The following is a 144,179-nucleotide window of genomic DNA, read 5'->3' as shown; positions in this document are numbered from 1 at the left end:
GGCTCTAGTATATCTATGCCTGTCAAGCAGAAAAATGGCTGCTCATAGTAAGTAAAACCAAGAGTAAAACCAGAATGAGTGGCTCAGCTGTTGATGTGACTGCTACCTAATGCCATAGCAACCTGACACACATTTTAAAGCTTTTGTGGAGGCCAAAAGAGGAGCTCTCAAGCTTTAAACAGAGCAAAGCTAACTTCATTTAAGTTCATTTAAACAATTTCCTCATATGTGATCCCTTATGTGTGATCTTATGTTCTTGCTTGAGCTTTTTCAAGAGATTCAGAATAATTTGCATTTGCACAGCAAGATAGACACAGAGAAGTTAGTTTTATAAACTGCCTTCCTTAATTGCCCTGTTTTCAACCATTACTTAGTTTTTCTCATGTATTTTTCCTTTTGTCTTCCTCTCTTCAGCTGGGAGGTAGATGAAACACAAAGACTAACAAAATAGGCATATAGTCCGAAACCCAAGCCTTTAGCTGACCAATAGCAAATATGAGGCCTCTTGGGATCCAGCTGAGTTCTGGCTTTCCTCAGTCTGTACAGATACAGTGCCTCATCCTTCTCATCTGCCTCAGTTGTGCAGCAGCAAAATTCTTATATATATTTAGCTGGGCTGCAATTGTTTTTAGACATATGACACATATCTTACTAAATCTTGTTCACTGTCTTTGGGAAAATGGGAAAAATGAAAACCCTTGTCATAATTAAAAAGTTCATCAGAACTAGTGTTTAAAGTCTCCTGATCACAAAAACACACGGTGAATCTTACCAAGCCCAGTGTTTTGACCTCAAACTTAGAAAAACATTTCTAGATTTAGAAAGCCTGTCATGTTGATGACACCAAACCTTAGCCCATCTGTGTGTACGCAGAAAGCAAGTTGTATAGCATCAGGGGAACTTAATCCACCCCATCTGGGCCAAGCTTATTCAAATGGTTTCAGTTGACATACATTTGTCTCCTTTATCTTATACTATCCCTTCAGAAATTGTGTTTTGTTTAAAAAATAATACAATACTGTTAAAATAAATCCTGCGAGTATAACTCCTAAAATGTGACTCCTGAAGGCAGATGACCTTTTGGTTAGGGGAAAAGAAATCATTAGTCCAACCAAATGTTAATAACATTTGGGTTACACTAGGTAAAAAGTTTAGTCCTGCAAGCACTAGAATTCCACAACTGAAACGTCATATTTAAATTTTGTAGTGAAATACACAGTTTCTGTTTCAGTATTTCCATGACCTTTTCTCCAATCTGTAGCAATTCCCCAGACTGCAGGTTCTTGACCTAGACTAGCTTTCTCTATTATTTCTGTTCTATGCTTGCCACAATTAATTTATTATAACTTTGATATTTACTCCTCCCTCCACTTTCCCACGATTCATTACCATCCTTGAGCTCAACCTTACAGATTTACCAGTGCAGATATGACCAAAAGGAGTGGGCCCAATGCTTCCCACATCACACTTGCTGCACGTGAAGAGCACAAAAAATGTGTACATGAGTTGTAAATTTCCATAATCTACTGCTGGATATATTACTGACAGCAGGTCTTTTCATAGCCAACTCTTTAAGGTGACCTCAGCATCTAGACTGGAGAAAATTTCTGTGCGTTCTTTAGAATGGCTGTGTTATCTGTGTTTTTTCAGGGCATTATTTCCCTGTTATTAGGTGTAAATTACTGTGTTCTTTCACATAGCAGACAGAAGTTGAGAAATCAACATTTTCTATTAATGTTTACTTCATTCTTTGTGTATACTCCTCCAGGCCTTGTAGACATTTGAGTACAGTTTTTTTTATTTTCAAAGTATCCTCTTTAAAGGACTTTTTTTTCTATTTATGTTATATTGTTCTTCTGAATAGTAAATATTTTTCCATTGATACCACTCATATTTCATGGGAAAAAAAAGGCCTAAAATGTAAGGGTACGAATCTGTAGATCTCTAGTGGGTGTCAATTGTTGTATCTTCTTTCTTTATTATTAACTCAGCATAAATTTGTCCTGACTGTCAGTATGGGCAGTAGAGAGTGAAGAGAGCAATGGAAACTGCAGTGCTAGCATACTGGCTAACAGGACTTGCAAGGGAGGTTTACAGGTTTTGTTGGACCTGACCTGCATTTTGTCAACTACATAAGCACAAAAATTACTTCCATCCAGCACTGATTAGCAATAGTATTCATAACCAGTTTCATTATTCTCACTTGTTCTTTGTTAAAGAGTAAACTGTCATTTCAATTTCTCTTGCAAAATCAGTCACTAACTAGAAAGGACTATATCGGACCAAAAAAAAAACTTGGTTAAAGCTGACTGCCTTCCATCTTCACTCTAGCATTTTGTAATTAGCAGTTTACAAAAATGCACTTGTGGAAGTAGGGTACTAATTTTTCTCTTTTCACAATTTTTCCTAATTGTCATGAAACCTACACAAGTGATAATCTAGTTATCAGTCATACTAGAGTTTTCTCTCTCAACACTTGGGAGCCTTTTCCCAGTGGGGCAGATTAATGCAGCTTCCCAATACATTTTGGAGTTTTCCTACAGAAGAAAGCAATTCTTTCTGCATGTCTCTTTGTGATCAAAGTTAAACCTGTCCAAGTCAGAATTCAGAATGACTTAATTTTTTAATTAAGACATTGCACACAGGAGAGAGAGCTTTCCTTGGAAACTTGGTTCATTTTGTTACTGGCCCCACAGGGTGCCCGAGATCTAACGAAGTGAAGGAGGTCCTAATTATATAGCCCAGTGACAAAACACCACTGCTTTCACGCCAAAGCAGAGGGATGAAAAGGTCATCGTAACCTTTTCATCCCTCTGCTTTGCCCTAAACGGACCTTTCCTATATGAGTCTTAGATAACCTACAAAAAGGAGAGTTGAAATCTGTATTGCTTCCAAGAGGGACAGAACTGGAGGAAAAGCAACAATCTTAAATGACCTTTTGTTGAGGAGAAAGGTTATCAAACCAAAAGGTGAGAGGTTATCTACTTTTAGGCTTGAAGAAAAACATATGTAACTGATCCAAATGATATTAAGCATCACATTGTCTCAACAGTTTACTTAAGACACTTTTTATCAGCATTTAACTGATCAAAGTATTAACTCAAGAATTTATCTGTGCATTTTCAACATAAGTTATTCATCTTTGCATTTACAACATAAGGTGTCTAATTAACTGAAGAGTTTCTTGCTGTATGCAGCTAACATTTCTTTACAAGTCAAATAATTTTTGCTATCTAGGGACAGTGCTTCGTATAGGGAATAGTTTTCATAACATATTTAATTAGCACTAAAGTCCTGCATGCCTTGAGCTTTGGTTGGGGATAAGATGCAATACAGGAGCCTGCCCATTTCTAAGACAGAAGAGGCAGAGAATTTAAGTACAGCTTGGTAAAAAAATAAAATACAGAGATGTTAATTCTTTTTGGTTCCTTTGATAAACAATAGAAATATTTCTTCCATGTGTCATCTATTCTAGAGAATAGAGTTGCCTTGACAGAAATCAGTCCAGAAAGACAATGATAAGTGAGGTGTGCAAAGGCAGACAAAAAACTTTATTTTTACTGCAGACCTTTCAATGTGGTAAGTTGTGTGACAGCAAGTGATTTCATGCACTATTTAATTTGTGGAGTTCTTCAAAGAAAATAATTAATCCAAATGCACATTTCTGTAGCTTGTCTTTTGCCTTTTTTTTGGTTCATATACTATTTCAATATGTTCATTTCCATATCTGTTATAGTTCCAACGCCAGTACATCATTAATTAATGGCAACACGGTTTTCAAATCGCAGACTGAGGACAGTTACTCCTAATATGTAAAAGATGTCCTCCTTCACTGAAACGATGCCTCAGGTGTCACATTCAAGAAAGCGAAGGTTGCTTGCTAATTCAGACTTAAGATAACTGTTTATTAATTGCTGCCTGTGTGAGAAGCAGCAGAAGCTTTATTGGTTTTCTTGTAGCTTAAATTTTCTAATGAATTTAATTAGGGAATATTTTTTACTAACTTCTTCATTTATCAAATATACCTGTTCCTTAGAAATGCCAGAGAAGCTTGTTACGTGGATAATAGTCTTAAAGTAATTACAGTTGATAGGAACCTATCAGAATTCATTTTCTAGTCAGATAGTATTTACTCTGGTCCTAAGGGCTTTCTAGTTCATTTCTGTGTAAGATTTTTGATCTGTGTTCTTATCATCTGGGAACATGTCTGAGCAGTCAGCTAAGAACACCTCGCATCAAAAGACTCACCTCATTTGGAAGCAGAACCGATTATTTTTTTGCTGTTCATTCTATTGCTCAGAAGAAAATATATTGCTTGATGTAAAAGATCCACCTCTTCAAGCTTCAACAAATGATCCATGGCATGAGAATAATTAGTGTCTTCCATTTCCAGCTAGTGGTTTCCATATCTGTTTCTTGATTTTGTTTCAGGAACTTGTAAGTTAAGAGCTTGCAGGAGAAAAATCTATCTCTGTCTAGATATTTCCTAATAGACCCTGCCAGTGGAGAGATTTCATATGGCAAATATTTTTGGAGATAAATTACTTAAACCTAAGGCCTGTACATATACACAGAAAAGAGGAGAAAGTTAGGAAAATGAGCTGTGTAATTAAATATCTCTTTAATTTGCCAACACAAGGTAAGAACATGTGGCAGCATGCTGCCCGTGGCAGCAGCTTGCAGGGGGACTGATTGCAAGATACCAGCATCAGAAGTGCAAAACAGCCTTTCAGTAAACTTGCTGTCACCTTCCCATAGGTCTGGTGCATTAGCAAGCTGTCCTGGGACACCTCTCCACCAGGACCAGCCAAGAGGTGTGTTACAGCCTTGTGCTCACGGCTGGGTGCTGGCCAGGGTATCTGTAACCCTTCAAAAACCCATCTCCCCAAGAACATACCCTGGCAGCAGCCCAAGGAATATGTTTTCCTGCCATCCCTCAGGCTAAAATTATGCTCTGAGCAACCTGAGGACTGGGCAAGAGGATCAACTATGCCCAAGTCAGCCTTCGGAGCTCCAACAGACCTGATGAAACAATGCCTTTTTGATAAATGTTTCTGAGATCCCATTCCTGAGCAAATCCATTGTACTTGTGGGCAATGGAGACAGGCTTTCCTCATGGCAGAGACTGCAGTGTGTGCTCATGGGCTGGTAGAGCTGCAGCATCTGTGCCCCTGCTGCTCCAAAAAAAGACTTTCCTTTTTCTTTCCTGCCAAACAAGATGAGAAGTGATGTCTGCAGTGCATAGCTGAGCAGGGCTGGGGCCAAGAATTCCATCTTCACTTCTGAGGCCCCGAGAGAGCTTCATCCCTTGCTCATCTCCAGCATTACCAAGAACCTCCATTATGAGAAATTTCAATTAATTTTAGATAGGGCTTCCAGTGACTTTCTAGTTACCTGACAGAGAATAAAAACTTCACTGCCCTTCCAGCTTCCCTATAGTCTACTACATCTTAGGCTTGAAATCTACTTTTGAAAAGCCCTAGGTTTTGCATCCATTTCTTCCCTCAGTAATTTCTTTCTGCTGAAGAGTTAATTCATTCAGGATCTAGGTTGCCTCCTGCAAGCTTCTCCAAGATAAAAAAAAACCATGGTTCCCATTAGTTTGCATACTGACAGTATCTCATAGAAAAAAAACCAAAATCTGGAGCCATAATTACAAGGAGCTTACCTCACAAGTTTCACATTCATCTGAATCACTGAAGAGGTTATCCTAGTTGAAAACTACCTGAGGAAACTCATGTACCACAGGAAACTTATTTTGGCTCCCATGTGTCCCAAACAAAGAAAGTGTCTTCAACACAGTTATTTCTCCTGACAGGAACCAACAAATTACTGAATACAAATCTAAACAATGCTACTCCAGGGCACAATTTAGGATAAAGGTAGATTTGGGAATGCCTACACAGACTTTACACACCTACTTCACTAGAAAACATTGAATGCATCACCTTTGATTCTTTCAGTGACTTATGTGAATCTGAAAAAACATCGTTTCCATGAGCCTAACCATGGATTTAAAGTCTGCACCCAATGTTGTACAAACTCTACTAGACTTGAGTCAGCAGAGATAAGTCAAGAGATGTAGGACCACAGATAAAGGGCCTGCTCAGCATCCAGTCTCTAGTCATGATCATATGTGGATACCAAATTAATAAAAACACAAAAGGACAAGAAAAGCACAAAACCAAGGTTCATAATTATTACATATTTGATTTGCTTTGCTTATCAGTGAAAGAAGGTGGTGGAAAGAAGCCACTTCAGCAGTTCCTTGCTGTGACTGTTCCTGTAACTTCTACATAATCCAAAGCTTCTAAAGTTACTAATTGTGTGTTCTATGTGTTTTTATACACTGCACTTGTTTCACTGCAAGATTACAGGACATAAGGTCTGAGACATGTGATTGTGCTGCAAGAGGTGAATATTTGACTTCCACCATTAAACTGAACTGCTTTTCTCACTTATGTTACTTGTTGAGAAGCATACAATTAGTGAGATATCATTTATTCTTTTCATGCTCATGGCAGTAGAATCTACTACAGGGCATGAATTGTAGAAGTGAGCACCCCTTGTATAAGTCACTTTGTTTGATTTTCACTCTTTAGCCTAAATGCAAGTTTTAATTTTATCTGAATAAGGCAACTTTTTCTTATTCAACTAGGGCATACCAAGCTTAGCAATTCTTAAACTTTATGAATTTCCCTGAAATATTTTTCAGGTTGGATTTTCCTTTCATTGACATGATTTGTTTTCCAAGTATTTGTGATAAAAGCAGATTTTGAAAAATTACTTTCAAATACTCCCGTTCAAATATTAAAATATTATGTTGCAAATGACAAAGATTTACTATTGCCATTGGAAAATTACCCTTTGAAGCAAAGGTCTGACATGTTCCCCTCATTTAATTTTCCTCTGTACCCTTGCAAAAGAAATTAAATGAAAAATAGGGACAACCAATTGAAGCACAATGCATTCAAAAATTAGGCATTGTACACATGTTTGTTCTTAAATTTTTATCTATTTTTACTTATTTTAAATTTTTATTTATTTTGTTTCTTTTGTATTATACTTGTTCATGACATTGTGGTTTTATTGTTTTTAGTTTGTTCTAAGCATAATCTTTTATATATATGTGTGTGTGTATATAGATGTATATATAAAATTTAATGTGTTTTGTCCAGTTTTAATACCTTTGGAACTTGAAGACAGTAATTGTAATAATTTCAAGACTTCTTTAGCAAAGTTGTGCATTACATTTATAGTCATAACTTTAAAATATCTAAATGTTAGGCTGAGTTTTGAAACTACGCTCACCCAGGGCTATGGAGAGGAAAAAGAGTAGCTCCTGTATTATAAAAGAGTGTGTGATTACAGGTTGCTAAAGTTGACTTGAAAGCAACCAGGCCAAAATGTCAAAAATAGTGGTGAACATGCATGAATTATTCCCCAGACAATCCACCTATCCCTCTTTTCTGCTAGTCTGAATTATTTCCTATTGCTTTAATCTAAAAGTTGTCCTTTCCTGCAGTTTTTAGAGTGGTATCTTTGGCCAATAAAAAGAACTTTGTAGTTGTCAGTTAGCAAAGAGTACATTTGTTTAACCAAGTATCTTTTTAAAATCAGAATTTTCTGTCAGCCAGCATCTCATTAACACATACACAAAAAGCACAGTAGTATAATAGGACAAAAACACAAAGACTTTAATTGGTATTTTTCTTCTGTCATTAGCAACTTTTTTGGGACCTACTTTCCTGTAAAAGAGTATTATATTCTCATCAAGGAGTATGATCTATTAAACTCTATGTTGCTATTGAAATTGTTAGACTAAATCAAGACAAAGATCTATCACATAACATGTAATGTTCAGCTGCAACAAAATAGCAGAATAATTACTAACCTAGTTATGAGATGTACAGACAACTGTGTAACCCAGCTCATTAACTGGCATAGGGAATTGTTTAAAATGCATCACAGGGATAGTTTATTTCAGGAATAAAGACAGCCCCAGAACTTACATAGCTTCTTCCTTCTCATTGTCTAGAGAGTATTATACTTTAATGTGAATTGCAGATAGTGGGTTTTTCCACTTTACATCAAGAAATAATCAAGAGTTAATTAAAGCATTGGTTTTTACTCATGGACTACTGATACTTGAAGTCCTACAGGCATGAGTTTCTCAGGTCCTCACAGGATAAGCTGATGTTCCTTGGCTCCTGGAGATCTTTTGACTACTTGCCTTTATCAGGTGGCACAGGGAAGTGTTCACCTGGAAAAATATTGCTCCAGATCCTGGCATTCAATGCACCTACTTACATAGTTGGGTGAAAAAACTCTTCTGCCCTGTCATTCTCTTATTGTCTGAGATTGCAAGCAGTCAAAATAATTTTCTTCGAACCCTTGTTTCTCCAGAAACAGTGATTGCCAGTGAGATGGACTCTGCTGGCTACGTTACCCCAGGTAATAGGATGCCAGGCGAGCTTCGGACTGTGTTTATTCTTGGACACAAGGGATTGAGTTCTTGATCACATCTTGGAAACATTACAAAAGTGCCTCAAAGTATTTTTTCGCTTAGGGATAAATTAAATATGTAGCCAACATTAATCTCCAGATATTATTTCCATTTGAGACATCCCTTAGTCATGGAAATAAATAAGAAACTCAACTGCAATCTGACTTCAGACGGCTACTTTTAGCATGGCACCCCAGTTTTAGCATGAGACCCCATAGCTACTTTTAGCATGGGACCCCATAGCTCCAGTTTTAAAACTCCCATTTGTCTGGGATCATAGGTTTTCATTGCTATGGAAGCAAACAGATTTTCAAACGCTGCTTTGTATTAGCATGCCAAGGAAATACTCTTAAAAGACTGTCAGAGACTGACTCCCCTTTCATATAGAGACGGATGCTTGGCATTCTGCTACAACTTCCCACATTTACCTTCTCTTAGGAAGACAGCTGACACTACTGCATTGTGACACAACGTTGCTGTTACAATTAACAATTTGCAAGTTGCATGGTATATTTCTTATTTTACAGGAGATTCAGTTGCTTTGTCTACTAATTTTCACAGGAGCCATACATACCAGTATAATGATGAATAATTAACACTTCATTTTAAAGATTTTTGTACCATAGATCCCATCATATTTTTGCATTTTCTTTTTTAGTCCTGGCTCCTCTCTATTTCTCTTAAAATTTCACTTCATAACTGTGTGTTCTCATGGTTGAGGTAGTCTTTCTCTTTTCCTTCTAAGTTACAGTTGTCTGACACCTAATGGTTTATTATCTCTCTGAAACCTTGCCCACTTTATATATTTCTCATCCACTTGAGAGAAAGACTCAAAGCTTAGGGAGTTGCTGCTCAATTAGCCTGTGCCTGAGATAACAGGGGCCAAAGGTAGTGTGCTTAACTTTCTTTGCAACAGCTTCCTACACATCCACAGCTTAAGCTGACCTATCTTGAACCCTTGGTCACCTCCAATCTGGTTATAAATCAGTGAAATCATATCTAAGAGGAGGTTTTGATTGAAAAGCTCACTTTGATGGGCAACAGTATTATGTTAAGCTTCCCTGAATTCTGTTAAAATCTTCTAACTAGCAAAGATGAGTCAATTTTTTACAATAAAATTGAAATCATGTTTTATTAATGGCATGCTTGGGATTGCTTCACTGTTCTTTCAGTTGATTATATCTATGGTAGCTCCCTGGTTTCTGGGTACTCTACTTTAGGTGATTTTGATATATTCATAAATGGCAATGAATTCTCGGTACTTCTGTAATATTTAGGAATGGTTATATCAGTTACATTTTTAAGATAGAAAACAAAGATTTATTTATTTTGTTTGACTAAAAAATGTCAGCTTTTAGGACACTGTACATAAAGAGTGAAACAGTTTTTAAGACATTTTAATTACAACAAAAATTTTCAGTATTACTTAATATTATTGAAGATTTTGAACTGAAATAGAAGCTGGGCCTGGTTTATAAAATGCATTAACTTGCATGTGGTTTTTACTGTCTAAAATTTGACATGGTCCCCAAAAAGAATTTCTCCTCTTTTCTGGTCATGCAATTTGCCACAGTAGGAAAACAGTAATGTTTGGGTATGTTTTTTTCCATCTTAGCTTGTAGCACCTCCTTGCTGCTAAAGCACCATTATAATCTTTCATTATAGGCTGAAGTTAACATAATACTACAAGGCTTTTCTGAAAGCTTACTGGCTTTCTAAAGGGTCATCTTTTTAAAGTCATTCCACGACTCTCTCAAGCATGAGAAGTATGGAACATAAAGGCTATAATCTGAAGGTAATACTGAAGAGGGGAAAGTACAGAGTGGTCTTTTAAAGTAGTACGGTTAGACTAGAATCACTGAACTAAAGGAGGCTTTTATTCAGAAATGGGCTGATATGAAGATTCTTAACTAAAATTTTCCTATATATACCTGCTCTGAGAGAAATTTTCTGTTGCTTATTCTGTAGGATTTTGAATACTAGTATTTCATTAGCTAGCTTTTGTAAGCAGGCACTGCCTTCAGATGTTAGCATAATTAAGCTAGTTCGGGGGAAGCACAAATATGAAATTCAAATGGACTTTACAGTACCCACCTATTAAACCTTCCTAAATTATGTTCTTTACCTCCTAAATGAGGCAATGCATTTACCTTAATATGAAAAAGATAAGATAAATTTAGAACGAGCTACCTATTTGCATTGAAATCAACATACCTATAATTTATACTTTCCTGTAAGAAGGCATGACTATGGGGAAAAAATAAAAATTAATGCAATAAGAATCTAGTAATGCATTCAGAAGGAAAGATAAAAGAAAAATAATCCAGGGAAATTCTAGGTCTCTGGAGATGCAAGTTGTTTCTTCAAAGTGGGAGTAATATGGCAGCAAACTCAAAATGTTTTTTTCTTCAGATTGCAAAGGAATCACATATCTACTGTTAGATGGTGGCAATAAAGTAAGTATTTATTACAACTGAGAATTCAAGTTGGAAAAGACAAATTAATAGAGTAAAGATTTGGCAAGTGGAAACAACCTGAAGGGATATGCACTTAAGTAAAGCTGAGTAAACAGCTTTTACTCTGAAATTGAGCCAAAACTTATAGGGAAGTGGTAAAAAAGTAGAATAAGATAGCTTTCAAGATAGAATAAGTTAGTTTTCAAGGCCAGGTTAGCAGCTGGCAAACATTTGCTTATTGAAGAGTAAAGGAGAACTGACACAGCGGGAAACCAACAGACCTGGTCAGTGAGTTCACCTATGGGTTTTTCAGAAAGGAATCAGAAAAGCAACACAAGATTATGAATAGGAACACAGGCTGTCTGGTTTTATCGGCCTAATGTTTCAATTTTAAAAAAGATGAATGCCTTGGGCAACCTCGAGGTGGAATGCTAATGGAAAAGTTCAGGGAAAAAAATTATTAACGATAAGCGTTAATTCTTTATGAACCCCTTGTAAACCCCAAGCTGCAGCTTCAGAAATTCAGCCCTGGTAGTCTTGTGACAATTTATGTGCATTGATTAGGAACTTGACTGGTGATTGCAATTAAAGGAGAGACAGAGACTCAAAAATGTGATTTTCCCTTCAGCTTTTTTCAAATGTCCTTTTTGCTGTGTTCTTAAATTGCTTCCAGTGCCTCTGTTTGGCATCTGTCTTCCAAATCAGAACATGCAGGAGTGAAGATTCAACACCGTCTTTTCAAAGACAATGCATAGGTTTGCATGATGTCCCCAAATTACTCAGAATTGCAATGGAAAAGTAGTGGCCACCAGTCCCTTCTGTGTATTGATGAGTGATGTAACTCTGAGTCTGTGAAAAAGGCAGGCATGCAGCGTGTTCAGAACAAGTAGCAAAGAATTTGATTTCTTAGCAGATGCAGGGAAGGGAGAGAAATGCTTAGTCGAATCTATTAAATTTTCCTAACTGGGACAAGGTATTCTTGTTTCCAGTGTCTAAGCAACAGAATATGATAAAAGAGTCTGAAAAGCACGATGGAAAGAAGTCTTAATCTAATTCAAGTGACTGTGTTTATGTATTAAAGAAAAAGATAAGCTAAAGTAGCAGCTAAAATTGAATATCAGGTTTCTGATTTGCAAACTATTAAAATTAGAAATATAAGGGACTTTTTGTTCTTGCATCTTGGAAATCTTGGTCAAATCTGTTTGATTCTGCCATCACAAGCATTGAAGAGGCCATTGCTTAGAACTATGCAATTTGAAATTGTTCTTGAATGGAAAATGTGGATTAATTTTACCTTTAAGAAAAAATATGTTATAAAAGTTGAGAGCAAAATATAGGGAAAATTTAATGTATAAATGAAGTTGATTCAGTGATTTTGGCAGGAACAGAGAATATTTTTTAAATTGTTTGAGTAATTTTCTTTTTGTCTAGTTTTTTTTGCATGTGAAAAGAAAACCCTGGAAATGAAGTCTATTAGCTCTGTCAAATTTATCATGAAAGATCATGCAGGTCTTTCCTCAATGGTGATATAGATGGACTACTGCAGGTGATGTACTAGTTTAGATTTAAGAAAAATCAAAACCCACTACGAATTCTGGGATAAAATTTCTCTAATGTGATATTCCAATTTAAACCTTCCTTTCCAATGGAAAAACACTCCTTGTAACTGGACATGGGAGGAATGTTCAGCCTTTCCCTAGCAAGGTTCTGATTATCAGATTGAAGTTATGTATATTGCCTTAGAAAGAAAAGTACGCTGTATCTCCTCACTCCTTTACTCTTAGACATGCTTTCATCTGTGGAGAGGGCTCAGGAAAACTGGCCAAATTAGTTGTTTATTTAATGGAACTGACACTCTTCTAATTTGGGCAACACAGCTGAGTCATGGCTCACATAACTGCTTAGCCAAATTCCCTCTTCGTTATTTACAACTCGGGGAAAAGAAGCCTATGTGATGTTGTTTCAAATGAATGCTGATATTGAAGATCAGATTAATGGGGCCCCAGCAGTGGAAATATCTTAGCTGGAAAATTAAACTAAGAGATTATACCTGTCACTAACACAGGCTCATAAAATTATTCTTGTTAAATCTCTCCACAGGACTAGGGAACTAACAAATTAGCTAACTCCTTAAACAAAAACTACTAAATATCAAAGTCAAGAATGGATCTCATCAGAAAATTCTGAATTGTTTCTCCCACTTCAACTAAAAGCAAAGAGCCTGAATATTTACTTGTCTGTCTATTCCTAATTGTCTGTCAATTACAGAATGAAAATTGAGTGTGAAAATATTATTCAAAGTCTTGCTCAGCCTCGGGCAGGTTATTTGATGTGCCACTGCTCATGCAGGCGCTGTGTATTAAAGACAGAGTAAGGTATGTGGAGCTTGAGGAATGCAATATGCTGTCAGGTGATGCCCAGAAATACCTCCTAGTGTTTTGTTTCAGAATAATAATGCAGTGAAATATGAATAAGCAAGGGCGGACCAGCTTGTTGCAGAGTTTACGTAGCAAATGTGTCTCAAATATGTTCTAGATTTGCAGACCTGTACAAAAGCTCCTAAGGATATTAGAATGCTCAAATTGTTGAAAAGAAGCAGTTTCAACTTATTGCATCCCTTTTCTTTCAAATCCTTCCCTGAATTCATAAATACAGGGACAATTAAAGGAAAAAAGAAAAAAAAAAAAAGAAGAAGAAATATAATATGAAAGAGTTCTGGACATCACAGGCTCCACTGAGTAAAGTAATGGGACAGTCAAGGAGGGACTGCACCTCTCTGGCAGGATAGTCTCCTGAGCTGCTGCATGTATGGGAAAAAACACACTGGGTAGTAGGTAAGTGTCAAGTCATTTGCTTTTAAAGTCTTTCATGGTTCTCACTGTTGCTGTCATTTTTAATGAGAGTCTTGTATTGTGTCAGAAGAAAAAAAGAGCTCTCATGTGGCTCAGGATGAGCTAGAAATGAGTAGTACTACAAATAAAAGCTATTATGGCTTAAAGGTGGTACATCATAAGAAGGCAGCAGATGGGAAGGGATCCTGGCTGTAAGCAGGCTCCTGACAGTATCCAGCCATGGCAAGGCTGCTATAGCTGCACTGCACTGCATCACAGAGCTGGCTTCTCTCCTGGCTTCGGGGACTGAAGCACTGCGGGAACTCATTGGTGCAGCAACTGCATATGCAGAGCAACCTCTGTAGAAAAGAGCAAGAATCCCCTTGTGCTGCTGTTTGTTTTTTTCCAACTTACACTAATATTTACAGATCTCTAGCACTTTATGGTACTGGCTGGTATTCAGAGTGTTACTAAAAGCCCTGCTGCAATCTTTGGAATGTCAGGAATAAAAGAAGAGAAAAAGTCTAAAAGTGAGACTAACATAAGAATCACCCGCTGATATGGTATATGATTCAAGTAAGGGACTACACTTCATTTTCTCCATAGAAATGTGCACATCCTAGAGAGCCCTGATGGATAGCTGGGTGTCATGCTCTCAGTTCCAGAGGTTACCAGTCCATGAGTCACCTGCACCCAATGGATATTATTAGCATTTCCTACCACTGAACCCAGGCATGTGAGCAAAATGATCCAATACAGAGCAGGTATAGCTGCGTCTAAATTATCAGTGCAGGTATACTGCAGTGCACTGGGGACCATCACACAAGCAGGGCCAGGAATGTGGAAGAGGATAGCCAAGATCAAATTAGCTGACTGCTCCTCTGAAGACCACTGCACACAGTGGAATTGAGTACTAAATAAAACATTGAGATACTGACTTGTCATGCACACAAAGCATGTGGCCACAGAGACCAAAAGTCAGTCAGGTGTGTCTAAATCCCAGGACTCTGCTCAGAAATCCTGGATGCTCTTCTGACATACGGATTAGCAAACAAAAGGCATCAAAGAAGTCAAAAGTTCAAGTGTGTTTCCACACAGCTCTATATTGTGCTTGTCTGTGTTTTTAATTGGTTTTGTTCATTACTGCAGCTTTTTAACAAAGAAATTATAAATTAGTAGTGAAGGGCATAGAAACTATTTTGATCCAAGATATCCTTTGATTCACTTGTATCCTACAGTGATTACTAGCTCCTTTGTTCTCCTCATTGCCTATTATAATATGGATGAGAACACATATATTTTGTTTTTATTCTGACTGGGCCAGGTTATCACAGCATTGTTAAAGAGAAAAATACTTTAAACAGCATGTGGCTTTTAGTTTCATCACCACTATAGCAAAATAAATGACAGTAATGTCTCTCATATTTAAAACAATTCATCATTAGTAGGTATATCCAGTGAATGGCCTTTCCTGCACATATGATTTTGGACATAGATTTAACCTCTTTCCTTTAAAGACCTGGTAGTATTTTATGGGTGGGATACTTCACTATTAAGACAATTAAAATATTTGAATGAAGAACTTTGGGACAATACCCTGGTTTTTCTTCTTCAAGTTACTTTCTCTCCTTTGTTCTTTAGCCAACTGCAAATGTTGCAGATTGAGAAGACCAGAGAGAGACTGGAGAGACTGAAGTTAACAAAAAATTTAACTGGGATAGATATTGACAAGCATAAACAGAAAATTATTTTAAGGATATTTTCATTAAAAATTTGAGTCAAGCCTGCTTTTATCCTATAAAAAGATATGCAGAGCTAGTCAACCCTTCCTTAGTTTCAATTCTGTGCCTGCTTGCTTGAACTGGAGTATTTTATGTTACATTTCACAAACTGAAGATTCTTTTTCAGATTTTTCATATGAACATTATTTTCTTGTTTCCAGTACTGTAACACTTTTATTAGTGCATTTAATATTACAGATTTTAAAATGAAAGATAATAAAATGTCTATTATAAGCATTCTTATTTTATCCAATAAGTCTGCTGTACATGCAGTTCATATTTCCACAGGCTGCAGCATATTAATCCTAAATAATCAAGATTAATAGGAAATTCTGTGTTGATTTCTTCTGCTCTTCTTCTATATGAACACATTTTACTACAGAAGGTTTCTGGCAGCTGGTGCTGTCTGTACTACTAGCATAAAAGAAATTGATCTTGCCCTTGGCTTTCTTATATAAAGGCTATTCAGGCTTTTGTAAATCCAATCTAGTTGGCTTTGTTTGTAAAACAACATAGAATTCAAGCTTCTTCATTTAAGAAAAAGTTACCTGTTTATCTTTATGCAACAATATGGACATAAAGTGAAAGCAGATGGGGTTTATTTCAGTCATGTCCAATATCCAGATTGTCAAAGGGAGTTTTGTGAAAGCCCAGAGAGGCTCTGAACTACCATGAAAGGGAGCCTAGACCAAAGGTACAAGAGGCCAAGCATCCACAACTGCAGTGCAGTGATAGCTTCCCAAATCTAACTTCTATTAACTATTCCATTAACACTTTGTTAAACAAGTGCTACATTTTGTATGACTTACAGAACTTTCTATGAAAAGTACAGATTACAGGCCTAGTTTAAGCCTTTAAGCTTTTAATTGCCAATAAAAACCTCTTGGCTCATTTGACTTATTGCCACATTAGCAGACTTTGCTTTACTTCCAAGTTTTATTTGAGATTAGCACTGATTCACAACTGCTGTCAACAGGATTGTCCTTGATGCAGTGGCTCCAGAGAAATAACCTAGGGCATTTGCAAGCAAGACTTCTGAAGAGCTGAATCAGGATAGTTATCCAAAAGGGTTAGAGTGTTGCTGAGATCTGAAGACCTGATTGAGTTGAGGAAGGGACTTTTGTCCACAGGCAGCAGGTCCTTTAAAGATTTATCACAGGAGGTCACTAGAGAACCTGGCGACATCATTGAAATTCAGTGCAGGCAAAATTTTGTGTGAATTTTATATAAGAGAAAATAGCCATGGAAAAACACCAGTGTCCATCAGGCCAGTGATCAGGGAAAAGGTCAGAAAATTATTCATTTGCTTGCCAGACCCAAGGGTGAGCCTCAGGTGATGATTTTACTAACAGTAACAGAAGGACAGTATTTTCTAATCTATGTAATCAAGAATGTAATCCTTTCTCTTTGCTAGTAAAAAATATGAGGTTTTTTCACTGTAAGCTTGTGTAAATGTATGAAACAGACTAAAATAAAATTGACAGGCAGTAAGCATTCTCTGTTTTTCCAACACTACAAAATGCAAACCCAAAAGGACTGGCCACTCCAAACAAATTAGAGGCTCTCAAAATTTGGTCCATCTCTCCAGAAAGGTGCAAGAATAACTTTGAAATAAAAGCTCATTAATAACTCTGATCTTCACTTCAACTACTCTCTTGTCACTTGGGCAAAATCTCAAAAAGTAAGCACACTGTTTCTTCATAAGACACATAACCTGCTCATTTATTAACTTTTGCTGGTTAAAATATAAACTTTTAAGTTTTGCATTTCATATATATACTACCTTAAGTACTGTCCATTAGGACTAACTGTGAACATGCTTGCTGTGTAGTTAGAAGCATGGCTAAAAGCACTTAAAGTTCTCTGCTTAGGTATCAAGACCATATTTGTGCATCTCATCTGATGTAGCTAAATGCTTTAAACTCATTCAGAAAGGCCATATTTTAGGATTCAGATTCCACCTCTCAGATCCTTCTAGACAGTTGTGTGATCCCATATCTTTTATCTCCCATATCTTTCATTAAAGTCTTGGGATTCCTACTGAATGAGGAAGACAGAAAGGGTTACTGGTGTCTGCTAACATAGTTTCAGGCAGAATTTTCTTCTAAAACTGGGGAGCAGAGGAGCAGATGTGTTGAGGAGAAATGTGTTTTATGAACTTCACTGTACTCACGGATGACTGGCTTTAGTAGCTCCACCTTATAGTGCCAGAAGCTATTTCTGCTGGCACGCCTCCCTTCAGCTCTGTGCTAATAAACCCTCCTAGTCCAAGCATGGTTTTGCTAAGTTTAGTGTATAAGCTTAAGTAACTTCCACCAACTCAACAGAAGCTTGAAACTAGTGAGACAGTGAGGAAGGATTTTCCAGCTATTATCTTATGGGCCACACATTTATTTCTTCTGCAGAGTCCAACCTAAAATATATCTTCATCACCTTACCCTGTGTTGGAGTGAATGAAGGTGAAGAAGGACATAATTTAGAGCCAGGATTTTGTTGTTTGGTTTTTTCTTTAAATGAAAAATATCTGATGCTCAAGGAAAGAAAAATACTAGTCAGGAATTACTAGTTTTATCGTTTTAGGGAGTTAAGGAGTTAATTTATGCTACTGTCACTACCTGTAAGTTTGCCCTATATTCATATACATATCCTTCTTACATCAAATTATGAGACCAGCTGTCTTCTTCCTAAAATCCAGTTTGCCTCATTAGCCTTACTTCACTAGGTAGGTGCTACTCATATACTTGTCTGCAAGGTCTCCTTTGGTTCTTCAACTTGTCTGTCTCTCCAACATTCCCTGTGACTCTGCAGCATAGAGGGATCCCTGGAAAGGAATGGGGAGCAGCTCACCAGATCCCTGAAACACATCCTTGTTTTTATCACCAAACTGAAAAATCTGGTCACAAAATTGAACACTTTTGCCAAGAAACCTTCAGGCAGCCTCTGTTGTGACAAAATCCAAAGATATCCCTCCTCCTCCCTGCTCTGAATAGGCAGAACACAAATAAAGAGTGGTGGGCTGCTCATAACAGATCTGTCACTGCCCCTCACCAGCCTGCTTCATCAGAGCTACAAAGTTGATCCTCAGAGCGATTTCATACAGTAGGGTAGGGGAGAAACAGAGACATACTCCTAACATGCAGGTAGTAAGCAACACTACTTTTGCCAACTTCTCCGGTTCATATTATATATTTAGGGTGAAAGTCCTAAAGAATATCTGAGAAACTATCTGTCTTTCTGGCAAATTGTATTTCATTAATAAGCAGAGATCTCTCTTCCACTGAAAATGTTCTTGGGAAGTAGAGCCGTGTCTGAGGCCATTTAGCAAGGATCCTGCAGCCATAAGTGTTTGCAGTAGCAAACTTTGAAATCAAGATCATAATAATTCTCATGCCTTTAAGAAGAACTGTAATATCGGTATTAAGTCATGATCATCTCATCATATAAATCCTAAGTATGGTTAGTCTTTATCTGAATTTCCCACTAATTTTCACAGTATTGGTCCTGCCCTCATGTTTCAAGCTGGGTTTTGTTCTGAGGCTTGAGTAATACCTGCCTTAAGAAGGCTGGAGTTGGAGGCCTGGTCTACTGAACATGAGCAGAAGTGTTGTGGTATTACTCTATATGTTCATTTTTGTTATGCATTTCAGTAGCAGAAAAAAATTCCAAGAGCAAATATTTTTTCTTTCTGTGGCAAGTGCTAGGCAGTAGTACCAACATAGGCCAGTGAGTCAGATGGGTGCAACCTTGGAGATCCCTACAGAATCTAATTGTTAAGCTTGATTAGGCAAATTTGATTTGCTAGTTAATGTATTTGTGCAAAAAAAGTACTCATCTTAATCGTGGTCCTTAATCTTTCAGTAATCTAGAATAATTTAAATAACTACAAAGTCTTTAATTTGTCATGAAATGTATTTCAAGTAACTTCCTCTATTGTCTCTTCAAGTGTCTCAAACATTGCATACTTGCCTTTCTGGCACTGGTGCTCTTCAATTTCCATGTCTCAGGTGGCATAGCCATATCCCTTTTCTGTGCCTTGATGGTTTGGGCTCCTCTCCTGGATAATCTGGTATCAAGAACACATTTTATGACTATTTGGCATTCTCTAGTTGAGAGTTTTACCATTCTGGGTTACAGATACCAGATGTAATTAGTTTCTCAGCACACCAGCAGTGCTTGCTCTGATATTTATCTCCTTCATCTTTCTGCTCATTAACCTGCTGCATTTCCAGAGCTCCTTCCACCACAGGGGTCTGCAAGAACAAGGAAATCAGAACAATTGAACCTTATACCATAGAGCTATATCAGTATAACAGATTTTCTGGAGGAGTATTTCTAATCATCACTTTCCGTCCAGGACCTTTTCTTCCTTTTTCCTAAATTTGCCCTGACTTCATTTTCAGTATGGCAATGCTCAGCAGAGAGGGGGCAATACAGCAGGACACTTGACATTTAAATAGTCAGCTACAAGTATCTACAAAAGAGCAATCCTCCTCAAAAGCAATTGTTTGTTTGTTATTTCATACTTTCATCCTAGCTGTTATGACACATCTCAACATATATCTGCTCCGGCTACTCAATTTTAGTTATTATTTCCTCTCAACAAATAACACTCTTGTTCTGTTCAGGGTTCTACTATTTTTATCTTATAGGCTGGTGTTAATTCTCACTTAATGGGTAAAAGTAAATGACTTCTGATGCCTGTGATTTAATTTTCTATTTTACTTTATCAAATGAATACTTCAGTCAGTAAACTTAAACCTCTTATTATTTGAAGCATGCAGTGTAGATGCTAAAGAATAGACAGCTGACTGAAAAATGTATCTCTGCTTCAATGTATTCTGTAGAGTTCATCCCTAATCACAGCCTAATTGAAACCAAAGTGAAGCAAAATCTAAGCAGAATTTCGTTTCACTGCTGTTTGAGTGCTCTGTCCCCACCCATTGGTTTTCAGAGTACGTCTCTTGTACATGTAACTAAACAAGCCAAAGTTGACTGTTGCAAAGGGCTGAAGGTTTCAGTTTGCTAGATGCGTCCCCCTGCCTTCAAAACAGAGCACAAGCATGACATTGCCAAAGGGCGAAAGTCCTCCAAATTTCCCCTGTTACAAATAATGTTTTCATACCAACCATGTTTGGTGTTTTTTTCCCTTTCTTTTACAATTAAATAAGGAATAAGCAGTACCAATGCACCTTTACTGATCAGAATGACACCCAGGTTATCACACAATCTACCATTACTGGTATGTCATCTGTGCTCCCATTATTTTCAACCTGCTTTCTGCAAATGATGGGAAAAAATGTGTTCTACACCATGTTCATCATAAAAAAAAACCCTCCAGGCATCAAATTCAGCATATGCTATCATAGACACAGTGCAAAAAGTACCCAATTCTCCCTTTTCATTTATATTCTCTCCTGTGGTATATTTTTTAATGTACTTGTACATTAGAGACATCTAATCCTATTATTTCTGCAAGATTTCATCAGTATACAAAATAAAATTCCCAGGCATTATGCTGGTCATCCCTATCCCTGTGTAAATGAACAACCTTTTGAAGCAACAGTGCATAAGTTTCTCTAAATGAGATTGAAGAACTCTCCTAACTGCAATATATAGTGTCATTATTGCTTCGTTCTCTACCAAGAACACCTTTGGCAAATTCTAGAATTGTCTATAATAACCTTTGTTATAGCTGAGGTTTTCTCTCTTTATGCCATAATAGACTGAGACTACCAGCTTATATTATCCCCTATCACACAAGTACAAGACTTTGCCTTTTGTGCTGTGAATTTTTCGCCATTTTTACTATATCATTTGTTTTGCAAAATATTCCATTTCTGGTTTCTATTAAAGATACCCCCAAGCTTTGTCTTAGTGCATTTTATTATTACTGCTCTTAGTATATTTTTGCCTATCATATTCAATATATATATTTACTGAAGGTCCTTTGACATATCTTTGCTAGATGCAATTAATTAATTGAAAACTAGCTAATGAATTATTAAAAATTAACTAATTAGTCTCTGAAAATTCGAACATTCTTTATTTTTTCTCATTAATTAAGATTGGTTATTTAATATTTCTTCGACCAATTTCCAATTTTGTCTGCTCTGCATCATTTTGATTTCTTCGATTTGTCTTCTTGCATGCTGACAACTGCCCTGTGCTTGCAATAAACCATATTCACTCCTTTGCTGCTGCAATGGTTTATTGCAAGCACGGGGAGTTTTTCCAGGCCTGTTTATTGCAAAACAGGAAGTTTTTCCAGGCCTGTCAAATATTCAGCTCCACCACTTAACTTCTAACCCAGCTTGAAAAGATACTGGTTATATGGTAAGATTTGGGGTGTTTTTATCTTTACTGTTTCTTTAGAAAGAAATTAAGACTTTTCTTTTGATAACAACACTCAAATTTATGGTAGAAATTCTATCTAAAACAATATTTGTGTATTATATTCCTTTCATACAAGACTTCACAAAATAAGTTCTTCATAAAGGGTCTTTGATACTTGTGAAGAAAACCCTCCATGCAACTCAACAACAACAACATGCTATTAAAAAAATAACCTTCCAAGTAAGGATTACATATTTCCCAAGAGGAATAAAGATCATCCAATAATTCATTTTCAAACAGACCAATAAACTGTTTTGTGCCCTGTTTAGAGGCTTAATAAGAACTCAATAAATCAACTTAAAACTTCTGATATTGATCATTGTTTTAGTCTTTTAAGAAAAGTATCCAGAGGACAAACATATTTCTATTCATGTTGGGGTCACTCCATGGCCTATTGGCTGAAACATTAATGCTTTCCATAGTCTAAGGCTATATGAAGGTTACTGCCAGGCTATCTTCCATTCGCCTTCTTTGTGTTTTTAGTTAGACACCACCTTACAAACCAATATAAGTCATAAAGCTACTTTTAAAGATCTATTTATTCTGCCAATACATTAAATTTCACACCTTGTCAAAGCAAGTGATGCTCAGTCAATCAAATTATGTAAGTGCATATGTTAGTGTACAGTTTTGAATTCTTCATTTTATTAAAAGTCTAATACAAGTTGTTTTTCTGGTGTCAAATATTTGGTTATTGTCAAGCATTTTTCCTTTAAGTTTCCTGTTGAATCTCAACATGCAGCATGAGTTACCTTGCCTATTTCCACCAACTGTGGTCAAGTTTTTTGTACAACTGATCCTCATTGTAAGATCAGTTCTAGATATGTCTCAGGCAAATAGACCTCACCCACATGATGTAGACACTTGTTAAGCAAAACAGTTAACTGAACAAGTTAACTATTGAAGTGTGGCACACAAATCAATGGATGACCACACAGCAGCAAAGGGTGCACTTTCTCACACTTTTTGGCACAGGTTGCAGGTGGAAATTCCTTCTAATTCTGGCTCATTTTTCTTCCTCCCTAGTAACCCTGGGCACCACTCTATGAAAACATTACTGATCCTCTCTGCCATGTTCCTTCTCTCTGCCTGGCATGCCATGTACATCTATGCACTTCATGCACAAATCCTATAGTTTCTGGGTGGAATATCTTACTGCAAATCATGCAGTCTCTCTGTGTGATAAACACTGGAGGTTTTAATTTTCAGTTCTTTTGTCCTTCCTACTCCCAGGACAGCTCTACTATTTATTGTTGCTTTTTTCAGTTTACAATGTGCCCTAGAAAACCTGTTCAGCTAGTTTTTCAGTTTCTTTGATTGATTAACTTTTCTGTTACTAAGCCTGCTTTCTGGCAGTACTATTTTGTCTTCTTGTGCTAAACTTTGCAATAGGATCTATCAAACTCGAATGAACCAGAGAACAATGGTGGATACATTGTTTGGTGGTCTGACACCTGACCATTACTGCTTTTTTACATCAAGCTTCATAGAATGATGTAAGTTTTCCCAGAACAACGAATTTAGTATTCAACTTGAAATAAATGGCTGTATCTCTTTGCAGAGCATAGATCTTTAGTTTTGAGTGGCGATCTTAGCATATCACCTTTGAATATGTCTAATTTTCTCTTTTGCTGTAGCCCACAGCTTTCATGCTGAGCATTGAATGAAAATAATTGGAAAATTCTGGAAACCTGAAAGATACTAGATCATTCTATAGGCATCCTGACTCCTTTTCTTTTGGTTTTTTTCTAAACAGGTTTCTTGCCAGGCTGTGCTTCTGTCCAAGCCAGAGGGGAGAGGCTGGGAGGAACCTGGATCCATGCCACAGCAGAGGGATTCTGCCCTAACAGCTAACAAGTGAAATGGAAGACTGCACAAAGGTGTTCCCACTATGCTCAAAGCATGAAGATAAGCAATGTGGAGAGCTCTCTGAGCTCCTTTGGCTCTGGATCCTGGCAGTCATGTTTTTCCAGAAGCCTGGGCTAGTACTTAAATGGGAGGATCCACAATTTAAATACTGTCATCTCTTCCATTTCAGTGCTTCTAGATATTGATGTTCCCAAAGATTATCAGCTATCTGCTCCCATAAGCAGTCAGTCTTCATTATTTTTCCTTATTGATTTCTTACCACCCTCTGAGCCATGTTAAAGAAGTTATTCATATGCAACAATGTTTATACTGAAGGATTTTGTTTTAGTTTTGCTAATGGCAGAAAACCTAGGACGACTTTTTTCCCCCAGTACAGCTTTTAGTGCTGTTAGCAGCTTTCAAGTGCTCCAGGTACACAATTTTCAAGAGTTAAAATTGGGCAATTTAACTTGGACAAAAATTCCTCTTTTGTATCCTGAAGTTTAAAGTGTTTTTGCCCACTCCTCAATCCTGCTCTTTAGTACATGGTCAATTTGTTTCCATTTTATGTTACTTACATGCACAAAGCTCAATTCTTATCCTTTCCCAGAATTTGCCTACACAAACAGTCACATTTAAATTTCATAGCTCCATGGTATGGGAGGGCAATGAATGTTAAACTTCCAGTTTAACCTTTTTTACAGCATTATGTCATATTTTTCGTGACATTTTGTTGGGCATTAAAGCATAAAATTTTCTCCTCTCACTGCAGCAGTAGCAGTCATATTTTAGCTCTCATTTAGTGACAGAAAAGCCAAACCATATGGTTCTTCTATTACTTTTAGAGATGCAACAATACAGGAAAAAGAATTTGGTTTTTCATGCCCTTCAGGGAAGGGAAATACTAATTTTTTTCTGATATTTATTTTGTGGTGAAACTGTGGCATATTGGAATAGTCTCTCAAAGTATACTGGGAATATTAAGTTGCAAAAGTCTTCAAACCAAAAATCCCATAATGAACATGGTAAATCCAAGTTTCAGTTAGTTCAGGTGTGACCAAAACAGAATTTGAATACTGCTCATTCAGTAGCAGTATTACTGCTCATTCATGCACAGCCCCAGAATTTTCAACAAAATTTAAATATTTGCTGATACTTTTAGTTAATCTTTAATACAGTGCTGTGGAAACTAGAACAAAATATGTCTAACATGTCTTGATCATTTCATAGGCTCTATCTCTGAAAAGAATTTTTTTGGTCATGTGCATGCCCATTCTGCTGACACTTTCACAGGATTTCTAAGTCCTACAATAATGACATCTCTTTGTCTAATAGCCAAAAGTATCAATACCTCCTCCTCCACCCCCTACCATTGTTTCTCCATTTCTTTAAAGATCAAAATCACTCAAAACCAGCAAACCATACATTAAGTATCTTGGCATTCAGTATTGCTCCATCTTTGGTAGCCTCATAATGACACACTGTATTCATCACTACAACAATGCAAGCTCAGGGTGTTTCTTTCAGAAATCTACTTTTTGCATGTGAATTAGAGCTAATTACCTCTAATTAGCTCTAGTATTTGGGGGGTTTAAACTCATTATTGCGCAAGTTTTCCCCAAGATCTTCCTCTCTGTTCTAGCAAAATTATTTCAGTGTTTCAGGACTTCTGGAAACCTTCTGGAGTTCAGGAACTAGCTCTACCATGATCCATCTAAGTCACTACAATAGGCACACCAGAGCATTCTTAGTTACAGGCTTGCCACTTGCCATGTTTACGCAATAAGAATATGTGCATGACCTTTCTGTGACATTTTAGGTCAGAGTTACTTAGAGAGTGTTTCCACATTTTAGCTTTGCTAGAGGCAAGTCAGGTTCAATGGCTGTAATGACACTGTCATTTTGTTGCCTTTTTTGCTGCTATGCTGGGAATTCAGAAGTTATCTTCTGTGCCCTGTCACCATTTATCCTGGTTTAGGACAAATCTGGGAGAAAGTCTCACCAGAACACAATCCCCATCCCATAAGCTGCTTTGCTTCTCTGTAGAGATTTTTCACATGTGGAAGGAGACTGAGTGTCACACAATACTTGAAGTTAGTATATGCAGACCACTTATTTCTGGCTCTTCGTTCATGCCCCAAGGTTGCTTCCTAGACATCTTGGATGTTGGGTCCAAACTTTTCTAATGCATGTTTTTCAGGCTTACAGTGCAAAGTGAATGCAGAGCTTGGCATCCTCCTTGGCTCTAAGGGTAGAACCAAACCCTCACAGGAAACACACATCACATACTGTGTGAATGCAATGACCACAAAGTCACCAGCTAGATGCCATGCCCCAAAACTGGAGACAAGCCCATCCAAATATGGGATTAAAAGCCCAAGAAGAATACCACACATGATGCAGACAAGTAGAAAGCATCAAGGGGAAGAGCACAATAAAAGGCAGCTTTTAAACAACTATCCTGATAGTCTTAGTGTGCAAACTAGGCTTTGACACGTATTGGAGGGAAAAATATTCTCAAAAGGAAGACCATATAATGATCTATTTTCTCAATAAAAAGCAATAGTTACACTGGAAAAAGCAAACAAACAAAAAAAAAACCCAAATGACCAAATTTTATGTTTGGCTTCTCAAAGAATAAAAGTTGTAACAAATGTTGCTAAGCTGATTTATGAAGATGAATTAATGGACTTATTAACATTGGCTTTTCCTCACAGAGGTAATATTTGTTTGCAGTTGGATATTTTCCTTTGCCAAAGTTGCTGGTATGGCAGTTATCAAAATGAAAAGATATACTTATCTCTTGAAGCCACCCATTCTGATCTTCACTGGCTTAGGTACTTGCCCACACAATGCATTCCTTGTTTTTAACTGGCTTTACTACCAGTAAATGATAGTACACTATTTCTGAGTTTTTAGCTCTCAAGGAAAAGCTGCTGTTTGAGGGCTGGTGACTCCTTTTTATGCTGCTTTGTGCCAGCCCTAAAAAGGCCTGTGAGCAAAGGAAAGCCAAGCTGCTCCCTAACCAATGATCCTTTAACTTACAGCAAAAGTGACTTTCATCACATGCAAGAAGAGAGTTGTAACTTACCAAATTTAGCAGGGCTTGCATTTTAATCTGCATGTATGAAAATAATTTGAATCTCTGTTTTATGTTAAAATGCAGTGCCACATATGATTTTCTACTCTTGTTTTATTGTGTGGATTTGAACAGGTCTTAGGCAGCTACTATCCCTGTTCCCTTTGTGCCTCAGGGCTTTATTAATCGTGAACAATAAGTCACTGTCCCTGAGAACGAAGAGAGGCTAATGCTTCCTAAGTACATTATTGCCTATTCATTTGCCCTTAAAATCATTTGGCTGAATTTCATCTGTTCTTCCATCTGTGAAATCATCATTTAGCTGAATGGTGATTATGCAGAGTTCCTTTTCAGTTCTTCATTACTGTTTAATAGCTGTGCTGTCTTTAAAAGATTGTCTTATTTTTACTATAGCTCAAATGCTTCAAACAACTATGTCTTCACATATGATGAACACTCTCCTTTTCCCATCACTGAGTTCACTGGTGGGAACGCTAAGGTAGCTCAAATACTGGGAAGGACTGGGAATTTTTTTTTGTCTTCTCTATTCACAGTGGAAGTTTAAGGTTGTTTCTCTACATTGAAGCCACCACTGTAGACATTGAACTATTAGTGAATGAGCAGGGTTGTAAGTAACAACAATTTTACATAATTTTAATGTAATTTACCCACCATTCTATTTCTTCTTTAATCACAGATACCTTCTCTGGCCCTAGAAATCCTTAGATTAGAGAAAATCAACTTCTATCTAGCATGATATTTTAATGTTTGCAGGGAGTACTAAGACGAAGCTGTGAAGTTTATTTTTTCACTGCCTGTTTTAAAACCTTGTCTGTAGAGAATATTTTATTGTATATGTATTTGCAATGTATCATCATATTACCATGCTTTTGTCATCCATTGAAGTTAGTTTAGATTTGGTTGTTTGTTTTTTTTTTCCTATAGTTAGCAAAGATTTACATTCCTCTATTAATACAACTAATCTATCTTACAGGTGATTTCCTAGGAAGAGAAAAATGTAAAAAGCAAGGCTGTATTGCCCTGTTTGTCCCAGAGCAGGCAGTTTCAGGTTATTAAGCTGTTAGCCATGAGCAGCCTGTGACAGGTACATCACACTCCAAAGACACAGCTCAACCTGAGCCAACAATCCCTCCTCCCCTATCTGACTATCACTTAACTCATGGCTCAGTTCCATCAGCATCTTCAGGGTACCTTTTCTACACAGACAAACATGAATACTGTCTTCTATATCTCTTTCACCACTGGCAAGCAGATCTCTATTTTCTAGGTGCATTGTATTAATAATTAAAAAAAGGTCAGAAAACTTCTATTTCAAGGTGTATAGATTCTACATTCTACCTTGTCACAACTTTCTCACATATTTGAGAAGCATGATAAGAAGCCAAATGCTTTCAATGTCTTTCAAACAAATAAGCCACAGTCCTCAAACCAAGAAAAAAGTCTCCATTTGGGGAGGAAGAAAGGGTCACTTTGTTCCCTGCACAGTCTTTCCTACCCAAATGGAATTTAGGTCTACACAGCAAAATCAAATGTGATTGCAGGAAAATAAGGCACATCTTATGCAGCATCAGTAGATATCTCATGTCAGGATTAAAACTCACTGATAATTCTGGGGACTTGCTCTGGGATCAGGCTCTGGTACCTGCATTTCACAGTGAAATTACATAGGGCAGGTAAAGGCAATTATCAATAACCACAGTCCCTCTTTCTACTCTTTAGGGGGATCATTTGGGGTTTTTCAAGGAGGTATAAATACAGGCATTAACTTAACTGGGGTTTTGCTCAGTGATTATAATCTTAGAATATATGTGTATTTGCATAAATTATTCTAAACTTCATAATTTGAAGATTATTTAGCTTTTTGGTAGAGAAAAATGAAATCTGCTTTAGGTGACTGGTAAAGTATCTCAAAATAATTTTGTTACGTTAGTGTAGATATTCATAAACCAACTTTGAGTTAAGCTATATTTTGAAATTTGTCTTGAATTTCAGACAGTCACATCATTGGTCAATTACATTCAAAACTATGTGCATATATCTCATATGACAAATTAGAAAAGGGAAATAAGTTTTGTCTTTTTCCACAGTACATTGCACAGGTGGGCCTGAGCAAATTTTTTTTCTTTTTTAAATGCAAACATCCATATTGGTGGGACGGATCCCTGACTATTGATATACAAGACAATTAAATTTAGGAAGATTATTATGGCATACTAATGGAAGTTCATTTGTATTGCTTGCTGATCACACCCCTAGGATGCACAGAGATAAATGCAATATGCCCTATACATACATCAGTATGAGCTTATACTTTCATATGCACAGACATTCTGAGGCTGACCCCCATTTGGCTCTGACCAAATCAGGTCTCTCAGCAATCGTCTTGACAACTCAACAGCAAGAGGCTAAACAGGTTAAGTATACATTTTATCTTTATTGGCTGCTAGGAAAATTAACATCAAGTTTTACTTTATGGGATCAAAAACTTCTGCCCATAAAGAGTGTAAGGAAAAACTGAAAGTGGTAAAGGTGCATATCCCCTAATCATTCAGCAAACTTCGGTGAGATCACAGGAGTCCTCTTCACATTTCCAGTGCTAAATGGATGTAATCAGAGTCTAATCCTAACTGGTTTACTCTATAACACATCCTTCCCTTCCCCTACCTCCAATAAATGCAATGATAAGGCTTCTCTTGATGATATAACTTTGTCTTTACAGAGGTAAACTTATACATTGAATTTCAAGTTTCCTTAAAACAAGCAGACAAAGGCTTGTTATTAAGGCTTGTTATTTTCATTAAAAAGTGCCACTATGAGCAATTCTATTGGCTCAGTATTGTATTTTCATTCATTTTGACTTCATCTTCATAACTCTTAACCATTCAGCTGTTTCTGCTAATTATACTTTATTCAGACCTAGCTATCAACATTATGCATGCCCTAGATGAACAGTGTGAACTGAAATGCCCATTACAAACATCCATGTCAATGTAATTATTTTTGCATCAAATATCAATGATAGTTATGCTTACTGCATGTCTGCAATCTTGTGAAAAAATGTAAGTATTGATAGTCCAGCTCTCACCACTGACAAACAAGTCTCTCACCCTACTTCAAAAGAAGAAATAGAGACTTTAAGGAGCCTAACAGGAAGGGGTGTTTATTAAGAGTGAAAGGGGTGTTTATTAGTGGGCTACAAGATTGTTATAAAGCGTATCAATTATTCCATTTGTGCCAGAGTACAACTCAGCAGAAATGCAGTGGTTGGTAAACTAATTATTCAGCAAGCTCTTTCTTCCAGCCACCAACAATCAGCCTCTCTCCATCCACTCAAACAAGTTTAATCTTTTTAAATAGACATAAATTTTTGTTTTGTCCTTGGGACATCTTGCTTAAGACTAAAGCAGGCTGGAAACATCTGGTACCCTTGTTGAAGGGGCTTGGCAGGCTGTAGCTAAATCCCCTCTGCAGGTGTTTTCTTATCAGTTGTTTTCAGTTTACCTGCAATGCTGCTGTCTGCTGTCCATGGAGGAACCAGCAGGATGCACCCCCTAACACAGACATGGCTTCAACAGTCTTCCAGGTGAGCAGTGCAAATTGGTATATCTTACCTGACAGCTGTACCTCTTGATTTTGACTCTTTTGGGGCTTACTTATTATCCGGTCTTGTATCACGTGTTAGGAAGAACTCCAAAGTGTTCAATTCTCAGTCTTCAGATAAAAGCACTCTTTAAGAAGAGCACTATGTTATTTAAAGCTACCAAGAAAACCAATGACTGAAAAATACCTGAGTCGGTAAAAGTCATGCCTGTAATGTGTGTGACACTGTGGAGCATTGTGGAGCAGACTAGAGAATTTAAAAGAATTGGTGTTAGAGAAAAACACAGAAGGGAATCTATGACTAAGAACTTTTTTCTCTAGGATTTTTTGACCTGGTCATTTGAAGAAGTCTGCTCATTGCCCACACTTCTCATCAATAATCAAGTAACTACATCTCCTATTGGATATTTATATATTATCATAAATTTCTAGTATATTTTACTTATAGGAGGCACTTGAAACTTGAGAAACTTTCAAGCAAAAATCTGTAATTAAAATCTTCAGTTCACAGTCAGCCGTTACACCATGCATGATAGTAAATTTTCAAATAAGAGTTGCATTTTATCAAGAACACTGTTGCAATATTTATTTCCAGTCATTTCATGAAAAGTCTTGAAGTTTGAGGTATTATGTAAGCACTTTTTTAAAATGACTGCCAATTAAATGGCAATAAATAATTCTCTGTCAAAGACAGAAAAACCCCATACACCAAATCCCTCACCCCAAAAGAACTACTGCATGGGTTTATATTTTATTAGCATTTGCTTACATGAAGCAGCAAAAATTAATAGATAACTATTTCTTCTTTTTCTAATAGAAATATTTCACTTCGTTCTTTGCATTACAATGTTGGTATGCGAATCTTTGGCTTGCACATCACCCCAGAAAAAGAGAAAATGAAAGAAAAACCTTTGGCAGGAGAGGAAAAGAAACTGCCAAGAAAGGCCAGTCATCATGCAAACCCTCCCAGAAATAAAGTAATCTCATCACAAATCTGTGCACTGGAGCTTTAATTTTAACACTGAGGCTTTGAAAATTCTAGCAATGGGAAATGAAGAAATTTACTATTTTTATGGAAAAGAACAAGAAGTCATCAATGTTTTTCTCCTGCCTACATCCAAACATGATTTTTGGACCTGTTCTGTCTGAAAAGGAGTTGTTCTTTTTGTGTCTGATTTTCAATGATACAGGCACAGTTTTGCAGAAGGCATGCTGGTATAAACATTTTCATTCTAATGTCAGCTGACTTCTAATGAGAATTAGGCAATATTTTCAGAATGAAGTATGCACACATGTTTTTCTTTTCTAACTCCAGAGGAAGAAAATTCTTTTTTCTTTTTTTTTAAGTAAACTTTTTTGTTTGAGCAAGCAGCTATCTCACTAAAATCTTTGTTGTTTTTATAGTAAAATTTACAGTGCACAGGAAAATATTTTAAGCATATTAGAAGGAAATTAATTATAATGTCCTTGTGACAGTCTTTGAAATATACACACACACATGCCCAAACACATGCTTAAGTTGAGACTAAAATCAGCACACGTTTCTGATTCCGGTAACATTTCTGTCTATTTGAAGGATGTATTTCCCCCAAATTAGAGCATACCTTCCAAACAAACTCAGAAAGAGAGCACAGATTCTCATCACAAAATTTCAAAAGGTTTACATCTGAGAACCCAGACTATGGAGCCAACTGATTCACCTCCAGTTTATATTACATGACTGTATCATTACTATGTCAGAAAACTGCATTGCATTCCTGATTAATGCAGCAATTAGAAATTATTTTGCAAATATAGCACCACTGAATTTTCTCACAGTCAGTTACATTTTAGCTGATCTGATTTTCTAGAGAAAACAGTGATTTCATGCTGTCTCCATCAGCTACCTCAGATGTGTCACTCATCTGTGAATGTCAGCTATCTACCACAGCCCCAAGTTCCAGGGATGACAATGGTACAAGAAGTACCTCATTATTCTGTTAGCCTAATTTTTTTATTTGCTTAGAAATGCTGACTTTAATTAACTGAAATAAACTTCAAAGGCATTTTTAATAAAGAAAATAGAAATTTAGCTAACATTTTTATAAGCCAATATTTTCGCAATGTAATTTGGTTTGCTTTGGTTCATTTTTTTATACAAATCCCTCAAAGTGATTCCCAGGAGAAAACAGAGCTTCTTTATCCACAGTTATATCCACAGCATCTGTATATGTATGTGTGTGTGTATATATATATATATATATGTGTGTGTGTGTGTGTGCGTGTGTGTGTGTGTGTGTGTGTATTTAAGTGGGAGAATTGTATAACAAACCAACATTGGATTCTGTTTTTCACAGAGTAAGCCAGTAGCACTATACCAGTGATTTTCAAGTGTGGAAGAAAACGTCATACACAGCTACCTCTCAAAAGCCAGTATACCAAATATCTATCCATAAGTAAAATACCTCACCTGTTGAATGTTCTGTCCCTCTAATTTTCTAGAGTTAAACATGTGTAACTGGAGGAGAATGTCACCTAAGCACAAGTATAACAGGCAGCATGCTCTTTCCTAGGAGAGAAATACTATCAGCCAATGCACACTACATTAATTGACAGGACTGAAGAAAAATATGAAGAAATTAAAAGAAGACTCTTTCATCACAAAATAATTCAGAATTGGAAGAGAATACCTCATTCAAACAAAACTAGAAGACTCTTGAAGAATGAAAGGTTGAATGCATTCTTTTTAAGCAAGTTTTCTAGCTCCCCTTGTAATAATGGGAGCACAGAAATGTTGTATTTTGCTTGTAGAAAGGACCTTGCCCAGACCTTATGAAAGCACATATAAGTTTGTTTTCTCATGCAGTGCGATGTGGAAAGTCCATATTTCACTACTCAACCCAGTCATATTGTTTTAATGTCCTGGATTAACAATGTGATAAACAAATGTTATAGAAATGACCTTCCCAAAGTAGCAGGAGCAGAGCTCCCCAAATGTGCAAGACTTAAAAAGACCAAGTAACTCAAATCAGAAAAGAAGTTTTAATGTCAGTTATGCTGCCAGCAATGTCCAAGTCCATTTTAAAAAGATTTTGACATAATAAATGGGTCTATCAGTATACACTGACAAGTGAAAATCTCACATAATTGACTATTTCCATTTGGACTTGAACTGTTAGCTCTTATCAGGACTGATTTATCAGTTCACATCAGAGAAGTCTCCAGGATCCTGGAATAAAGTGTTGTCTCATATTATCTGTGTGAGCACATATGGTATCTCACAAAACACAAGATGAGAAAAATATTTTGCTACTGTACATCACCAGCAATCCATCTGTTTTCAGCATGGCTGCAGCAGAGACACTGCTAATCAAAGCCCCCAGCTGTTCAAAGAAGACTTCATTTGAAATGTTGGTTAGTGTAAACCATAACCAAGCAACTGGAAGAGACCAGAAAAATGCCTAATACAGTGGTCAGCACCATCATCTGCCACTCAGTGATGAAGTGTATGACAGAGCATGATATTTTTCACTAAAAGGGATAAAATAAGAACTGCTTGTGGGATTACTCACAAGGTCTAGGAAGACAGTTTTGTTCTGGGAGAACATGGAAAGAAAATGTTAATGGCTGGCAGAACCTCCATTATTCTTTGCTTCCTTCCTTAGGTCTTCCCAGAGCCAGAGTGAAACCTTGTGATCTTTCAGACTTTTCCTATCTTCCCGCTTTTGACTATTTAGAGTCATTTTTTTACTAGTAACTATGAAAACTTTGGAAAACTTAGCATGACCAGCCTGAGAATCCTTCAGGTAGGCACAGGTTGAAACTTCTAACCCATGATTAAAACTCCTATATAAGACTATAGATTGACTTGCGTGTCAATTGTAATAGTACTGTTATACATGCACGGATCTTAACTTCATTTGTTAACACAGTGGAAAAAAAAGCATGCCTTGATTATATGCAGTGCTGTAATTCATCTTCAGTAGAACTACAGCTTCATTTTTGCACATGAAAGAGTGCCAGGTACTGGCATTTTAACATAATCATTTCTATTTAGCTGTGATTCTAGAAAGACTGGTAAATGTGTACACATTTTACACATAAGCAAAGAAACACTGTTGAGAGCTTATGAACACAGGGATGAATTTGTAATCTAAAGCCCAGCCATGGTGTGTTAGTGTAACAAGAGTTCATAATTCTTTATGCAGGCTAAGGAACATCAATAAGCTGCTTCATAAAATAATGAATGTTTGTAGTAATAATTTCATGGATTGACTTCAATTTAATGGCCTTTATTTCAATATAAGTTCATGAAGGATATAATTGGAAAACAGGTTCTTATGAAATACGTTTAGTGAGAATTACAATTAAGCTCATGTTGGTGTATTTGGTGCAGTTTTTACATGCTGTCACTGTTAATGTGATGATTCTGTTTCATAAAATTTTATGTGTCAATTAAAAGCTGGACATTTGCAATGGCTTTACTGAATATTCTTATTGATTAGCTAGGAGCTGGTGTGACTCTGTGTTGCATCAGTTTTATCTTTGTCCAGAACAAATTACTTCTGAGTGTCTTTTGATTTACGCAGCACGAATCCATAGACACTTTGCATCCTTTCCCTCCATCTGCCTGAATTTGTGGTGTCAGACGGTGTCACATTCACTACCCAAGGGATTAATTTTCTCATTACTCAACAGGGACAAAGCAAGAAGTAGACCTGCCAATGTGCTCAGCCTTGACCTGCCTCTAGGGCAGAGCAGGTAATGCATTCCCTCTGCTCTTGCCTCTTTAATAAGAGAACTAAGAGCAAAAATCAGTGCTATTAGCACTCCTCCGCGAAGAAATGGGCCTCAGATCTTTTACTTGTGATTTGAACTAGTGACCTGAAGATAAAGACTTTGCATCTTTTTCATTGAACCTTTGCAATATCTGGGTTACACGTTTAAAATGCATACTTGATTTATATTCAGCATGTCCAGGACACAGCTAATTCACTGAAATAATAATGTATTTTTATGACTAGCAAAGCTGGATAGCGCAGTTCTCTCTGTCCATTCCCATTCCCTCCCAACATACCACTCTCTCTGTCGTGAATCAACAACTGTTTGTGCAGTGAATCAGATTTTAAAATGGAGAACCATGAAAAAGTTATACAAGAGAACAAAGTGAGCACTGTGTAAGCCAGTTCTGATGTCAAAGCAAAAATATGTGCTACCAAGTTCTTTGGTCATCCTTTACTAAGTATTTGTAAATTACAATAAATAGTACAGAAATTATTTTTACATTTCCAAGCTTGCAGAACAAATCTATATAATGAAATAGCAAACCAGTCTACAACTGCTGTAAACTAATCCTGTGTATGCAAACAGCAAAGAAACCCAAACAATAAACTATTAAATTGGTAGTGAAGAGAATGCAGCAACATATGACAATGAGAGCAAGAGACTGACCAGAGTTATGACTCAACTCTGTGCAAGTCATTTACAAGTGCCTAATTTTTTCCTTTAAAATGTAAGTAAAGAAAAACTCACCTTTCACTGTTAAGAAGCTCTGAGCTCTGGAGTACATGAAAAGAGTTATATAAGTGCAAATTGCTGTGCTTACTCATATATATTAAGAAAACATCACTTTTTCATTAAATGCTTTTCTTTGTTCAGAAGTCCATGTCTTGATCTAGCAAACCTTACTCTGCCCACTCAAATGACCAGAATCTGTGATTCATTCACTCTGTGCAGCGACACTAAAGCTTTGCAACAGCTTTGTATATGCCCCATGATGAGATAGGCTGTGATGTCAAAGTCTGGCAGCCTAGGGCATGATGTGAGTTTAGATGGGAGATCTTCAAGAATCCAAATGATACTTTTTAACATTTACTATGTCCTTTGACAGATGTCATTTTTTCTTGAGGCCATACTGAATTAAGAACTCATTTTGCAGTGTGCTTTTGGAGGTGGTCTTCACTCAATAATAAAAAAATGACAGAAACTCAACTGGACAGGCGGGGTTCATTTTCTATGGTGCTGTAATAACAGGGACACTACTAGGGCTTAGAACCCTTATTAGCTGCTAAGAAACACCACATACTTGTTTTCTTTTAGAGAAACACCAACTATTATGACATCTTAACTGCTTTATCTTATCTTAATCCCCGTGTGAAAAACAGGGTTTCTACACCTCCCGGCTAATTCTTACACAGTGTGCACACCCGGCCTGTTGCTCAGCAGTTCAGAGGTTGATATTCATTCTTTTCTGATCTAGTCCATTTTTATTACTGTTTCTCATCTCAATTCTATCAGCAACCTTGGATTTGTTCCTCCTTAATCCACTTTGATGTAAGACCAGCCACTAACTGACTCACCAGTTCACAACCACCATCAGATTAGGTCCTGTTTTCAGGACAGCTGTTTCCAGCTCTCTGCAGTAGGATTATCCATAGTGCTAGTCCAGAACCATTTATGGTGCCTTCCAATATTCACACATTACCTACACATGCATGTTTTATTTTTTAAATCACATTTTATTTTGGCTACTACATGTCTTAATAATCAGCATCCTCTAATGTAATGTACAGTAATATTGCCAACAGTAAAAATGAGCTGTGCTTACTAGAATGGGCTCAAAAGGTTGAAATACTGAGCTAAGAACTCCTTCAAAGCAGTTACAAAGTGCTACAGACAGAACAGCAGGGAGGGGAGAATAGTCTCATCTTGCTTGAAGTGAGTTTGAGCCTACCGTGTGACCTGACCCATCAGAGGTTTATCTCAACCCTCCTGCCTCAGAATAGCCTCAGAGGGCCATGCCAACATGGGCTGCTCATAGCTGAGCAGAGTAAATCTACACTAAACGGAGATATTCTGCTATTTTATGATGTGTCCCCTGGGCTGGCAACAGAAAAACAACCTAGAAGGAGGGTGGTAGCTCTGGGTAACCTGGGAATTCAGCAGAGGAGGGAGAGGTTCTAAGGGGACAGACTCATCACATAGCAGAGTTTAGAAGTAGAAGGTTGTAAAGCAGCTTTTTATGTATTTCACTTACAAATCTCTAATGCAATAGGTATTTCAGAAAAAAAAAGTTGTAAAAATGCAATGTATTGTCAGGTTTCATCTAATGTTAGTTAATTTCTCATTTTTCTGATGTTTATGTTGTAAAATGTAGTAGATATGCTCAATATGCTAAGACTAATTAATGCCTAGTTATCACTACCAGAGACTTGCTGTTGGTATCCAAAAGCACATCCTGTTCCATGAGTTCTAGCAGGTGTATGGAGTACTAAAGACTTCCATATAGAAAGCTTGCTTATCCAAGCAAATAATGCTTAGCTGCTTAACACTTGCTGTGTAAGTTGTTGAGCTTGCTAATTCTTTTATCAGGCTCAAGAGAGACCTAAAATCCAGCCTCACAAAGGTCAAACATATGCAAAATGATCAGTGTCTCTTAAACCAGTGGAACTGATGCAGTTTCCTATGGATCAATTGGTGAGACTTCTGCAAATATATCAGAAAGATGGCACTCCTCACTTTTCCTTCCTTAGGATTGCAAAGTATGTATGCACTTACAGCTGATGGCTTCCTTGAGATGCTTAGATAAAAATTAACAAAACCAACCACAAGAGGATTTTCTACACATTGTGTAGAAAACCCATACTCCCACATGCAAGACATGTCTCATTTCTGAAGGTGAAGAGGGGGTTTATACTTGAGCTTTGAACCCAAGTATGGGTGTGTCAGTGATGATGTGTGTCATCACAAAGAATTTTGAACATTAATTGCATTGGTGGCAAATGCAAACAAATCTTTCAAAATAGTGAATGGAGATCATTATACAAAGAAATATTTCCATGCACCTTAGATGAATAGAAATCCAAGTCTAGAGTTATAAATAAAGTCCTGTATCAGTTGCAACCTGAAGCAGATTCTGAACTGAATCCAAATCCAAAAGTTTCATCTTGCCCTTCCCCACAACTGCTTTTGTATCTGAAATTCTGAAAATTGACAAAAGCATTGTTGAATCCAAGACTATTTCCTCTAAAGGCTTCAGAGTTGATCTCCTTACCCCAGAACATTAGATGTATAAATGCTGACTCTGTGCGCAGAAAAACCACCAAGGATGGGAATAAATGGCATTGCTTCTATCAGCCAGAGGGCTCATTTAAATCGAAATGACATTACAGAAATTTCCCAAATTTAGTCTTCAGAAGCTGTAAAGTGAAGTAATCATATGGCATGAATCAGGTAAATGATTTCATAATGACTTAAAAGCTGAGCTTTATGCCTATACAATAAGTTTTTGTTAAGAAGTTAACAAGTTTCAGCTCAGCAAAGCAAAATGGGTATGAGTGAAAACACATTAATTAGACCCTTAAACAGCCTTGTGATGGGGCAGGACCTGTAAGTCTTCACAGGCCAAGCTGATGCCTTGAGAGGCTACCTAAAACAGAGGATAAACAGTGTTAAAAGAATTAAGCAGGTATTTATTAAAAGGCCTTCAAAGAATACACCTTGGGCAGTACAAGAGCCCGGCTAAGGCTACACGCAAAATGGACAACAGGTCACACATTTTCACACTTTTGTAAGTTTTGGTCGATTTGCATATTAGGGTTAATTGTCTACTTACAGCTTCAAGTTATGAAGTCCCATCCTCCCAGATTGCTCTCCTCAATTTGCTGTTCATACTTTTTGGGCCTGAAGCTGCAATGGTGTCCTTGGTTCTCAGGGTGGAAAATGATTGTTTTGTCTACCTAAACTCTGAGGAGAACTTGCTAACACTTTATATGAAGTTCAGAGTTATACACTGATGCAGAACAGAATCTGCATAATATGAAAGCTAAAACTTAAGGCATCAAAGTGACCCAGCAAGCAAAAAGTCTGAGGATCTCCTGTCTATGCCAGAAATTGCTGAAGATGTTGTCAGTTGTTATGTTGCAAGTTGTGAAGTTAAGCTGATCCCCTCTGCCAAACATTTTGGGCACATTTTGAGTTAAAAAAAAGAATCATCCTTAAAAGAGTAGCCTAAGGCCGTCTGATGCAGTTAAGAAATTATTTGTAAGCATATGCACATGACACTTTGTTGACTTCTCCTTCATTCTTACTGCTGGCAGGAACTTGTCAAACCAATGTGATCCAAAATGTATCAGGCCACACACTTGTGGTGTTTATATTTTTATTAGGAATACACATGTGTGCTCTTTTGTCCTCTCCTTCATTCATTTTTTCCACAGCAGGAAATCTCAGCATATTTGGCATGCAGGCACATCAGCACAGTACCATCTCCAGTGAGCACCAAGAGGCTTTCCAACAGGAAGCTGATGAATCCACAAGACTGGAAAAAAGAAAGTGAGAGGGAAAGTTTGGTTCAGTTTCATCCCACTGCTCACTTGGAAGATCATTCCCAGGCTCTTTCCCTGTCTCCCTGATGTTGGAGCTCCTGTGCCAAACTGGCTCTGTAGCTCCCACTGCACCAGTCCCCTGTCAGGGCATCACAGGGACTGTTACAGCAGGCAGGGACAGTCAAGGGGGACAGGGATAATTACACGCTAGCAGAAAGGGAAATGCCCACAGACAGGACACTTTGTAGCAGTTCTTTGCCTTGCAGATGTTCTGTAGCTCTCACTGCACTGGAGGCCTAATTTATTGCAGCTCTTAGGATAAGAACTTCTACTTTATTATTAAAGTATTTCTACTTGTTCTAGTGGTGTTTGCTCTCCTCAGGTCCCAAGAGAAAATAGAGAAGTTACGCACTGGCTTCATCTTTTAGTGCCTTCATGTGTCACCATGTTCAATATTTCTGTGCTGAAAGAGTCCTTGGGCACTGCTGAACATTTCAGTCAGTCACTTCCCAGTGTTTTCTGGGTGTCTCTGTTTGCACTCAGGTACTGCTGCCTCATTCATTGTATTGTTTTTTGCAGTGAGTGGAAAAGGCACATTACCCTGCAAGCTAAAGGTGGTGCAGACTGTTCTCAACATCACTAACATAAACCTGTACAGGTAGAGATTTTGGTATTTTGTTTAGATCTGCACAGAACTTTCCCTGTTTTGCTGCTGCTGTTACAAAGTGTGCAGCTCTCTGAAATTGCTGTTTGCCTGCTAAAGGCTTGCTTTCAGGAGGCAGGAACTAGTATTTATCATTCATTTCAACACAAGGCTTTAAAGGAAAAGGTGCTTTTTGACTCATTTTGACATGTATATCTTGATTTTTTTCTTCCAGACTGAAGAAAAGGTTGAAATAATACAATTGCAAAACAAACATGACACTTCACTTTCACAAATGTTGTACTTAAACCAGATATTTTTCTGCTAACCATGTCACATTAAGACCTACTACAAAATAAATTACTTTTTTGATGAAAATGTTTGAGGGTTTTTTTCTTCATTGAGGTTTTTTTCCTTAATTGCTCTTGCTTTTCTCTAATTAGGGAAAGGAAGATATAAAGAAGGAAATAAAATTGAGTCAGAAAATGATTAATGACTTCTAAATGAGTTGCATGGGAAAGTGAGAAAGTTCCAAAAACAAGGCACTGGATTAGGATCACATGTGTTAAGAAGAAAATGTAATAGAATTACAGCAAGATGTAGAAGTTCACATTTCTGGGGTATAACACAAAGGAGATGATAAGTGAAACAGGGGTTTGAGGAGGCATCAATGCATGTTAAAGTTAATATGGTTTGAAGAGAGAGAAAATTAACAGCTAGGATGAAGATTTTTGATGGGTTAAAGAAAGAAAGAAAGTGGTTTCTGATTGTGGTATGCCTTCCACAGAAATGAGACAATTGAAGATCTGAAAAAGCTGCAACACTGGTGACAAGACAGGAGGATTAAAAAGAATATTGCTGTATTCTATTTGCCTGTCTTTGCCACTGAGTGCATAAGCTCCGGCTGATTCCTTGATGGTACAGCTTCAATGTGGCTGTGAAAGGGGCAGGAGGAGAATGAGCCTGGGCTCTGAAAACATATGAACTGCTCAGGGGGCACAAGCCAAACAAGGAATCATATCTTTTTAAATGAGATCTTAAGAGCAAAAGCAACTTCGGTCAGGGCAGGGAATGACTATTTTATTGAAGCTGACAGTTCTAGCTAATTTATGGTTAATGTAAACTATTTAGACAATATTTTCAATTTTAGGTGGTTAAATGAAGGCATTTAAGTTGATTTTCAGCACAGAAAGGAAGGAAGCCTGGTTTTCAAAAGCCACAACTTCAGGTGGGCTTATTGCTGCTCTGTCAGTTCCTAGCTAGCTGTCAAAATATGGATTTAGGAGCCTGGCCATAGTCAGACAAGACAAAAAGTCTAGTCACAAAATATACTGCCGGGCTCTCTGTGAGAGCCTTAACAGCTCAGAGCAAAGCTTTGGAGAAAAACACCATATAAACAACAAATTTTGTTTCTTGTTCAACTATCTGGGCTGATTTAGGTGATTATTTTATGTGTTAGACTACTTCATCAGTATGTGGAGGTTGTCCCTTCAAACAGGTGGATTTTCTCTCACCCCCACTGAGTCACCTTGAAACTTTGGCTTGTTAAAATGCCAGAGTGCATCTATAGCAAGAGAAATGAGTCACTACCATGGCCTGGTCAGACCCCATCAGCTGGACTTGGGCAGGGGGACTATTGCGGGTTCCTGAGCAATGCAGGTGGAGATGGCAAGCCTTGGACCATTGTTTCCTAGTGCAGGGCTTCATCCCCAGCCCAATCTGCCTCTCACACAGATTCTCTCATTTCCTTCTCCTCATGTGAAGCCTGTTGAGTTGTGTCAGCAGCACAGAGAGAGACTTGCCCATAGAATGCACAGCGTCTTCTCCCCTGAGAGGGTCACAGTGACTCCCTCAGTGCCCCTGCTCTGTGTGCTCAGCACAAACAGACCAGAGGTGGGGATGGGGAATGGATAGGAGAAGGGAAAGGGGCAAAACAAAGCCATAGGTGAAGATGTAACCTGTTTGGACTCTGTGTTCCTGGGAATACAGTACATGACAAATCCTAGAATTGTTTGTCTCACATTTTTCCTAATGTATTCCCTTAAATATTCTTATGTTTCTCTGTACACAGGCAAGGAACAAACAGCTCATAAAGACATTCATTGGTTATTTTTAACCTGAATTTCATTTACACTGTTCTGTGGAGAATGAAAGTTCCTGTATGCTTCTCCTCTAATCAAAAGGCAAAAGTCTTTTACAATATGGAATGATTAACAAATTACGTGAAAGTATTAAAAAGATGGAAGTAGTATCATTTAGTTTACCTGAAACAACCATAATTGATTTATTCTACCTCATTAAATTTTGGGTCGTTAAAAACCTAGGATACAGCTATTTGTGAGAAACATTAGATTAGAAACATTAGATGACTCCTTGCTGACTCATGAGTTTTCCCCATCATTAGAACAAGCCCCAGTTAAAAAAAAAAAAAAAAAAAAAAAAAGGAGCTTTTTTTTAAAGGAATCTCTAAGGTTTATTCTGAAAGTAGTGTCCAGCTCAACACTTTTTAGTATTGATCTATCTGAAAATCACTGAGGAACACTCAGCCACCTAAAGTCAACAATAGGCAAACTGAGGGACATAAAAAAATATTGGTCCATGCTAGACAAGGAGCACTGAACACATAGTTATTGTTTTGTCAAATTAGGAGAAGATACACAACTTGCAGGCTCCTAGCAATGCTGTAAAGGAGCTCAGGGAAGTTATGTAGCTGCAGGAGTGCCTTGCTGAGCATGATAGTTTTCATCAATGAAAAGCTGGCAGCACTCACACTGCAGATTATACTGGTGGTTCTGCATCTTCACATTTCTTCTGCCATCCTTTAAAGGTCCAGGTTAACATTTTCTTCTACATATCAGCATTTGAACATCTCTTTATGAAAGTGGCTGAGGAAAATGAAGGGCAGCAGAAGAGAGCAAAGCAGTCTGAAGTGCATATATAACTGCCCTGTAAAGAGCTGATAGAGGTTTTTGATAGAGACACTATCTGCACAAGTGCATTAAAAGTCATACTGAATATCCTTCAGTATAACTAGCTGCAAGATTAATTTAAGCAGCAGTTGAATAGACAGTCAGGACATGATTCCCACGTTCAAATCCCTGGATTAGCCCCACAGTTTAGATAATGCAGTCTACGAGGTCCACTTTGTAACTGTTTCTCATCATCCAAGATTTTCCTTTGGATTAATGAAAAGATTAATGTCTGGAAATCCTTTGAATTTCCTTTCAGCAGCATGAGGAAGCAGTGAAGTTATTTACCCAATTAAACATCTCTGACTTCCCACCCTTATTTTAAAAGTGGTGATTTGGCAACATAGATAAATGAATATTAATGACCATTGTCTTCCCTTCCTTGGCTTATCTGTGCTTCATCCTCAGCTGTTGCTAAAACAATTTGCAATTGTATTTGTATTTAAATGTATGTAAATAGAGGTGCAAATTGGAGTTGCAGTTTCTGACAGAGGTCTAGAAAAACGTCATTCCAGAGATGCTTATTTTTAAATGCAGAAATGTGAACAACTTTCTTTTCACAAAGTCCTCCATAGACAGTGAAATGCTGCTCTCCCTCACAGATTTCTATCAGAGGATCTTTCAAACAGCTGACCACTTTCAAATCGTGCTATTGTCCCTACCTGCTACAAATAGCTTAGCCAACTTTGAACCAAAACCAGCCTTTCACTGGATTATGCATTGTAAAAGGCTTTGGATTATTTTGCGTGACTGGACCCCTTATTTACAACAAGAAGATTATGGTTTTAAACAATAAAGAATTTTTGGACTCATGAAGATTCAGATATTTTAATTAATTTGCTAAACATTTCAGGATAGAAGGCTCTTGGTAATCTTCTAGTGCAATTGATACCATAGAAATTCCTATGTTTATGAACACTTTAAAAAATAGTATGTGCAGCCCCTCTGATACCCTAGGTGACAAAACAAGTCCCACTCACTTATGCTATGCAGATACTGACTGCGGAACCCAGGCTTGTTAACTTGGCTACTAGTTTTTAAAAAAACAACACCCGGGAACTCATAAATTCTGGCATTAGTTATTACTCTGTTGCTATAACATTTGGCTGTCTCACAATCTTTCCATTTATTCATGTTTATTTACCTATGGGATTTGTAAATGAGATGAAACTCCCAGTGGTAGAAGAAGGTCCCCAGCAAAAAAGTCCATTGCACAGGAGGTTCCACAAGCACCAGACTGATGAGGCTTCGTTTCCTGTGAAGTATTATCTCATGGTTCACTGTCTTTGGCATTTTCATTCTGAGACCAAAATGAAATTTCTGCCATGGTCAGACATTTATTACACCCTTTATGTGTGCATTTTCATGTCTTTATTAAGATTGGATCTAAAATGCATTTACCATAAAATAAATGCAAATAGGGTCTTGTTCACCCCTGTGACCCCTTATTTTCATTATATTTGTTGAAATTGAACTGCCTTTTCAGCCGATATCTCTATTCAAGATTATTGGAGTTGGCCAGCCTTCTCCCAGTGGCAGGAAAGGTGGAACAAGAGCAAATGCCCACTAAGAATGCCAACTACTTTATTTACACCACAATAGAAATCAGCCCATGACCCTCTGCCCTGTAGAGTTTTGGTCCAGCCTTTGCTTTAATGAATGTAGCCCCACAGGGCAGTTAACCTGGGGAAATGTTTTGCTGCTGCACCATGCAAACTGCACCGCCTCACAATCTCTTCTCTTACTATAATAGCCAGCAACTTTGGAATGATTCGAACTGTAAATAACTTCTGGGGCTTATCAGAAAAGGAACAGTGTGGAGAATTATAAAATTGTTACTGCAAATAATAGTCTGAGAACTCCAGGTCATCCTCACCTCCAGCGAGGCAACTACCTACCTTCTCATGAAAAACAACAGCAGCTCCTTTCCCTGAGACAAGGATCCATGCTTTGAGAACAGATGGTGCTACTTATGATGCCAAGCACTCTGCACTTCACTGTTTATTAAATTGGCCAGAGAAGACTGGAAGATCAGCTCTCAAAAAACACACCTTAGCCATCATATCTGCACAGTGCACACTAAACCAGTGCCCACTGAGGACCTTTTACACTGTAAAGACATGCAATATGCACAGGTGGAAATCAGGCCCTCTGGGACTTTTCCTCCAGATGATTTTTTTTAACTCTGTTTCTATTTTATTCATAGAATTTTCTTTTCATTAATTTCTGGAAAATCATGGCAACTGCCTTATAATGCCCCCAGTACAGATGGTGTCTGCCTCTAAAGCTGGTGGAGAGGAAACACTATTGCTTTTACTTCCCATCTTTCTGGCTCCCCTTTGAATCCCTCCTGTGACTTAGGTACAGAGTTCTTCATGACTGCTCTACTTCTTCCTAAAACAAGCGCCAGAACTCCCAGTCTTCAACATTAACATGCCCATAGTTTTCAGCAGAGCAGAAAGCAAACCTCCTAGCTTTCCCTCTGCTCATCTCCTCAGTAGTGCCCCAGTGTCTAGGTCACTGGCTGAAGTCTGGAACACTCAACAGGTTACAGGTGTTTGCTGTTGTAGAGGTAGTACTTGAGACATTTACACAACTGGCATTTCTCAGGATTCATCTTGGTTATCATATTTATCTTCTCAATTTCAATTGTCTTTACAGCACTGTAGTATACCAGTTTTATGATCTAAAAAACAAATAAAAAAAGAGACACCAAACAGTTAATTTCTGTGAAGGAGCAGTTTCTGGAAAGAATAATTCCTGTTATTGATTTTGACTATTTGGTATTTTTGGGATTTTAGAGATTGCTCTGAAAAGAAAGTATGACCCTGAAGTAGAAGTTTGTAGCACTTCACCACAGCCTCAAGTACTTGACAAATGCAGTTATACATTACCTGTAATCATCATCTACAGTGTAGACACCTCTCAGCAGTGAAAAATCACACATTGCTCCGTTAGGAATGCCTGGCAGTGGTAAATTTCCTGGGAGAAGCTCTGGACTTTCAGCTTGCGTGTGTTGACTGCTGAAAGATGAAAGTTGTTTAAAGGACCTATGCCCTCTGACCACTCCTGCATTCACCGCTTTGGCTTCCCCTCCTTTTCCTTTTTTTAAAAATTTAAATTAAAAGAAACCCCCAAATCTGCCTTGGGATGCATTAAATACCATGTTTGTGTTTTCAGTTTGAGGATTGAAAATTGATCTCATTACAAATGGACATACATTGGACAGCCTATCTCTTCATGTAAAGGTTTTCCAAGTCTATGGAGATCAAAGTGGCTGTGAAAATATTAAGTTGGGGAAGTTTCTTAGTGGTCAAACTTTAAGTTTACAAGCCAGTGGATCCTGCATAATCAAATCAGGTCTCAGAGTTGGTTCCAAAGTCACATCAGTGGGCAAGTTGGAGAAGCTGGAGGATGGGTTTATTGAAACCCAGAAGCCTCTGGAAACAGCAAGCAGCAATGAGAGGGGAGGGAGAAGGGAGCCAGACGAGTCAGCAGGGAAGCAGCAGAGGAACTCTGACCTAAGACAACTCACTTTGTTCCATGTGGCTGGAAGCCATTCTTATTTCAGGTTCATTATTCTTCACCAGCCAGAGGACTTCAGGAAATCAGCTTTTTTCTTCTTTAGTCAATTCCTGGCTAATGCACAAGCAGAGCTTTGCTTGCTAAAAAGAAAAATTATTTACCGGGATTTTGACATAAGGTTGGGTTTGCATGGGCAAATCAAATCTACCGAGCGTTACAATCAGCCACTGGCCAGCAGCAATGGGGATACCTGTTGTAAGAGTCCTTGCAGTGCCATCTTCCCCTGGATAAGGACAGACCCCTAAAGCCACAGTTTTGCTCAGTTTTTATAATCCAGAAGGCCAGGGCCCTACATGACCAGCACAACATGTGCATAAGTTGTTGTAAATCTGACACCCCACATAGAAAACATTTCTTAAATATCATAGCTACAGACATAAGATGTTCCACAATGGCTATTTCTGGAGGAATGGTTTCTACTGTCTATTTACAAATGTTTTATCTATGTACAATCCAATCACTTCAGCAACAGGGACATGTTGGCACACTCCAGCCAGGATGTCAATAAACACATTTAGGCATAGAAATTACTTTTATCAGGGGCAATTTCTAGATCAGTCTACAGTTCCCACTGGGTGGGCTCTGATAACAATCAGTCAACTACTGCATTATGAAGGTCCAGTTAATCACTTAGTTTCAGTTTGGTCATTGTCTCAAGCTTGTCCATTATCTCATCCATGAGGAGACAGCTGGGATATTCCTGAACCCCTCAAGAAATTAATGATTTGCACATAGGCACCCTGTTACCAAGCTGCACCACAATTATAACTAAAGAACAAGCTTGCTTTTGCTATTTATAACTCACAAATTAAGTCCCACAGTTCTTGTCACACCTAGTTGTCCTGGATGGGAGGGAAAAGATGTGGAATAGTTTTCCTGCTCTTTATGATAAACAATTGTCTGCATTAGAATGTCTCACTTGCAAAGAATTTAATCAGCCAAAGCAGAGGATGACCACTCAGATATTTGCCTACCCTCCTTCAGGGCAGCTGTGGGGAACTGAACTTTCAGCTGTAAGTTGGAATGTCTGACTTGTGTAGTTTGAAGGGAAGATAGCAGTTCTAGCATACCTGTTATTTCCTCTGCTCTGAGAAAAGAAAGAATTGAGAGCATGATCTGGATTTTGATTAGGCTGCTTTAATTAAAATATACTGAATTTTTCAACTCTCAGCCAGGCTGAAAGAAAACTCAGGTTCAGTCTTCATTCTTCTACCGGAGATACAATTTATTAGTATGAAGTTAGCTTCTTCATATTTGAGAGTTACAATATCCTATAAAGTCTATTACTCTTGATACTCATTTTTCATAACTAATACATTTCTAAATTCATACAGAAAGGAAGGGAAGGGAAAAGGAACAGAAGCTTAAGGGAGGAAAGAGGAACCAAGGGATGGAGGGAGAAGGGATGGCAGATGAGAGGAAGGGAGGGAAGAAGGCATTTTCTATATATTTCAATGTAGTATCACTTATTCTAGCAAAACTGCCATGCTTTATACTAAATGAGAATCTAAATTTAAGTAACTAAATTGGTATATAAGCCTGACTCAAGTAAAAACAAATTAAAAAAAAACAAACAACCTGAGCATCTACTGAACCTGGCACTTTCCTTTTTGATATGCATTTATGTAAAACAATTACTAAAGGTTTTTATGGGAGTGCATTTACTTCTGTCTCTCCAAATAATGACATTCCCATGGTAATCTTTCTTATCTTCAAAGCTTTTATCTTCGCTTTACAGGATTTTTGCTTGCAACAGCAATGTTGACTGAAAGGTATCAGCAATGATATAATTCATAAGTAGATATTCCAGTAAATATTCTTTGGGACAGTCATCTTCTAACATGAGAGGAAAGATGTAGTCAAAGGGAAAATAATATGAAACTCTCTCCTTAGATCTACATTCTGCAAACACTTGAATATTCTCATTATTAACTGATCGACACATGAATGTACAATAGTCCTTCAGTGGAAATAATCTGCAGCTCACAGAATCAGATATCTTGTTTTAATGTTAAAGCAGCTCATGTAAATCACATGCAGCCAAAAACACTCCCTATTTAAAATTGTATGATTGATTTGTATCAAAACAAACAAGTTTTAACCATAGGTATTCAGACAGCTGTGTCTTTTTACATGTATGTAAATATTCATTAGAATGTCCAATGGCTTCCCTGGAAGATTAGTGAGATTTTACTCTGGGTTAGCTAATAAAAATAAATTGTTGAAAGCAAAAAAAAAAAAAAAAAAAAAAAAAAAAAAAGCAGCAGCAAGAATAATTGTCACAGGAATTGGATAAAATATTCCTGATACAGACAGTTCTTGAGTTCTTGGGGAATAACTCCATTCATTCCTTCTGCAGCAATCACTTCCTGAATAGTACGTTAAGATGTGTACAATGTTATGTGTGATTTCACAGAGCCTGACCCTGACATCAGCATCTCGTTTCTATGATGGGATGCATTAACTTAAAATACAAACCTATTGGAAGTGATTCTTATCGCAACCTCACTATCAACAACATAGTACCAAAAGAGTCACTTGAATTGTCAATATTTTACTTTCTACATGTCTGCATTTGTCCAGCTATAAAGAAATTATATTCATCACTTATTAAATCACCTCATATAAATAGATGAAATTTCTGGAATAAACAAATATGATATCAGGAAAACACAGACGAATTCAATGTGTATCTGAAAATATGCTTTTATTATTTTAGTGTGCATTCTGTGAACAAATGTGTTTTCTTATTATATGTTTTATATTCAAAATTGGTATAAGTCCAGGTGATCAGAGTTCTAGCTAGCTAGCTAGTTATTTTAACTAAAATTCTTTCACTAAGCATTTGTTTCTGCTTTTCTGTCCTTGTTACAACAAAGACCTTCAGATTTGAAGTAATAAAATGCCGTGCATTCCCATGGATAAAACCAGAGCTTAAAAAAAGCTCAGAAAAGATTTTGCACAGTTCACATGTCAGACAAACTTGTGCAGGCTCACATTGCAGCAGAATACAAAGAACAGAAATTCCTAGCAGTCTGTACGTATGCATTTACTGAAGTTGTCTGTAATTTTCAGGTGATATTGGCACAATGTTGCACAGAAACCACAAGCACTTTACAAAAATCTCTACGAAGAGTCTGAGAAGATGAAAGCAAGCAAAGACAATAAGAAGCCTGGATGCAGATTCTAAAGCTATTTCAGTCATGGGAATGCAAACATAGGCCAGTCGTGTTTTTTCAGTAAGATGTAATGAAGAGACTCAGAGATCAGCATGGTATTACAATGGCATGGATACTGAAAATGTAAGAATTACATACAAATATTACGAGGTGAAAGAGAAATCTCAAGTTACATCATTATTTGCATAAATAAATGTGAGTGTGTACACCATATGCAGACTCCCTCCCACCGACTTCTACAGAAAAACATAAAGAGAAGATTTTCTTATACTCTTTTACTTATACTTTTTCTTATGTTGGACAACTTTGTCCTCCCTTCAGGCCTGTTTCCCACAGAAAGGTGATAAAGGAGGTTCCATCAAGAAAATCCAGTCACTGTAGGCTGAATGGTGAATGTAAGGAACTTTCATCTAGCAGATAATTTACCTAAGAGGTTTACTTTCTTTGGGTACCAGTCCTGCAACAAATATCATTCAAATGATAATCAGAAGGGGTGGGGGACACTGGCTTTTCTATGACTATGTGGCTTCAGAATTGTATCAATATGGTTTCAGAGGTCCGATAAATATCAAGAGTAACTTTAACACTGAAATTCTAATGGCTGCTTTTTTGCACAAGAATTGCAGAAAGGAACATAAATTGCATTTTTGAAGTGCACTTCTTTCTCTAATACATATGAGCATTAAGCAGGACTAGATACTGCATTTCATTTTTCAAACCGGTCATTTTTTTAACTTTGCCATACATTTCTTCATCCTGAGAAACACAAATTAGACTCATAGTTTTTACAGAGATATTCACCATAATATTTATGACTTGAGCACTTTCCTATTTTCACTTAGTATCCCTGTGTGGGAGATTGCAGTTCTGTACGATCATTACCCTGAACAGTAAGAAATATTTTTTAAAATATTTTTATTTAAAGTGAATATCACTTAGACACTAAAGAGTTTTACCTACTATACATGAGAAGTAATGACCCCAGTGAAAATAATGAAAATAAACATCTTAGGTGATGAACATAACATTTTAATGCACCTTGTCAAGATACTGATTTGGCTTGAACTCTGGAGTGACTCCGGCATCTTTTTATGTATCAGTATTCTCTATATATTTTATTGGCCTATCTTTTATGTTTCTGAGTAAGCAGTGACCATAAATAGTAACAGGATAGAATATGTTAGAGCATATTTAAGTAAGGATAAGATGGTCAACCAAGACATCATTCTGAGACAGTATTTAATTAATTCTATCATGACAACAGGAGATCATCTCTGCTTAACTTGCCCTGTTTTCCAGACAAGCTTATCCGAAGGATTCAAGTTTCTAGTCATTAATGATTGTAAAAGTGCCTAATGAATTAGTTACACTCACAAATTTCAGTATTCTGGTCAAACCATATTTTAGAAGTATATGTTTCCATTAAGTCCTCTCAAATTTTCCATTGGGGTTTTAATTTTTACTTCTTTAAAATATCTCAGTAATAGTTTGGTATTTGGTAAAATTTGGTATCCCTTCCAAACACCCATGCCTTCACTTGGTTGCATTGATGTCATAAGTTTGAAGTCTTGTGAGCACCTGTGAAACATCACCATGTCTGATCGTAGTTTGTTAAGATTTTTTAATTTTGCTTCCTGTTACTATTTTTGGTAGGTAGTTTTTTCTTCAACAGAAAGTGTCTGCACTCTATCAAAATATCAAGACATATCACTGGCTGTCTCAATATTAATCTTATTTGTGATAAAATGATGAAAATGTTCCCTCTGAAAAGTACAGAAGAGATGTCACAACAGCCATAGGAGTTAGTTGATACTGAATCTATTGCTTGATATGGGTAAGAAATTTTCATAATAACCTGACAAATGTTACATGCCTCAGGTTCAGAAGCTACTCAGTGTCATGACTGAAGTTTTAGTGTATGGCACTGAGCTGGAAAAGAAATCAGTAGGAGGTCCATAAAAAATTACTTTGATTGCATGTAGGGTGCATAGGTCTCCAAAGTGTTAAGCTCTACCAAACTATATCCTTCAGTGGAACTAAAGGCTTTGTCATGTGAATTAAAAATGTAAGGGTATGTTCTGCAAATTACTTCTCTTAATGGGACGCCAGAAAACAGAGAAAACACCATCCAGAATTCACATTTGAGATGGATGCCTCTGAAGGGAGAAGACTTAGAGCGGAAAATGGGTTTGTAGCACCATTTTTTATAATTAGTCAAGGGTAAATCTCAGAAAAGAGTGTTTTTAGACATGAACTCACACATACGTGTGCACTTATGTCCTCATACACATGGAGAGAAGAGTAACAGCACAAAACCTTTTACCAACATCCAAACGAGCCTCTGTGTCCTTCAGAGCCTGACACCCCTGTACGTGTGTCACATTAAAAGATGCATATACAAGAGCTGCATATGCACAGTTATGCTTGTGATTCAAGTCAGACAAAACCTCAGTTTGGAAAGAAGACTGACGGTATTAGTGCCTCCAAGGTTTCAACAGAGCCTGTTCCTTACTTCTTGTGTATTCCATGAAATTGTTGCTCTCAATAGCTTCCCTGTATGCTGATAGTGTTTATGTTCTTATGGGACAGTAAAAATTTTTTTAAAAAAACCTGACAGGAATATAAAACTTCAGATAAGCAGAAATAAGTAAGGAAATTCAGAACTTCCAAAAGGTAGAGCTACTGTATTTCTTGTGCATGTGAGAAAATGACAGTCACTTCTGGCAATTAGTGGAGCTGGTACTCCACTACAGAGAGCTTTTTAAAGATTCAGCGCTGGGACACAGATGGCAAGAAATGCCGCACCTTCCCTTCTGCAGCAGCTCTGAGTTTGGGTTAGTTACAGCATGGTGCCAACAACTGGCATTACAGCACAGCAGACAATGCACACGGCCAGCAGTGACCACAGAGGGCTGTAGTCAGAAAGGGTGCAGCATCTCTTCCCTTTGCTTTGTAAACTATAGCCCGTTTTCACTTTCACACACTTCTCAATTTCGTTTTCATGCCTGTACAGAGGACACTGAGGTTGTCTCCAGTCACATAAAGTCTGTTCAGGTGCAAACTTCATATATAAAGACTCGCAAAAATTGTGATGAATCTCAGCCCACAATATATTCCTAAAACTTCCCTTTCCCTAGTTTACATGTCTATAATGCCAACACCTGCACCTGAGCCAGTTAGTTCAGCTTTTCTAATTGCCCAAAGTTAGAAGCAAGCACTTTCAAAGGTATGTTCATCTATTTTATTTTGATTGTCCATTTAGGATGAGATGCACTGCACCAAAAAGATGCTTTTTCCTCTACACTGTCTTTGAAGAAAATCCAGAGTGGAAATAATCAGTACATTTTTCATCAGATTAATCCCTCTATATTTTTCAAATCAAAGAACACCTTTTAAAAGACACTTGCTCTAGCTGTCAATAGGTTCATCCTGAGCCTCAGTCTTTATGTACAATCCATGTGACAGTTTAATAACCTTAGCTGAGTTTTTCCTATCCTGCTGTGATATTTTTATTCTGGTGGGTTATGACAGGAGAAGGGGGGCACTCCTTGTTAAATTACTAAACCTTTTAAGAAGCTATCAACTGTTACAAAGCTCCCACAAAGCCATGTAATATACCTTCAAGGGAGGTTGCCATAACCATCTGAACAGGCAATTAGCCATAAACTGTGGCTGCACTGCCAAACACCTTTACAAAGTTTCCTAGTGGCAAATGGATATGCTAAAGAGATGCAGTCCATGGGTGGGTAAGTGCAGTTTCCCTAGCTCTGTGCTGTGTTTCTCTCCAGGAAGAAAAATCTGTCTCAGCCATTCAGACGCTGAAACTGGATCTGTTGTATTCCTAGGGTTCCATCCATTAATTACCCTGAGGATTAAGTTTAAGGCCTTTGACTGTCTTTGGAAATAGTCTGGAACCAAAAGAAGGAGAGTGACATGAACCTCTCTTTTGCAAATGTCTGAAGCTAGTCAGCAGAAGGTGCTACACTTTGCAACACATAAAATTGTCATCTTTGCCTACACCTGCAAATTCTGTGACTTATAGTTACTTTGCATAGAGGGAAATAATGTAGGAAATGTTCTATCTTGTTAATTAGTCCCATGAATTTTTACTCATATAAAATATCAGAAATATACACATTTGCACCTACATGGGTATATTAATGTCATTAGTTGTCTATTCTGAATTAATCGAATTAACTTTAGGCAGAATTTTACATAGAGAGCAACAAAGTTCTTTTTGTTAGCAGGAGAGCTGGTTTTGAATGTTCACATTCCTGTTTGGAGGGATCTATGGGTAGTCTGGAACCCTAACACAGGGAGTATTTTGTAGAAAATAGCTGGCTGCCTGATTGAGTCAAAAAGTAGCTGCTGCTGCAGTAAATCTCTGCCATAGTTTAGCATGAAGGCATATCTGAATGGGGAAACAGAGCCTTGCATTTTAGAAGCATATATGAGAAATGAAAGTGTCACATGTGACAAAAAATGGATATTTCACCTGGGAAGGGATATATATAAAATCAAAACATGCCATGAAATTGGAATCTATGATACATTTCAAAATGAGGGGTAACCCAGCAGATTAATGTTGTTTGTACATTTTCAGCAATCCTGCAGTCACCTTGTACTTAACATTAGCCATGAAATGACAGCAGAATCAAACCCAGTAAATATTTATTTAGCCCTAAGGTATTAAGACTAATCCCTTCTGTTGTCCTCTCTGTTGTTCTTTCACACAAATGTGAAAAAGTTGGCACATGCAAGCTTTAATTCACTAGTGGTAAGCTAAGGGGATATAGAGCTATTTTAACTTACAGAGGTACTTGCATAAGCAGTTACAAAATCATTATACTGTTACTGCAATGGAGGAGAAAAGGTTTAAACTTTGTACTGTGGTGGCTCTTAACTGACTGGTGGATCAGAGGTTTTCTGTACAAAGGCCTGAACCCCATCATTTCATGAGGAGAATTTTATGCTGAGGATTTCTGTGCTGCAACCAGGAGCTGACAAATGCTTGGTGGAGTTTTACTGGATCAGCTTTACATTAGTTCAGAAAAAAAAATAAGTGAAAGAACATAGTCCAAATGCTTTTTGTCTTTTGCATCAGCACAGATTTTTTAATAGTTAACACTTGTGCACCCTGGAATTGTGCCACATATCCTAACTCTTCTCTGCCCATTTTATGAGCCCTGCATGTTCCACTTCCATGCCAATTCTCTGAAGCTGGGGTCTGGTGTGCTCCAAACACATCTTCTAGATACTCACTTCTGAGTGCCATGAGCTTTCTGCTTGTGTAGCTATTTCATTCTGCTTCTTCAGCAGATCTCCATGAATTCAGGAAATACAGCAAGCTTACACCTCCCCCAATATCTGTCTATGCAGAATGGCCTTAAGACAGTTTTTCAATGAACTCTGTGGGCTCTATATGAGCTTCTTATCATGGCAGGATTTTTCTGCAAAGCTGCCTGGTCATACCCTGTACATCTTTCAAAGGACAGTTTGAATTAAGCCAGGCCTATTTGCAATCCTGACCTCATTCCTTGCTCTAACATACTTCAGCTCTGAGGAGTTTTGCTGCTCATCCATTCACACATGGTCTAGATACCTTTAGCCCATTGTGTTACCTGTGAATATTGAAAAACCAAATTTATTTCATTGTCACACTCTTATGAGGTGGGTTTTTTTTTTCATTCAAAATGTAATTGGGTCTAAACTAATACCCATACACTGGGTTATTGATGCCTACAATTATTATTAATACAGCAGAGCAAATTATGATTCAATTTAGTTCAATAATTACAATAAAAATATAGAAAAATCTTCTACATTGAATTAGAAATAGACTTATTCTGTGTTTTTTCATTGTAATGCTGCATTTTGTTCCCAGATTATGTGCCTCTAATTATTTTGTCTTTAAAAAATATAGACCACTTGCCAATAAAAAAATGTTTGAAAGAAGAAACCCAAAATGATTCATTAAAATATGTCAAAATAAGCAGTTGGTGATTTTAAAATGAAACATTTCAGATCTTTTTACACTGCTTCTGTATTTTTTCAGCTGTAATTATTTGCCAAATTACATTCATTGATGTGAACAATTTTGGTCACTTTAAAACTGTACTTTCAGTGACTTTCACAGTAACTGAAAAAAAAATACCTCTCCGTGCTGTTATAACAATAAAGGATGTAAAAATATTCTCTGCAAAATGGAGCAGGAACAGTCATAACAGCTGAATAAGAAAGAATATTTCTGTTTCATGAAAGTAATCCAGTAGGCATTTTCCATCCTGTCTGCATTTAACAGTTGTGAGTGGTCTACAGCTGTATCTAAAAGCTTTCTAGCACCTCACGTAAAACATTTTTTCATCTCCCAGGCTGAGGTTCCTCTCTTGCCTGAGTTAGAGTCTGAATTTGAGTCTTAGATACATACCCCCGAATCAGTAATTTTGCGACTTCTTTCTTTATCAGGGCCCACACTGTCTACTGAATATGTTTAATGTAATAAACGTGATTTGGTAAATAGGGGTTTACATATTTCAGATAACTTTTAGTCTTGGAGATTCTCACTCACCAGAAATTCCAGCTTTTTTGAAAATGGTGTATACTCCCTTGTGAGAAAATCTGATTTGAATTCACCTACATTTTCTTATTATAACAGGAGATTTTGGTGTAATTTCCCAACTCACTGTAATCAAATCAGATCAGCGCTTCTGTACTGCTAAGATTAACACATAGGCTGAATTCTACATGTGCCAGAGACAGTGTTTTGGTCATACCAAGCATATAAAATAAATCATGTGCATAAGTCTTTGCAGGATCAGGTTACTTGTAAGAAAAGTTGCATCTAACACACCTATTTATATAAATACATTCATACACAGGTAGAAAGATTAAAGATAGAGAAGATATGAGAATGATGACTGGGTTGCCACTAGAATTCTGTTTTGTGTAGAACACAAGAATTGTTCCTCTGGTAGCATATAACTAGAAAGCCATAAATTTCTCTCTGTCTTCTACCTCTGAGACCTTGAATTTCAAAAGATGTACTTATGTATTACTGGTCAGGGACATATAAATATTTAATGGCATAGAGCTCTGCTCATAATACACCAAAATTAAGGACTATAGTATTTTTCCTTCTGGAAAGGAGTTGTGCAGTACATAATTTATCCTATTCTCCACACATACAGTGGAGGGTACAATGTCTTCTGTTTATTGACTGAACAGAGCACCAAAATCACCTTTTTGGCCAAAGTCCTAACACCCCAGTTCTCATGCAGGGTTCACATCCTTACAAATGAAGTTATTTATTAGTGCCTCACTTGAGTTATTTGCTTCCCTCATGGGTTCCTTATGCTTACAAATTACTCCTGTGGACATTCTAATTAGACACAAGATCAAAATTTTTTCAGAAAGAGAATAATCAGCCACTGGAATCCTGCCAGGGATTCCCCAACACTGGACAGTTTTAAGATTCAGCTGGGCCATCTTTTCCACACCATGCTTTTGCCAGAAAAGATTGGACCATATGATCCCTGATGTCCCTTCCAAGTCAGAGTTCTATGATTCTATGAATGTCTTTTCTGAGATTATTAATAAGAATATTATCAATCAAGTCAGTCTGACTTTGGAGAAGCTTTTTTATTAATTTGCCTTTCTGAGAACTTAAGACCTTGATGAAGGTGCCTCATGGAAAATGGAAGTGATACAACCAACAAACAATGCAACAAACAAAAAATGGCTGTCAGGGCTTAGAATGAGTATTTTAGATCAGTCAGCCAAGAATCCTTGGAAATTTGATAACAATTGGCTATACATTTTGTGCTATCAAAATGTGAAACTCTTCTGTCCTGGGGAAAATGTGCTTGGTTTCTCATTGAATATCTACATGGTTTTGGGGGCTGTTGGCATTTATGCCTGAACACCACCTCTCCCCAACAAGATCTGTTAGAATCACTCTGTTACTGATATAACCACAAGTATTTATGCAGTTTATTTAAACCTCATGCTGAAAAGGCATTGCACCATCATATATCTCATGACAAACCATTCATTTCTGATATATTTAAAAAAGTCAGATTTGGGGTGACAGGGATTCAGGATGACCAGGACTATCTGCTACTTCTCTGTATTTCCCATTTTATTTACTGTGAGTTTCATTTAATTGATTGCCAACTGAGAAGAACATAACTGATTAAAAATAAAGAATAGAAATAACATAAAATAATATTTGCAGTTTAAAATGTGTAAGTTAAATATCCAGCCTACTCAAGGCAGTAGTCTGTAGTGGAACACGCAATCTTCTCTCAAAATGCAGTTCATTAACTGGATGATGCTCTTCCTGAACCACATGAAATCATTTACACAACAGAACTGCAAATATTAACAAGTTTTTTGTGATCATATTATCATAAACAGGTAAGAAATAAAGAAACTATGAGAAAAAAACTCCATGAAGTTCCATGCCCCGCAAAGTCATGAGGTAATGGCTTTTCTAAGATTTGTCATTCTAGGTATCTAGGTATCCAATCCCCCCCATGGCAGGGGGATTGGAACTAGATGATCTGTAAGATTTTTTACAACCCCAACCTTTCTATGATTCTATGATTCTGTGACTCCATGATTCAGTGATAAGAGGGCTAACAGCTCCCATTTCCCCAAAAGTGAATATGGCCACCATTGTGGTGTTTCACAATCTACTAACTTCAGGAGAAAAATCTGAAGAACAAGATTTGTCAGGTTGGCATGGTTTTTCATGCTCATGGAATGGTTTAGAGAGCTTAGCTGAAGTAAAAAGTGAAACAGCATAGCAGCTGGTGCAAAAAGATCCTTAAATATTTGATAGATGATGTACGTGAGAGAAAGCATTGCTCTGGCTGAGAGAGGGAGAATTGCAACAAAGACCCAAATTTATTTTTTCCGTTCTGCCCATTATACTTAGGATTACAGCAGAAAGCAAACAAAAAATGGCGTTGTTCCTTTCAAGTGCAAAGTGTGACTGCATTTCATTCTGCTCCATCCCTTCTGCAGATTAAAGCCCAAGAGTGACTACTATGTTTTCACGCCAAAATATAGATACATAAATAAATCACTAAATAAAACTGATCATCTGCTGCAGGACAGATGTTAACAAAGCACTTGTGGCACAGAAGTGAAATTGATATTAAAAACATTTGCAAACAACCCTATGACTGGCAAGCATCAAAAACCAAGAGATTCATATTTAATGTTGGTACTTTTCTCTAATTCAGATGTATTAAAAAAAGAGACACCATATGCTCAGGGGTGGGAACAGGGTGGATATACCAAAGTGACATTATATAGAAACTATAATAAAATCACTGTTGAAGAATTATTCCCATATGACATGCTGTTGAATGTGCTTGGATGTAAAGGAACTGACAAAACATAAATAATTAAATATATAATTAGGCCTTAAAACTTGCTGTTGAAGGATAGTATTGAGGATGCAACTAATTTTATGAGGCATTAGCAGGTATGAGTTTGTGGGCAGGAGAAATATGTTTTGCAGCCTGTGTTTCTCAAGGTATTTACATCTACATGTCACTTAGAGTGAGTTTTCTTTTAAGTGGGTTCCTCTCATTCCTAAAGTCACACAGGAGCGTGTTCTACCAGCCAAGCCTCTATTCCTCCTGGACCATGTCTGATAAAGGATGACATTAGAGGAATGTCAGGTGTTTCAGTTACTGTACACCTCATGTAGCATATTCCTTTAAACTGATATATTTCATGTCAGTTGAAAAGTGGACTTTTGTATTTCTGTTACAGGGTAACAGAAAGGATTACTTAATCCTTTCTGAGTAGATTGCTATAAAGCAGGGACAAAAACCTCAGGCCTCATGAACACTTAAATAAGGTGGTGTAGGTGTACCCTTATTCCACCCTCCAGCCCCACTAGTTAAATATTACAAATCCAAACCTCATTTTTGCAGAATCTGAAAACATTTGTGAATTTGGGACAGCTTCCAGGAACTTGCAGAATGTCTCATTCTGTGGGACTCCAACAAGGAAACAGTAAATATTTCTGAAATGAAACATTGATATTTCACATCTAAATTATGCTTTTGTTAAAAAACTGACCTAATTTGAAGGGGTCAGAAATGTGTATAAAAGCCAAAAAATTAAGCTTTTTTTTTTTTTGGCACAACTGAAATTACATTTTTCCCTGGATGACCAAATAAAAAAAATCCACTATTATGTGCTCTTAGTCTACTCAGATTTTGAGCTTGTTACATAACAATTTTGATTAGGAGGTGATTTCTTCATAAAATAGTTATGTAATTGCAATTTAGGTGTAGTTATTATTAATAAAGGAACTTTTTTTTCCTTGCAGGTATAAGGCTTTTTGCTTCCTCATAAATGCAGCTTTCTCTTGTATATAGGAATAACTAAAGGGGTGCAAGATATTTACATAGATGAAGACTCCAACCTCAGCGATGCCTTTGTGTGTACCAGTGTTGCTTTTCTTGGTGTGAAAACAGCGTTTTTGAGGCTTTTGGCCTGCCTATAACAGCGTCTATTAAAAAAGATGTGTCAAAATGAAGCACTCTTGTGCACAGAGATCTGTTTTTAAAGCTTCATAAGGTTCCTTCAGGTTTCTGGGTTTTTTTTCTGAAAGGATCAAAAAGCGTGTAGGTGCATTCTGGGCTACCCTTTTCAGGCTGAAACTAGAAGGGGAAATTCAGAATTCAATTACATATGTAAAATCATAAAAGTAAAGTGTAAAAGCTGTCTAAAATTATTATGCACGCCTCTTTGCCACTCAAAGTTTTAAAATACTTGATCTGTGAGATAAAATGTGCTCCAAAATCATTCAGAGACTGAAACCTTCACTTAGTTTCAGGCCAAATCAATTTTTGTTGATACTCAAAAAAGGCAGAACAGAAAATGCAATGTACACAGGCTTCATAAAGTAGAAACCTACAGGTATAACAATGTGACCTTTTATTACTGAACCATGCTATATTTCAATCCTGTGCTGGTTTTTGAATTCACAGAAGTTAAGATGGTTTCAAGAATCAAACATGGATGTAAGAAGCAGGAATACAGCATGTTACTGCAGTCATCTTGTGACTTTACCTTGATGCATCTTTCATACACTACATCTTCAAGCTGTATCCCTAAGGCATAGGCAGGCATAACCTTTTGGTTCATGCACTTCACTCATCACACAGTGGAAAACCTGCTGCATTTAACTATCAATCCACAGAGGAAAAGATGAGGAAAAAGAAAAGAACCCAAAGTTTACACCATTTTTAGTACTTAAATCCTTGCCAAGTTGTGCTCATTTCTAAGGGTAAGAATAAGCATTCTCAAGGAAAATGAAAAGACTAAGGGAGGAGCAGTTGAGAAGATGAAGAGAGTAAGTCTAAAAAGAAAAAAGAGCAAGCTCCTCCAGGGAATTCTAAACCTGCCTCTACTCTCATAATTAAGTGAAGCTAGTGTAACAGTGCAGATACTAAAAATTAATAAATGTTCGCATTAAAATGAATGTTAAAACTCTATTTTCCTTTTCCTTGAATCAGGAACCAGCTTCCTGCTGGAGCTGAGATCATGTCAGTGAATTGGCATAATGAAAATATCACTGCAAAATGTAGGTATGCACTATAAAATTGTGACCTCATTGAGATATATATTTCTTTTTTGGAAGTCATCTTTCTTCTTTTTGGCACTGTAGAAAAGAGGCCTGATTTTGGTTATCTCTAGTTGTGAGAAAGATACCTGTGAAGATACCAATAATCCTCCTACAGAGCTGGACCATCCCTCCATAATCATCCCTCCTCCACCACTGTACCACAGGGTTTGGATGAAACAGAAGGTCAGGGTCTCTCCCTGCTGCAAGGAAGTCAGCCAGACTGTGGAGGTGTGCCTGGAGGCGTGTTTGACCACTGGAGAGACCAGTGCCAAGGGCAGGGAACTTGCCAAGGGATGTCCAACTGGCACCAAGCAGACTGGCAACATCCTCATCTTCTGGCTAATAGTTTTAGCCAGGGAGCAGCCCCAGGGTGAGTGAATCACTTAGCATTCTCCCTCTGCTGCACCAGCTACTCCACAGCTACAGACCAGGGCATGGTCCTTTGATTTTCTTCCCCTCTTTCTACCTTATAACCACACACCTGCTTTTAAAACGTCATAGTACCATAACAAGCCTCACTCACTTATTCTCTTTTACCTGTCTTCTCTACCCATTCCCTTCACTTTTCTCCTTCTTGCCTTCCTGTGCTCCTTCTACTCATCTTAGGTATATAATGCTTGTGCCTAGAAAGGTTGTAGTTTTAGAAAAAAGTATGCAAATTGTGAATCTGTCCAGATATGTATGAATCAAGTAAGTTTTGTATTTATTAGTATAAAATATCACACTTCAATAAAAATGCAAATAAATAAAGAAGAAGAAAGAAAGGCAAGAAAACAAGCATGCAGAAGGAGAGCAAGAGACTACAGTAAAGAGAAGCAGAGCAGAAAGAAAACAGGGAAGCATTGCCTTGCAAATATGCTTCTGAGAGGAGCCATCAAGTTTTCTGTTCTCTTAGTCAATGAGGTAAGTGGAGACAGATCTAACTGGAAAGTCTACCATTTCCTCACCTATTATTTTTTGTCTGCCAGAAATGTATGAGGAATTTACTTAGACAGCTGTGAGTTTTAAATCTCTTGGCTGAGACAACAGGAATCACAGTTGCACTGCAGATTGGATGATACATACTCCTGATCACAGTGTGAAACACAATGCTGGAGAGTGATTATTGTCAGTAACTGCATTACTCTTTTGTGACAAAAAGCCCGAGGTCTGGAACTTTTCTGAGATACATTAAGAACTTGACCACTCTGTGAGCAAGAGAAACAATTTTCTAGTTGTATTTTGCAATGCAGAAGGAGTCAGACACTCATATTTATCCTTAAAGGGATAGTCCTTGATTGAAACAAGATTTAAGTATGTCATCTTTAATAGGATTGGCAAATAGATTTTAAAAATATCATATACCATGCAACTACATGTATATTATTCTTGGCTAAGCTTGTTCATGATTTAAATCAAAATATTATGATAGATATTTTATGAGGTGACAACAAAGACTGGTTTTCATTATACTGTATGCAAAGAGTGGGAAACATAAGAATAATCCATCTTTATAATATATTCCTAATTTTAATCATTTATGCATAACAGACATGATTATAGAGCATCCTTCCCTCAAAAATTTCTCAGTGTATCCAACAGTATTAAAAACACATTCTACTAGTGGTAAGGCAAACTGTGTGCTGTGGGGTGTTGTCTGAGCCCTTCCCAAACACATCCATGGATGATCAGAGCAAGGAGTCCACCACTGGGTCAGGAAATGCACACACATAAATATGCAGACCATGTCCTTTGGTCTTGCTGGCACTGCTGTCAGTCATGCCTGCTACACAGCCTACAGAGATGCTTTTCCATTGCTTTCTAGACACAGAATTGGACAGGCACCTTTCTCCATACAGCACAGAAAACAGCCCCTCAGGCAGCAGTTTTGCTGAGGCATACCCAGAGACAACTAGTCTGACTTCAGCTGGAGGGACAATGCAGAAGCACAACCACCTGTTAGCAAATCACAGAAACTCCGTGCAATAACAGGCTAAATACCTCACCCAGCTGGAAGCACATGAAAAAAAGAGGCAGGTTTTGTTTGGGGTTGGTTTGGTGCAGTTTTATTTTAAAGGGTCATAACGGGTGGTGGTGTGCAAGCATTGCCAGGGAGGCCCTGGTCCCATCCATTGGAATGGAGGCGAGAGTGTTGAGAAAAGCACATTGTTCTGCAACAAATCTATTTGCCCATTCTCACTGAAATGAATAGCCCTTCATTCCAGTGGGAATTTGTGCCGTCACTTCAAATGTTATGCATATAAATTAATTTCACACTGCTTCAGGACTTTGTTTTCAAACTACCAAAAGGGTTAAGAACTGAGAAGGAAACACTTGCCAAACTCCCGGGTCTAAACTAAGCATAAGAGGTTTTGTTCGTTTTTTTTGTTTGTTTGTTTGTTGGGGTTTTTTTTTTTGTTTTTTGGTTTTTTTTTTTTGCTTAGGGGGAAGGGCAGGTGGGTGAACAATGGCCAGAAAGAGAGGGAAATGGGGACTGGAAATAAAGTACAGTCTTTTGTATTTCTACAGCTCAAAGATGCTTTGAACAGGACTGCTGCCAACTGTGGAAAAGCATCTTTTATGGAAAAAATATGCCAGTGACAATGGATTTACAAGAACTGAGCCAGTGTGTCCTATATGCATTTATTCCATATTATGCAAGATTAATTGTTTGGAGCATCATGCTTTCAGGAGTGTTCTAAGCATCAGGGAGCCAAATTTAGAATTGGTATCATGAAGTCAAATTTCCTTTTGTATCATAACTCCCCAGGATGCCTGATTACAACAGTGCTGAATCTGGCACTGGAAGATGTTACCTACAGACTGGGCACAGTTCTGCTTAAATATGACAAATTGCATTTGCTTCCTTAGCCTGCATGAATTGATGTACATAATTTGGTGCTAGAGCTTCAAAACATTTTATTTTAAACAGACTTAATGCTTTTTGTTGTTTTGGAATGAGAAGGAATAAAAATATAGCAGATGGCAATTTGAATATACTTGTCAAAAACAGGATTTTAAGGTTGCACTCTCAATTACACTGTGGCCTCATTATATTCCCTACCCATCCTAGGAATGCCTTAAACTTGGTGTAAATGTAATTATGAAATGTAATTTGTTTTGACTGCTAACTATAAAATGGGATTTATCTGTATAGGACTCATCTATACAGGGAAATGGAATAATTACACCCAATTAAAACATCTACCTGGGATGTTACATCAGCAAAGCCATAGCAGTATAAATTATTCTGCTACAATTATGCTCATTAGTTTTCCCAGTAAAAAGGCTCTTATCATAAATAAAAATGGGTCTCTAATGATTAATTCAGTATTATATTTATCCAGGTTTATTGGCATGGGGGAATACATTGGTTACCATGGAATCAAAAGGCAGAGTCTAACAGCAGAATAAAGGACCAGGCATCAAAAGTATCAGCAGAGTGAGAAACCATCTTTTAAACAAAAAGGTTTGCCGTATGAACATGTCTGTGAACCTTTGGACAGCATCCTGTGTACCACCTGAGCAACTCCATGTCCCTACTGCAAATTGGGACAAGTACAGTTTTGCACTAGCTGAGGATTAGACTGGCAAAATTACACTGATTTCACAAAACTTTAAGTCCTTTCAGTTATGTTGGTTTTCACAGCAAAATGTTGAGGAATGTCCAACATCCATCATAGCCAGCAATTTGCTTGTAGTAACTCTTCGCCTGAATTCTGTTTTGTTTCACAGTTACAAATAAATGAGGCCAGTTAATTGGCAAGCAGTGTGGCTGAAGACGGAATGAACATACTATTGTGAGCATCTGATAAACTTAGCCAAACATATCTTTGAGAGAAACCGCTCTTTATGTCCACTATTGAAAGAAATCAGCAAATATTTTGGGGAATATGTGGTACTTATGTGAAACCCACTTGCCACAGATGTTTCAGCAGCAAGTATGGTATTTATAGCAATTCAGTTTTTTCCTTTACGTTTTGCAAGGACAGTGCATCTGAAATGAAAAAGAACACCTAGACTGTAAAGAGGCAAGATTCTCAAGCCACTTCTTTTAAGATTCTGCATTTTGCTGTTGAAAAATCTCAGCTGGGGATACATCCATTGACACCATACCCACAAAACGAACAGCGCCAAGATGCAGTAAAGAAACTGCATTTCTCATAAAAGTCACCTTTAATTTTGTGACCTGGTTACAGACTGCTCTAATTCTCAGACAGCCCTTAGCTGGACTCCAGGGACCTTGGGCAGAGGCACAAATTCCCTCTTCACCTCGAGCAGTCACTTTGCCCTAACAATACTCGAATCATTGGTCTCCGCCCGTGGCTGGGACACCATCGCTCCCTGCGGGACAGCTCTGCTCTCGTCGGTGGCAGCGTTTCCCAGAGCAATGCTATGTGCTGTGCCACAGCCAAGAATCCCTAAAGGCATTAGCGTGACAGAAACGCTGCCTGCTGCCCCCGGACCCCTGCCGGCCCCTCTGCGCGGGCTGCATAGGGCCGTATTTGGTATTCCTCGGTGAACTCTGCACAGAGCTCGGTCTGGTCCCAAATGGTTTCAGACCTTCGGATCCTGCCATCTCTGACGGACTTGGTACGGCCTCGGAGCCGTTCGCTCCACGCTCCCCGAGTGCCGCCCAGACGTCGGCCCAAGCCCCGTCGGGAAGAGCAGCGGCAACGGAGCCCCTGCCCGGCCCCTCGCTGCCCCGCACGGGGCTCTGCCAAGGGCAGCGTAAGCGATGCGAGGACAACGCCAGGAAAGTTTATTGTTGGCAAAACCGGTGGGCACGTGCTGCACGCCAGCGGCCCCAGTGCGGGGTTCCAGCCCAGCTGCCAGCCGCCTGCCGCCGAGGAGGAACCGCCCCTCCACGACCATCCGGGAGCGGCCCCGGCCGGATCTCCAGGCTCTCGGGAATGCCCTCGCCCGGCATCTGGCAGAGGGCCAGTGCTGCGGCCGGTCCCCCGTCGCTCCCCGCCCAGGGCGAGCGCTACTAGCCGATCCCCAGCCCGTGGGGCAGTGGCCGCCGAGGCCACCCCGGCCCGGCGGCGGGGACGGCAGGAACCTAAGGGGCGGCGCGAGAGCTGATCGCGAGTGCAAAGTCCGGCCGGGCGGGCGCCCCCGATCGCGCTCGGGCGGTGGCGGGATGTACCAACAGGCCCCCGGGGGAGGACGCCGTTACGCCCCCTCCCACCAGCCTCCCGCGGCACTCTTGATACCAACGGGAACCGCCCCCCCCCCGATGCGCGGGGCACATCTGCGAGTCCCACAGTATCAGGCGGGAAAGACGGGGACGAGGAGACTCGCCCCGGGGCGGGTGAGGGGTGGTGAGGGTCGCTGTAGAGGCGCCTGGCACACGCGTCCCGCCTTCCCCTGCTCCCCCCTCCCTGCGGTGGGTGGTGCGGCCCGCTCTGAGAGGGAGGGAGCGCCGCGCCCCGCCCCGCTCAGTGACACAGGCTCCGTGTGGGGAGGTGCCGGCGGCGCGGTCTGCGGGACCGGGTGGGACTGACCGGGCGTCGTAGCGGCGGCGACTGCGAGCCGAGCCCGGAGAATGGCAGGGGTTGGAGCCGCTGCGGAGGCTGCTGCTGGTTTCTCTCCTTCGCCGCCTCCTCGCGCCCGCCGGGAACTTTTCCTAACGGCTGGTGGCCGTGCCTCCCCCCGGTGGTGGCAGCGGCGGCGGCTGCTGCGTTTGGCGGTGCCTCCCGGGCCGGGGCTGGGACTCCTGGGGCTGGTTTTCTCTCGTTTCTGCTGCAGTAAGTGGAACTTTTCCCCTTGGCGGACGGGTGAGGGGGCGGGTGGAGGAAGAGGAGGAGAGAAACCCGAGCCCCGGCAGCGCCGGGGGACGCGGCCGAGTTGAGGGAAACTTTGTCTGGCGCCCGGCGGCGGGGGCCGCCGGCCGCCCTGCGCGGGGGAACCGTGCAGGACGTGGCTGGGATGGTGAAGGAGGGAGGTATGCGAGGCGGGTCCGAACCGGAGCCCGCGCCGCCGAGACCTATGGACTGTTTCCTCCGGGAGCATCCGCTGCGACCGCAGTCGAGAGAGCGGGTGTCCCGGGAGGCCAAGTATCCCTGGCAGATGGGCTGAGGTGGCAGCGTCCCGGGTGGGGCAGTAGGGGAAGTTTATTCTCCTGCTGGGGCTTCCCCCGGCGGACGGCAGGTTATCCGCTGTAATTCCCGTCCTGAGCGGCGGGATTTCGCTTATTTACGAGAATTCACGGGCGCTTTCCCGCCCCCCCCCCCCCCCCCCCCCCGCCTTATTTCCCATCCCGTAGGAAGGACAGAAGGGTCTTGGTGTTTTATCCGGGTGTGCCTGGGGGGAGGAATAGTACGCGCTTTGCCTCAGGGGGAGTGGGCTCGTGTCGTTGTTCCCTCTCAATGAGCGTGAAACCCGTGCTGGTTTCGGTGTGGGGTCGCTCGCCGCTGCTGCTGAGGTGGGATCGTGTGCTTGCTCGACATCACCCGCATCCTGAGCAGCTGCTGCCGGGGACACTGCGGTGCGGGCCCCGCCGGGCTTGGCGTGACCGCCCGCAGGAAAATGCCATCACCTACCCCCCCCCCCCCCCCCCCCCGTTCATCTTCCTGTGGGGAACAAACAAGCAACGTAGCAGTTGGAAACTGAGCATGAATTTATTTATTTATTTATACTGCATGCGGTGAAGTGTTATTTTTTTTTTACAGCAGTGGAAGATGAGAGGGGATAAAAGTAGACTTAGACAAGAGCAAATCGAAAACCCTCATCCTGCCGTTGTATTCCCAATGCAAGGGAATAGTTGGCAAGGATATTTTAATATAGGAGACGCTGTGTCCCTTCCCTCTTTAATGAAGGAGGAAGAAGTTAGAGGAGGTAGTCTCTGGAGGTTCATGAGATAAAAATACCCAGGAGCGAGCAAGCCATGCCGCCGTAAAACACTTGTGTAGTATCTGAGAAGTGCTTTCTCAGGGAGGGAGTTGAGGCGCTGTAGGATTGTGCTGGTGCATGTAGTAGTCTCCCCCCTCTGGCAATGATGTAGCTTTCAAAAAAGGTGATTGTTACTAAGTTTGTAAATATCTAGAAGGCATCACGTTTCAAACTTAAAGGCTTAAAGACTTAGTTTTCATATGGTTGGCAAACTTTTTGCCCTAGCACTTTGCTCCCCTCCCTTTGTTCAGTGTTATTTCTGCTTTTTTGCAATTAAAAAAGTGAAGTTGCAGACTTGACATGACCTTGACAAGCTATTTTTACATCTAAATGTGAAGTTAATAGTAACGATGAAGTTAATAGCATCCGTGCCTAGTGTCATACAGCGACTCAACCATTTTAGTCTTGATAAGTGTAATTCGGATTGTCAGTCTTCCCAGATTCTTTTTTTTTTGTGTAAGTGATAACTCTTCAGAACTTCAGCCAGAAGTGGCAATGTTGTGTTAAAATAATTCTGTTCTTCGAGCACAAAGTTTTGAAGTATAATCTCTAGGTAAAAGGGAAAACTTGAAAAACTGTAACGTAACAGACTTTTGGACTTGGAGGTAAGCAGCAGGGGAAGAGGTTTTTTTGTCAATATCTTAGGTTTTAGTTTTCTTTTTACCTTTAAATTTCCCACAGTTGTTTTCATTGTGTTTGTAACTGTAACATATGACTACAAAGGAAAAATATTAATACTGTGCTCTTAAAAGTGCTCTTAAATATATTTTGAGCATGTTTACATGTTGATGGCACCCCAAACTACTTATTACTTTTGGTTGCCTTTTGTCCTGCTATTCAGCTAATTTTGATAATGGTAGCAAAAGAAAGATTTGAAAATGCTGCCATAAATGATCCCAATCCTAGTAGAATAAAGTCACTACAAAACCAAAAAAATTTTTATCCAGTCATTTTGATTGGCAGTTAGAAATTATTTATTTGAGCTATAATTCCTCAGAGAAATATTGCCAAAAACATCTCAACACTCACACCAAAAAACTGAAGGGAGAAAGAGAAAATATATCAGGAATCTGAAATAGCAGCTTTTCTCTTTTTGAGTAAATATAGACCTGCTTTAATAAATGCTGCTTCTTTTACAAAAGTAAGACTACTAGCTTCAGGTTATACATACAAGTACTTCTTCCACTTCCCTGTCAAACACTGCACGATGCCATGAAGTGCGTACTAAACTTACATGATCAAAGTAGTGTAACCTTGAACTAGGGGACATGTATGGCATCCATAGAAGCATCATCATAGCCTTTAATCTATAAAGTAACTTACTTTGCATTGCAGCAAATGCTTTTCAGCTATGCTGTAAATGAGGACTTGTGTGCTACTAAATAACAAATTCCTCATAATTCCTGTGTCTCATTTGTTTGCACACAGTGAAAAAATTTTGTGCAAAAAATTTTTTAAATGTAAGCTTGAATTGAAAATAAGCAGAACTGTAAAGTGAGGTGAATAGAAGGATGTTCAAGATGCATTTTTCAGGTATTTTGTTGAAGAAATAATTTTTTTCAATTTAAATTGCTGGTTATGTTAAGCTTCTCAGTAAGGTTAGACAAAGAAGTATACATATGTCATCTAAGATCCCAATGAATTTTTTTTTCTTACAGGAGCCTGGAATGCAGAACTTCAGACTGGCAGTAGAGCTGGAAGGATTGGGTTATAAAGGTGTAGATAATGGTGTAGAGTGCAGTGTACCATATACAAAAATAATTTTAAAAAAAGAAAATCCCCAAGTAATTATTGATGAGAACAATCTGGCTAGAAACATTTTTACTAATTTTTCAGGTGAAGTCATGGCAAATTCGAATGTCAAGCAAAGCAGGTTACCAACTTGGAAATGGGAAGGTGTAGTAGAGTTATCAGCAAGACAACAGAATGTGCTTTTTCCTCATTTTATGTTAATAGTTAAGAAATCTGCGTATAAATATGTATTTATGTTTTGAAAATGGTATGGAAATGAATGCCTGTTTGAACAGGTGTTTGGTGAAGCAGTACAACAGCAGTGAAAGAAGGAATAGGAACACTGTAGAAGGTGTTTGAAAAGTTGGAATGAAATAGTGGTGAACCATGTAGTAGGTTGGGCAGTGTATGAGGCTGCTGTGTGAAGAAACAGAGCAGCTGCACTGGTAAGAACAACAGATAGGAGAGTTTAAATCTGGATTGTTTGATAATTAACAAAAAAAATTTTTAACGTTGGCAGAAGTTTGTCCAGACTGTACTTGAGGATAACTCAGAATATGAGGTGTGATCTTTTGAAAGAATTCTTAGCTGTTTCATTGTGGTATGTCTGTTATTTTTCCATGTTACTGTTACACTGTGATGCTTTTGGTGTGCAAGAACTCCCATTTACATATAGAAATGAAGTACAATGTTATTTGAGTTAGGATCTGAACACCTGGAGTATCATAAAGGAATTGTGATGGTTGTTTAGCCACTTCTGCTACATAACAGTTGAACAGTTACTTGATTTAAACAGTGTTTCTCTCTTGCCTTCTTAAACAACTTAATTTGATGTCATGGGATATGCATTCTGTTTGATAGTGGAAGAAAAAGTAGCTCTAGCAGGATTTACTTTTTGTGAGATAGAGAGTCAAGTATCCTGTTTAGAAATGTGGTCAAATCTAGCTTGTTTTCTTTCTGATCCCTTTTATGTAGTATTGCTGACAGGGTGATATTGAGAAACAAAGGACTGTTCTGTAGCAGGAGAAGCAAAAATATGTAAACTTTATAGACTACTTGTACCAGCTGATTACCCTTCAGGTGCTGGTAGTAGAGCTTTTAAGGAAGGCGCAAGCTGATGTAGATTGCATCTGATGTGAGAAGGGAAAAGGAGTTGGGAGTGTGTTGCTTCAGAAAGCAGTGTCTGGGGCTAGTGAGTGGAGCATTTGTGGAGCTCAAAGGAAAAATAAGTTGGAAACTCTAGAATCAAAAGTCTGAATTTTAATTTGTAGAAACCAAATCCAGAGTGAATGAAATTAAGGTAAGAGAAGAATAAAACCTGGTACACAGAAGATAATCTTGCTAAGTGCCAGCTACCTGCAGTGCTGTGGGTAAATGTTGTTTTTTAGTGTTGGTTATCTGTTAAAGAGCAATAAACTTTGCATCTGCTGTTACACCAACCTGTCGCTGGGGAGGTGGCGTGCCCCGCTGCTGTGTGGCTGAATTCAGCTTTGTCCAAACAGCTCTTTATCAGAAGGTACGGTTGCAGACTGCTTGGATATGAGTGCCAGGAAGTGAGAATGCTGAGATTGTGTGTGTTGTCTGCTTGCTCTGGAGCCCCTGTACACTGCCAGTTAAAGGTGGCTCTGTGATGACGGATTACTTTGCTGTTTGTGTTTGTACCTCAAGATTGTTTCCAGCTTGGAATGAATGTGCTGTATTGGATGAGAATTATTGGAACTTTGGTTGGTTTTTTTATCCTGATGACTTCTGTTTTGCATGGTATGTGGATTGTTATGCAGAAGTTTCTGTCAGGAATTTTCTAAGGCAGCTGATAGTGGGAAGTGAGTGACCAGATTTGCTAAGTGAAAAATAGGTATAGGTGCAATTATTTAATTATTATTACTTTGTTATGTCACATGTTCTTGGATTTTGTGGTTGTTAGAGGTGGAGGTATATATGGTCTTTAAAGGTGCCTTTAACCAAAAGACTTTTGTGTTTCTATGGTTTGTTTTTGGTAGGGTTAGCCTGTCTAAAACAAGATTTTTGAGCAGTACTTATTTGGAGGGTAGTTGTATTCCATGCCCCAGAGTTCATAGGTGTCTGAAATGCAGTAATGTATTTTTATTGAGAGGTTGGAGATGAAGAATTTTTGATTAGGCATGAAATAGGTTGATCAAGCTTTCTTGTTAAAGGGATCATTAGTATTATTCTTTATTTCTGGTTAGAAAGCAGAAGGATTGCCTAGAAAATAGTATCATCTGAGTATGGGGAGAAATCACAAGAAAAGCTAAGAAAGAAAAGGTGGGAATAGCTGAATGTGGAAAAAATGCAAGGAAATATATGAGAAGCAAATAAAGAATGACTTGTGCAGTAAAGGATGTGTCAGGGGAAATAATTACTGTGTTTCTGTCTCTGTCATGGGGACAGATGATAAAGCTGTTGGGTCAAAGCTTGTCTTACTCGCTGGATGTCCTGGATGGTGAAGGTGTAAAACACTGTGTTAAAAGGAGGTGGAGGTGTGTATGAGTGAGGCTCCTGAGGGGCCTCATGGACAATATTTGCATTCATTTGATTCTAAAAATGGTGGCTCATGGTTGCTTAGTATGTAAGCTCGTGATGAAGAGCTTCGAGGTGTAGCACAACTTCCAAGTCATGGTGAAAACACCAAACCCATTTTTTTGGTGTTATCCAATACATGAATGCTTCAGGAGTTACTTTTCAGGTAGTTAACTTTCAGACTTTGGACTGTTTCAACTGTGAACCCAAAAATTCGTCTTTCTGTCCATAAGTTAGCAATAGAAGAAAATTAGCAGCAGAAATGAAAAAAGCCCTTTAATGTCTTAAAGCATCTGTTGATGTCCTCTATCCTTTTACCCTGGTTTTTCCAAGTGTATGGGAAGGTAAAGGTAGGTAAAATTTAGCGTGTTACCAAGAAGGTGACTTTTAGTTCAGGTATTGAAAAGCAGTAACAAGCTTCCAGACAATCCTCTTTTATCATAGCTGCATACTTTTATTCAGTGTTTCTGCTTCTTTTCAGTTGTTTTTCAAGTAGTGTGCAGGAGTAAGAGCAATTTTAATTTTTTAATAGTGTAAAATATCATCCATCTTATTTTCAGTGTGAAGGCTGGTTGAGTGTAACTCTCGAATTGACAGGAATACTGAGATTATCTGCAAGCAGTAGACAGCTCTTGCCCATTTCTCTTCCCCAACCCCCTTCCCACATCAGATTTTCATTATGTGGCATTTAAGATAATGTTATATGTCTTCAGGGATTCATTGTTTTCTCCTTTTCTGTTAGTCAAAGTTTGTATAACATGATAGCTCTTAAACTAGTTCTGGGATTAGTTTATACAGAGCTGAATGTTCTTTTGAAAGTGACTGTTGTTTTGAATACTTCAGTGTAATGCAGTGGCATGTGCAAAATTGAAATTGAGTCATTCAAATGGCAATCTCCTGCTAAAGGTGAATAAAGACTAGTCAAGCAGGTCTCCATTGCTGATATGTGTAGCAATGAGTGGAAAAAAACAGCTGAGCAAGCTTGATGAATTTTTTTGGTTACTTTTGGATTTGTAATTTTTATTAGCCCCTCAGTTGGAAGACTACAGATTGGTGTTGGATTTAACATATTCATACTCCTGTATTGTGTGGATATTCTTTGTCCACTTCTGTTGCCTTTTTTACTTGAAATACCACCCAGTCTTGCTGCATGTGGTGTATTTGTATAAGCTGAAAACTAATTATTGCTGGGACAAGCATAACCAAAACCAGCCTATTGGATGAAGAGATGCTGGAGAAAGGATATGAAGTTGACATGTTCAAGATGGGTAACTAAATTTCTTTTCAGTGTATATAATTTGGTAGAAAAATAGTAACTTTAGTCACGTAAAAGTTAAATTACATCAAATACCATGTAACTTCTTCATAGCAACAGATTAACTTAGGGAGTAAGATTTCTGACTCACATATAACTTGGGGGTAATTTCTTTCCCCAAATTCCTTTAATTTCTCCAACATTGACTATTGACCATTGCCACAATTAATAACTAACTCTGCTAAGGTTGATTGCTAACAATTGGAGAAGAAAAGTCAAGAGCTGTTAAGCTTAATATGATTTTTTAATATATTTGTAAAGATTGCATTATAAAAATCCACTTGTCAACCCTTCACCAATGCTGCTGTTCCTGTGTTTTAAACGCTTCAATGCACTTTTGATTTCAACAGATAAACTTTCTTGAAACAGAAATAATGTTATTATGACTTCATTAAGGCACTGTACCATTTAAAAAGGCGCTGTAGTGCTAAAGTAATCAACTATGAGAAATTGATGGTTGTGACCATACTGTGAATCACTTTTTGGGAAATTTAAATGCATCCTGTTGAAAGTTTCAGTGTGTTACTGGTAGCTGAGGTAGCATAAAATAATCTGCCTCTGGTAACTAGCAAGTGTAATATAGCCATTTATCCAGGATAGGATCTATAGGAAGAAGCATACTAAGTTCTGTGTAGCTGTCTGAGGTATCCCAGGTGGTTTAGGCTTCTGCATGTGTCTTATATGTTCTACATCGAATTTTAAAGTTCCTTCCAATCCAAACCATTCTGTGATTCTATATATAGAATATATATACCTATATATAGTATATCTATAGTGTGTATATATATATATAGTGTATATATATAGTGTATAACACAACTGTTAAGTTCAACAGCTGTAAGTAATAAGGTTTTTTACTATAACCAGATTATCACAATTGATATATCAGTGTTTCCACCTGAATATTTAATAACTTAAACTACCTCCTGATAAATCAGAATGTAATCTTTTGTAGAGAAACAGATTTGTATAGGCTTTATGGAAAATCTTAAAATGATTCAGCAGTGTTCTACTTTACAGAAAGAGGTGAGGACTGTGTGACTCTACAGAATTGTTAGTGAAAGTTCTTTTTGTGATGAATCTCCAGAGCTACTCTACAGCTGCGTATTCTCAGTCTCAAGAGACATGGCTTAGGTATAATAAGTTGATGTGGCTACAAATAGGTGAAAACTGAAATGAAGTGAGGAAGAGCAGTTTTGATGGTGTCTCCACAATCTGAGACTGCTGTGAAAAGAGGTCCTGAATTGATTGCTGTAAGTACATGGGAGAAGATACTGGGCAAAAGAATAGTGAGTATTATTAACCTTAAGGGGCTTTTAATAGGATTTCCTAATATTTCCTTGTGGCTAAACTGGTTAGATATGTTTTGGGAAGTGGATTATTAGATGGGGGAAAATTTTTGTGTCCTGCTGAACTGAGAAGGTTCTGAGTCTATCTGGAGGCTGGTCACTGGTGGCACCAGTGCAGGGGCAGTTCAGCTGCATTCTCACCTCTATTCCAGGTTGTAAGGCACTTCAAGCAAGTTTATGGATACTATGGATGACTATGAGGGTCAATTATATGCTGAAAACTGGGTGGGATGTCCACAGGTCAGAAATAACTGTTGGGTACCTTGTGAAATTCAAAAGCAGATCTGTCTTGGGGGGGATGACCCCATGCAGCAGCAGAGATGTGGTGCAGACTGGTGTCAGGTGCCTTTACAAGAAAGATCATAAAGGTCCTTGTGGGACAGTATGTGCCTTTGTTGTGCAAAAGGTAAAGAGCACACTGGGCATGCTCAGCCAGTTCAATGAAGCAATTTGGACTTCTACTATTTGGAGCTTGTGAGACTACATCAAAAGTACAGTGCACAGCTTTGTGCTCCCAAATGTGCGGCAGGTGCAAAGGTGAAAGGCCACTATGGTAGGGAGTCACCACATGATGTATGAAGAGGGCTGGAGAAGTGGGTTTGTTCAGCTTTGAGAAATGTCTGAAGTGGGGCACCCTAATTGCTGCTGGCATTGTTTAATAGGCAGTGAGAGGGAAAATAATGACAGACTCTCCTTAGCTATGCAAAGGGAAAGGATAAGAGGCAGCCGACACAAGCTACAACAAGGGAAATCACTATAATGTGTTAGCAGTTTGTTTTCCCACACAGACAATGAAGCGCTGAAATAGGTTGTGGAATCTCTGTCCCTGAAAATATTCAGAACCTGACTATGGTATGACCCCTGAGCAACTTGATCTGACTTCAAAGTTGGCCCTTTCAGTTGGGGATGGGATTGGATAATTTCCAGAAGTCACTTTCAGTCTAAAAGAAGCACATAGTGTGCGTGGGCAGGCATGAGCTAGTATACTTAGTTGCTAGCCCTGGAAGGAAAGTAGAAGAAGTTGGAAGTCTTCTGTTTAGATTAAAACGTCAAAGTAAAGTCTGAAGCAAGTTTTTCCTATAAATCAATTTGACTGCTAAAAACTTCAAAATTGGATCCCATTGTTACTTCCTAATGTAAGTTATATATGTTAGAGAATTTGTTAAATAAAGATCTGGCTACATCTTTTCTGTTACTTCAATAAGTAGCCAGTAAGAACTATCCTGTACCGCACAGAGCTGGGTGACAGTGTGAGACATACTGAAAATGTAGCTTAGCAGTGAATTGAGCAGCTATTAAACAGCATTCTCTAGGCTTACTGTTGTGATGCAGTTCCTGGATAAAAAGGGGTTAACTTTCTGGAACTGCCTGCATTGAGCTGGCCTTAAGAGCTAAAAAAAAGCCAGCAGTGTCAGCAATGCAGGGGGCAGCAGCCATCCCATAACTTTGTAATGTAACTGGTAACTCATCAGATTTTTTACGGACAGCTGAGATTTGCTGCTCCTGACAAAATAAGTTTGTTCTATATCTCATTGTATAACCACAGTTGTTCAATACTGGCAGATAAGACTAAAGCTTACAGGTAATTGAAAATGTGAAGTTAATATTTAGCTGTCCTTCTGAAGTTGTTCCAGGCTTTGCAACATTACATAGTGCAAAGTACAACCTCCCTTCTCTTCCTTGCAGACCTCAGTTCTCCCCAGAGTAGGTGATGTGTGGAAAGACAACATACAAAAAGTCAAGGAGTGGTCTACTTGAGGCAGTCAGGGCTGTCCTAGGGATTGAAGGTCTTGTTCCTTCTGCTAGGATGTCACACACATCAGTGTATGTGTGACACACAGTGCATCAGTGTTCCTGACCAGTTTCTAATGGCTTTCTGGTTTCAGTGTAGGAAGTACAGTGCAGGGGACAGGAAATGCTGCATGTTTACAACTGTTATTGAATGTTACTGAATGCTTAGAATTTCATGTACTACTTACTAATGTCACAGAAAAGCCAAAACAGAAACTCCCCAGTACCCAAAATCCTGCTAACAGAGTGTTTATTTAAAGCAATTCAGAAACATTGCTGAAATGTTTGGTAGTTATGTGGACCATGTACTCTCATACCACTAAATGCAGTGGGCAGTCTTTGATTATGCCATGTCCCTTTCTCCAGTTGAAGTTGAAGAAATATTCAGTTCTGTATGACTTGAACTTTTACTTTATTGTTCCTACATAAAAGTAATATTCTACTAAAGACAAAAATGTTAATACAACAGTATTTTTTCATTTGCCTTGTTCTCCCCAAAATGGCTGAAATGCTCTAGATAGTTGGTTTTGTGGTGATTTGTTTAAGTTATTCCAAGTCAGGAGGTTTGTGCCTAAAACTTCTTGGTTAGGTTAGGAGTTTCATAGACCTTGCTTTTTAGTATGGCACACCTCTAAATGTTGATAGTTTTGCCTTGTCAAAACCAGCCAGCGTTTCTGGTGGTATCTGTCAGAGTTAATTGGGATTTTTTTGTTGATTTTGTTAAACTGCATTGTGTTTATACTGGATGAACTAAGACAATGAAGAACAACCTGTGTACTCTGACTTCATTGGCTTCATTCATCTGAACTGAGCAGTTCAGAAATCCTCCTTTCCACCCTTACCTTTGAGTAGGTAAAATATGGCATAGTTCTAGGACGTGTAGCTTGAATTTGATCACGTTTTTGTTAGACCTTATGTCTGAACATTAAGTTGAACAATAATTGTATATTTCAGAAATTGGCAGTTAATTGGTTCTCTGAGTTGACTTAAGTTTGCCTTGATAATGAATGTAGAGGTGGAGTCTGAGAAGTGCAGTGTAGTATCGGAAGAACAGAAAGTATGGAAAATAAAGTTACTAAGTAACAAAATAATTAAGTACTGATATAGCACTGCACAAGTCAGTAAATACAGGCACAGAAATATGGTAATTCTTGATTTATATCTTCATTGCTTCTCCTAGCCAGCTGGATTGACCATCATTTCAGCATGTGTGCTGTGCAGTCTTACAATTAATATGTAAATTCTGGCTGACCATTGCAGCTCTCCTGTGCTACCTGGTGTAAATACTGTGAAATGCATGAAAGATCAGGTATTAATTATTTGGACTTCTCTAGTTGCTGAACTTTCCCTGAGGAACAAGGACTACTGAACCAGAGGCGGGGTCTGTCTGATGAAGTAAGGTGGAAGGTTCTTATCCAAAAGCATTGCTAGCTTGTGAGGAGGGTTTTAAACTATGCATGTTGAGATGACCTTTGATTTTTCACTAATCTGAAAAAAAAGCAAAGATACAAGGAGCAATCAACAAGTATCCGACGGGGATATGATGGAATTTGGTTTTTATCCCTTCCCTTGTGAAGGCAGCACAAATGAGCACAATTGCAGACTTTGGATCTCATTGGGATTGCAGCAATGTTGTGGAATAGCTTGCATGACTGGAGTCATGCAATTAGCTCCGTTTGTACCTTCAGGAAAGGCAGGTGGCAAGGTAAAGAAGAGTGTCTAGAATGCTTGGAGCTAGACTGGCATGGCTAAACAGAGAGCTGGAATTCAGGAAAAGGAGAGTTCATGAGCTTTGGAAGAAGGAGCAGGCAAATCAGGAAGATGTGATGTTTGCAGATGGAAAATTAGAAGCACCAAAGCCCAACTGTGATTTAATCTGGCTACTGCTGTAAAAGAAAGTAAAAAAAATATTTTTACAAATACACAAGCAACAAAAGGAGGGCTAAGGAAAATCTCCATCCTTTTTTGAGTGTGGGGTGAAACAGTGACAAAGGGTGAGGTACATAATGAATTTTTTGCCTCAGTATTTAAAGTTAAGACTAGTTGTTCTCTGGGTACCCAGACCTCTGAGCTTGGAAGACAGGGATGGAGAGCAGGTTGAAGCCCCCATGATCCGAGGATAAATGGTCAGTAACCTGCTGTGCCACTTAGACACACACAAATCGTTGGGGCCTGATTGCATCTACCCAAGACTACTGACAAAGCTGTCAGAAATGCTCACCCAGCCACTTTGAATGATTTACCAGCAGTCCTAGTTCTAGTTCACTGGAAGTTAGCAAATGTGATGTCCAGCTACAAGAAGGACTGGAAGGAGGATCAAGGAGACTACAAGCCTGTCAGCCTGACCTCAGTGCCAGAGTTGGTTATGGAGCAGATCATACTGAGTGCCATCACTCGGCATGTGTAGATGTGGCACTTAAGGACTTAGTTTAGTGGTGGACTTGGCAGTTGTAGCTTTATGGTTGGACTCAGTGATCTTAAAGGTCCTTTCCAGCCTAAACAGTTCTGTGATTTTTAAGTCTCACATCTGGACTGAGATAACTCCATTCAACTGCACAGGCTGTGGTCCAAGGGGCTAGAAGGCAGCTTGGCAGGCACAGGTATAGAGCCCTGGTGAACAACAAATTGAGCAGTATCAGCAGTTTGTCCTCACAGCAAGGAAGAGAGACCTTATCTTGGGCTCTGCTAAGCATTACAGCAGATTGAGGGAAGGGATATATTTTGCCCTAGAGTACTGTATCCAGTTTATGGCTCATGGTACCAGGGAGACACTGAGCTACCAGAGCAAGCCCAGAAGTGGGTCACTGTGTCGACTGGAGCACAAGGTGTGTGAGCAGAGGCTAAAAGAGCTGGGCCTGATCAGCCTGGAAAAGGGAAAGCTGCAGAAAAGGAGCCCTTATTTGCTGCCTGATGAGAACGTATTAAGAACGTAGATCAACACTTTCTTCAGACACCCCACACAAGGGAATAGGAACAAGCTGGAGTGTGGAAAATCCTGAGCCAATGTAAGGAAGTAAAACTTGTCTGTGAGAGAGAAGGTGTCCAAAATATTTGAGGAATCAATGTCAGGTGGTGATATCCCAAACCCGACTGGACCAATCTTTAAGCAGTCTGATATAACTAGACCTACATTGAGCAGAACTGAATGGCCTCTTGAGGTCCCTTGCCTCTTTACCTACATGAAATCATTTTTCTCTACATCAGTATTAGAGCTTGTTTTACTTTGCCAATGATAAATGTATTATGAAGAAAGCTGTGCCTAGGAGTTCACTTGTGTCTGTGGTAATTGCTAGGTGACCTGGTTGGAAATGATCACTATAGCTTACATCTGACAACATGACCTGCTGAACACCTTATCAGAGCATTTCTGTGGAAGTTTGGTTGGTTGGGTTTTTCCCTCCCCTCTACAGGCTTGTACTGATGAGTAGTGATTCCGGTGACTTGAGTCTGAATGCTTCAGTCCGACAAATGAAGTCAGAGTGATTAAGTCAAGAATATCTTAATAATACTTATAATTTAGACTCTGGGATAGACATGAGTTTTTTGGGTAATCTAGCAAGATGCACATTATAATTACCCTCATGGTTAGGATGGCAGCTTATGTAAATACCACTGTGTAGCAGGAAAGTGACTTGCTGCTTTATAATGAAAGAGAACAAACAGCAGTGACAAGAATCCTATACTGAACACTTTGTATTTTTGGGTTCTGATTGAGTTGCCTTTTTTTTTCTGTTAGTCTGTGAAATGGCAAGTTTATTATATGGTAGTGTTGAAACAACAGCCATTTAACTTGGAAGAAAGCTGGTTTTTGGACTGGGTTGGCATTTGGAGCACCAACCCGTGTGTTTGCAAGTTTGTGGCTAGGTGGAAGAGAATATGCTGTTATGGCATTAGTAACTTCCACATTTTGAAATTAGGCAGAAGACAGTAACTCCTCAGACTTCTGTAATATTTTAGTGGTCAATCGGTCAATCCCTTACCCCCAATTTCTCTTCCCCTCAAAGAAAAAAAACCAAAATCCCCCAAAAACCAAAAGAAGAGAAAAAAGTGGATATTGTAATAGCATTAAATTGCCTTTCTAAGGAGTGGAGAGGCATGGAGTCTGGAAGGAAGTGGCAGGGTATTTATCTGACCAGACCAGATTTAGCAGTCACTGTGGTCTGGGAAGTTTTTTCTGGAAGGATTTGTGTGCTGGAAGCTATAGTTTTAGGTGATGCTGGAGGATAGTAGGATTGTGTCTGTTGCATTTCTTGGAGTATGAGGTGCCCTAATTATATATAAGTGCTAGTTACTCATAGCAAATTGGAATAAAGATGAGTTACAGAATTTTGAAGTACCTTAAGAAACTGAGGGATTGAATAGTTAAGCAAGCTGAAGTATAGATGGTTGTTCAGTGATGCCCATGAGGCATCCTTTGTGGAGGAGAGTATTAAACTTTGTGTATGAATTATTATAAATATTAAATATTTGTATAATTGCAAAGAAGGCCTTGAGTATGTGGTGGTCAGTTCTGTGAGGTTTGCCAGAGGTCTGGTTTGAAGGGGCTGCCTGTACAAGGTCTGAACTAGGCAGTGCACTGTTGGGAAGCATGTCCTCTGTCATGATGTTGTATTGGCATCCTCTTTGAACTTGAAGTGTAATAATGCCAGCTTTGAAATTTCTTAGCTCTGAAGAGTATACTCGAATTGAAACCTTTTAAAAATAAACTGATGTTCAGAAAGTGACAATTTTTGTGTAATGTCATTGTATGTATCATGAGAGGCAGTTTATATATAGAAGTCAGAAAAGTTGAAGCACTAGCTGACTAAAACTGTGATTAGGTGTTCCTGTAGATCTCCAGAATGGAATTTCTTTCATAATCTTGAACTCACAGCCCTGCAAATAAATTAAGAGATTGAGCTTTAAAATAAATTTTAAGCAAGCAACATTAGAGTTATATTTAAGCATAAGGTTATAACTTGACTTATTATTAAACATGCTGAGAATGAGTTAAGTTTTCTCAAAGCTGAAGGCTGTCATTTCTCCTAAATCTTACTTGTTGCTGAGAATAAGACTTCTTTGTAAGGAGTGATTTGCGGATGCCACAGTGACTCAGCTGAGGACAAAATGAGGCTAACAGATTTCATGGGGAGTTAAATATACAACAAACCTAAAATTTTGAAGAGTTAAAAGCTTTTAACAAAAGACGTGACAAAAGATTAATATCTGCTTGTGGATCAGAATAAAAAAACATTAGTCATGGAGGAGACTGGTCACCTGCTGTGAGCTGGCTGTCCCTCTGATGAAGAGGAGAACCTTTATTGAAAAAAGTAACTAAAGGATACAAATAGAAGGAAATGAGAAATACGTTCGATAGGAAAGTAGCTATTTTATCAACTTGCAATGTTCGAGTTAAACCAAATGCAAGCTGACCTGAGCATGAGAAAAGTATCTGAAAGTGCTCTAAGTAATTATGTGTTAGCAGAAAGTACTGGCATTCTGTTTCATAATGTATTTGAAGTTCTACTTACTGAACATTAAAAATGAAATGATTTTGCCATTCTAGATACTGTCAGTGTTAATTTCTATTTTGTGTTTTCCCTATTTTGTTCATGTATATCTCGGTTGGTTTCTTGATTTGCAAAGCAGGTGGAGGATAGTCTTAAACACAGTTGAAGAGACAGCAGGTTTCTGGGAAGAGTACTGGGAATGAGACTTGTAAAAGGAGTGCATTTTGAAGTCTTCTCGCAGTAGCAAGATCTGGATGACCCCAACGATCATGCTAGAACAAGTGGTAGAAGTATATGGGATGGAATGTTCCAAGTTCCTGAAGTGAGAAATTGTGATTAAGTCCTTCAGCATGTGTGTCATATTGGCTAACAAGAATTTTAAGGAGGACTAGTTTATTACTTCAGTAAAAATAACTATTAATCTTATAATAACAAAGCAAATAAAATCCTTGATCATGTGCAGGATCATCTTAGGTTAGTTTGATGATTTTTTTTTTTTTAATTACTAAATATCAAACCTTTCTAAAGTAAAGGGTGTGGAGGTTTGTCATTTTGGCCAGGGTGTTTATTTGAGGAATTCATATTCTGTAGCATCAAAGGATTTCTTTATTTCAATGGGCTTGGTTGCTTGGGGTTTTTTTTCCTTCTGTTTTTGTTCTTTTTTTACTGCTTTACTAGTTCATCTTCTTCCTAATCTCCACAGGCATTCTCTTTTTTGCAGTGTAAGTTCTTTTGGACCTTTATCGGGTTACCTTTTATAAGAATAATAATGGGCTCTTCCAGTCCTTTCCTGTAGGTCATGTTTTCTGGGCCTTTGAGTGCACTTTGCTTTCAGACTCTCTAGATGGCTAATATATGATGTGTGCTGTTCAAGCTGAACAGCTCCAGATGGAGCCTCACTGATGTTGGCTAGAGCGTATACTTCTATATTAGCATATTCTATAGTGTCACTTTCAATTCTTGGTATGTAATCACCATGCACTTGCTGTAGCTTTCAGAACACACTTTGCTCTCTAACCAGTTATTTAACATTCTTGATGTGTTACTTAGACCTGTTCCTGATGGCTGCTAGTCTAATTTGGACCCGCTGCTGCTTGAAGGTATTTTTCTGCCTGACTGGGAAAGGTTTGTTAAGTGTAGCTGCACTTGTTTCTTTGTGTATAATGCATTAGTCATCAGCTCCACCAAGATTCAGATGTACAATTCTCCTTTTGACCTCGAATCTTCTGTTAAATATTTTGGTTATGTGTTTAAACTAGATGCCACACAGGAGGACTTCAGCCTTTCTCACCAAATCAGTTTGTCAGAACTATTGACTCATCTTTTGTGTTTCAGAAGATTTCTAACATCATCTGGAACTCTTTAACAAACTTTCCAGTAAGATTTTTGAGTTACATTAAGGACTGCTTGTTTCAATCTCTTCTGTGTATTTATACTTATTGCTCTGATACTTAGGGATTTGAATGTATTTAAATGGGGGTGTGAAGCATTTTGTGGTGGTTAAGCAGTAGTGGTGTGTATATGGATAACTTTAGAACTACTTGTTTACTCTTACTACTAGTTTTTTTGAGGGAGTGGGACTTGAAATGAGATGTCTTCCTCCAGTCCTGCTTTTGAGCCTGGCCTCTTTATTGGAAAACTAGTACCTCATTGTCCTGCTTATTCCTTTTAAAGGAGATAGGATTGGAAGACTTGGTGAAACAGAGTTGGAAATAATAATTACAGAAAAACTTCCAGCTGCTTCATAGCCTGCCCTACTTATTAGTTCAACATATTTTAAAACATCTGAAAGTTTAGTGTCAGGATAAACATGTCTGTCTTAATTTGCTGTGTGTTAATATGTATAAATGATTATAATGTAAGAACATGTAAAATGGACATTGATGTTAATATCGTCTAAGTCAAAATTCCACACAAAGTTTTAAAGTTCATGGGCCTTTAAATCAAACTACTCACTAAGAATGTTTACAAAGTTTTGACCTTATAAAATTGGCTTTCTAAGAGTGTCCTTCTCAACTCCATTTGAATCGTGAGCCTAACATTACTTTTCAACTTCCTCTAGTGTCTTACATTGTCCTGCTGCTTGATACTAAAGGTCTGTGCAGCATGGTGGTAAGCAGAGTATGCAGGGGCACAAGTGCTGTCTTACATGGAGATAAACTAGAACAGAAGCACTGGTTCACATGTGAAAATGGCATTCTGAAATAAGAATGGTGGGTAACAGCCAACCCTGACTCCAGGGGCAGAGTTTTTCTGAAGCTTCAACTCCTGACTCTATGAGTTGGGCTCAAGCTAATGTTAAACTCTTAAGTTGTAACTACTTTTTCTTTGACTTTGTGTTGCATTGGAGTAAAGTGTCTCTTTGAAATCTCTTTCTTTGCTTTCTGTATTGCAAATGTCAGTCTTGTAGATAATTGTTTATTGTGGAGCTGAAGAGGTTTGCATATGTTGTCATCTTTAACTCCTTTGTGCTAGGATGACAGTTCTTTGTCCAGTATTGCATTACCTGGCCTTTTAACAGGCAATGGGAGTCCTCTCTCTGGGCTCTGGATGCTATCTTATGAATGGTAGCTGTAGCTTTCCCAACAATTATTTCTATTCCTTTATCCCTCTATGTAGATACACATGTTGATGCAGCAACTAGAGGGAGATAACTGAGAGTCTCTTCCATCAGCTACAGGGAATGAAGGAGCAGAGTAAGACAAGCCTCCTGGCTGAATGGTGTGATATCTTGTCAGCTGTACTTTTAGGAGCAGCCAGATGGTGGTTCAAAGTGTTTCAGAATTCTGCAGAACATCCTGTGATAGCACTTAACTGAGAATCCATCAGTCTGGAGCTTGATGTTAGTAAAACCCTTCAGCAACAGCTAACTTTTGAGACAGCACTGAAATCGAGACTGACCTCTTCACACAGTTCTCATTGCCAGTCTCTTTGAATTTTCGGTTGCTTGGAAAAGATACAGCTTTGTGCAACTTTATTTTATAATTTTCAACTAGAAGTTATATTCCCCTTTCTATGGTTTTTGTGAGAAGTCAGGCTATAGTCACCTAGAGGAGAGCTGCTCATGCCATAAACCAACTCAAGACTTGAACCTGTTTTGGGCCGTTTGCAGGCATAGGAAGTTAACATTCAGAAGTTAACCATTTGCAAGTGGTGGATTTGCATGTACTGCATCATGTTTTTAGTTTCCTGTTGGTATTAGGTAAAGTTCAAGATTCAAGAATCCCTTGACCTTCAGTAAAATGAAAAAGCAACCTGAGAGAGCCTGAGAGCCTTCAGTAGTCTTGGCTTCAGACTATCAAATTGCTATGCGTCATTTCACTGAAACTTTTTGCATTCTGGTAGGCTTCTGTATGCCTATTATACTGTATGCTTTACATGGAACAAGGTTTTAAGTTTTGCTCCCTGAGATGGAAGTAATACATTCCTGGTTTTCTTCTTTAAAAAAATAAGGCAAGTTCTGTACAAAAAAAAAAAGGAACTTGAGCTGAGTCCTGTAAATGCAATGCTTATAGAAGCTAATCTCGTGCTGTTCCTGATCTCAGCTCACTTGTCCTCAAAAAACTGATTGACGCTCCAAGCAGGGATTGCAATAAAGCAGATCCTTAGGTGAAAGTAACACTAGGTTATAATACTTTCTCTTTGATTTAAGTGCAGTTTTTTCCTACATACTTGGTTAGCACTTCTAATTGGAAGCTGATGTTGAGGCATTTTGTACTACTTAATCTGAATCTCTTCCATTCCTTGGTTCTGATCTTTTTTTTGACACAGTAATTTGGTCATGCCCTGGTGCTCAAAAGACACACTCACTTCTTCCCAGTCATTTAGGCATATATTTTTATAAAGCCTTAAGTTGAGGTTTCAGCTTGTTTTCTGCAGTGTCTTTAAGTGATTTGTTTTTCCAGTTAAACAAATCTGAAAATGCCACTGGATTTGTGGAGCTGTGCTCATTGCCTGGGTTGCATCGCCTCTTGTGATTGGCTGAGCTAATTCAGAAGGTTAAATCGGGAAGAGAACAAGTGAGTTTTTGAAGGTAGGGGTCTCTTAGGTACCTGATGAGTGCTGACGCAGGAGGAGGAGGACTGCAAGAATAAGCTTTTTGATGTCAGCTGAAATTCAACTGGCCAAACAATAACGCTTAGCCTGACTTTCAGAGTGTTCTGCTGACATAGCAACTTGCTGTCTGCAAAATGGAATGTTCTTGTTTTGCTCCATTTGTGATTGGACCTCTTCTGAGTTCCCTGCCACTAGTTTGTGCTAAGGCCATGTATACCCATGAGCTGAATAACTTGCTGATAGAGGGGAAAAATTAAGTTTTATGCTTTTCTGTAGTTTGGCTTTGTCTTGTGGAAATAGTCGGCAGGTTGTGGAAAATCCGTGGCCAGAAATGGTCAGTATGGTCACCCTGTCTTGCCAGAAGGGTGCTGTTAAGTGGGTAGAAAAATGCATTGCTTTTATAATTAGACTTGTGCGTGGCTGCTTCATATAGAAAATCTAAATCTGCTGTTTATTGCAACAAATAACAAGCCTGCAAATGTGATAAGTATTCTGTCATTCCAAATCATGAATACTTTGTTATGTTATGAAGGTTGTCATAATTCCTCAGTATCTTTTTTTCAGTTAGTAGTAGAAACTTAATTCAGAATTGATGTTGAAAATATTATCATGGTCAGTATTTGATAGCACCTAGTTCTGTGGCTTTTAATGCTGCAAGTGAGCCTAAGGGATCTTTTTGTTTTGTTTACTCTTTAAACATTCTGTCAAGTTGCATGAGTAGAATCATTGCCTTGCTGTTTCAGGTAGTATTCTTGACTTTATTGCCAAGCATGGCATTGGATCACTGTGATCAAAAATCAGTTAGTGCATAGGGATTTAGCTGAAATTGAATCATGATAAAGTGCTTGAGTTGGCAATCTCATCAGGCTCCATGTGAAACAGTACAATTTTATGTATTCCAAGGAAGCAAAAACGAAAGGGAAGGCAGATCTCTAAAAGCTTGGGCAAATATAAAGAAAAAAAGTAAGAAAACCTCATGATGCTGTGTTTACCTTGAAAATTTACAAAATATCTTGATTACTAAGTAAGTACAAAGTGTATCCAGAAGTTTTGTTGAGAATGACAGACTTCAATATTGTGAACGTGAGGCAGACAAGGTCAGATTTCAAGAGGAGGAGGGCCAGGCCTCATTAAAACAGTAAATGCATATTCTATGTGCCTGTGTGTCCTAAATTTGGATCAGTTAAGGACCTGAATAGTGTGGTCTTGAAGTGGCTTGTTCTTCAGAACCTTGTGCATTATAAGTGTGTTATTTTGGGGGAGACATGTAGCTCGTTATTCAATTACAATCTGTGAGCAGAATACTGACTCTTGAGTGGAAGTCTTTATGTCAAAGGAAATACTTATCTTGAGCATCCTGAGCCTTGGAGAGCCCTGAATATCTGCATGGTAATTAGCTTGCTAGTTTGAACTATTAGCTTGATTGCTCTGCAACTGCAGCTAGTTAAATAATAACTGGATGGAGATACTGTTCCAAATCAAATATGTGGCATTGGCACATCAGATTTAAGCTATTTCTAGCACTTTAAACATTTTGGAGTCTATATACTGTTTTATGAGCTGTATGTAAGTTCAAGTTAAATAATTTGTGAAGATAAGTTTGTTTGTTTGTTGGTTTGGGTTTTTTTGGTCTTTTGGGTCTGACTGTGTCAGAAGATGAGATAAATGTAAAAATGTAAAATTTGGAGTAGTGATATGTTAGCTTTCTACCTCCCTTGCTGGAGAAGGGGAAGAAAAAAAGATCTAACTGATCAACATTCTATGCCTGCAAGTGTGTTTATGTCTATAAATATATATAGGTCCTGCTCAGTTCAGTCTGTAAATCTTGAAAATAGCAGCAATGAAAAAGTTTGACTTCTGAAAATATTCATGTCATTCATATGAGAACACAATGTTCTCATAGCACAAATGAGCTGTTAGAAGTATTCCTTGGTGGGAAAATTGTTGAGTATTGACTTTTTAAATGTACAATGGTCATCTTTATGTAGCTAAAGCCTACAATAACTGGGAGAAGAGTTGTCAAAAAAAAAAGTAAAAGGAAGCAAAAGAGCTCATGTGTTCTGTTAACTGGGATATTTTTTCAGTTTAGTTTGTTACCTTCTGCAGAAGTGTGAACAGTTTTTGTAAGTTCACTTGTGGGGTTTTTCTGTACTAAGCTGTTTGGGGTTATATACAGCTAATCACTATGATAAAGTATAGGTTAAGATACAGTAGATTTAACTGTTGCAGAAAGCAGATTCCTGAATGAAAGTGTTTTTCTTTGCTTAAATTACATTACAGAGTATTTATATCCAATACATTCTGAAATACATTTCACAAATGTAACTTGTGAATTTATTTATAAGGTAAAAAGCAATAATCAAATACTTTTTAAGAAACATTCCACCTTATGTTTAAATGTAGCAATGGCAAGTGGAGATGAATTTTGGACAGAACTCTGTGCATCCCAGTTTGCAAATAGCTGCCCTCTTTCCAGTGTCTGTTACATTAATGTGTTAGATAAAAGGCATGAGGAGAATAGACAATGTTCTTGCACTACTTGTCATGGCAGATAGTCTCTATTTGAAATGTGTTATGGTTTTTTTTTTACTTTTCTTGTTATTTTTTGTCCCTTCACCAGCCCCACTTACCTACTGATGTATCAACAATATTGGTCTGAATTTTTGGCTTAGTTTGACTTATTTGTGTAGCTTAAGGTGTTCATACTGTTGATGTTAGTCAGTAGTTTTATACTGAAGAAATCCATAGCTAAATCACTTTTTTGGGTGACTTCATTGACTGAGAAATAGTTTGAACAATGAAAAATCAATCCGTGGGAGGGAGAAAGCTTGTAACAATGGATTTGTAGACAAAGGCTTTTAAGGACTGATTTCCTGAACACATGGCTTGCCTTTTGTTTGAGCTTGGTGAGTGAAAAGGCAGCTAGCTCATGTCTCAAGATGGATGACTTCTTCATGTGTATGAGAATGGGGCTAATAAAATTTATACTTGACTTTTTGCTTCATCAGTGAACTTCTTTAGTTACAGCTTGAGTACTGACTTGGTATCTGAAGAGAGAATCAGAGCATTTGAAATAGCTCTGTTAAAATCTGAGCTCAGAAAAAAGAAATACACTGTGGACTAAGACTTTGGTTCTTTTTCATCAGGTCAGTTTGCTCCAAGAGAACTAACGAGTCAAGTTGCTGGAGCATCTGTTGGCAAAAGAAACTGTGAACCTGTGGTATACTGAACTGCTTTGTCCTAGTGGATTTCCTTTTTTGAAAGGAGGATGGTGTAAAATGCTGAGCTTAGAATGTAGTTGCTACTGTGGAAGACATTTTAGGTATTAAGCAGAAATATGTTGAATCCTAAGCAAGCACTTGCCTATGCCTACTCTTGCATATTTACTGTCTGAGACAAGGTCTTGTGTGAAGACATACCACTGCACTGAAGCAGAAGAATTACATATGTATGATGGTAAATGTCTTCATTAGGAGGTAGGGTAGGAAAGCTCAAGTTGAGGTCTTTGAGTGACTGTCACTGTAAACATGGAGTGGTTTGTGGGATTTTGATAGGGGCTTTTTTGTTTGTTTTTTTAATTGTTGCTTTGCGGTTTAAGTATTTACTGGTATGGTAAGTGCTAGAAGTTTCACTTATTTCTACTTATAGAAGATATGACTTGATAAAGATTGTTTAAGGAGAAACATGTAAGTGCAGTAGTTTAACTTAAGTTTTTGCTTGATGCTCTAGATCAGTAATCAGACTGCTAAAAAGTACCAAAGTACCATGTCTTGTTTTTTTGGTAAATCTGAATTCACAGAATGTTCATATCCAGTTAAATTCCCAAAAGACTGTTAGCCCAGTTATACAATTGTCAGATTGTTTTTATATGAAGTTGTGTATTAGTGGTAGTATCCTCTGAAAAATGATTGATCTGTGCCTAGGTTTGGTGTTTTTGCTTGAAATGTGTTTCTGTAGTATTTCCACACTGTTGTGAATCAGTTAATCAGAAAAAAAGCAGGAATTCTCTTCTAAAAAGGTAAGCTAATTATGGAAGAAGGCTTACTGTGAAAACCAAGCAACATAACTTACTTGTGTAGCAACTAACACTTGCTTTGTTTTTAGGTGCCTTAGCTGGACCAGTTGTTGATCCACATGTGACAGCAGTTTGGGGGAAGAAGGTTGCACTGAAATGCATAATTGATGTAAACGAAACAATAACACAAGTTTCTTGGGAGAAGATATATGGTAAAAGTTCACAGACTATTGCTGTTCATCACCCTGAATATGGAATATCTGTTCAAGGAGAGTACCAAGGAAGAGTGGCATTTAAAAACTACTCACTTACTGATGCAACAATCATCTTAAAAAATGTAAGCTTTTCTGATGCAGGAGAATATGTTTGCAAGGCAGTTACATTCCCGCTTGGAAATACACAGTCATCAACAACTGTAACAGTATTAGGTAAGTCAGCTTCTTTTTGAAAGCAAAATTCTGCAAATAACTTACAAATAAGTTGAATTTTACCATTTAACCTAAAGAAAATGTAAAATATGTGTTTGCTGGGCTTTGATTACAGGTGTGCAATTTTTACTAATGTCATAGAGGAGACTTCTTTTTGTTCTTGCTCCTTTAGAACTTGTTATTTGACTGTCTAGTTATTAAAAATAAATGAGTTCCTATTTAGGAATTATGCTGAAAACAAACATTCAGTTTGTATTAGCAGTGTTTTAGAGCTTTGACAGACAATGCTGATACCAGGGACTTGTGTGTATGTGCTGGGAAGCTGCTGGACTTGGGTTTAGCTACTGCCTTGGCTAAATGCCCTCAGTTTGTAGTGGGTAATCACAGGTCTTCAGAAAAAGCAGGTATTTCTAAACCTTGTTGGTTTGTCTCAGTGAAATAGTCCATCATCTGTAATGAGGTTAGAGAGCTCCTAGTAAAGGTCAATGCCCCATGCCTGGAAACATTTGGATGGGACTTTGCAGTAGCCTGGTGTAGTTCAAGATGCCCCTGCTTATTGCAAGGGGATTGGACTGGATGACCTTTAAAAAGTCCCTTCCAATGCAATTCTATGATTTTATAAATATGCTGCTAACATGATAATTTAATATAGCTGCTTAGGTCTGGTGATGCAGACTTGTTCTTTGCACAATATAAATGTAAAGCAAAACTGTCTAGATGACTGCTGGGAGTTGTGGGAAGAAAGAGTCAATTTAAGCTCTTGACTGTTTGTGGATAGTCATAATGTGAAACTTTGATAGACTTGAGAGTTTGTTTACACTAACTTTCTCCCTCTTGTTGAGGGCTGTGTATTGCTGTCATAAGGAATTAGTTCTGAAGTGCAAGTAACTCAGGTGTTACTGCAGTGTAAGGTAAAATGATTACCCTGAAACTTGAAAGCCTCTTATTAAGTTGCCCTCTCCTTACAAGAGTATTCTTCTTGTACTAGTGTAAGGTACTTCTGTATCTCTTTCCAGGAGTAAAATGATATTTTCTGTAGCTGAGATGGTTGTGAATGACTATTTCTGCAAGCAGATGTGCTTTTTAGGATCATCTCTTGGTCTTTGATACCAGCTTTTCATAGTAGTAGAATATTCAATGGAATTAATCAGAGGGCTGTAGCACCGTATGTAAACTGGTTTTCACCACAAGGTGGGGCAAAATAAATGCATTAAAGTAACTGGCTTAATCCAATTTGAAACCAGTAACTTAACCAAAATTCTGTGTGATGCACAAAGCATGTGGTCTTATGGTTCTCTTTTTCACCTGAGTTCCATCAGTTCTGCAAGTGGCTATGTGTGTGGCTATTGTAGCAGTCTCTTCACTTCAGGTTTCAGCTATTGTGCTTTACCAGTAAGCTGTGGGAATTTTACTACCTCCCCTCACCTTTTCTAGTCAGTTCCTCTTTCTAAGATTGTTTTTTTTTCAGGTAACATTAGTTATTGTGTCCATTTTGCACTCATAATATCAGGTTTCTGGAAGAACTTGGAAAGCACATCTATGTTTCATGTGCTTATTATTCTACATTTGGAAGAGTAGAAGGACCACAACTTGTTTCATTGAATATACGTTATGAAAAATTGCATTTGAAATAGGCAAAGAAGTATTAGTCAGGCATACAGTGGTTCTGATCATAGCTTTTTTCATCTTTGATGTAGATGATTGCCAATTGCTGTAAGTCTGTCAGGACTCTCTAAATGGCAAAACCCAGCTGTTATTTGCAAAGATGCTTTTCCATCCTAGTTACCAGCAGCTTCACTTGCATGTACCACTAGGTAGCCAACCCTCTGTTGGACTTAAGTTCTATGGCCTCAGCTGTATATTTTCTGTCCTTTTAGAAACTCTTTGCTACACTGACTTGTAGGCTTAAACTGTCAAAATACTGGGGAAGTAATGATGTTCAGAATATGTTTGTAAATTAATAAATAGTGAACTTTGCTGGCCTGAACTCAGCAATTCCAAGCTCATCAGAATCTTAAGGCATGCAATTGCTGTAATTTAAATCTTGATGTAACTTAAAATAATCTTCAATGATACATTGGCTGCATTCTCCCACTGGTCTAAAAACCTCTTCCTTAAGTAAGAGAAAAAGTTCCTGTCCTAAGGCTGAGGCTGTTTCCAGTTGAAGCAGGACTGCCTTTTTTCCTAGTCCCTGTCTGTTCTTATTCAGCAAAGAATTTGTTTCCTTCCCCTGTGTAGCGGATATACTTAATCATGTACTAGATGCTTTTACACTATAAAGTGGACACACTGAAGACAAATGGAAGAAATAACTGCAACATAAAATGCCCTGTGTTTTGCCACAGCACACTGATCACTTAAGACCATATTTAAAACTTCTTGTGTGCCCCAAGTTTAACAGATGAGCCATGTTTGGTGACTTTGCCCACTCCAAGTTTGCTTTTAGTGCTTCATGTCGTCTTAAGGAAATGCACTGTAAAAGAAGAGGTTAAGACAGTGGAAATGCTTTTAGGGTCAAACAGATATATTGAACTTTTCTGAAACTTTGGTTTGCCAAACTTAAGTTGTTAAACTTTGCAAAAAATGGCAAATAATTTTTGTGTCAAGCTGTTGGTTTCCCCAAGATCCCATGATGCTGACCAAATGAGGCAAACTGGTGTCTCAGGGCAGAAGAAAGGGCTTGTTGCTGGGTAGCTTGCAGAGCTGATATAATTTTTATGTGACTAACTTGAGTGCTGCCCATGACTATTTAAAATACCTGGTTTGGTTTAACTCTGTCTTGCTAAGTTGGATTTCTTATCATGGGTATTGATAAAGTAGGTCTTGTTCCTTTGCAGCCTAGCTCTTCCCAATGCTACAAGTGAGGAATAAATTGTACAAAGGAGTGTCAAAGGCATAGGTCATGAATTAGATCCTAGACACTCTAATGCAGAAAGTCTTCCAATTAGAAATTAAAAGATTATGTATGTCAGGCAGTATAGATATTGGGTACTACAGAATACTCAGGGCCAAGAAAAAGTATCAAGTAGATGGCAAATTAGTGAACTTAACGGCCTTAAAACAAAGAAGCAAACTGCCTCCCCCCCAAACTATTAAAACAAGAAAACCTTAATAAGTTAATAATTAAGTATTAATTAGCATACAGGATAAAGTGCACAGAAAGATAAAGCTCCTGGTTTCAAGGTGAGAGAAAATAAAAACTTGAAATACTGTTTTGGAAAGAAGTTAATCAAGTACATGTCAGATGCAATGAAGGAAATGACAATTTCCAGTGTTGTGCTATTGCCAAGGAATCAGTGAATTTAATGTCGGGAGGAAATAATCCTGTGTGTGTTGTAATCATGCCAACATCATCCAGACCTGTGTGCAGAAAATTAGTTTTAAAACCAACAGAAGCAATTGAAAAAGGTTTATGAAGTACAGGAAGACCAAGAAGCAGCTTTTTGGCCTCGAAACTTGATGCAGTAGGATTTAATGCTCATGTCTGGATGCTATATTATGTTCATTTTCTGTAAAAAAATTATAAGGACCAGAGCAGCAAGAGATTTCTGGTATGCCTATGTTGAATGTAAGGTGAAGGTTGAATAAGCTGGGTTAAATTAGTGGTGGTCATGAGTCTGTAAAAGGGCAAGCACAGATGGGCAAATTAGTTGAAACCTTTTGAACAACTGCCCATCTATCTTCCATGCTTCAGCCATCCTGTCTTTAATACTCAAGTATAATTCACACCATAATGTTGCTTTAGATGGAACTCTCACACTGTGGAAGTAGGTCTTGCTTTTGCATGTTAGGGGATTGATGGCTTCCTTTTCCACACAAAGCATTGTCCTCACTATCTTTTTAATTTGGCCTAAATAGAGCATAAGGTTTCTACTGAGTGTGTCTAGCAGCTTCTCTAATGTTCTCCCAGCTGCCTCTTATGGCCTCCACCACCACTGTGGGCAGAGAAAGTAATTAAAAATCACACTCATGTGGCGGAATGAATGGTCCTGGGATAAGATGACTGCATATAGAAATTACACTTCCACAAAACAAAAAATTAACCAAAAAGAATTCCAAAACCCTACTTTGGATAATCTCTTTTCCAAACTGAAAATGGTAAAACTGTTTTGCACTGTGAGAGATGAGATGTCAATGCCCCCTTGTAGTTATGGATTTATTAACCAGATACTTCTTAATCCATGACTGAAACATCTAGAAAAGCCATAGAATAAGTATCTGGGCTTCTGCTTGTTTTGTTTCAGTTGCTGGGACAGAGTAGTCCTGAATGATAAACTATAGAAATAAGTATCCTAACAGCGATTGCTTTCCATTTTTCAGTATGTGGTTATTTAGTTACCTTGCAGTTGATGTGTCGTACAAGAATCACAATTTATGAGAAGATATGACAATAGAAGCCTAAACATTTCTGATGTATAAAAAAAAACTAAACATGGAAACAGGTAGGACTGGGAATAAGTATATTTTATGACACTGAGTAGTTTTGAATAGTTTACCTTTGGTGTCTAGTTGACAAGTGTAAAATCAAGTATTGCACAATGAACTCAAACTGACAAATCTCTGGTATCATTTGAGAAAGTAGGTGTTTAAAATTAGATCTATCATGCTACTTGAAGGCTTCTTTTTCTAAAAGTACAGTACTGAGTAGTCCTCTTTGGGTCTGGACATCTATGCAACTTAGTTAAGAGTTCTTGTTTACTTACGTATCCCTTCAGAGGTGGAGAAAAAATTACACAGTTACATACATTGTTTTGAAGAAAAATCAAAGGAATAGAACATATCAAGCTTTTATTTCCAGCTGAAATTATTTGAGTCTAGAGTTTTGGCATGAAATGCTAATGATAGCTGCTAATTTAATTTATTTTACTATTATGGAAATCTTGGGAAGGGAGGGATACAGCAAAAATTAGAACTTTCATGTATGTAAAATTCTAAATATAAATTTGGATGTATACTTCTGCATTTTAGTAATGCTACAGAAGCTACTGAAGAAATCTCTACCAGTGATTTTGGGAGGATAAGGCAGTAGTGTTCATGTTAAATCAGGAAAACCAAATTGTGGGTCAAATAACAAAACTATGTTACGTCAAGTTCTCCATACTAGGTTTTAAAGGCTTTTTTTGTGGATGAGACAATGCTTCATGTGTACATCAGTTCAGATATGCAAGTTTACTGCACAAAGCTCTAGCTGTTGCTGGTGTTGCAGAGCAGGGAATCAGATTTTGAAAGAAGCTGTATTAAAAATACTTCAGATCTAGAAAAGTGAGTGTTCAACTTGGTAGAAAAAAACCTGCTATTGGCTTATTTTCAGTAGGGTTACTAACAAATCTCAGAGGGTGGGCATTCAGAGAAGGAAAGTAGAAAATAATTTGCTCTTAGTATCCACCCAAACAATCTTCAATTTCATAACAACTTGTATTCTTCAAGCATTTCTATGCATAGAACAGAAAACACATTTTTGTAAGGTTATCCATTTAATAGTTGCCTTTTCTTTTAGTATAATTGAGCAAATGATAAACCAACTTGTTCAGACATGAGGAGTGTTAGACTGAGCAGAAAACAGTCAAAAACTGATCCTGGCACTGAAAATAACTGAAAATATTTGTTATCTTTGGAAGGTATAGGTAGTTGGAGAACTTGCCAGGTATGGTACTTTGCTCTGTTGTGTTACAAGATGTGTCTGTGGGTCAGCTTCAATTTATTGGAAAGAAATTCCATGAACTAACTTTTTTCCTTCTGATACTGAAAGGCACAGAACTTGCAAGACTTATCTCTGCTTTGTGATTAGTGAGGGCTGATCCACTGAGGTGGATTCTGAACTATTATGGTGAGTAGCAATGACCTTCCTTCAGAGGACTTCAGTAGCCAGATTAGAGCGAGACCAGGATTGTGGAACAGGCTGGTACACCACTGCAAACCTGTCCCTTACAGAACTGGTGACACAAACGGGCCATTCTAAAACAGCCCAGCCATGGTTTGTATCTGGAGCACCAGGTAGTTTTTCTGACTTGGGCTGCAGCTGGTGGGTGGCTTGTACAGGGCCAAAACAGATTTGCTAAACCAAAAGGAAATTTTTTCGAACCTTTTTAGTCTATAGTCCTCAGCAGTAGACTTGTCCATGAAGAGCTCAATTTCCCTTTAGAAAGAATTGTGTTCCCCAAGTCTTTAAAATTTTGGATTGAGCAGTGGCTTTACGAGGAGGTCACATCCTTCCACATGCAGATTTCTTTAGTCTTAGTATTGAGTTCCATGTAGGCAAAATATATATATATATAGGCAAAAATTTTATTTTTATATAAAACAATGAATTTTATTTTTATTGTATTTTGTTACTGAAATTTTATTTACATATAGATTACTTTGTATATTAAAAACTTAGATAAATTTTATGTACAATTGCATATTTCTGTTTACTTATTAGATCCTTTATTCAGTGTGTGGTTTGTATATATAATAAAGATGCAGCTTGGAAGTCATTTCTATAATAGTGATCAAGAAAAGCTTAAACTCCTAATGTTAGAACACTGAACTAGATTTCAAGTGACACAAACTGACAGTATAGGTTAATTTTTAAATGCTTGAAAATGCAGCAGAATCTAAGCTTTTTGAAAAAAACCCTGCAGTGTCGTTTCAACCTAATACCTTAAGTTTGCTGTTGTCAGACACTGCAACTGAAGCACTGCAACTGGCATTTTGGATCTAACCACTCTGGAATTCCCTTTCAGTGCATTAAATGTATTGAATGAACAACACTGAACTTGAGTGAGTGGACAAAGCGGGGTAGTGTCAGCAGACCAAAGCCTTGTAGAACTGTCATCTCTTGAGATATGCGTAGCCTTCTAGGATGTCTGATTAACATGAGCATTTGCAAGCGGATTAGATCTTGTTTAACTTAAGTAGTGACACTTTCAAAGATGTGGAGTTCTTGTTTAAATCTCCTTTTTTCCCCCCTCTCCTTAGTTGAACCTGTTGTGAGCTTAAAGAAAGGACCAAACCCTCTAATAGATGGTGCAAATAGGACAGTAGCAGCCACTTGTACAGCAGCCACTGGAAAACCTGCTGCGCAGATTGACTGGGAAGGAGGCCTTGGTGAAATGGAATCCACCTCTACTTTGTTTCCAAATGAAACAGTGACAGTTGTAAGCCACTATGTGATTGTCCCTACACGATTTGCAAGAGGAAGACACATAACTTGTGTAGTGAGGCACCCCGCCTTTGAAAAGGAGATGCGATACCCTTACGTGTTGGATATACAGTGTAAGTATTCTGTGAGGTAATTACTCCTGGTTTGTACCTTGCAACTTCCCCCTTAATCAGTGTACACCTTCCACGGGAAGGAGATGAGCACTTTCTGCTTCAGGAAAATGGAAACTATATAGAAAAGCTGTGATAAGAGGCAGGTCAGGCAGGAGTAAAAGCCTAGGGTCTCTGAATTGAAAATAAAGTAATGAAGCTAGAATACTGTTACATTTCTACTGTTTTGGATATTGAATCATGGATAAACATGAGGGTTGATCCAAAAGCTGTTTATAGTGTCTTGCAATTTCAGCATTATTAAAAAAGAATGCTAATGAAAATTCATGTGTGAGATGCTAAGTTGAAAATAGGTCTTGTGGTGGTCAGTAAGTTACTTTAAGATTATTCACCAAGCTTTGTCCACTCTAACTAGCACAAGGAAACAAGAACATAATAATATAATTCAAACCTGCACTGGGCTTCTTTAAAAAACTTATGGCTTTTAAAAGACATGAATACAAAACAAGGTGGCTTACAATGTTGCTTAGTTAAAACTAGTTAAAACAAGTAAGCTTTAGGCATGTGGTCCCTTTTTGTTAAACAGTGCATATATGAACAAAACCAACTATTTTCGTGTTGGTCATTTGGTGGCCTGTCTTGTGTGCTGCTTTAAAGTTCCTAAACCTGGCTGTGTGCTGCTTTTAAAGTTCCTAAATCACAGAAGTCTGTCAGTTCAAGTAGAACAAATGTAGCGGCTGGGAAAAGTAGACTTGGCTGTTTTGATTTGACTAGAATTTGATTTTGGCTTGGTTTTGTTCTGTTTGGTAAAGAATCACTTATTTTGGCATAAAATAGTGATTAACACTGCTTTATTTTATTGGTCTTGAAATAAAGTTCTAGATTGGAGGGTCATTGATACAGAAATAAAACTGAAGAGGATTTGTATTGTCTCAAACAGTGAATAAAATAATTGTTTCCTGTTGAAAATGAAGTGAGGGTGCAAGTTGGTCTTCAATATTTTCATCTGAGATTAGCGTTAATTGCATGTTTCAGAATTTCTAACAAGGTTGTATAGTAAGGTACACAGTAGCAAGTGAGAAGCAGTGTGTGCTCTTCAGTTTTCCCTAACACTTATTAGCTTTTGCAACTGCATCTCCATTTTGGCTCCAGAGCTTATCCCAAATCATACTAGTTTGTCTGTTCCTTGGCTTTTAAATATTTTTCCAACGCCTCTCTGAAATCACCTCCTGGCTTTTTAGAGCCATAACATAATTCTACATTTTGATGCCAATGGATAATTTAATCTTTATAGTTGGCATCTGTGAACTTTTTGGTGATTTCTTAATTATCTGGTTTTTCCCAAGGTTGTTTCTGATCCTTTGCTGTAACTTTTTAGTGAGAAGTAGTTCTAAGTTACCATTCCTCCTTCCCAAAAACATGAAACTGATTCTTTTTTTCTGAAGTCCTCTCACTTCTAAGGGTGCTGTGTGGCTGCTGAAAACACACTGGGAAAATTGCACTGATTGAAACTATTTGTTCACTGCTGCATATTAATGTTGTAGCTTGGAACTGTATCGTGCTCTCTGTATATTTTGGTGGTGGTCTTTAAATTAAAAACAAAAAGGCAACCAACAACTAAAGCACACAGTAAAAAAAAAAAAAGGAGAAAAATACCTATTTGTTCTAACAATGTTACACATGATTCGCTTTTAATGTAAAAATTGTGATTGTTCATAGATTATTTTTTTTTTGTCAGATACCCCAGAAGTTTCAGTAACTGGCTATGATGGGAACTGGTTCATTGGAAGAGGAAATGTTCAGCTCAAATGTAATGCTGATGCAAATCCATTACCTATGGAATTTATGTGGACCAGGTAAATATTTATGAAAAGGGATTTGGCACATGATTCAAGTGGTATAATCACTTTGCTTACAGTCAATGCATGTTTTGAAAACAAAGAGTATGTGACTTGTATTGGTCATATTGGTTTCATCCAGCTTTTTAAAAGGGGAGTACAAGATGTGTGTTTGTATGAATACAGGTGATATCTTGTAAATTTATGTGCCTAAACAGTTTGTCATTACTCTCAGGGTAAAGTGTCTTTATTTACTCAAGGTATACTGAGCTCTCTGTGTTGCAGCATGTAGAGCAAAGACCAATAACTCTAATAAGAATCCAACTATTATTTACATATGCCTCTAATGAAAAAATTTAAAAGCATACATATCATCCACATTTCATGAATCTGTGGACTACCATCCCAGGCTTAGCTCAAAATCACTGTGATGAGAAATTTCAGCACATAAAAATTCCTGTGTTTAAAAAAAGCCCCCAACAGCTGTACCATTTGCTTCTTCAGATGCACTAGGTTCTTAGTTCTCTCATTTGAATTTGAAACATACATAAGAACTAATCAATACTACAAATGTTCACAATTCTAGAAGAAATGAACCTATTTAAATACATTCAAAGCCATTTGAGCTTCAGAGATCACTGTTAGACTTCCTAAACTTAAAATGGAAGAAACTTTTACAGGAAATCTAAGTTTTCTGGAATAAACCTGGTATGCCCTTTGGAGCAACAACAAAACCCATCCAAAAATCTAGTACTGGTGAATAAGAAAGTTCATGTGTAAGGGGGAAATCCATGGAAAAGAAGGGTAGCTTGAGCTTGGAGAAGTGCTGTGTTGAACTGTGTACTGTTTGACTGGTGTCAGATTACAATAGGTTGTAGAACTGCCTTACCAACCGGATTTGTCCCTTGGAATCCAAGATGGCATTGTATTTACTGGGATAGTGAGATTTTCATGGTTAGTAATATTTTTAAATGTTGCATGTATGAGAATTTTAGTAGGATAGAGCTTTCAAACCACTTGACTGTTTTTTTATAACGTTTCTTGAAATAAGTACTTCTGGTACTATGAATTATGATGTATGTGACTGATGACTTTTATCAGCAATTCTGGGCAATACAATAATCACAGCAAAGGACTAGGGATCTTGTCTTGAACCACATTTTCTGAAGATTGTATTTAGTGTTAACTGTGAAGTGTTTGTTTCTTTTCCCTTGAGTACCTGTTTTAAATAGATGGTTGCCTTTTTGTTCAATACTACTTTAAAAAAATCACACTTTCTAAATGCTTTCAAGATATTGTCATCTAGTGATCTAGTCTGAATATTGATTTAGGCCTGCTTGGCTGTTAATAGGTACTTAGATAAATCAAAATGGATTTCAATGGCATGGAATTACACAGGTGTTTAATGGACAGTTGGCAGCGCTGTTAGAATAGTTCCAGGGCCTTTGCCTTTCCCCTTTTTCTCTTGCATTTACACAGTTGTTACTGCAATGTCAGACAGAATTGTACAAGGAAATGATAGATTTAGAAAAGTCAATTGATAAAAAATAATTTTTTCAGCCAGTTGTTTCCCCAGGTGTATCACCAAGTACCACATTCCATTTCAGTGCTGTAATTTAGACAGAAGAGTGATGGGAGGTAAGAAAAGACAGTTCAGGAGAGGAGAAACTGCTTGAATTCTTGCTCAGAAGTTCTAGTCAAAATGTCCTCTAAATTAAGTATGTATGAACAGAAATATCTACTGGATGCAAATGAACAGGCAGCTAATCCTGACAGCAGAAGTGCTTCTAAACTGTTAGTTTTCAGAGCTTGGGTTGTCTTGTTCCTCCAAGTTCTTTTGAGATGTTGTTTGCTTAGCTGTAGTAGTGTTGATTTTAGACAACTTGCTAGTTCCAGCAGATCTGACATTTAAAGGATTTGGCCCAGAAATTAAATACTGAGTAAACCTTCAGGTGTACCCTGAGAGTATTGAAGGGAAGCCCACTGGAAGTGTCAGAGCACAGTGAAAAAGTCATTCCAGAGATTATTGGCAATATTATTTTAAACTCCTTCTGTTTAAACTAGTTGTAAATATACACATTTGAAATATAACTGTTCTTTTAGGTTGGATGGACAGTGGCCTGAAGGATTGTTGGCTGTTAACAATACTCTGCAATTCAGCAGCCCTTTGACTTATAACTACACTGGGACTTACATCTGTAAGGTGACTAATGCTCTTGGTCAGAAAAGTGATCAGAAGACTATCTACATATTAGGTAAGTTTTACTTCTTAGCAAAGACAGTTTGTTAACTTGGAACATTTTTTTGTCAGTGATCAAATTAGCAAACTGAAGAGCCAGTTGTTGCATGAAATAAATGAAAAATATATGCTTTTTGTGTGAAAAGCCATTGAAAGTGTGGATTTAAAAGCTACAGCACAATTTGGGATTAAACTGACTCTTGAATAGGAACATATAGTGGAAATTCTTACGGTTAAGGTGCTTCTGAGATGATTATTTTCTTTTGGTAATTTAACTTTTTGTGCAGTGTTAACCTGTGTTTGACAAGACATATTGACTGCAATAAGTAGTACCTTGTCTTTAATAAATTGAGAAAACAGATGTTGGTGGATGGAGAACAATTACGTTTAGAAAAGTTAGATGCTCTTTTAAGGAAGTTAGTTATGTTCTGAATTGTGTCCATTTTACACCAGTTACTTGTGTCATTTTCTCAGGGTGCAGATACCCAGTAATCATCAAGTTAAATACCTCATGCAGAACCTTTGCTGATCTACTTAGTACCATGTAGACAATTTGTGTGTCTGTGTAGCATTACTGCTGCTGGAACACACATCCTTGCATCATTAACACAATGTAATTAATTTTTTACTGTGACATCTTTTTTGTGAAAGAGCACTATGACTTACAGTAAGCATGAATACTTCTATACACATGTGGAAAAGCTGTTCAGATTTTCATAAGGGATTAAGTAAATTAGCTTGATGAATAAATGCTAATATTATAGGGCTTTTGAAGGAAGATAATAGACATGAAAATTAAAACTTCATTATGTTGTATTGTGTTGCTGCTTTCCAGTAAGTTCTTGACATTAGTTATTTCATTAAGTAAATTAAGTGTCAACGCACATGTTGGCCCATTAGAGAATGCAGAGATGGTGGATACAAACATTCTTTGTTAAAATTCCATATGAACACTTAAGAGTTAAAATGAGAATGAGAATATAAGACTAAAACTGTAAGTACAAAATGTTTGAAACCACATCAGTCAGAATTCACTTTGACAGTTCTCTGAATCTTTAGAATGAATGATAATGTAGAAGTTAGTCACTGTAGGCCTCTGTGGAAAGCTAGTAAGTTCTAATTAACTGTCTAGTCAATGAGCTAGTTAACTGGAAACTTCTAAATAGTTTGAGACAGTTGAATTACTTGTAAACTACTTAATACCTAGAATTTTATATAATTTAAAATATTTCAAGTGCTGCCAATTGTTATGAAAGTTATTTCTGTGAGAGTTACTTTTGGATGTTTTGTTTCTAAGGCTGCTTCTATGGAGAAGACTTCATGGCTGCATAGCAGTCTCAAAACAATTACAAAAATTGGCACATTGTAAGAAATATCAATTCAAAAAATTAGAAAATCATCATTAATTGGGGTGAAATGTTTGACTCGAATATAACTTTCAAATACACTTGCTCAAAAAATAACAATGCAGTTTATAGCTCTGTTCTCAACCCTATTCTAAGGAATGGGGAAAAGTTTTTTCAAGTCCACTATTATTCAAGTTGTCAGTTCTGTAAATGTTACGTGATCTAAACAGACATCATGCTTTTTACCATGACTGTCATACATGAAAATTTAAGGTTGTCATTCAAATTATGTTTTCAACTAACAGACTAAAACAGGCTAACCAGAAAATCCTATATAATATTTCCTAAAATGAATCAAGTTTTTAAAAAGCAGGGTAGGCATACAGGCTAGTTGGGCAGTGGTGATGGTTTATCTTCTAGCCTAATGCAAATCTTACAGAGTCTAAAACAGCTCAGTGCAGAGATAGTTAAGCTGCAGCAGTTGGCATTTGCTGTGAATTGATGGACGCTGTTTGTGTGTGCTGCTTTTCAGCTGTGCTCAGCAACTTGATTTTACTGTAGCAATTTAACTGCAATTAGCAAACCTTAGCTGTTTTCAGGGAGCAACAAAACTGAGCCTCACTTGGTGTGCAGAATCATACAGTGTCATGATTCTGCCAGGTAGGTCCACCAGTAACAATAAAGGTTTTAGCTGCCAGTAAATTTCAGTCTTTAAAAAGTGTTATGTTGATCATGCTGATAAAATGATTAAAAGCACTGTGTATAAACTTTTTGTATATAGGAGACTTGATAAAAAAAGGAGAGGTGAAGCAATTATTAGTATAACACCTGTATTGTTTTCAGAAACAAATACTAAGTACATTCTATTGTAACTCTTAAGAATAACTTTACAAAGTGATTGGTTCTTTAATTGAAATGCCCTAAAGTGATGCAGGATGGGCAAGTGACCAATAATCAATTCACTTACCACCTGTAATATTTGACTTAACTCACCAGGTAATAATAGTAAACATGGCAGTGATGTACTGTAGAGCAATAAGCTGAAATAATCAATTAGCTTATTTTTCTGTCTTTGCTCTTAGCCATTGTATAAAACTTGGCATAAAATGTGAACTGAAACTTGGAAGTTAACAGACAAAGCTGTATGACCACAGCATCTTTCAAATTTTAATTATGAAGCTGTCAAAAAGGATTTATGAAGTTAATGTTTCTGAACAGTCACCATGCTCATAGTTGTTAAGCTTTTTAACTGCTAGAAAAAAATACCCATTAAGTTGAAATGTGTTGTAGGTTTGGAATGTAGCTGAGCAAAAGATTGGTTTTGGTCCTGATATTCATTGTTAAAGTCAAAGCTCTATTTTTAATAAGTTCTGTTGTGCTCCTAAATCTTGTTAATATTCTTGAAGTGAAATACAGAAATGAAAGAGAAGTAGTTGACAGGAACTAAATAGTATCTTCAGCTTCCAGATTCAGGAGATTCTACATCATTATAGGAATAGAGAAATACTCAAATAATTTTTGAAGTGTGATACTTGTTTTTATTTGGCATTTAAGGCCTAGTCATTTTTGCAATTTTTATTAATTCAATGATGCAAAACTAAACTTTTTCCATAGTTGTCCAGCAAAAGCAAGTCATGCTCCTAGTGGAGTTCAAGCATTGAAGTAAGTTTTCTAAAACATGCTGTCAGTTTGATATATAAAGCACTTCCTTGTACAGTATTGATTTACTCAGTTTTCTTACACAAGGAATTGAATTTTGTTTTCTTGACTGTGTTCTTTCACCTTCATACTGTTTACTGAGGCTTTCCCTTTCTCCCCTTGCAAAGGAGAGGTGACCTGTGAGGCTTGCATTAAGGTTGGAACATACTTCTTCTGTCATGACAACCTTTGGAAGAGATTACTTTTGTTAAAAGTAAAGCCAGCCTTTGTTAGGCAGCAATCCTAGAAAGGTGTTTTTTGTAAGCACAGGGGTCACCTTCTTGTAGAGTGGACACTGTGAGGATTAACATAGCAGAGACTGATAGTTGGTTTTAGGTTTTGCTGCTTCATATATAAACCTCTGTTCTGAGAGCACCTTGTGAATACGGGCACTCTATTATTTTCTAAATTACATATTGGAGGGATGTTGACAAACTGCTCTTTAGCAAAGGGCTTTTGCTCCCTGGTCTAGTAGGCTTTGAATTTTCAGTGGTCTTCCTGAATATTCTTCCATGCTGGAGGTTACAATAATAATAAGTTTTTCTTGTGTCCCAAAAAAATACCAAAGTCTTTTATTTGGTGCATGAAAATCCCAGCTAGAAACCACAAAAGCACACTGAACTTTGAAAGTGGATGATTGATGAGAGAAACTGTTGATAGCAATATTAGTATTATGCTGCCAAAATAGAGGTGGGGGAGCACACACTGAAAATAATTCTAAGGAAAATGTTTAGCTCCAGTGTGAAACCTTTGTAGGCAAGACACTGTGGGGAGAGTGTTATGCAGTATCCTCACTGACTACTTGACATTAGAGCAGCAGTGGTTGGAGAAAGAAAGAATCATAAATTTCCAAATCATTTGCTCTCAGACTTTGAGTCTTCTTCCATGGAAAGCTGACTTTCCCTGCTGTCATAAAGCAGTTGCTACATAAGCTTTTCAGCAGTTGAAAGAGCTGATTTTTAAGACCTAACTGCACAGAATTATTATTCAATTGTTAAGTACTTAACATCTAAGGATAATTTAGCAAGAACAGCAAGTCAAGACACAGTAGTATGTATGTATCTGTGCAAACATACAAGTAATACATACACAGGCAGGTCCTTGCCACTCAGTAAAATGGCGTATGCAAAGAGAGATCTTGTAATTTGTCAAAGCCAACTCACTTGTGGATTAGATGTAATTGATAGCAGATCCTTGTCTTGTAGGAGGCAAAAAAAAGGGGACGTTTGCATCTTGAATGGTGTGGGATTGTTTTTTGCAAATAGAGAGAACTATTTTTGGCCACTCTGTTGTGGCTTTTGGAACCAGAAAGACTTTGACTGTCTATGTTAACACACAGCAACTCTCCAAGGAACCTTTATTTCCAAAACTTTGTTTCTGTAATATGACAAATTCTAACCCAAGTAAATTGTGACAGTATTGAATTATCTTACCTGTTGTAGAACTGGTCACTTTACCTCTCAAATACTTCATAGTAGGCTAAATCCAAAATGGTTTATGGTTTAAGAGTATTGTGTTCTCTTGTTGACTTTTTTTTTTTTTAACAATGATAAGACTTTGAAGATAGTGATCTGGTTTTTAGGGATGATTCATCCATCTCTTTCTACTTTCTTCTCTCTGACATTTGGCTTATTGTTGGCTTTGAATTGGCAACAGAAGCAGAAGTGAGTCCCAGAAATTTGAAGGATGTGGTATAGCAGGAGGACTGAAGCAGGGAGATGTAGTATTTGGGATGCGAAACGTGTTAGTTGGATGCCTCTACTAAACTTAATGGTAGAAACTCCCCTGCCCAAGATAAGTTGTTGGTATTGTAAGAGCTGAGAAAACTATATCAAGAATAGTCATTTAAGGGAAAAATAAAAATATCAAGCTGACACTGTTGAAAGTTGGTACTGACTTTGATGGGAAACATCTGGAAAACAATTAAGTGTGTGAAAACTAAGCAGTGCACTGGGACCATGGTCCTTTAATTTGAGGTGGTATCAGAGCTTCATTTGAAGTCAATAAAAAGTCTTGCTTTTATTGGCAGAAAACGGTGTCAAAGGCTTTGAAACCAACTAGGAAATGGAAGGAGACAATTTACTTGCTATATTCATACCAGAAAATTGTGGTTTGCTTTGTTCAATTATGTCTCCTATATTAATGGGGGTGGTAGCTATGTAAGAGTAGAAGAAATTTTGTTGGGGTCTTTGCTTGTCCTCATCATTATTGCAGGGTACATGTAATAAGGATTTGAACAGGCCCCAGAACATAGTAAGAAACAAAAACTGAAACCAAGATGTATTTAAACTAAAGCCAGGTATTTTCCAGAATTTCTGCTACTTTTAGCTCCCTGACCCACATGGATATTTTAATATGTTGTGCTTTGTGCAACAACAGAAGCCTACATCAGTGAAAGAGACAAGAGCTGTTAAACATCAGGTATGAAATAAAGTGTTAAAGGAAGTCATCAGTAGGAAATTGTTGCTTTTGAATAAAGTGCCATATGAAACAAAATTTAAATTATGCCCTTAATGTTTTAGTGGAAAACATTAAGAAGTCAAACATTTATCAGTGATTATTTGAAATATTATAGTTAAAGAACTTGCTGAAATGAAATAATGTCATTTTTCATAGCTACAGATATGAGTGGCATTTTCTTGATTTGGAGATGACATCTGAGATGTTATTTGCAAGCAAAATATTATGAGGTGGACATAAAACTTTGGCATTCCTCATCTTAACGTTGTTCTCCATTTGAGGAACTTGCTTGGTACAGGAAGAAAAAAAAAATTAGCTTTACATTTAGAAAGTTCTGGGTGATGTCAGAAGTGAACTCATATTCTTAGTAGCAATTGACCTTATAAACAAGAAGGTACAGTTTTAATTTTGTCATTCTTCAACAATAAAAAGTACCAAAATAAATAAATCTTAGAGTTTTCATGGTTATGTATTGTAGGAATACATATGAACAAATGCTTAATTGATCCTGTGTTTGCAATTGATATAAGATGTTAATTAGTGCTTGTTGGTAATGCAGCTGGACAGCCTGACAACTGGTGGATGAATGGGAAGGTTTGAAGGAAAAACTCTTTGTAAAACACTGAATTTCTAATATATTAATAAGATTGTAATTGCCACTGTGCTTATTTCACATTTGTAATGGTAAAATTTGCCAGGATGCAAATACTACATCCTTGTGGTTGTGGAGAGATAAGACTTAAGACCTCAGTATCAGAGGCAAAACAATTACAAAGCCAAATAACTATAGCCAAACAAGTATATATAGCCTGGAAGGATTTTGCTGGTACTGTTTGAAATAGTGTTTTAAGGTCATAAATCTTGTGTCTCAAGCAAATACCTTTTCAAGGAAGAGAGATTTGAACTTCATGACCTAGGGATGTGTGGGACATAGAACCCTGGTAAACTTGGATTCTTTAATCTCTACTTCTTTGTTAAATTACCAAACTCACTTTAAGTCAATTTCTACTAAAATCATAATCTGAATTCCTCTTATTCATTTTGGTAGTGCATCTTTCTTGTTCAGTTTCCTGTCTTCTGTCAAATTAATTCCATTTATGCATAGTACCCTAACGAACCATCACTTTTCACATTGTTAAGGAATAAAATTATGCCCTTTGAAAAACTGTGTAAAACTTTACTTATGCTTAAAATGTTGCATTCAGCAGCAAGGTGTGTAGTAATCATGACAAATATGAGAATTCTGTCTAGTATGAGAAAATTCTATGTCTGTTTCTGAGTGGTGAGATTAAAAATCATATTTATGGCTATTTAATTGTGATTTGTCAAATAACTGAAAGCTTGACAAAGATATAGTTCTATCTGGTTTACTTTATGGTGGTAAATTTAGGGTACTTCTAATGTGGTGGTAGTACTGCTTTCATGGATCTTGCTTATGGGCATTTAATTAAATTACATGATATAATAGGCTGTCCATGCAATAGTCTCTCTGAAAGGTTCAAGCTATAATAACATGTTTAGAATTCCTTTTTTGATTTTAAAATAGTTAGCTTGTAATGGGCAAGGCAAAAAGTAACTTCTTTTCAGTGTGGCATAGAAATAAGAAGTGGAGTTGTATATAATATTGTGGTTGATTGGTATCATCTCAGTGTCATCAGCCCATCACTTGGAACCTTGCCTGCAATAGAGATGCATACATCTCCAATAGACCTAAAGAACAAAGGCAAAAGCTGCATGCTGGAGAAGCTTGGTATCTGGCAGTCTCTTGTTTACATGCATAACCTGACATGAAATCAGTTTATATTTTATAATGAGGAATTAATATGGAAATTTCTTTGTGCATGAAGGATTAAATGGCTTATAGAAGGAATGCATAGATAGAATTTTTGGTTCAAATGTTTCAATTTTTTAATGTTTTAAAAACCTGAAGGCTCCTTGCTCAACATAAATGTTACTTTGAGATTAATACATACCATTTTTAACTATGCTTCTTTCACTAATCCCAAGGTGAGGCTGAGTAAGTTTTATTAATGAAACAAATGTTTTTGGAGAGAATAGCTTAAAAATCAGTAGTTCATGCGATTGAGCACGCAACTCATGGTTTTTCATTCTTATATTCAGTGCCCTGAATTATTTCTAAAGGGGGAATTTAATGTGGAATAGTTGACACTGTGGCATAATGAATTAATTTGATGCAGAATTCCCTATGGCTGGATGGAAGGTTAGAGGACTGCTTGAGTTTTTCCTCCTTGGAGGAGGTAAATAATGATGTTCAGCCAACATCTGAGTAGAAAAACTCCATCTCCTTATTTTGAGGAGGGCAAATTTTGTACCTGAAGGTTATTTTTACTTTGTTCGCTCTTCATACTTTCTGTACTGCTGCAGCTTAACTCCAAACCATATGTAAGGAAGCTAGTTCAAAGCTTGTGAGTAATTTAAGACTTCTATAGTGCCATGAACTTGAGAATGAAAAACTATTCTTGTAGAACATACCCATCAACTTTGCTTTCTTATAAACCCTTAACTGATTTAGCTCGCATTGACATTCTGTGCCTTTTCTGTGTCTTGTCTACTTCTTTGCTCTTTCCATTAGATCCTCCTACTACTACCACTCGACTGCCCACGGTTCCCTGGCATCCTTCGACTGATGGCACCACAGGTTTAGCAACAGAACCTAGAATAATAAATTTCCCAACATCAACCTTGCCAACAAAGCAGGACGACACTTGGGGTATCGTTGTCGGTTGTGTGGTGGGTGGGGTTCTTTTGCTGTTACTTCTTGGTACTCTGGTTGGAGCCGTCTACTATAAGAGAAGAAAGACGTTCCGTGGTGACTACTTTGCTAAGAACTACATTCCACCATCAGATATGCAAAAAGAGTCCCAAATAGATGTTCTTCAGTCAGATGATATGGGTTCTTACCCTGGCAGTATAAAAAAAGAAACAAAGCACCCAATGAACTTAATATCTAAAGATTATTTAGAAGACCCTGGAAAACCTGAGTTGAACAATGTAGACAATACTAACAGGTACCAGGACCGTTATGAAAGACCAATGGATTACCATGAAGGTGGAACATTTGGAATGGGTTTTATGCATGGTGAATTTTATGAGGATGATGACTTTGTTTCTCACTTAGATGGTGCGGTAATATCTCGGAGGGAGTGGTATGTGTAGTAACCACTGAAAACTAACATGTACCTGCAGTTCACTTCATTGGCTGGTCACTTTCAGGTTGTTTATACTTACACAAGAGGAGGAATAAACTTTTTGAAACTTTTTTTTGAAGGTTTTTATATTGTGACTTGACACAATGGAAATACTGAAACTGGGGAAAATGTATTTGAGCTGCTTTTTTTTCCCAATGCTGTACTACTGTTTAAGATTTGAGTTTTAATGCAGAGTGCTTATATTGGTCTATGTCAGAGTTAAAAAAAAAAGACTAAATTGAAGTTGCCGTTCAATATTGTTTAAGAATAAAAAATGGCTGTCTTGGCTCTCTGATTTAAAAATAAGTTTACCCAAGGCAATGATCAAATATAATCTTTGGGGGCTTTGAATTACTCCAGTCTAGGTACCATCCACAGTAAGCTTAATGCTTCTGTATAGCAAATATTTTACCAATTAAAATGAGTTACAGCAGAATTAAAGCTTTATTTTCTAGGGTTTTTTCTGCATAAAAATGAATACCTCTTAGCATTTTAATGAGCCTTCTTGTAACTATATACTTAAAAGTTAAGTCATTGCACTGAAATTAACTTATGAGCAACATTTTGAGGAGTAACTCTAAACAGGTCAAAGGCTTGTATTTGAATAAGATGAAAAGTTATTTTTTTAGTCATTGATTTCTAAAGCTTACTCTAGTGTCTGTATATATACATACAGTGAGGTGTTTTGTTAGGCCTGTAATTGGCAGGGTGTCAAAACTCATTAATGCATACAAGATGCTCTTTGCAACTTTACAGCGTGCAATTTTTGAGACCTGTTTTGGAGGCTTTGTTGGAATCTTACCATTGAATTTAAAAGCTGGTTAATTGGACACAGCTAAAACACCCCTATAGATTCCAAAGCTGGAGGCTAATGTGAATATGCTTATTTTCCCAGGTGCCAAAAAGCATTAGAGTTTCTATGACCAGAAGTTAAAACAGCGGTTTTACGCTGCTTCGGACTAAGTAACAATACCTGCTTTGAAGAGGGTAGCCAGAGTTTAAGATTATTAGTAGGCAAGTAGACACTTGCACTGCTACTTTAGGTATTGAAAACACACTCTTTAGTGGTGCAACTAGAGTCTATGAAACAGGAATTCAGTCTCTGTGCAGTCTCTGTACCGCAGTGGATTTGTTTTCCCTGCAAATAATCCATACTGATTTTACATGTTCTTTAAAATGACATTGTATCCATTATACATAGGAAATCTTGTCTGATATGTGAAATAATTCTACTTTATCTTGAGCAGATTCACCAAACTAAATTTGCCCATTATGTGAGGAGGAATGAAACAACTTTAGATGAATTGCAGAACAACAATGAATTCATAAGTAGAATATTAAATCTTTTGAAGTGCCATTTTTAAGTGTTTAGCTTGAGGAAATTGAACCTGATATGGCTCTATTAGTATTTGAAAACTGAAAGGAGAGAAGTCTGCTACCGTTGATGTGAAATAGGTTGCATAATTACAGCTGCTCCATGAGCATTGATGCTGGAAGTTCTTTTCTGTCCTCATGATGTTTGGTAGCTTACAGCATTTAGAGCTTCCCAAAAATAGTTATATTGAGTGTTGTAGACAATACACTGTGATTGCATATGACTGCATGTCTTTAAAAAAGATTAAGACAACAGCTTTATTTGAAATTCAAATGGAAAAGCATCCCTAAACAACTTAAGTTTGGGTTTGGATTAATGGAGTACTGATACATGATTGACCAGTCTCAAAAACAATAGCAAGTGATATTGTGGTTATCTGTAGTTTGAGTGCAAACACAAGAAAAGGAGTGAAATTTCTAGCAGAGGGTTCTGATCCAAATTATCTCTGGAATAAAGAGATTATACCTCTCTTCAAAAAAAACTTGATATATCATCTTTAAAAGATGGTTTTACTTGGAAATAAACATAACCATAAACCAGTTTTCCACATGGGATATCTTGCTTTTGTCTCTGTGGATTTTTTGCTTTGATTTTTTAAAAAATATGTATATTTAATTCCTATGGGTTGAGAAGTTGAAATGTTCTGGAGTTGAAGTTATTAATAGGGATAGGGCTCATGTGCGTTGCAATGTTTTGTACATTATGTCTACTGTAAAAAGAATTGATTGTACGTACAAATGGCTGTTGTGTGAATAAACTTTTTCTTACATTCTGGAACATAGGTAGTGTTCAAAAATGTTGCACAGGTCTGTTCTTAAAAATTGGAGATGGAAAAGCACAATAAACCCAGAGGCTGGATAGAATGAACTAAAGTGTTTAAGCTGTGTGAGATGGGCTGTTTAGTATTCCCCTAAGAGAGCATAAACTTACAAAACAAGTGTCTTCAGAAACTCTTTTAAGAAGATTAAGAGAATGATAAATGGAGGTGTTTGCCATCCAAAACATTTGTTTTCAAGCACAGCTGATAAACTAGGCATTGCATACTTCAAAATAGTCTTGTTTTTTCATTCTATTGTCTTTGTTTGCTTTAACCATATTTCTTGGAATTAATCAATTCCCATCTATTTCTGACCATCTGGTGGTTAAAATGCTTAGTAGGTAGCACCATACATGTTAGGTGCTCTCTGGCTTGTTCAGCTTGGCATGGTGGTCTGGGTTTATGACCATTCTCCTGGTTAGACCGATGTTTTGCCAAAGCAATTCAAAAAACCAAATGAAGTGTGCCCTGTGGTAATTGCATTTAAGTTTTTGTGTGACACTGTGCTGGGATGTTACTATTTTTCCTGATGTTCAGAAGTAAATGGGTGTTTGTCATCTTACCCAAAATCAGACTCAATGGGTGGGCTTTGATTGAAATTATAATACTTTATGATGTCTTAACATGATAGCAGAATTTACTAGAAGAAAAGGCACCATGAAGCTCAGATGAAGCAGTCAAGGAACTCTTCTGATATAATCACAAGGCCAAAGCATCTTCAAGAATTCTACACCCAAGAATGTATATTAGTTAGTTGAGACTTTCTCATTTCAAGAAGAGGGCACCCAATGTAAACTAAACTTGAGCCAGTTAAAATGCAGTGGTTAGGTGATCCTTCCACTGATTCATGTGCCCATTCTTCAGGAAAAAATTATGAATTATTCTTGCGTCGTAGCTTAAGCCCAGCTTGCAGCTAAGCACAACACAACTACTTGCTTTCCCCACCCCCATTTCTTTGCACCCTGGTGGAATGGGGAGGAGAATCAAAAGCAAAACTTGTAGGTTGAGATAGGAACAGTTTAATAATTGAAAACAAAGTAAAATATAATAATAATAGTAATGGATAATGAAATGAGGGAAATAAACAAGTGATGCACAATACTTCTTTCTGGGTAATTTCCCCAGTTTATATACTTGGCATGGTGTTCTGTGGTGTGGAATATCCCTTTGGCCTCTTCAGGTGATCTGTCCCAACCATGCTCCCTCCTAGTTTTCTTTTGTGCAGCTCCTCACTGGCAGAGCATGAGAGAGACACACACACACAAAATAGAAGTCCTTGACTTAGGATAAACACGACTTAGCAAAAATCAAAACATGGGTGAGTTATCAGCACTATTCTCATGCTGAATCCAAACCACTGTACAAGCTCCTGAGAAGAAGTTAACTCTATCCCAGCCAAAGCCAGGACAGTTTATAGTGTCCAGGCTGGTATCTGATGGACACATGGAGCTTATGCCAGGAAAACCGATATATAAACCAAGTGTGGTATGTTGCATTCATCTTTGAGGAGCAAAGTAACTTCTGCAAGTTTTTACTCTAGGACTTTATTCTTTAACATTAAGGAAGTCAAAAAAAAAAAGCTTATTTCAGTTTTTTTCAAGTTACTTAAGTATACTTTGTGAGTGCAATCCCAGGGGAATGTTCATGTCAGATCTTTGATAAGCAGTGAGGGGACAGGAATTGTTTATTAGAGTGCAAATCAAGTGTTGTATTTTAGATTGCTTTTTTTTTTTTTTAATTGAGGGGTTTTGCTCAGCTTTCCAACATACAGGCAGAACAACATAAGAAATCTGAGGAATTGATAAATCATATTGTATAGTCTCATGGTTTTTATCTGTGAATAGAACATACAGCTAAAGAGGTCCTCAAAATTTCCTTCAGTAAGAGATTAAATAGAGAATGGTTGTGTTGCATTTGAATAATAATAGACTGCTTTAGAAATACATTGAAGGTAACTGTGTTAATTTTAAATTTCTTCACTGTTGAATTTTGTGATTCAGTACTCAATGTAAATGAGAGCATTATTTAATATATGCTGCCTAAATTTTATAGGTAAGTGTTTAGTGCAGCTGACATGAATTATTCCAATTGTGAAACTTTTTGTTGAGCCTGTTGGCACTAGTTTAAAGCACTGATGATTTTAAGTTAAAGTATGTTAGCAGCTTTTTCAGTTTTGAGACTTAAAATTTGATTTCTAAGCATAGTGAAAGGAGTGGTCTTTAAAGACTGACAAGTATGCTAATTCATTATGGAAGTTGTTCAGCACTGGATTTCACAATGCTAAGGTCTAAAGAAAAATTCTGTAAAAGGAAAAAAAAAACCACAGCTTTTTCTCTCCCTTTATTAAAATTTATTTATAAATATTACTTTCTTGTAGCTTGAAGTGTGAAGTCCTAAAGATGATAGGTGGTCTTTGGGTTTGCTTTAATAAGTGTAAGCCAAGTATTTAGTGTTTGTTTGCATATTCATTGCTCCTAGTAGTTAGTATATGGGGTTTTTTACCCTGATTTTAAGTTTTTCTTTTTTGCTTTCTGCAAACTTAAGTGCCTTTAAAGAAAGATTGTCAATAAACTATAGTTGCCTAGGTTTTTTAATTAACACCTTGTTAGCTTATTTAAGTGCAAATCATATGTTTTGTAATATCATCTTACCTTGAAATTGAGAATGAAAGCATGCTGCTCATATTTAATTAAAGTAGTCCATAAAATTTTTTAAATCAAAAATTTTGATTTCACGAACTCTCTTAATTTCTCCAGTTGTTTAATTGGGTAAGTTGAAGCAATACTACAAAAGTGCTAGTGCAGGGCAAGGCTTTCTGTTTGGCAGTGGAAGGAAGAAGCATTTCTCAGAACAACGCTGAAGTAGCTTATCTGAGTATTAAAAGTATATGAACTTCTTAAAGTTGTAACCTATGCTATCACATTGCAGATGTGCCCTTTAAGCAGACATCTTCTGTTGCTGTAGCAGGGGCTGTGATTGGAGCAGTCCTTGCTCTTTTTATCATTACCATCTTTGTGACAGTGCTGCTGACCCCAAGGAAGAAAAGGCCAGCCTATCTTGACAAAGTGTGAGTATGTGTTGGACTTTTTTTCTTATTCAGTTGAAAGCGATATGCAGAAAGAGTTTGTTCTGTACAGTAATTTAAGTGTCTGACTTAATTTAGCAGCTATTCAGCTTTTTTTAATTTCAGGGCTCTATTTTCAGAGTACACAAATGTGAAATCACACATTTCTGAAAAAGAAATAAGGAAGGTAAGAATTACTTTGGAAGTAATAAAGAGCTTTATCTCATGAGAAGTTTGGGGTTTTTTGAAAGAAAACTATTAATGGATTTAACTGGAGGGCAAAAAAGGGTTTCCTCTTGACTGGTGCCAGTGACTGCTAGTTTGTTGTAACTGCAGATCTAACTTGCAAGGTAAATTTGCTGTGCTTTGCAAATGTGAAGGCCCCCTAAAATTAATCCTGAAATGTTTGTAAAATTAAGCAAGCTTCCACAGATACATGCTTACTGATTTCTTGTGCTTTCTGGAATGTTGGTTGTTTCTTTAAGCCTCTGGCACAGACTTGCAGTTTACTTTGTTCAATAGGATCAAACAAAAAAGAAGGAAACAAAAACATCTGAAAAGACGTTGTCAGTTGAAGGGGATGATGTCTAGATTCTGTTTGGAACATGCATAAAAATGTGACAGGAGCTTATAATATTTGTAAATATGTGTCTTTTTACATCCCATATACAGTTTCTTACATCCCATATACAGTTAACACTAAAACTGAATTCGAAATGTTGCTCATATTGTTAAAGAGAACTAAAGAAAAATAACTAAGAGCCTTTAGCATAAAATAAGTTTCCTCATTTGGATTGAGCTAGCAAGATGAATCAAGAGTCTTCTTTTGAGCAACTTTTAACATGGTTTCTCTTAAATTCTGTATCTGAAGTTTATTTCTATGAATGATCTTAAATATTTAAATTATTTTATAACCACTTGCTTTCACTGTGAAAGTTAACATTGAAAAAGTCTTGCATGTAAGAATTGCTAGTAAGGCTTTCTCAAAGGCTTTCTAAGGGAAGGCTATAATTTAAAAAGTTGTTCAAGCTGTATCTCGTAACTTAAAAATTATGTTAGATACCAGTAGTTTCTAATCCTCCTTAGTTGGAGTGTTTGGGGGGAAGTTCAGTCTGCTTAACACAGGATGCAATAAATAACAAATTCTGGGTAGTGCTTTTCTACAAAAAGTGTCTGCCTGAATAATAGCCAGTGGTAGACATATTCCATTACAATATATCACATCTGAGTCATTGCTGACTGAAAGGTGTTTGTCCCTGAGTACTGAATGCTGGGTGATTTGGCAGTTATTATCTGACCATTCAATTTGACTTGACAAACATGATGTGTTATAGTTCATTCCCCCTTTTACTACAGGATTGATCTTCCGCCCACTCATAAACCAGCCTCATTTGAGGAGAGAACGTTGTCAGTGCCACAGAAAGAAGCTATGCTTCAGGTGAGTAAGTGTTAATATGTATCTTAAATTGACTTCAGGAAAGTGTTAACTTTGCTTTATTATGTTAACTTGGTTCTGATTTTGCCTTCCCAGTAATATATGGAAACCTTTCAATGGTTTCACAACCAAGCTGTTTCTCTATGTATGTGATATCCAGATCTGTTATCTATAATGTTAAAGTCATCCTTAGAGGTGGAAACTTGTAACAGCCTTTGACAGACACAGCTCCTTTTGAATTAGAAAAATCTAAAGTTGAAATTCTGTGGTAAGAGAATATACGTATATTCTCAAGCATATACAAGCAGTCTTCATAAGAGAGAAAAATTATGCTTGTAAACTTAAAAACTGACCTGATCAAAAGCTCCCTTGCTGGTAACAACTGCCAATCTTTTGAGTTATTAACGGTTGAGGGGTGGGGATAGATTGGAATTTGGGCTTTGACATGGCTAATCTACCAAAGTATGAGTTTGAGTCTTGTTGAAGATTACTAAATCACTTTTAAATATTTGCAATCATGTAACTTCTAATTTTATCTTTTCTGCTTGCATTTACCAGCAGCAAATGACCCCATACCAATTTCATGACAAACAGTTGAATTTTTCGTGTGCTTTCAGGGGTAGCTTCTTGTCATCTAAAGTAATGCTGTCCAAGCAAGACAAAAATAGGCAAGAAACTTCTTTACCAGCATTTAATGTTTGTGTGGGTGTAGTCTGATCAAACCAATTTGTAGAGGTCACACTGGAAAGCTGATTCTAGCAAATGAAACACTTTGAGTAAGTGGGGAGCAAGGAAGGGTAGGTTCTTCCTTACAGCATGGTTTTGAGGTTGACTTGGAGTGCTTGGGAAACCCCAGGTGAATTCAGGCTTCTCTTGCACTAGGCATTATAGAGGAGACCTGTGCTTGAGAGGTCACTTAAGCTAATGTCAGTTATAGGTCCTGGCCATGGCCCTTAAAGTCTCTTGTGTATGTGTGTTTATATTACATTAATCAGTCAGATTTTTTTAGATTTCTGCTTACATTGAAGAAAATTTCTGTCATCTATCAGTATTTGTAAGAATTAGATTGTAATTGTTTTTAATAAAATTTTTGTTCCATCCTCAGTACATACCATAAATAATGTGATTCTAACCACTGATGTGCTGAATCATAACACTGAGCTAATTAAAATAATCATTTGTTTTTAAGAAATATCATTTTTCCAATACTATGGTGTATCTTTGCAATTTTAAGGACCTATAAAAGTCCTTTCTCATAGAGGGGGAAAAAAATCTTCACCTACCTTTAAGAAGGATTTTCATGGAATTCTTAATAACATTGAAAATATTCTTGTAGATTTTCTTTGTGGTTGATGGTTACTAAAGCTCACCAAATAGCAGTTGCTGATAAAACCTTTCCTTATGTCATAAACATTACAATGGGTAATACTTGTGTATATTGTTGCTGAGTGAAGCAGGAAAATATTCTGAGATGCACTGCTGCAGTAGTAGTGGATCTAGTAGTAGCAGCCTGATGATTACAACATTGTGAAGGTAGAAAACATTTTGTTGGCATAAAGAATAATAGGTCTTCATCTTCTTACCTTAAAGGTGGTACCAAAGTACCAAAGATGATACAAAAGAACCAGTGCTTTTCTGTGCTCAGGATGGGCATCAAAGCTATTTCTTCTTTTACTACAGTACTTAACAATTGCAATTTTTGATGAATCACTCTTCTGCTAATATTTCTGCTTAAAGTATTTGAAAAATATTGTCTTGCTTATAGAATCAAAATATATGGTCTATTGTGGTATTTGTGCATCTTTAGTGCTGCTAGATGGCAAAATTACAACACTAGGAAATGCAATTATTTGTCCTTTACAGAGCAACTTATAAGGAGGTAGACATTGGAGAATGTGTACCTTATTGCTTTCCTCTTCAGAACTTTGCTGTCTTTGAATTTTTTCTCATTGTGCTTACTGTGATTTCTGTTAATGGGTACTAAAGAACTTATGCTGAACCTGGCTGTAGTCTTGGAATGTTTAATTAAATGTTTTATGAAAATGTATTTTGTAAATAGAGAAAAAATTGTAAAGAGACTGAATTGAATATTTGTTTTCCACAAATTAGATAAACAGAGTTTTAAGTTGTTTTGGGAGAAGAAAGATTCCCCTTCAGGTTAGGTGTTAACCTGACTTTATTTAAGAAATGGATGTTGCCACAACACTGTTAGTGTACCTGTCTTTTTCTGTCTGTGGAACTCCAGAACTGAAAAGACCTGGAGCTGGAGGCTGTCTTCTTAGCTGATACTGCCTCTATTCAGTATGTACTCTGTTATGCTTGAGGCAAGAGCTTCATTTTTTCTAACAGAAATAAATGTCAAAATACTAGCTTTAGCCAAGAAGTGATTGGTTGTATTGTTTTGGTGTACCAAGCCAACATTTGGATAGCTGTAAAGAGGCAAGAGAAAAAAGTTAGCAGCCTGTCAGGATGTCTCATCCTGTGTGACTAAATGTCTGTACTCACCGCTGTACTACCTGGTGTTCCAATTGCTGTCGTGCCTACCCAGAATGAGATGCCAGGTGAGCCTCTCACTGGGTAATTAAGATGTAAACTTCTGGATCTGCTAAAAAGAACTGTAGGGGAAGTGTCACTGCTTTGTCAACCACAACAGATGATCAGTTCAGCCTGAGTAGAAATGATAGGCTGCACAAAGGTGCAAAGTAAAGGAGTGAATTTAAATGGTGCCTTCTGCATACTCACAATAACTTAGAATTGAAAGTGGATTTATTCAATTTAGGCTGATTCTGGTAAGTTGTTATAAATAATGTGCTAGTTTTTCAATCATCTCTGCTGTTATTGTTCAAATCATGGACAGTAGCTTTTTTTTATCTTGTAAAGTATTTAAGATTCAGTACATGATGCTGAAATTCTCCTTTTTGTATCCCAGCAATCAGTATTTAACTGATTTTATGCATATCTGAGTTAGCAGGTGATGGCATTAAAATGAAGATAAATTAACTGGACCTGTGAATAGTACTGGACAGCCAGTATCTTTCATGGGTACTTCTTGAGACTTGGAAACTTTTAGTTTACTTTAAATATACATTCTCATTTACCTGCTAGTGTTAATAATGAGCTACCAGTATGTACAAGTACTATGTAACTGAGTACTCATAACTTCTCTGTACTGGTACTTGAAGGTACCAATTCATGTGTTCTTGTGAGTCACTTCAGAACTGAGAAAAACTGGTTCACTTATGGCCCTAAAAGAGGAAGGCAAAAGTCCAAAGCATAAAAATACAATGGAAAAATGATATTATAGCTTTATTTACTATGAAGACTTGTCAACTCTTTTGTCAACAGCACTGTTACTTTTGGCCAGGTATTCTTTTAATAATCATTGCCATGGAAATGCTATTCTGTTGCTCAGAACTATCTATTACTTGTAATGTGAAAGAGTGGTGAGCAGCCTGAAGGTTATGTCCTTGTTGAGAGAGGAATCTCTGCTTAACAATGTGGTTTTTGAGGTTATTAAGGAAGAAGTTGAGCAATGGAAGAATTCCAGTGGCTTAAAGAGGAGTTTTTCTATTGCATAATATTTTAAAAAGGAGTGTAAGAGGGTGCACTAATTCTGGCAGTCCTTGGCATCATTAGAGTAAGCTTCACTGTTTCAAACAATATATTACTAAGAAGCAAAAACTTATTTACTTTCCTCTAAACATGCTTGAGATGGGCAGTCTTTGACAATGTTCAAGAACTGAAGTTATTATTAATTTGACAGGTACTTCTGAAGGAAGGCAAAAACATGATTTGCACAATGCAGTGCAGCATTCAAAGTTGTTGAAGGATTCAGAATTTAACAAGGCTCTTCTGTAACAACAGAAATAAGAGTGGATAAGGGAATGAGAAGAGGCATTGGATGAATGCCTCACTATTTTGCCAAGCAAAGTTCTTTAACTGTAATATTTGTATTACTGATCAAAACAGGAAAGAAAAAGATGAAGTTGTCTTAGCACCATTAAAAGTATCAAATACATTTATCAAATGATGATGTTTCTGAATCAAATTTGAAGACATCAGCCACTGAACCCTTAAACCTAGTATAATGCTGATTCATTTATAGATTATGGCTCTCTTGCACTCTTCTATTTCTTTTCGTAATGCTTTTTATACAGGTGGGAGTATCTCTTCCTTGATGAAAAAGGAAGCAGTATTGTTATTATTTGCCTTAAACCAAAGAACTGTTTAGACAAACAAGATTGAATGGAAGGGAGCACAAAATGTGCATCAATAAAATAATCTGCATTGATAAAGGATCTTGCAATAGGAAAAAAAAAAAATTACCAGATTGGGGTTAGAATGAGGCACAAGCTTTTTTTTGTTAGTGGATGCCTTTGTAATGGAATTTCTAAATTGGAAAGGATCAGAAAAGGTAAGATGAAGTTTTTAGCGAGATAATTGGTTTTAGGCTTTTGAAGAACTGTTCAAGAAATTCTTAGAGTAAAACCACTAAAAGAGGTTTTATGAAACTCTGCAAAATGTAATGGTAAGACAATGCAAACTTCTGTTAGGCATCCAAGCACAGAATCCCAGATTGCTTCTATGCAAGAAGACACAGACTATGTTTCTCAGCACCAGTTTTGTTTGACAGAATCCAATGATTTTGGTTGTCACTTGGTCCATGCCTGTAAAATGTATAATTGCATTATCTTGCAAAGGTGTTGTCTTTTCGTGCCATGTGAAATTATTTTCTTTGGCTTACAGTTTTAATTGAGTAACCAACTGGAATTTGCTATTCTGGTTTCCAGTGAGTCTCTAACTCACATCCACATCCACTGTTGGTAGAATTCCTCAAGCAAGCAGATTTTTTGTTGTTGTTTTGTTTTGTTTTTTGTTTAAAGAACATTAGCTTTTGGTGGAGATGGGTTTTTTTTTGTTCCCCATGTGTGTTTTGTCTCCTTGTGTGGTGAACTCATGCTCTCAGCTCAGGTTTGAAGGAGCAACGCTGCCTGCTAAGTAGTAAATCACATATTCTCAGAAATGCAGATTGCATTTTAGGACTTGAGAAGCAAAAGCACAGTGACTTTAAGGACAGGAGGGGGCACTTTGAAATAGAATTACAAGACAAAAAGCTTGACAAACTAAAGTTGAAAAATAGACCAGTGAAAAATAACTGTTGGAGAAGTGTAAAAGGTTAGGAAATATTAGATGATTTTTGAAGAAATTTTGCATATTAAAACTTAGCTCAAAATTGCTTCAAAACTTTACTAAACAAATGTAGAAAGGTAAAAAGTTAAGGGGAAGGAGGAGAAAGTAAGAACAAAATATCACTGAGATTGGGTTCTCTTCAAAATAATTCTTGAAAGTAAGAATACGGATGTATGACCACTGGAAATGTTACCTACCTGTATGAATACTTGTGGAGGGACTTCTGCACAAAGATCAGCAACCTAGCCTACTTTGTGTTGTTGCTGCCACTGTGATACTGTTAGGAAAAGATGGAATTGCAAAACAAAAATTAAATACAATTGTGCGAAGGTGTTGCTTTAGCCTATTGTGATCCTGTACTAAGTGTGGCATAAAGGAAGAACTTTACTAGAAGTGATGATACCAGAGTACAAACTGTACCCTAAATCATAATTCTTAAATGGCACTACTCAGTGTGATTTAATCAGCCATTAACTCAGGCAGTTGGTGATTAACTGGATGTTTGAAAACAGCCCATTTCACAAATGAAGTTTTTCTATCATAATGGTGAAGAAAAAAATAAACGTAAAAGAAGGGAGATTTCAATGCTTCTGCATGAAGGAACTTCTCATCCACCAACATTCCCAAGTCCTGCTCCTCAGGACTGCTCTCAATCACTTCTCTGCCCAGCTTGTGTTTGTGTTTATGTTTATAATTGCTCTTACCTGTGTTTATGATTGCAACTGAAAGGTGCAGGACTTTTCTCTTGGCCTTGTTGAACTTCACAAGGTTCACACAGAGCCACCTCTCAAGCCTGCCAAGGTCCCTCTGAAGGGCATCCCTTTGCCTCCAGCATGTCACCACACCACACAGCTTGGTTTTATTGGCAAACTTGCTGAGGATACCTTGATCCCACTGTCACATTGCCAAAGAGATGTTTAACAGTGCTGGTCCTGATACGGACCCCTGAGGAATGTCACTTGTCACTGGTCCTTGCTTGGATTTTGAGCCAGCGATGAGCCATCTCTTTGAGTGTGACCATCCAGTCAGTTTTTTATCCACTGAGTGGTCCACCCATCAAATCCATGTCTCCTCAGTTTAGAGATGTCATGTGAGACAGCATCAAATGCTTTGTATAAGTCCAGGTAGTTGACATCAGTTGCTCTTCCTTTTTCCACCAACACTATTATCCTGTCATAGACAGCCACTAAATTTGTCAGGCTCAATTTGCCCTTAGTGAAACCATGATGATGGTTACCAACCATCTCCTTATTTTCTGTATGCCTTAGCATAGTTTCTGCTCCTTCATCTTGCTGGGCACTAAAGTGTGGCTGACCTGTATTTTCTCAGGTCATCTGTTTTTAGACATGGGGGTCTTATTTCCCCTTTCTCAGACAGTGGGAACCACAGTCCTGCCACTACTTCTAATACAAGATGGATAGTGGGTTAGTCACTTCCTGTGAAAGTGTCTTCAGAACTTGCAAATGTATCTGTCCCCTGAACTTGTTCACCTCCACATTCCTTAGATGATCTTGAAGCTCATCTCTTATGGTTGGCAGTTTGGCTGGGATGGAACTAATTTTCTTTGCAGTAGCTGAGTAGCTGGTAGGGGGCTGTGTTTGGGATTTGTGCTGAAAATACTGTTGATAACTCAGGAAAGTTTTTTATTGCTGGACAGCATTGGGACCTATTCAGCTTCTTGTACTGCCCTGCCAGCAGATGGACTTGAGGTGTACACAGAAGATTGGGAGGGAGACAAGATATTGGGAGAGGGAACACAGCTGGGACAGGTGACCCTGACTGATCCTCATCTTTTTTCCGCCAGCCATTGGATTGTAAGAAGGATTCTAAATGACAACCAGTTAAGACACTACCTAAGGCAGAGTGTATTTTGGGATGACTGGTGTTTTTTTGTATTAACCAAAGCTGTTCTGCAGTTTTGAATCTTGACTTGTTTCCCCTGTAACTTCTCTTCTTTCAGAAAGAACATTTTACTTTGCAGAGCCAGTACAGAGAGAGAGATGCTGGAAACTTGCAGCACATGGTAAATTATAAGATGGCTTGAATTCCTGATTGAAGCTTTGATTTCTTCTTATTCCATAAAATAAACTTATAATGTTGGTTTTCATGAACAAAAAAATATTTGTCCATCCTGGTCAATAACTGTTGGATTGTGTGAGTTAAGTGAAAAGTAGCAGTACCATTTTAATATCCTATAGTAGTTTGATGACTAATTTAAATACTTAAACACTCCAGCTTTCATTTCTTGGTGAGTAACATAAAGCAGAGGAGTGTTGACAGACATTTTTGTTGTTGCTGGTTTGCTCTTTAGATTTATTGATCTTTAGAGTCCAACTTCATTTGAAACAAGCATTTGAAGTGAAATCTGTCTGTTAGGGAAATTTTTAAGTTCCTGTTTCTTTGTTCATAAGGCTGTCTTGGAGATAATGTATCTTTGATTTTGCTTAAAGCTTTACCAAGAATAGGAATTGCAGGTTCTATACATGAACTATGAAACTTATTACTTCTTATATGTGTTTAGAAAGCTGTGAATGGAAGGCAACTTACTTGTGGGGCTGAAGAGCTACAGGAGCAAGAGGGTCTTCAGCCTATGTATCCTGTGTATCAGCAAACTCACTACAAAAATTGGAGCAACAGATACCCACAAAGCTCAGGACCTGGAAGAGCCTACATCAATACAAGGGAACATTATGTATGATTCTGTACCTAGATGTCTTTAACAAGGGGTTTATTACCTGTTGGCTCTATGACCCTCATGTCTTTTTGGCTTTCATCTCTAAAATAATTGGGGGTTTTTTAGTGTGTGAAAAAAATGGATGGAGAATTTTATACAGGTAAACCATATGGAATTTAAAACTTGCCTCTAGTACCTGGTATGTCTATGTTTTTGTAGTAATATCGATCTGGCAAATGAGGAGAGCCACTTAGCTTTTTTAACCTTCACAGTCATAATCTGTATAACCTGTATTAATTGGTTGGCACATGCCAAAATGTAGTTAAGCTTTTTTTGCTGGCTATCTCTGGGAGCATTCTCTCTGGATATTTTACAAGAACCTTACCCATATAAAAGTGAATAAATATGAGCAAGACAGCTGAATCCCTTGTGACATTAGCAATCTCAGGCTGAGCCATCTTAGCTTGAGATATGAATTTGACTGGCCTTAGCTATTGATTTCTCAACCAGCTCTACCTCTCTCAGTCAAATGAACAACTAGACTACCTCTCAAATACTGACTGGCTGGTCCATAAACTACACTGTTTGTCTTCCCACCTTGTTAAAAGTGAAGCAATTGCCTTACATCAAAAGATTTTTGTTGTCTATTGATTCTGCTTGTTGCTGGCTTTGGTTTTACAGGTAGGTCTACATGAAACTTAGTTGAAGGAGATAGATGACTAGGCAGACAGAACTTTCTGTAAGTGTCTTTTGTGAAGCTTCATCTGTTTTCCCAAATATGACTCCTATTTTAGATGCTGCAGTTTATTTTCCTTGGTAATAGATACATTCCTTGTTTTTTCTTAGTTTACAACAAAACTGCCTATGATGTGTTCTTATGTCTTAGCAAGAAAAGAAAAGCTTCAGTCAATTTCAAATGCTTGTTAGCACTGTCCTTTCATCTTAACCAGTAGTGTGAAGTAACTGGAGAATGTCCTGACATTACCAGTGCTAAAAGTATCCCACATGAATCTTTTGTGTCTGTGGTAATGCTTAAAAAATGTGCTCATGATCTTTCTAGAAAAATAAGTTTTCCTGTGAACTAAAAAGTAAATATTTAGCAAGTAAAAATATGTTTATAATGTGTTAGTGCTGAAATGAGCTCATAGGACAATCTTAAAATATTTTAAGACGGTAGAAAAATGGGTTGTGTCTAAAATTTGCCAGAGAAATTTAAGAGACTTGAGTATTCTCTAAATACATTATGGACATAAGTACAGAATGATGATTTTTGGTCAGATGACATGAAGGACAAGATGTTAAGAAGGCTTGGTGTCATGCTGAACTACCTGTTGTACAGAACTGAACATTACTTCTGGGATATTAGTGTGTTTTTCTGCAGGTGTTTGAATTTTTTTAGAGGCCAGAGTCAAGCTGTAGAAGCAGCAGAATTGAAAGCTAGCATAGGTGCAGGCAGGGGGCTGTTGTTAAACCTGTATTCAACCTGCATTCATCTCCATCACAGCACAAGTTAATGAGATCTCTGTCCACAATTGGGCCAGGTAAATTAAATTCTTCTAGTTTGTTACAGGTAGCAGCTTATGGCTTGGGTACCTGTATTCTGGACCCCGTAGAAGTAGGTATTACCTGTTCTCTTGCTAAGCAGCTTTCTGTTAAATGATGTAATGATGTGGTTGAAGTTGACAGCTGAAGGAATGGCAAAAAAAAAGGTTGGACAGAACCTGCTTTTTGGGAGCTATCTTTGAAGCATCGGCACCTTGCTTTTCACTTAGGAACTGGGCACATTCATGTAAATTGAGCAACTGTTTTCAATTTTAAAGTTTCCTGCTGTATTTGAGACCTAAAAAGGGCTTATGTCCCTCAAAACTGTTTTTCCATAATGGTAGTTTAAGTAGCTACCTCTTTACATGAGCATTGACTCACCTATCCTTACATTACTGCAGCTCCAAAAAGCATCAGCTGTCAAAACATTGAAAGAAAACAGTGTTGTGGCCAAATGAATGACAGAACATGGAGAGGAACTATACTGCTTAAGATAATTTGATCAATATTACTGAGCAAAACTTGATACCAAAAATATTTGAATAGACATTATAGAATGGCTCAAAACTGTTGCTGTGGCAGTGCTTCCTCTGCATTCATTAGTACAATGTGGTATTGAGCAGGTGATCACTTCAATCCCTTTTGCAAAAAAACAATTATTTTGGATTCAGGAAAAATTCTTCTACTGCTTTTTATAATTATTTGCAGATACTTTCCTTTTTTTTGTTTGTTTGCTTGTTTGTTTTTGTTGTTTTGGTTTTTTTTGAAAGAGATAAAACTTTAGGGGAAGGAAGAATGCTATCAACAAAGCTATCATTGTTTCTTTTAATGTGTAAAAATAGCTTAAAAAATAAAAAAACTGTAATCCAACTGTGTTTTCCAAGTTACATATCAACAAACTACAGAAAGCTTGATTTGCAAACTACCCATCAGGATGTAGTTTGCCCTAAAGTTATTAAGGAAATACATTACCACCGACAGGTTTCTTATCTGTGAGAAATGGTTTCTTTGTAATCTATTCAGGGACATTTAGTATATTAAGTTTTTGAAATGTTACTTTTAGTTTTAAGTGTGGCTGAATTTGGGGGGAGAGATTTGGCAAAGAATGCTCAGAAGAGAACAGAAAAAATGTCTGCTAATTAGGCTTTCTCACTAAAAGGATTGTACATATAGAAGTAAGTTTGATCTGCTTTTGTAAGATGTAGGAAATGTCATTTTATATTTTTGTACATTTTTAAATGCTTGTATTTGTAATTTGACTGGAATAAAAACATTCAAAATATAACATTTTCTTCTGTTGTTTAGATTTAAGATTACTTAAAATGCAAAGTCTGGTAAAATGCATCCACTTTTTTGGTGTTATGTTTCTTCTGTGGTTGTATATGCAGAACGTGTTCTTTTTACTAACTCTACCACTTTGGGATATTGTGGTGTTGCATGCTGAAATCCTTCTAACTTTCATCTTACATAACTGGAAGCATATAGTACTGTGTGAAAATGCAGTACTGAGGTGAACTGAGCACCCAGAATCTCTGGTGAGGGAGGTAGGGAAGGAGGGGAAGATTAGTAATTTGCATCTCTAGCATTGGTAAATGTAAATTGTCCTCTGCCCAAGTATCTCTAAATTCTACAAGGTAGTCTAATTATAAAAAGTCTTAAGATTTAATGTTTGGAGTATGTCCAGAATGACTGTGGATACAATACAAATTTTCATTGTATTGTATCCACAGTCTAAGAAATTGTACTACTAAAAGTAAGGAAATACTTAACAAAATATTATTTAAGGACCCCCACTGTTCAGTCACAAATGATCTAATGTATTTTGTGTTGAGCTCAAGTAAAGCACAATAAAGATGTGTGATAATTCATGAAGAGTGAAGGGAGACTTTTCACCTTCTGACTTGTTTACTTTGCCTTCTTTCTGGCAACGTTACTGCTCTTTTGTCCTCTGAGGGATGCAAGTTCAGGTGCTGTGTTGTTACATAGGTGATTAAAATTTATTATAGTAACTTTTTAATGCCACAAACCTGAAAGCATTCTATCTGAAACATTGTTTTGTGTGAAGGCTGAGTGAGTGCTCTACCAACAAGTAGTTGCAGAGCAGATGAAATTGCTTTGACAACTTGGGCCACTTCAGAGGTTGCTGATGAGGACAGGTAAAGCTCCAGGTGAAAAAAGAAATGTCTGTGTAGTTTCCTGCTTGACTGCCCTGTGGGAGGTGGCCTGGGGTTTTTTGTCCACCTGTAGTACATGTCCAGAGTATTGGGAGACTGGGTTTGACTTTCTGACAGAAGGTAAATATGTGATATTTCTGCATTTATTAAAAGGTATGACATGGTTCTTGGTGAATAACTTGATACCTTTAGCTGAATTGTGTTGCAAATGCACAAAAAATACACTGTGAATCTTAGTAGTAATTGTTCAAACAATGTGAAAAACCCAAATAGGATGTGTTAGATATTTTAATCTTCACTGACAACCCCACAGTGAATTTTTTTCTATATTTGTTTCTACTTAATTTTATGCTCTATCTAAATCTAGATCCTTCAATTGTCACTAGAAAATAAATGTATTTAAAAGCCTACAAGTCAAACTGTGACTCTTCTATCCCTTTGTGGGACTAGTATTCAAGACTTTAAATCAGAATTGATTTCCAACTTGGTCTCAAAATAAAGCAGACTTGAGCTTCCTCATCAACTGAGATAAATTTCCATATCTGTGCAAGGCTAAACACAGAATGCATAGAATATGCTAAATATATTAAAACATCATTGCAATTTGACTGAGTTTAGCCACAGATTTATTATATTCCAATCTGAAGTGTACTAGGTTAAATTAGACTTATTATCTAACAGAGATTTATGGGAAATAACTTCTCTAATACTGATTGTCAGAGGAATAAGTTTAAGATATGCTATAAAAGATTCCACTGACTTTTCTGGTTGTTGTTGGTTTTTTGTTATTGTTGGTTTTTTGGGGTTTTTTTTGTCCTTTTCCCAATGTTAGACTTTATTTGTTTAATACTGTTTTGGATCTCTGAATAGTGAGATCTCTAATAGTGTTGCCACATTAGTTCCTGTTCTTAAGAAGGTGTGCCTGCAGCTTCAGTTTCCCTGACACTTCATCTTGCCTGTCCTATTAAGAAGTTTTACAGTCCTTTGTATGACTTCTGATATTCTGTGCTTGAACAGCAAAGTATTTTGGGCCAGTATTGTTTACCCAGTTCAGCTTATAACAAATTCCAGAAAATTATTCTTTCCCTGCTGATGTGGGCTATGTGCAGTAGGAGGTTGTGTGCAGTGCAGCAGTGTACCCACAGAAGATGCTTCAGCCCTGCCAGTTGCCTCCTCGCTTGTCAGCAGAGAGGCAGACCTTTGTCCAGATGGGGTCTTTCAGGTGATATGTGATGAATAGTAAGCAAGAAAAATGGCAAACATGGAATGGAGCTTGGAGGAAACAGTTCCTGCTTATACAGGAAGGTGGCATTTAGACTACTTGCCTATTCCCTTCTTGAGACAGAATAGCTGGTGATAATAAAGCATAATAAAGTGTAGTATAATGATAACATAATAGTATGGCTAGGAATCAGCAAACAAACAGAAAAATATTGTTCTCTATCAAAGCAGTGACTCTGTTTTCTGAAACAATTTTAAATGAACCAAAGGTAACCATTGTCTACAAAGCTCCTCAGTTTCGGATGTGTCCTGATAGCAGGAAGAATCTGGTTAATCTGGATGTTGATGCTACTTCGCTGATTGTTGCAGGTTATAGCAGGTTATCCCAAAGCCAGTTTGTAGACAAAGTGAGAAATTTAGAACTGTCACTTTCAAATGTGTTACTATGAAATCACATTCAAGTTTCACCATCTGCTTGATGTGGGATTTGTATACAGCTTAATTAGCCACATAGCTGTGTCCTAGTCTGTCCAAAGATTCATCTAGAAAGCCAAAGATAATTGGATTTCTAGTGTCACTGATCACACTCAAGTGCATGATTTGCACAGCAAGTGCAATTGACCCCATGTGTATCTATGTGAAATAAAATGCCCAGTGGATACTTGTATCTAAAAGCATTGATTATACAGTAAGTATTTTGAGTTACTGTATTGGGAAATAATTCAGTCTTTTCAACTGAAGAAAATCTAATTAACTAAGAAAATCTATTCTTTTAAAGACTGCTGAGGGAGGGGGGTGGAAGAAGCTGCTGTCAACCCCCCAGAATACAAAGTCTCAGCTGAAAGTCAAAAATAACTTCAACTGCAACTGAATAGCCAAGCAAGTAGTGGCATTGGCTTCTCTTGTAATGGAGGCTTCAGCTTTCAGGTAAGTGTTCCTCTTGGAAAATAGAAGATGAATCAGAGCTTTGCAAGCCTTTGCTTGGAAAAGACATCAGCCTTTGGTGTCTAAAGACAAAGCTGGGGATGCACGATGGATACGCCTGGATGCTGCATGTGCTCACTGCACCTTTTACTTCCCCTTCCACTTGCCCTGTCTGTGAGGGTGGCTGGGAACCTTGGCAGAAGGGCTTCTGCTGCAATTCAGCTTCTCTTGACATCAGCAGTTGGATTTAACTCTTTCTGCTTTCTGCCTCGCCTTGTCCTGTCCCCTCTGCTGACACTTTTAGCAATATTTTGGGATTTTTTTTTATTTCCTAATGTTCTAGAGTTAAAGGAGCTGATGTTGGTGAGCTTCTGAGCTGGTGACTTAGACAAACTATTCCTGACCATGGTATATGATTATCTAGTAGTAGGCTAAACAATGCCCTAAGATGTTTGGAGCTGCTTTGGACCTACTCCGGCACCATTTGACAAGTACTGTGAAACAGTTCTAACATGCGTTAAAAGGAAGAGCTTCCTTAGGAAATCCCACAGAGTCACAGAGGTGGTAGTGCTTTCTGCTGGTAATTTTCTTCTTGTTTGATTACAACTCACAGCATAATGTTCATAGGCAGATGGCATTTAATTTGATCACATACAATTCATGTCTTCTGTCCTGAGTAGACATTTGGTAAAGGGGAAAAAAACCCACTGAGGTGATATGCAAGTAAACTTTAATCTGAAATGAGCATGTTAAGGGCTATGCTTAAGCAGTTTCTATGGGAGCTCACTGATAGTTTAGAGAAAAGTCAGACAAGCTAGGCACTTACCATTAAATGCCAAGCCCTAGAGAAGCCAAACCTTGCAAAAAAAATGGGAAGAAAGTTTTTTAAATTACATTGAATTTCCCCTAACTCCAGCTGGCCAAGTTGCTGCTTCTGTAAATAAAAATATTTCATTGATGTCACACAGTAATACTTTCTTTTTTAAGATTCAGGAAAATAAGCAGAAGAAAATTCTTGTAGGGTTCCTACACACAATATGTATATGATGAGATACATGTTGATTGATGCAGTTCAGGAAACTGTCTGTTCCCTGTCACAAACTCCATCTTGCCATTTCTTACAAGTTTAATTGTATCAATAATAGCACACTGCAACAGCAAATGTTTGCTGGCTTTTATAAATGGAATTTTGGAATTCTTTAGGAAATCTAAGTATTTTTCATATTTCTTCTGAAGCCTATTTACTACTTTCTCTTACAAAGATAGGTTTGCTGCTCCTCTGCATTTAACTAAGTATTGCTTTATTTACTTGGAGACAGAAATTTAATTTTGAAATATAAGGTCACTGTTGCCCATGCTTGACAGACATAACTAACAAGTTCTAGAAGAGACCCCTGTATGTGGGGCTTTTGATTAACCTGCCCCCTTCCCTTTGTGACTTGGAATCTGAAATCTTTTTACTGAGCTTTGTATTTTCTGTAAGTCTGTGCATTTAGCACATGTATTTGCTTTGAATTACAGTTAATTTAGACTTACATGCCTGACATTTTTGAAGATGAAACTGAAAAGAAGGGGAAAAAAAAAACCACGTAAAAAAATTACCGAAGTGGCTGCTGGTATATTCTACCACCTAAGTGCCAAAAGACCATTTTAAGAGCTGCCACTGAAGTCCCACTTGTTTACTGGAGCACTAAACAAATAAAGCTGAAGGGAATAGTGATTGCTGAGGACTACTGTGCATCTGGATAGCACTCACCCTATCTCAAGATGGCTTCCGTTATATTAAGAGCTTGTATCTTAATTAGCAACAGGAAATAATTAAAATATAATCAGGCTCTCTTCATTAAAAATGTTCTTGAATACTTTGAAAACTGTCAAATAACTGTTTTCAAAACTGAATGTTCCTATAAATAAAGTAAAAGAAAAATGTTGTGACTCTGATTTTTTTTTTCATGCATGTTTGGCTCTAATACCAGGATAAGCATACATTGGTTTTGTAAATACAGAAGACTAAAGCATTTTGGATAGTTACACAGACTCAGGCTAGTAGGGACAGCTCTTCCATAAGGCTGAGATTTCAGAAAGTCACCATTTCAAGTCAGCTGGTGAAGGGATAAAGATGGAGTTCAGCCTAGGTGTAAAATGTATTTAACCCTGAGCCATTGGTACATTAATACTGGTAAGCTGCTTGTCCTGCTGTTTGGATCTCCCCCTGGCTTAGGCAAGTGCCCAAACTGAAGTCCTTTCTTAGATAAAAAAGTATCAAAGGTACTTTTTGGTATGTTTCCCTCTGAATTGCTCCGCTGTTATTGAAATGCTTGCTGTTCAAAAAATATATTCAGTGAACACATGGGACTGCCTGTAATCGGTTTTATGTATCTTCAATTAAAGCAATAAATGTCAGGACAAAGTGATTTTGCTTCCCCTTAGGCCTGTACAGTTGGTTACCAAAGAAAGCTGGTGGTTACTGCCAGGTAGGTGGTCAGTGCTGCTGCCCACATTAGGTCTGTGATTGCCTGGTGTAATTATTCTGCAGCTTAACATTTGTGCAATCAGCTGGAAAATACAGAGAAATATAAAATGGTGTGACCCTCATGATACAATGCTGCTGTGCCCCTTCAAGTGAATTTTCTCTTTTGAAACATAGATTTTTCCTGTTTTTTCCTATTTGAGAAAGCACTGTATGTACAGTGATGTTGCTTAGTGGAAACTGAAACACGTCTTTATTTCCCGAATTGCAAACCTTGGAAAAAACATAGGTGAAGTTCTAATTTGAGCTGATACTGAAATTTTTCAAGAGAGCCTACACTTCCATTCAGCCTTTGTGAAACCTGAAGATATGTGGTTTTATTGTGAAGTGAAACCTAGTTGTATTCTGCAGTCTTCTGCAAATTCTGTGTATCAGATTAAAAGGAAAAAAATGTCCTGCAACACAAGTAAGTTTTAGGTTTATTTCTGTGCCATATCAAGTTTGTGTTCTTCATCAGTATCCTCCATCACACATGTCTTTGCCCTTAATAGCTGTCTCTCAGAAATTTTTTCAGCTATAATGCTTCCTAATAATTAAGGATTTTTTTCTGAAATGTTCCTTGGTTTTTTTCTGGTAAATGAAAGTTACAGTGTAGCCAAAGAATAGATCTCCCTTTACTTACATATTTGTTGATAATGCCACTTCTCCCCATTTGCATGAATGCACCTTGGGATGCAAGAGTGAACTGAGCAAAGAAAATCCTATTCCATCAGGATGAGACCAATTCAGCAGCTGTAAAAGGTACTGCAAGGGACTCTCTGTGCCCAGAAATGTGTTCCTTGGTTTGGTGTGGTCTGTCACAGGTAGAAGAGAGTGAGACAGCAGATAGAAGCCGTGAGACAGTACAGGGGGTCTGTCTGAAGCTGATGGCTTAGCAGGTGATTTCGGTTAGTGTGTCACCAGTGTGAGCCACACTGAATGTGCCCTGTGCACCCCACACATCCCTGCTGAATGCCAGGATGAGCTGTCAGCCCTGGCAGGCTGCTCCTGTGCATTTGAAGTGAAACCATATGGAGTGTGAGTGCAATTAAGGCACTACCGCTTTTGCACTTGCTTGCAGTTCCAAATGACTAAAGATGCCCTGAGTACCTAAGGAATTGCTTAAAATATAATGATGATCATCTTAATGAACACAGGAGAAACTGGTGGGATGCTTCTTTCAGATAGAATCATGTATGATGCCAGAATAGCCTCCTGATACTGAACTGATGGTCTAAATTTACAAATGAGGAGGTTTTCTGAAAAGGAAGTGTCCTACTTTAGCTTCAACTGCACATTTCCTTCATTTTGGAAGTCTGGGATTTTTTTGTCAGCCATAGTCACTATAAGAGACTTGCCAATTTCTGTCTTGTATTGGAAGGACCGAGATAGACAGAGTGCTCCACAGGGGACTTCACAAACAGAGAGGGGAACTGGCCTTTTCCCATGGCCTGCTGACTGGGGCACACTGCTGCAAGGTGGAGTTCACCAGTGCACCCAGATGTCTTCCTGCAGAGGCCAACACTTGCTCTGTTCTTTCCCAGTTCCTGCATTTCTTATTGTATGGATCAACCTGAGCTTCTATAACTGAGGAACTGAATCCTGGCATACACCTGGTTTGACACACGTGTGCTGCGCATAGTAGTTTTGACGGGTAGTGGTCACTGAACTTCAACATTGATAAAAATGTTGACTCTCTTAAAAAGGGAAAATTTTCTTTGTGTGTTTGGTCACACTGTGTGTTTGTGGTTTACTTGTCACACTGCACGGGGAATGGTTCATTCTTTGCTGCCATGGTAATGAATCAAAGTTATCAGCAACACAGCAGTTGTGTAGGTCCACTACAAGCTCAGTCTCTTAGAGTGCCTTTAACATCACTTAAATATCTCCAGAGACTTGCTCTGGAGATTGTATTTCAATACAATAAAAATATTGTATTTCAAAACAATAAAAATAAATCATTATTTGTAGATAGAAAAAGGAGCAATGGTGCCATTTGCTGCCCCTATTTCTTCATCATTCTGTTGTAAGGACAGAATCACTTTAGCAAAAGATCACGTAGCCTGGCTTATTGCAACATGTAGCTTCATAACTGGGATAGCTTCTAGTAAATATATGTATTGAAGAGTATATGGTCTTTTACCTTTCTCACACATCTTGAGTAATTAATTTTTAACTTAGACATTGCACCCAACTTTTCCCAGTGTTCAGGAAGCTGTCTCTGACTTGCAGGCTTATAAAACTCCTTACACAATAAAATCATCTTTCACATCTTTACTATCCCTGAATCTGCCTGATTATTGTGGTCAGATCTAGAAGGTGGAGGTACCTGAAAGGCACAGCAGCCTAATCAATTGAATTCTGCTGTCCTGTGTGTTTCCTTCTCTATTGGCAGAACCCGCATATTATCTGATTTAGGTTAAGTCATTGGTGGATTTTGCTCTCAGAGTCACTTCAACACTCAGATTCAGGATTTATGGAAAAGGAAGTCCATTGGTTATGAGTGGAAAAGGACGTGGCTCACTCTTTCTCAGAATAAAGAATAAAGAATGATGTACCTCTTGGAAAATCTGATTAAAAAAATAACAAAAACCAAATAGCAATGTGGTATATATACACCCCAAGTCCCAGGAAACAACTCCTGAAAGCAGCATGATGCAGTTGGGGAGCAAAATGTCTATTATTGGGCTTCATTAATAATTATGTCATGGGGGAGGAATGGTCCACTACAAAAGAGTAGAATTTTAAACTATGCTCTTTATTCTTTTCTTAACTGTTGATCCATTCTGCAGTTTCTGAAAACATGAGTTTTGGCCAGCAAGGAAAGAGTAAAAGGTGCAGTTTGTTACTTTGGGTGAGTGGCTCAGTCTAAGGAGATGTTTTCATCTCAATTGTAATGCTAGCTGTGGAAGATGGCTGTTCCCAGACTTTACTAAGACTGCCTGAAAGTGACAGTGCAAACAAGCTTCTGAATAATGTGATGAACAGGGAAAGAGGGACAAGGATTAGTTTTAAATTGCTAGTTAAATGTCCAAGCAGACCTATATTGGAAACTCACTTAGGTAACATTTATGAACCTGGGGACAAAAGCTGTCTGAACTGACAGCAGCAAATGAAAGCATGGCTGCTGAATTGCCCAAGCTATAAAAGAAATCAGAGAGGACATAGAGTACTTGTTGCTTTGGGTGTAACAGATGTTGCACTATGTACCTCTCCAGCCTTACAAAGTGCTTACTGTGACTTTGAAATTTTTTTGTGTAGTTCCAGATATTTTATCTGTGGAAATCCTAAGTAGTAGCTGTGCTTCCCAGAGAGCAGAAATGCTTTCATCTCTCTGGTTTAGATGGTGGGTACGTCAAAAGCCTACAGAGTGAACTGCTTCCCTGTTGTTAAATGCTTGAGCTCTGAGACATTGGTGTCTGGGGTAGTTATGTGAGAAATGTCCCAGTAAATCTGCTGGGACATATGGAGTACTTAAGAACTTTAAGTCTAGGGAGATATCTCAGGCTGTGAAAGTAAGCTTATCTACTGTCACTTCTAGTTGCTCATATATTCACTTTCACTGACTGGCATTGCTTTGTGTGTAAATCTGTTGTTTCGTGGAAGGCTGTTTAAACATGTGATGGTTCTGGGACATCCTGATTTCCAGCTTATAGGTGCATTTGGTAAATCCATACTATTTCCTCTTACGATGAATTTTCTTCAGTTTGAATTCTTCCTTCCTGGTGTTATGGCCTCTTTAGCCAGCAGCTGTTATTTCACCCTTGCCCTTCACGGGGCTGGGTTAAGGAAGTTCAGCTCTCTCTTGGCAACGCCAGACTATTGCATGTAACCCCCTAAAAGACAAATAGTTCCTGAGCCTTTGGCTGGCCTGCTTTGTTGTGAGCACTTGTAACTTTGGTTTTTAAATCTCATACCAGATATCAAATCTTACACATAGCATCCATGCTTTAGTTAGTGTTATTTATTAAAATGCAGAAAAGGGTGGGAGTTTTTTTCCCCATCCAGACACATGGGAAACAGTTTGAGGTTCTTAAGCTGCATGGGGTTCTTTTGCCACATATGGTGGCATTGCAAGTGTTCCCAGTGGCTGACAGAGTAATTAACCTGGCTTTAATTATTGGAAATGCTATATTTGGAGGAGGAGGATACATAATATGAACAATGAGGCATTAGGATGAAATTAATTCCATCAGAGTGGCCAGGAAATCCTGCAGAGCAGAGCTGTAGTGCACTTGAAATCCTACCAATTAGTGTCCTTAACTCTCTGCGCCTTGCTTGTGTTGCTGCCTGCTAATCTGTTGGTTCAGTAGAGCACCTTAAATCAGGCATAGCTGGAACTGTAATTGCCTATTTGCCCCCACCCAACATTCTTCTGTGGCCTACAGGGCAACTGCTGCCAGGGCCTTACTCAGTGATTTGTGCTGTTTTTAAAGCCTGGATGGTTTTATATTTGGAATAGATCACAGTTCTATATAGATACTTTGTTCACCAACAACAGGAATGGGAAGCTGGTGGTTCTAACAGCAATGGCGTCTTTGGAGGAGACTCCAGGAGCATGCAGCAGGATCTGAAACAGTGTTATTTAACTCGCTTAGAAAGCCCTGCTGTTAACAGCGCACAGGGGGTCCAAATAACCCTCCCACCCCCAGCATTTTTCACAGTAGAGGTACATCCAGTGAAGATCCAGGGGTTAGGCAGTGCTTCCAGGCACTGTGAGGTTCCCGTGGCTGCCCTTGGCAGGGGCAGGAGACAAGCCACAAGGAGCACCTTTGAAATGTGAAGGTTCTTCTGGTGGGGATCTGTGATTTTGTACAATTAATGGTGTGTTTGCTATACAGAAAAGAGAATTTAACCACCTCCATTAAGCTACTTGGTGGGCACAAACAAAGCTTTTGTTCCTGCCACAGTTAATTTTCAAAACAGAAAATCTTCAGTAAGGGATGTTCAGAGCCAGACTAGAACAGAGTAGGGATTATTAATTCTGAAGTTTAGCAACCACAAACAATGGAGTGGTATGGAAAATAAAAATTTGGGATTGGCTTTTTTGACTCCATAGTACGTATTCTCATATTACTTATTAATTCTCTTGAGGTTTTGTGTCTTCTTATAAAATAGAAGTAGGTCCCCAATTTATTGAAGTAATGAGGAAGTATTTGCAACTTTTGACTTTTTCAACATCAATAACTTTACAACCCAGAGAGAGTCATAGTAATTCTGGTTTTGCTATGTGAGTTTAATGCTTTGTGGCAGCTTTTGATGTCTGCTGAGCCTCTATTGTTATGCAACTCAGAGGAATTAAGTGCTGGAAAAGTTATTAGATGTCTTGAGTGTGTTTCACCAAATGTACAGATTGTTTTAGGATCTTTGAACATAGAAAACAGTCTAAAGCCTAGGTGCTATTTCTTATTATTACTGCAAAGTATTAAATGCCAGGGGCATGGCTGAGCCAAACAATGGAAACGTTTTAAAGCAAGTCCTCCTGTAGAGGGGCAGGAAATAAATGGCCCTTCCCCAGTAGCTCAGCTGCTTAGATGAGGATGGAACCCAATATGTTCTGTCCCTTGCTGTTGGCTGGTTTTCTCACATGTCTGAAATAATGAGTCAACACTAATGAGCTGCAAGACCTTAGCACAGGGCCAGTGAGTCACTGAGCAGTGCTCAGGCTGCCAAGCACTGAAGCACAGCACAAGCTGGATAAGCAACTCCTGTCTCATAGAATTTGCAGCCTGAGAGCTCATGCTGCTGGTGTAGCTGAAATCACAGGGTTTGTGGCTTTCTTATCTTTCTGAAAGTAAACTTCACAAATCAATGTTGCCATGGAGAAGCGCCTCCTCACCATCAAGGGCAGATGATGAACTGATTAACTGCAGAAATCTGACTGCAATAGTGATAATACCCCTGAGATATAAACCAGTTACCATTAAATTCAAATAGCCATTTTCAGGGAAGCAGTACTTCCTTCAACATAATGTAGTGTTGGCTAATCAACTATGATATGAAAATATAGGCACTGATGGCTTTGTAACTAAGAATGTGGATGTTCAGCTAGTTAGGAGTGAAGAGATACATCTGATTTATGCCTTCATTTCTACAGATGTGGATATAGGAAAATGAAGAAAAGGTTCTCTTATGCACATTTGGAGCACACACAGAAGATGCATAATTTTTTTTCCTTCCTTTGACATTTTATTATTGGTAAAAACATGATACTCAAAAACATGATGCAGGGAACTTTCTGATTGCTGTGGGATTTCTACATAACTGTTCTCCCTCTCTTTTTTTCTTGCTTACCAATTTGGTTTTTGTCTAGGAAAGTCCTTTGCCTTGTCTCTGCTGTCCTAAGTTGCTTGCTGAAGAGCATTATTAAGGAAAAGAATGTAACAGGTTTAAATAGTAGTGCTATTTTAAATCTTGCTAGCATGAAAACGTTGATCAGTTTTATATCAAAGACACATTAAGAATGTCAAACAACTGGAGAAAGAGGTAAAATATCAAGTTGCTTGCAATTCGAAAAGGAATTTTTAGTTGCTATGGAAAGCAGGTTAAGCATGGAAAGGAACCTGCCTTTGCAATGGCTATGGGAAGAGGAAAATGAAAGATGCCACAAGCACCATATGGGCTGGTGTGTCAGATGGAGCTGGGATGCCCTTTCAGTATATTCTGCAGCTCAGAACATGCGGGCTCCTCAGTCACTGCAGAAAAGGGCAGAGAGCATTTCTTTACCTAACATTCAGAAATGCCTCTGAAGTGAAGACTGAGGCTTTTTTAGAAGAAAGAAGAGATGCGTCCTTTCTGGAGATAAATCTGAAGTGGTACATGTCATCTTTGTCGTGGTGTGGTTATATCCCTTGCATGTCTCCTTCTGCACCTCAGTAAGCAGATTCAATCTGTAATTACAGTGGCAAGTCTGGAAAACCAACATTGGGATCTTTTACTGAATGATAAAGTTTCAACTAATCAAACGGTCCACAAGAAATCCTTCACAGTGCCATGGCATGTTGAGTAGGATGCTTGTAAGGCTCTTTAAAATGTTAGGTAAGTTGAGAATTTGCCCAGAGAGTCTGAAGATGCATTTCTGCAGCTGCTTAAATGTTTGAGGTTCACTTTTGGCTCTAAAGGTGGATCTGTCAATGCCTAATGAGGTCTGTCTGAGCTCCAGATATTGTATGTGATTGCATGTGATATCGTAAACAGTGCTGGCCTGTCCCAGTTCTCTGGTGGCTCTAAGTAGGAAAGCAGTGCACTAATGAGGGGGCTTGGCTGTGTTTCCTGCCCCCCTTCTGCAATTAGGGGCTGCCTGGCTGGGCAAGGAGGGGAGCTGAGTGCTATGGGTTGGTGTTGGCTAAAGGCACATGGAGAAGGGTGACCTTGGAATGCAGGGAGGAGGGTGACCTCCTGACTAACACCTCTGTGCCTTGCTTAGACTATTGATTTTGGGGGAGTATGTTCAGCAGGGAGGGTAGTGCTGCTCTGTGGACACTGTGAGGCTGTAGCTGTGAGCCCTGGAGGGAATGCATGAGGACTGGTTGACATCAGGTGGCAAACCTGTTCTGTTCTGCATGTGTCTGCAGCAGGAAGAGCTGGCTGTTGTTGCAGTGAAGCTACTGGGCTGAATTAACCAATGGTTTGAATTGCTGAGGTAAATGGTCCTTTCTCAGGACCAACTGTCATACCAGTGTTTGGAAAACTAGTCCATTTTTAGTGAAGGAAAGCTAAGAGAGCAGGCATTTGCAGCAGACCTCCCTACCTGGAGATCTGTTTGTAAAACATGTTTTTACATTAAAAAAAAAAAGATCAGTAGGTGCCTTTCTCATAGTTGTCTGCTCATTTTGCCCAGTTATTGCAGTAGGGCTGAATGGAAGTGCATTTGCACAGGATTCCTCTTCCTTATCCTCTGTAGCAACGAGCTCATACATTAACGTATCCCTTCCTGGAATAACTCTGAGAAGCGTAGTGCTTGTAAACAAATGGAGAGACTTGAAATCATTGAAACACTTTGAGGGTATTCTGGTCACAAGACAACATTTGAATGCAGATGAGTAAATAACAGAACAAGAAATTTATGAGAGGCTGCTGCTTGTGGTTAAGGAACAGTGAAAAGTCAAATTAGCATAGAAATGGATATGCATAGATTAGAGGAATGAGGAAACTAAAGTTGCACCTGTAGTAAACTGAATTGGTAGGAGAGAGTGTTTCTACTGACTGTGAAATAAATAAATAAATAGGAGTTCCAACCAAGGTCATGTTGGAAAGCACTTACCTAGAGGCTAATACAGCCTTTGTGCTGCCGGAACAACTCTTTTGGATTCAAAGCTGGGAATTAGATGCCCTAGATGAGCTGCTTATAGAGAACATTGATAGAAATGCTGAATTCAAAAGTCATACAATGCCACATGATAAAACAGTAACAAAGGCAGGTAACAGTCACTGCAGTTGTCTTGCCTGATTAGACTGAGGGGTTTGCATCACACTGAGTTCCAGAGGCTAAAACGACTTCATCACTGTCTTGCTGCACACCAGAGTGATCTCTTGAAGACCTACCCTCTCCTGTCCTGTATCACACCATGTCTCAAAGCAGTCCAAGCAGCTAGCAGGCTCAAAAAAGCCTTCTTCAGGAACTGGAAGTCCTCCAGAATGTTAAGATCTGGCCTTCCATCATATATGTTTTCCAAAGACTATTGTCTGCACAGGATACATTTGTACCAGCAGGTAAGGAAAGCTGAAGAGACTCCTGGGCTACTTTGTATTAGCAGAAATAAATTCTTTAGAGGAACAGGTGAAGTCATTAAAATGTTAAGGTACAGATGTAGTGGCATTTTTTTCCCTCTTAACAGGTGATTTCTTTTGGTTCTTGACTTAATTTTCATTGTCAAGTATCACCTTTAATTCACTTATATTCGACCTCTCCTCACGTCTTTTCATGAAAAACAAAAAAGGCTTTTTTGATGGAGAAGATAAAGTTACTTAGGTGGAGTGTGAATAAGCTTGAATTTGAAGCACTGGGGTATTTGTCTCTGTGATCAGGTCATGACTTTTCACTTTTGATGTTCACCTAGGAGAATATCTGTCCTGTTTCAAAATCCTGCATTTTTATAAGATACCCCATTTCACTTGATTGTGTGATACAGAAGTGTCCTGGATTGCCAAACAAATTGTATTCTATTTGCCCTCTGTATGGCAGTTGTCTTCTGTTATGTGGGCAGTTTTTCTTATCTCTTCCACACCCACTCCTCCCTCCAGGGAAACATCTGCTTATAATAAGCTATTGAATATCACTGCATGACTGATAAGAGCTATAGTATCCCATTGTGAGATGTTCTGCCCGGAGGGAGGAGCCAAGCATTCCTACACAGTTATAATCTTGAGTTTCTGGAACACCAGCACAACTTTCTCCACTGGATTTCCCAGAGGAACAGCTGCCTCTTCCACTGAATCTTCAGAGGAAGACTACACTCTTCTACAGGATCCCTGCTCCAACAGAACCACACCTGACACTCCAGGAGGGCTACAGCCACATTTCCAATTGGACTGCTACCAACACCCTGACCAACAGGGTGTCAGGTTGTGCTCTGACTCTGTCAGTGTTGTTTTAGTTTACTGCATTGTTTATTCTTATCTTTTAATTTTCTTCCCTAATAAAGAGCTGTTATACCTGCTCCCGTATTTTTTGCCTGAGACCACCCCTTAATTTCAAATTTATAACAATTTGGAGGGAGGGGGCTTACATTTTTCCATTTCAGGAGAAGCTCCTGCCTTCCTTAGCAGACACCTGT

At 37.9% G+C, this 144,179-nt stretch overlaps 1 protein-coding gene across 3 annotated transcripts; it reads left to right on the top strand.

The window, feature by feature from the left end:
• Positions 1-67,257: 67,257 nt before the first annotated feature.
• Positions 67,258-128,860, top strand: NECTIN3 (nectin cell adhesion molecule 3). Of its 3 annotated transcripts, XM_077174373.1 has the most exons (10): positions 67,260-67,578; positions 91,096-91,434; positions 98,395-98,691; positions 100,427-100,544; positions 102,630-102,781; positions 110,863-111,000; positions 116,599-116,737; positions 118,091-118,172; positions 125,320-125,382; positions 125,881-128,860. In XM_077174373.1, the coding sequence occupies exons 1-10, from the start codon at positions 67,377-67,379 to the stop codon at positions 126,055-126,057; spliced, it is 1,707 nt and encodes a 568-aa protein (XP_077030488.1). In that variant the 5' UTR covers positions 67,260-67,376; the 3' UTR covers positions 126,058-128,860. The 3 variants fall into 3 exon arrangements, with proteins under 3 accessions (XP_077030486.1, XP_077030488.1, XP_077030487.1); XM_077174371.1 differs by lacking the exon at positions 110,863-111,000 and having other exon boundaries at positions 67,258-67,578; XM_077174372.1 differs by lacking the exons at positions 110,863-111,000; positions 125,320-125,382.
• Positions 128,861-144,179: the final 15,319 nt, after the last annotated feature.

This window comes from Agelaius phoeniceus, chromosome 2, assembly GCF_051311805.1.
Source record: "Agelaius phoeniceus isolate bAgePho1 chromosome 2, bAgePho1.hap1, whole genome shotgun sequence".
In the NCBI taxonomy this organism is placed as follows: domain Eukaryota; kingdom Metazoa; phylum Chordata; class Aves; order Passeriformes; family Icteridae; genus Agelaius; species Agelaius phoeniceus.
The sequence above is the reverse complement of the archived record's forward strand: the minus strand, read 5'-3'. Positions and strand labels throughout refer to the sequence as shown.

Bases quoted from the DNA above. Each gene is read 5' to 3' on its own strand.
- NECTIN3 (XM_077174373.1), top strand. From the start codon at position 67,377: ATGGCAGGGGTTGGAGCCGCTGCGGAGGCTGCTGCTGGTTTCTCTCCT. The intron at 100,545-102,629 runs GTAAATATTTAT...CTGTTCTTTTAG, and splicing joins ATGGAATTTATGTGGACCAG to GTTGGATGGACAGTGGCCTG. The intron at 125,383-125,880 runs GTAAATTATAAG...ATATGTGTTTAG, and splicing joins CTGGAAACTTGCAGCACATG to AAAGCTGTGAATGGAAGGCA.